Raw genomic sequence first — 144,179 nt, forward strand, 5'->3', positions numbered from 1 at the left:
TCATTGCCGGCAACGCCAGAGTGGAAGAGAGTCCAGCCCCTGTCAAGAGAACTGGTTCCAGAGCCCTTGCTGTGTGTCGAAGTGAGTCCGACTATATCTAGCCGGAACTTCTCCACCTCACGCACTAGCTCAGGCTCCTTCCCCCCCAGCGAGGTGACGTTCCACGTCCCAAGAGCTAGCTTATGTAGCAGAGGATCGGACCGCCAAGTGCCCTGCCCTCAGCTTCCGCCCAGCTCACACTGCACCCGACCTCTATGGCCCCTGCTATGGGTGGTGAGCCCATTGGAGGGGGGACCCACGTTGCCTCTTTGGGCTGTGCCCGGCCGGGCCCCATGGGGACAGGCCCGGCCACCAGGCGCTCGCCATCGTGTCCCACCTCCGGGCCTGGCTCCAGAGGGGGTCCCCGGTGGCCCGCGTCCGGGCGAGGGAAATCTAGGTTCCTTGTTCGTGTTCTTCATAGAGGTCTTCGAGCTGCTCTTTGTCTGATCCCTCACCTAGGACCAGTTTGCCTTGGGAGACCCTACCAGGGGGCATAGAAGCCCCCGGACAACATAGCTCCTAGGATCATTGGGACACGCAAACTCCTCTACCACGTTAAGGTGGCAGCTCAGAGAGGAGATGGGACACCCAGCATCTCCTTTATTTCAAGGATGATGGGACACCCAGCATCCAGGGGCAGAAGGGGAGTGAGCCAGCAGGCAAGAGAGCAAGCAGAGAGGCAGAGTAGAGCAGCGCCCAAGCCAGCACTGGCCGGGCCAACCACATGAGAATTTCAGCATGGTGGCACCAGATCCCCAAAGTCATCTCTGACGGGGCAGCCACGCCACTACGGCAAAGCAGGCAGCGATCCAGAACCCACTGTCCACCGATAACCGACCTATCCAGCCCCCATCCCACATGTCCGCAGCCAACCCCCGGGGGGAAGCCCACACCCAGATGACGGCAAGAGTTTTATTCTATTTAAACCAAGTATTTTTTTTATTTTTGTCTTAATTTGTGCGCTTAAAAATACACCAAAATGTTTAATCAATCATGATTGATTTGAAAGCTCCCCTCTCCCTTTTGACACAATTGACATTGAAATATGTCCATATTAATGTGCATGTGCAGGCTTGATTCAAAAAGACAATCCAAAACAACTTGCTGGCGCCGATTGGAGAGGTTTACTCAAATGGAGCGAAGAAGACAAAAAGGGAACACACTGTTTTTACTAAAACTAACCAATTTGTCAACCTTTTCTCACAGACATCAAAAGTATTAGAGATGTGAGATTCGCAAATGAGTTAAATATTTTGAACGGCTCTTTAAAGTTAACAATAACGAATTTGTCGTTGCAAGGCGCTCATTTTTAAACTATTTTATAAACAAATTGCCCAGACAGGTGAGCGCCACACGACTGGATTGGCAAATGAGTCCGGTTGATATTGATGATAGGTACCGCCTGGAATGTTTACAATTAAAACATAGACCAAGTTAAATGATTATCAATGTTTCGCCTTCTTCCCATCTCCAAAGACATGCACCTGGGGATAGGTTGATTGGCAACACTAAATTTCCCCAAGTGTGTGAATGTTTGTCTGTCTATCTGTGTTGGCCCTGCAATGAGGTGGCGACTTGTTCAGGGTGTACCCTGCCTTCCGCCCGAATGCAGCTGCGATAGGCTCCAGCCACCCCTGTGACGCCGATAGGGACAAGCGCTAGAAAATGGATGGGTTTCAGAATAATTTCCACCAAGGAGTATGCAATGCTGGGTTGTGTAAGTTTTAATCATTCTGATTAAAATATTATTGTAACTGCTACATTGATTGTTTCCTTGATAAAAACAAATTACCTGTACTTCTTAAAAAAAAAAGAAATCTTACAATGAGCCAGTCTTTTTTTAAAACGGCTCATTGAAAGGAGCACTTCCTGAAGATCTGTCTCTTTTCTAAGCCATAAATCCCATCTTTATAACGCATGTGCTCTATGACAGCACCAGTCAGCAGTAGTGTTGCAGTCGGTCAGGATACAAAGGTGATGTGGAGAGTTGACGCTTTTCACAAATATGTGAGTAATTACATGCTCCAAACGGTTAACTATTGTAACTGAGGGTCTGGTAAGTAGTGCCAGCTCTTGTCTCTCATTCAAACAGACAGTCAAAAGACCTTTTTCTACCAAACACTTTTGGCCGTCACAAAAATAACGCTATGCGTCACATCCAGTCCAACTGTGATAACAAAATACTTTCTCAGAAAAATGGCTAATACTTTATCAAATGTTGATGAATTTTCCTGTAAATTGCAGTAAAAGTGATTAGTAATACTCACCGCACAGATTCAATTTGCAGCTTGAATAGTATAGTTTCTAACAAATGGCAACAAATGTTGCTTTTGTTATGTGGAGAGCCCCAATGATGAGGTTTGCCTTCGGCCCCCAAATGACTCCCTTGAAAAGGTCTATGTTTTAAATAAAAGCTTATCCTCATTAGGGTTGAAGTAAAGGTGGCGTATATACCAGCAGCTGACTTTGGGCAAAAGGCGAGGTACACGTCTAGACTGATCACCAGCCAATTGCAAAGCACATATAGACAAAATCATTCACACAAATTCATGTCTATGGACTAAAATTTTGTCTCCAATAAACCTAAAATGCATATTTTTGGAATGTAGGAGGAAGCTGGAGTACCAAGAGAAAACCCACACACGCATGGGAATAACATGCCAGCTCCAGAGATGTCCAAATAGGAGAATCTATTCCAGATCTTTTGACTGTGCGGCCTACAACCTGCTAACCACTGGCCACCATGTAGCAGGTGAATTAATGAAACGGTGCTGTGAATATGATTATGGTCAGATTAAATTGTCAAATTATTGTATTTATTCATTAAAAATCCTATTAATTTTACTACTACAGTTGTTATCCTGTCTTATTACTAATAAAACAGATACATGTGGAACACAGGAAGTAAACAAACAGGAATGGCAGCACACTGAAAAGTTTGAAGTACTTTGAATAGTAGTGGCAGACATTTGAACAATCGACTCAATGCTGAATGATTGTTGAACTGTGGACAAGAGAATGATTAATTTTGGTCAGTCCAAGGGTAAGATAACACGACATCTACAAATTCCACATAGTGATGATGACATTGTCAAACAGTTCCTCTTCACACAAACAAGTGAAAAGGACAAGGGGTTTGTAGATCGATAAAAAGCTCAATCATATCGATACCAAGGGTATAGTGAGATTACTATTTTTTTTCTTTTCACTTTTGTTATGTCAAATAATGCTATACTTTTTACAATCCTGGGAATAAGTTAATTATTGGACACAGGGGGGTTTTGGGGGCAAACATCAGGACTTAATAGCTAAGTCACTATATACTATTGATTTCATTTATCCCAAACAATTGTATGTACTACAAGTGTGATAGTATGGTAATATTGTCACAATGATTGTAAAGACTGCAATATTAGGGCTCTTTACCAAACAACTTGGACACAATTATTGGACATACTGCTATATTGGGGCTCTGCACCAAACAATGTGGATACAACGATTGGACAGACTACAATATTGGGTATGTGTACCACACTACTTACGAGCTCATGGTTGGATCAGTTGACAGCAAGTGACAAAGGCATTGATTCACAGCATACTACTAACAAACAAAGAAGATATTAACAGGTGGCTGGCAACATTGGCGTGTGGCCAACTCTTCATGGAACTTAAGAAGTAAGACAGTTTATGTAGTGTGGTAGCTCTGTTTGTTAGTAAACTGTTACAAAAGGGCCAAATTGTACAAAACACGAGAGAAATGTTTCTCTTAAGAAATCATGTAAATCCAGACACCTACAAATATTACCACAAAACACATTACATACAGAATAGTTTTACATGCAGACAACAATGCGTAGTACATATAAATGATGAATGAAAACCCTTTTACCTTAATTGAAGACTCCTGTTGGTGAAGACGATGATCAGCAGGGAAGGAAGAGCAATGCGGACAGCATTTTTGGCAATAGTTAGTTCAATAATGTTTCTCTTGCAACTTTCCTGCAGCCGTAAATTAAGAATCTGATGCAAATAGTTTGACCACATCTTTTGCTAGGATAAACCATCCAGAAAATAGTTTCTGTATTGGAGCAGCAACACTATGTCAAAGGTTACAAAGGTTACAAAAGAGGGTTACATTTCTTACATACCTGCAGAAGAGCTTTCTTTAACTTGAATGCAGTTTGTGAATTGAAGAATAAAAAAGGACATGTAAATTATCAAAAATACTCTTTCCTGGATTAAAGCACACTTGAATGACAAAAAGTACTACCCGGCATGTCTGGAACCACTTTTAATCAATTCAAATGTTTTCAACAGAGAAACATTTTTAAACGTTGTTGCTCAGAGGCATAGGAATTAAACGTTTCCTTTTTTCCAAATGAAAAGAAAAAAACATGTAAAGATTTATGAAAAACATAAATCATTTCTAAGGAAATTAAATTCCTTCAAGTCATCAGTGCAAATTCAACATGAAAACATGAAATATAGTGCTGCTAAAAAACATATCCCCTTGAGTTTATGCATCTATTTTACTAGAGAAACGATGTGGGAAATGTAACTTTTAGCAAGGGCAAAATTTGCACAGTAAAATTAGTTCACTGCTACAACCTGAATATTCCACTGGTATTATTACTCTGTATTAAAATTTAAAATGCCCTTTTCATACAAAAATCCAAATGAACCCCATAACGGAGAGTACATTTTTACACAGTGCTATAATATTTCATGTAATTTTACATGTGCAGCAAAGACACACTTTAGCTTGAATACCTGGACATGACATTTTCTTAAAGGACACCACTGCTGAGACAGTGAGGTGCAATCAAGCAAAACATTACAGCATGTTTAAGTATTTGCAAATAATATACTCATTATGTGCTCTGAAGGAAAAATTATATTTGATGATAATGGGAAAAAACAACACCCTCAGTATTGCAGCCAAGGACTGATCTAAGCCTGAGAAAGCGATTGTCTTAGCTTTGGAGAAAAGTTAAATTTGGGCCAATTCCGTTTTAAATATAACCTGAATTTGGATTTCCTGATCAAAGAGTTTGATGGAAGTGTATCTGAATTGGGAAGAAATTTTAAAAAGTCAAAAACATGTTGAATGAAGACAATAAGAGTACTTTGACACAGTTTATATATAAAAAAAAAAAAAGCTGCTGATGAAATTATCCATCCATGTGCCTTCTGGGGATAGGGTCGAACCGAGCAAACACAGTTGCAATTTACATATTCATCAGATGGATTAAAGATCTGGTTTGGGACCCAAAACAGCAAACTGCTATGACTCAAACACATATCAACAAGAAAAAGACAAAAGCAGTAAAGAACTCAAAACAGTGACGAGAATAAAACCAAATTCAAAACTTATTTACATCAATACACTTAACTAAATTCTCCTCCAAAATGTGCCTGTGAATGAAGCAGCCGCCACTAAGTGAGAATGAAAGAGGGTAATGGAGGTGCAACCATCAATGACAGTAAATAACAACTGTGTGCACTAAACAACCCAAACATGGCATTTTGCGAAGACCCACAAAACATTTGGCAGTACCTTAACAGCAAAATAGTTTACAATTGTTTTTTTAAAGGCATCTCACCAGTAATTAGCAATCACAGAAGCTTTACTTGCTTTGAATTTAAACTGTCCAAGATGCTGTAGCAATGGGTCCGTTTGCTGCTTTAATTCTACATTCATGAGCTCACTTTGGACAAGGGCAACAAAAAAGAATGAAAAGTAGAGCTATGGCTTCACGGCCAAGGTTACAACACCAGCATCATGTCACCGTGGCTCAAATGTGCCCCCTATCATCAGGACGGGAGCATCAGAACATCCCATTGAACTTAACAGATCCCTCCTGAACTGTAAATATAGCATGACACGAGGAAAGAAAAAAGCCCTGTAATCCAAACATTTAATTTTTAAATGAAAAATGTAAGAGTATGCCAATTGTGCAGTGGGGTTAGCAAGTTCAGATCATTGTTATGTTATACCCTTCATGTTTTAAAAGATGGGTGCTTCAGCTTTAAATATATCATGTGCAGCAACATAACTATGAGATCAATTTAAAAGTGATCAGGCCAATGTGTTAATTTTAATGGCTTTGGGAAGAGTCAATAGCCCAAGTTCAGCCGCACCGAGCTCATGGAAGTGAGCAAACCTGCTTTTGAAATGGTAACGAGCAAGAGCACCCAGCCCAGATTCACGTGGCTTTGTGGTGGCACACTGCACAGTATTAATAAAGATTTAAAAGGTTATATAGCCAAAAGGTATCCGAATGCACAACGCCGCCATGCATCACACTTGGCAAAAAAGGGAAGTCAGAGGAAATAACCACCTTGAGAAGTCTCATTTTCACAAAAAACAAACAAAAAAAAAAAAAACAAGAACCTCGCTTTTGGTCTCCTTAATGAATGTCCGTTGTCAAGAGTCTGAACAGCTGATGTAAGAGTTCAACAGCTGGCTGCGTGGTTACTCACATTCAGTATCCTCGCAAGGCAGATGGGGTCACTTTTGAAACAAATAGATTGGCCTCTGAAAACCTGCAATACAAAGTTGATGATGGATTGCTTTATAACCTCTTCTCAATCAATCTTTATTTATATAGCCCTAAATCACAAGTGTCTTCTAATCTCATGTACATGCTCATTATTGACAAATGAGTTACATTACCTCTTGATGAACTCTTGGGTGTTCCGAGGAACTCAACACTGGTGAAGCCCACTTCATTGGTCAGATAGGATGAAAACTGATCTGGCTTGAGGCGGATGCTGTGGAAGTTTCTGGTGATGGTGTCCTAGCAAGTAAGAAAGAAAACATTTTTTCAAAACACCAGCCTTTTAAAAACAACTTTTGGTTCTTTACCGTCAGCTTCTTCCTCTTGACGTAGGACTGCCAAGGCTGTGGCTCCAGAATGAAGACGCCTCCAGGATGGAGATGTCTGTAAACTCTCTTAAAGAGTCTCTTCAGGCCGTTGTCCCCCCAGTTTAGGTGGACCCATTTGGTGACACTCAGACATAGAATCACGTCGTACTCGGGACGCTGAGTTATAAGGAGATTATCGTTCTGCAGCACATAATTGGCCTGTGGGAAAGAGGATGTGCAGTCAGAAACAACACGCAATAGAAACACTGTATTTTTGTTACCAGTTCATGTTGTAGTAAAACTTAATGGCCAAAATATCAGGCATCTATATGGAGAACCTATTGTCTATATGTATTACTTGTCCCGTCTAAAATGCTGATGCAAACATTCCGTCATCAATTTTTATGGGATGAGGATACAAACACGGAAGTACTGAAGATGCTGCAAGGAGAGAGGAGAGATGTAGGACTGCTGACGACAGCTTTGGGTGTGATAAATGAAAGGTGATGTTGCATTTTGTAAGGCAGCCGTGGTGCATTCCAAATCAATAAAAATGTGGCAAATGTGACATGATTTTGCTCATTTTTATATCATAGACATGCTCCTTTTTAGCCATTTCTAAAACATGCTAAAAACTAATGCAGTGATAACTTGGTTTTTGTTAGTACAGTAATTAGTTCTAAAAGGTGAGACAAAAACCAAATCATATGAAAACCTATGCAATTGTTGCAAACAATTATGTAGGTCCAATGAATTTCATAAAACATTATATAAAGAATATTCAGTTTTAAAGCAGAAAACAATGTGAATTCATATAAATGATGAACGAACATTTAACATTACTTTAAACTTTATTAAAGACTCTGGTTAACAAAGATGGCGGAGATGGAGGGGAAGGGAGAGACACGCGAAGGCCACCTTCGTACTTTTTAGTTCTTCGATTTAACAGTGTTTCTCACCTTCTTTAATAAAGTGCAGGCAGTTGCCACTTTGTTGCACTGTGGGTTATTTTTAAGTCGCACAAAAATTGAGTCCCAAACATGTGCAGCTGTTTGTTTGGTCACTCGACTCAGCAGAATAAAAAAGTAAACAGACTAGTTTGAGTTTACACATTTTGGTAATGTTGTCTGTCTATCTGTGTTGGCCCTGCGATGAGGTGGCGACTTGTCCAGGGTGTACACCGCCTTCCGCCCGATTGTAGCTGAGATAGGCTCCAGCGCCCCCCGCGACCCCAAAGGGAATAAGCGGTAGAAAATGGATGGATGGGTACCCCAACACTGCATCAGACAGCCAAATGGGAGGGCACTGAAGAACGATTTAGTACCTATCAGTCGATTTGTTACCCTTGACAAAACCTTACAAAAAAACAAAACAAACAACTATACTGCTACTGTAGTGTGGTGAACCGACCTGAACAGTACCATACTGCAGGATGGAAAGAGAAACTCAGATCATGTGACTCTTCATAATAGATTGTGTTTGGGGTCTATAAATCATGCAGCTCTTCATGAATGTTGATGACCAAGTTCTCACCGAAGCAACACACTCAAAAGAAGTCACCATCTCACCTTGATAAAAGACACATTAGAGGGGAACTCTCCAGGCCGTGTGGTGGAGGTTTCAGTAAGAGGAGGTGCAGCAATGGGTCCTCGGGAGATCTGCAGGGACAAAGGGAAAGAGCAGCTCCCAGATTTATCGCAACTTTCCTGCTCCACTTCCTCCACTTTGCCGTCTCGCCTCGGAGTCTTGGCCTCATCCCTGCCACAAGAGTCATTTGTGGCCTCTTTCAGTGCACTCCCATTTTCCTTTCTTTCCGTGTGCTTCTTGTCACTCTGGCTTGAAACACTGTCCTGTTGGCCTCCATCCTTCTCCTGTGTGGCCCGCCTGGCCTCTTGGGTCTGCAGCTCAGAGAGATAATGCCTGATATTCTTGCGGGCTGCGTGCACCAGCCCGTTGTCAATGTCCAAGCCCAATATGCGGGCGGGCCGCAACATTTTGGCAATGTAGAGCGTGAGGTGACCCGAGTTACAGCCTAAATCCAGCACATGTTTACCTTCGAACCACTCTGGACGGAAGACACAGACCCGCGGGTCTTCGCTTGCACTTGGGTTGCGATAACCGTAGTATTTGTTGTAGTTCCCATACTGGAATTTCTTTTTCTGTTGGTCCCTTGTCTGGTTGTGTGGCTGCTGTTGCTGACGACCTGCTGGACCAGATTTGCAACCACTCCTGGATGTGTGGAAGGAGTTTTTGTGTCCCCCTGATTTATGATCTTGCTCACCAGATGTGGACTTTGCTGCAGGGGTAGACTGACACATAGGTGGGTCCATTTTGCCAGAGTTGCGCCTTCGCTTGCGCCTGCTTGTGTGCTGATTTGCTCCTCCTGAAAAGGAGGAGGTGGAATCCTCAACAGGTATAGACGTCACCTCCTCCTTCAAAATGGAGGAGTCGTCAGTAGAGTGTTCACGTGAATCCCCCTCGCCACAGGAGACACTATTTGATGCTTTAGAGACGTCTGGATTAGAAAGTGAAGGTAGTGCACTAGGAAATGGCGCAGATTCTCCAGGTTTAACTTCATTTTTCCCCGATTCTGACGAGCTCAACTGTGCAGCTGAAATGCTGCCCCCGTGATGTCTGTTGCGATGCCTCCTCCTTCCGCCACTCTTTAAAGGTGCCACCAAAAAGCTGCTGTCTGATATGCTGCTGTTCAAATTCAAAGGATCTGTGATGTCCCTGGGAATGAGGATCTCCACGGGGTCTCGACTCTTTAGGGGCAGCGGGGAGGATTTTGGCGTCTCAGCATTGAGTGCCCGGTTAACCTCCTCATCCTGTAAGCTGTTAAGATTGAGCGGGTCGAAAATGTTCCCACCTAAGAGGAAGTTAGTTGGCAGGACAGAGTCACTTTCTGAGTTTGCTCGTCGTCGTCTTTTACCAGAAGTCGGATGCTTGAAACTAAAGTTTGACGTGTTGCGCCGCTTCGTCACTCTCATTTGTTGATGCTGTTTGGGGTGGTGGAAGTTGTTCCTGCGATTGATGCCAGCCTCATTCCCTTTGGATCTCAATCCAGTGCTGTTTGAGTGCGTAAGAGAGTCAACAGTGCTAGAGTGTTTTGGTGAGGCAGCGGTGCCAGGGACAGGACAAGCAGCCGCCAAGTCCCGGGTGGCCCCTGTGGCACCTTCCACCAGTACTGACACACCGCTGCAGCTTCCAGAGCATTCTGACAGCTGCAGGGATGAAGTCGAGGTAGCCTGTGGGCTACCAGTTTTTACAGTGTCTTCGTCAACAGACATTGTAGTGGATTTCCAGAGCCGCCGCTGGCATGGAAACTATCTTGAATCTGAAAGTCAAAAAAAGACATGAATTAGAAAAAAAGTTTGCGTCATCTCGGAAACAGAAAAAAACCTGAAGTGATTGTTTCAGGTTGATTAAGTGAACACAAACACCAAAAAGCATCAAATTCACTTCAACAATAAATCTACAGTAGAGGAATAAACCTTTACTTTTAAGTTATTAATATTTTTAACCAATAGTCATACACTGAATTTTCATTCATCTATATTATTAAGAAAACAGCATTTAAGACTAAGCAGGGGTTAATAATGTGAAAAGTTCCGAGCCCTATTGCTGGACAGTTATCCTGTTAGCACGCTAGCTCCTAGCATCCGGGCCAGAGCAGCCAAACGTCGAATAAACGTTGAGCTCAAAAGGCGTCAAACGACCACAAAAAGTGCCCACATTGAGTCGCTGTTACCTTGAACACCTTAAAAATTCCGAACGACGCTAACAGCGGTGATAACAACCATTACATTGTCACCTTTTTTTGAGCAGGGTCCGGAGTGTTGTCACCATCAAAATAATACACTCACCTCGCAGATCTCCCCGCCTCCGGCAGGACTGTCACTGGGCGAGCTAACGTTAGCTAGCAGCTAACTAGCATGTCCATGCAACCACATCGACGCTAACACGGCTAATAGTGATGATAATGATGATTATTTTAACAATAAACACAGCGGCGGCGCTGGAATAGTCTGCCCGAGAAATGGGCTCCAGTTCACCGCACTCGCTTCTATCGACGTCCTCGGTGAACTCTTGAAAGAGTCGGGCAGGTAGGTGAATAATTTATCACGGTGTTGGTAGAGTCGGCATGGCGGTGCATCCGGGCTCCAGTGTGTAGCTTTGGTGCTGGTGGCGGGGGGCGGAGAGGAGCTACTAGCTCGGCGAGGATTGATGTCGAGAGGCCGGCCTGATGGGTGACGACCAGCAGCCTCTTTGAACCACATCACGGTCACCGCCAGTCATGGGACCACAACCACCTCGACGTGGTTAATACGTATTAAATGGTGGTTTCTTTTTATTTTAACATTATACAAACATTTGATTAAAATGACACATCTATCTCTTTATTTATATATCACAATATAGTATGTATTGTCATTTGTAGGTCAACTGCACTGCATTCCCCCGAAAGTACTTAACTAAAACCTTAAATAAATTTAAAGTAAAAATGTTTATGCCTAATCTTTATTCTTTATACCAGGGATTACTTCTAGACCTCCACCCCAGATCACACCCCACTCCTACCCACTTCTCCAAAGTGGGCTGGCTCAGGGTGGAGGACAGTAAAACAACTTGCACTGAGCCTAGTCTATAAAATCCGCTACACCTCCCTGATACCGAAGTACATGTCAAACTACTTCCTAAACGTAAATGACCGCCATAACCACAACACCAGAGGGAGCTCCACTAACCACATTAAACCCAGATTCCGATCTAACGATCTTAACTCATTCTGTCATTATGTGGGCTTTGTACCGAGGATGTCGTTGTGGCTTGTGCAGCCCTTTGAGACACTTGTGATTTAGGGCTATATAAATAAACATTGATTGATTGATTGATTCTCTTTCTATGCCACATTAATATGGAATGCGCTCCCAACAGGTGTAAAAGAAAGGGCATCTCTATCCTCCTTCAAAACCGCACTAAAAGAACACCTCCAGGCAACTTGAACCCTACACTAACACCCTCCCTTCCACAAACTACTTCCCCGGTTTGTAAATAATCAAATGTAAATAATCAAATGTAGATACTTATTCTTATGCTTTCTGATCTCTCTCTCTCTCTATGTCCACTACTTGCTGTACATATCCTACCAAGTCAGTCCTACACTGTTCCAATGTCCATTTCTCTGATGATGCAATTGTTGATGACTGAAGTGTTGATATCAACCAAACCTAACCCCCCCCCCCTCCACATCCTACACCCCGGATTGTAAATAATGTAAATAATTCAATGTATATACTGTGATGATTATCTTGTGTGATGACTGTATTATGATGATAGTATATATCTGTATCATGATTCAACTTAAGTGGACCCTGACTTAAACAAGTTGAAAAACTTATTCGGGTGTTACCATTTAGTGGTCAATTGTACGGAATATGTACTGCAGTACATATTCCGTACAATTGCACAGTGCAGTGCAATCTACTAATAAATGTGTCAATCAATCAAAAAATGGGGTTCCTGACCTTTTTGACCTCGGGGCCCAATTTTTCCAAAGCACAGAGGCTAGTGCTCTCTAGTTTATTACTGCTAGTTCTTCGCTTACTCTTGATTTGAATTGTAGTAATTAATTATAGTTTACATATACATACATTTTATCAGGATAAAGTTCAATCTTGTCAAATTATATGAAACCACAAATATTATTGTTAAGGCTTACAAAAATAAACACTAATCAAATATACTGCAAAAAAAGGACTCATAAAAACTGATGGAAAAAAATACATACATTTACGCAGTGCTAAAAAATTGTATTCTAACTAATACAATAATAAATAACAATAATTAGACTACGGTACCTTTATTTTCATTCAAATTTGGACTTTACAGTACAGATAAGAACAACATTTCTTTGCATTAGCTTGCTGTAGTGCAGGATAAAAGAGCAATAAGGTGCAGATATAAATAAATTGATTACTGTACAGATAAATATATTGCACTTTTGCATATGCATCCACATTTATGGATGTATGTTATATTGTCTTTATATTCCAGCAAGTTATATCTCTTAACTAAACTGTCAATAAAATTAAAGTGCAAATGAGAATACATCTTCACCACTTTAGTCATCATTTTTGCGCTTAAGAAACTTGTCAATTACTTCAGATCCAGACTTCTTCTGTTTGTTTGATAGTGTCACTAATGCCACAAGTGTATTACAACTGAGTACCGCTGCGGCCCATACAAACCACAGATGAGAAACAGATATTTTTTGGCAGCCCTCAAGGGGGCGCCTGCAGCCCAATGTGGGCCTGTTTTGCTCATTGCTCCCCTCACCTCCCAGGGGGTGAACAAGGGGATGGGTCAAATGCAGAGGACAAATTCTCACCACACTTCGTGTGTGTGTGACAATCATTGGTACTTTAACTTTATACCGCATGTATCAAACTCAAGGCCTGGGGACCAGGTCAGGCCTGCCACATCATTTATTTTATGGCCTGGAAATAATATGCGTTAATAAAGTCCTTTATCTTTTCTTACTAAATGTATTTTATCTGTCCATTTTGAAAGAAAAACAGACATTACCATATTTTTCGGACTTTAGGGCCACTGCCGATAAACGGGTCTATTTAGGTGTGTTTTCATACAATGACCCCCTTTAATGCACAATAAGGTGCATTGAAGGGGTCAAATCACAAAAATGTTTCCGACATTTAAAACACTTCGTTTTTGTCTACATAGCATGTAATTGTGTTTTTCTGGAATAAATTTGCATTGATTGTATTTTACAGGCCGTGATGTGATGTCAAGTCGCTTTCTGACCGTCTCATTTTTAAAAGTGCGCTGTTTTGTGGGTGGCTCACTTCGACAGCGTCTTCTCTCTGTCATCTTTGTTGTACTGGTAGTTTTTAGCGCTTCCATAGCGAGTCTACTACAGATATATAAGTTAGATCTGTACGCTACTTTGTATTACAACAGCGGAGGATGAATGCCCCACAACAAGAGGATAGAGAAAAGAAGGAGCCTATTGACTACGGCGCGGACTACAATGGCGGAAAAGTTGGTTTTGCATAATAGATCAAAACAAAATGCCAGATAATGTCTCCTAATAGGTGCCATTTTGGGGTACTTATACACACAACATAATAATACCCGTATGTTGAAGCACAGCTGACTACGGTAGCAGTAATGCGCCGACAATCCATCAACATTTTTGAGCGCCGCGTGTAAAGTTCTATATTCTCAATGAAACATCAAAGTTTTGGTCTTGCGGTGCTTGCTAGCGTCATTTATTGAACAGGCTTCATTCAACCTATAGTCCACACGAATCACTTGTGTGTGACTACCATCTACTGGTCACACTTATCATTACACCATGTACCATATAAAACAATTGGTTAGAGGTCAGCACAACCAGAAATAATTAAAAACACAAGGCGCACCAGGTTATAAGGCGCACTGTTGATTTTTGAAAAAAGGCGCCTTATAGTCCGAAAAATGCAGTACTGCATGCAGTTGCATGTTTTCTAACTTTATCATTATCGTCATGTCTGTGTAATCAAGTTTTGTTTTAAGTCATGTTTTGTTTAGTTTCTGGCTTTTCACTCCCTTGTCTTGTTTGCATGATTACCCATTAGTTTTCACCTGTCACGTCACGCACCTGTTTTCGTTAATCATGTCTGTATTATTTAAGCTTTTCATTTTCTGTTGTTCGTCCTGACGACATCCTCGCATTTATGACCCCTGTCACACTCTGTCCACGTCTGCGCACTTCATGTCCATGCCAAGTAAGTTTGTTTATTATTGCCACAGTTAGTGTTTTTTATTGTTCATAGTTTTTTGCCCCCGTGCAAGTCTTTTGTTTTCATTAGTCAAGTTGTACATCCGCCTTGAGCGCGCCTTTTGTTCTTTTGTTAGTGTAAAATAAATAATGTCTTCACCTTCACGCCATGTCTGGTCCAAATGCTCATTTGCACCACGGGAGAACAAACCACGTCAAAGTCCTAGTCCTGACAGATGTCGTCAGCTAAAAAGTTCTCCCGCAAGACATTTGGACAATTTTGACGAGGGAACATGGGCGGTCCTGCGCGCGATGGAGGAGGAAACGCTGCGCTACTCCTCCGTGGAGCGCAGAGATCTCATGTGGGGTCCGACCGGCAAACTGGTGCCGATCAGCTCCGTTTGGCCCGGGGACGTTGGCGCGTCATCCCAGCCAAGGAAGCGCCGCCAAAGGCGAGGGACGCCAGGAAGGACATCCGCGAGCCAGCGGGACACGCCGCTCCCACAAGCCCCGCCCCCACAAGCCCCGCCCCCTCCGGGCGGAAGCAAGCAACAGTCTGCCCGGCTTCCCCAGGATGACATCACAGCCCAGGATTTTTTTTTTCAACTCTTTTTCTTTTGAACACCCGCCTCCAACAAAAGACACTAATGGCATGTCTTTGATAAAACATTATCAAAACATGTTTTTAGAAATCAGGTCTAGTCAGTCACAGCCATCCCAAGACTCATGCCCCGCCCCCCAAGACTCATGCCCCGCCCCCCAAGACTCAAGTCCCGCCCCCGTCACAATTTTTTTCTTTTTTTCCGCCCACACAACCCCAGGTGGGGGATAAAGAAAAATATTGTGGCCAAAATAAAGGAGAAATTTCTGCCCTCCCCCGCCCACCCCTACAGAGAGTTCCAGACCGCAGGGAGCGCGTCTGGTATCCGCCCCTTGAGGGGGGGGCTGGGGTCGGGAGCTGTGTAGGTGGGGTGGCTCTGCATCACCATGTTAAGCCACAGCCTCCCTCACGGCCGCCACCACCAGTCTACCGACCTGTCAAACCACAGCCTCCAGTACGACCGCCCTCACCAGTTTTCCGACCTGTCAAGCCACAGCCTCCAGCACGACCGCCCTCACCAGTCTTCCGACCTGCCAAGCCACAACCCCCAGCTAGACCACCTCCACCTGCACCAAGGCTAGCACCAGTAGCTGCACCACGGCTAGCACCAGAGCCACGGCTAGCACCTGTCGTTGCTTCACGGCTAGCACCAGCTCCTCCACGCCAAGACCAAGACCCTCCACGCCAAGACCAAGACCCTCCACGCCAAGTCCAAGTCCAAGACCCTCCACGCCAAGTCCAAGACCAAGACCCTCCACGCCAAGTCCAAGACCAAGACCCTCCACGCCAAGTGCCGCCAGTCGCAGCTCCACGACGCCAAGTGCCGCCAGTCGCAGCTCCACGACGCCAAGTGCCGCCAGTCGCAGCTCCACGACGCCAAGTGCCGCCAGTCGCAGCTCCACGACGCCAAGTGCCGCCAGTCGCAGCTCCACGACGCCAAGTGCCGCCAGTCGCAGCTCCACGACGCCAAGTGCCGCCAGTCGCAGCTCCACGACGCCAAGTGCCGCCAGTCGCAGCTCCACGACGCCAAGTGCCGCCAGTCGCAGCTTCACGACGCCAAGTGCCGCCAGTCGCAGCTTCACGACGCCAAGTGCCGCCAGTCGCAGCTTCACGACGCCAAGTGCCGCCATGCCAAGACCAAGACCCACACCAAGACCAAGACCAAGACCCACACCAAGGCCAAGACCCACGCCGAGCTTCGCCGCTGGACGCGTCACGCCGAGCTTCGCCGCTGGACGCGTCACGCCGAGCTTCGCCGCCTGACTTGCTACGCCGAGCTGCCACGCCTGCCAAGTTGACGACGCGCCTGCCTCCTCGTCGGCTACGGATATGGCCGCTACCTGGTCGCCCGCCACGCCAAGTGCGCCCACCTCCCAGTCGGCCACGAATGTGGCCAATCCCTGGGCGCCCGCCTCGCCTGCTGCAGCGGCGTTCCACTCGCCGCCGCCACTTCACTTTGCCTCGGTGGATTCGGGGCCACTTGGGCTGGCGACCCACCGCCATGTCCCCCTCCCGCCCTCCCATGACTTTTGTTAAGTTTTTTCTTGGACATCTGGTATCTGTCCTTAAGGGAGGGGCTCTGTCATGTCTGTGTAATCAAGTTTTGTTTTAAGTCATGTTTTGTTTAGTTTCTGGCTTTTCACTCCCTTGTCTTGTTTGCATGATTACCCATTAGTTTTCACCTGTCACGTCACGCACCTGTTTCACGTTTTGAGTCACGCACCTGTTTTCGTTAATCATGTCTGTGTTATTTAAGCTTTTCATTTTCTGTTGTTCGTCCTGACGACATCCTCGCATTTATGCCCCCTGTCACACTCTGTCCACGTCTGCGCACTTCATGTCCATGCCAAGTAAGTTTGTTTATTATTGCCACAGTTAGTGTTTTTTATTGTTCATAGTTTTTTGCCCCCGTGCAAGTCTTTTGTTTTCATTAGTAAAGTTGTACATCCGCCTTGAGCGCGCCTTTTGTTCTTTTGTTAGTGTAAAATAAATAATGTCTTCACCTTCACGCCATGTCTGGTCCAAATGCTCATTTGCACCACGGGAGAACAAACCACGTCAAAGTCCTAGTCCTGACAATTATCTAATAATGCATCAAATACTATTTCATCATACATTCCGAAAAATGTTGTTGTTCAAAGCAAGTAATTCATCAAATTGTACACTGTAAAAGTAACTATAGATTTTACTGTAAAAAAGGGAAAAATGGCAGCTTAGTCACCAGAATTTTACCATAAAAATAACAAAACTATGGTACAATTGTTTTTCAATTTACAGCAATATACTGTAAAAACATAAACTGTAGATATGTAAAAAGAAAATGGCAGCTTAGTTGCCAGAATTTTACCGTAAAAAATAGTGGTACCGATTTTCCATTTACATTAATATGCTGTTAATAGTTCTTTTTTTTTTTTTTTTTTTACAGTGTATGTAAAAAAATACAATAATCAAATGCAAAATAATTTTTGCATTTGAAATTTTTACCAACTATATTGCAGTGGGGAAAATATCCCCTTTTGATTTTGTAAGTTTACCCCCTTAAACAGAACAGCACATAACTTTGTTTATGATTTATTTATTGTAACTGTGAGGCACAGAATGTAAAAAAAAAACACAAGAAAACAATAGTATACCAAGCTTATACATGATTTGCATTTTTATTTAAACATATTCACTATAATCCTAAAAGAGGACACTAAAGTTGATAAATATGTGTAAAAAGCTATATTCGCAGTTAAGTTAATTAAAAATACAACCAGTAACTGCCTTATGAATGGAATTGATGAATACTTAGTAATGATACTTTATAATGATAGTATATAAATATAATAATACTTAAAAAATAATGTTTTTAATTACATGTATTTAAAAACTAATACGTATAACAACTTAATCACAGTAGCAAGAATATAATTTGTTACTGTCCAACTGTGTGTATTTAATCAGGTCAACCTATGTTTTGTAAATAGCTCAAATATCCTAAATTCATGTGTTGGAGCAGCAGCGATGAATAAACAAAATAATTATCTCTTCAAAATCAATCTGTTGGTTTATAAAAAAAACAATATATTAAAAGTTGATGGTGGAGTTCACAACGATTCACATGCAGATACAGTTCAATATAAATCACATTTTAAATACAAATTGAATAAATATGTTAAATTGGAAAGTTTTCAAGGCCAGAGATGCATCTGTTTTTCAAAAAGAGGTCTGCGCTCCTGTTGAAAGCCACTAGAGGGCGACTTTGTAACATGCTGTATCAGAAGAAATGGAACCTTTTTTGCTGCAATATTAAAATGCTACATGTTTATTTTGAAGTAGTATGCTGAAAGAAAACATTTATAAAATAGGTGTTGAGAAGCTGAAGTTGGCACAACAGTTAATATTCTATGCCTTTTAACTGACAGCTTGCTCCAAATTGGGTTCCAAAAATTGGCACCGTTGGCTAAATGAGCACCCCTCACTAATTTTGATAAAGCAGAGAAGGGTACCTGTTCCCCCACCCGTGTCGCTTTCTTTTCTCATGGTAATAGGGGTGCGGCCCTCGATTCCGGGCACCATCTGCCCTTCCTCAGGGTTCGGGCCCCAAGCCCTCCAGACAAGCCCTATTGTTTGTGTGTGTCCAAGCAGAAAGTGATGAGTACACACGCTCCTCGTTGCCCAAAAAAGACGCTTTACATCAAGAGCATGGGCCTGCTGTCCATTAGTCTACATGTGACAGAAGAGAGGAGGGGGGATGCTCGCGTGTCCAACCACAGGAAGTGTGCTCGCCTTTGTGAGTCCTGGTCAGGCCTTGTTTGTGTGATGTCATTCAGGGTAAGCGTTGACAGGTCAAATAGTTTATTTTAGCTGCGCTTTTCAAAATGTTGTCTCAGATGTATGAAGTAATCGGATGAGGGAAATAAGGGATCCTTACATGCCCTTTGCAACGCTATTGTTGTGAGGGACAATGTGACTGATCAAAATGTCATTCGCCCTCTTGGGGGGAAAAATTGCATAATGTGGTGATAACCTTTCAATCGTTTGAACTGATTACCACATTATTCTGCACAAGCCACAAAAACATTGTACTGGTTTCATATACTGTGAGAACAATTGTCTGTGATATCCATTTTCTACCGCTTATTCCCTTTTGGGGTCGCGGGGGGTGCTGGAGCCTATCTCAGTTACAATCGGGCGGAAGGCAGGGTACACCCTGGACAAGTCGCCACCTCATCGCAGGGCCAACACGGATAGACAGACAACATTCACACTCACATTCACACACTAGGGTCAATTTAGTGTTGCCAATCAACCTATCCCCAGGTGCATGTTTTTGGAGGTGGGAGGAAGCCAGAGTACCCGGAGGGAACCCACACAGTCACGGGGAGAACATGCAAACTCCACACAGAAAGATCCCGAGCCTGGGATTGAACCCAAAAGTACTCAGGACCTTCGTATTGTGAGGCAGACGCACTAACCCCTCTTCCACCGTGCTGCCCTTGTCTGTGATATATGGTTCTTAAATATGTGTACGTTCAAATGTGTTTGCAATTGGTTGCAAAGTGTCTTGAATAAATTAAATGTTATTCTTTAAAAAACACTACGTCGATATAAGAACATATGCCAAACAAAATAGCATTGTCTTACAGCGTCCAAATCTGAATAGATGTGTCCGTTAACTCTTCTACTTCTGAACCGCACAACAACAAACAGGTGAAAATCCCCTATAACATGGACCCCTACTGTGTTGTTATTATTTTTTGGACAACCCCGCCCCTTAAAGGCGCTGTTTTTTTATATAATAATTTTTATTGAGCATCGATTGTGCAATCATGCATATAGTATATACATGTACATAAAAAGGAAGACATACTTAAAAATCAAAATTTTTACCTATTTAGAAAAAAAACCTGCGCGTAGAATTGACTTGAAATTTCTCAAACACCGACAAAACACCTTTAGAGTGTTGCCAGGTCAACCACAGATTTTGGTACACACTTTTAGGGGTAACCTTGTGGATTGTGTGAGCTTGAAAGAGGTCCGTATGACTATATATTACATTTTGGAAGCCAACCTTTGGCGGGGCCAACGAAACGACTCGGTGGTCCAAATGTGGGCACCACTGCTCTATAGAAGGTGTGCATAAACACGGAAGTAACATCGTAGCGAGTCTGGTTCCATTCTTAAACAAGAAATTGTACAGAAAATTGGGGCCTCCTCTTCAAATAAACGACTGGTACTTCTACAGTTGATACATAAACACCTTTATCGACTTGGTTTTCATATGCCACTCTTTTTGTAGGATTTTTGACAATTCTCCAAAAGTTTGTCCCGGTTTTTGAAAAACGTCTTGGTTTTCGTTCGGCCATTATTTATTTGTATGTAACCAAGTAATGAATTTGTCCATGTATTTCGGGGGAATCGAATGCCCAAACAAACAATCAACCGTATCGCCGACGCTGTCTGTGTGGCAGCAACATAAGCCACCGTGGGGTTAAAGAAAGTTGATCATACCAGCACTTTGATAAAGAAGGTGAGAAACACTGTTGAATTCAGGAGACAAGTTGCAGTCAAGTACAAAGATATTCCCTTCCTTTTGTCATGTTAAATATTTATTTATCCATTTCAATCATCATTTAGATGTATTTCAGCTTGTTTTCTAAATGCAAAACTGTAATGTTTTTTTCTAAAATGTGTTCATATGTATAGCAACCAAAAGCAACAAAAAGTTGTTCAGGTTGATAATGAGCTATACTCAAAAGAAAACTTGTATGGCAAAAAGTTATATTTAACTATACAGATATGTAGAATTATACAGTGCAGCAAAGTCGCATGCGCATTTCTGTATTTATCAGTGAATCATAATGTGACCTTAGTAGACTGCGTCCACCTCATTTTCCAAGCTCCACGCTGCCGGCTGCATTGAGATTAGTTATTGAACTGGTCAAGCAAAGGGAAACAAGGCCGCTTCAGAGACACGGCGCACAATAAGCCAGCTGTCAGTGGGAGGGACTTGCTCAGACCGCGGTTGTCATGGCTGGGGTGTTTGTGTTGCGCGGTCCCCGCAGAGACATGATAGGTGAGCCTGTGCGAGGCAGAAGCGCGCTGATTAATATTGACACAAGGTTCGGTTGGGGGGAAAAGTGACGTGGACTGCAGGATGTGCTGGAAGAATTTTCATTAAAGTTGATGCACGACCAACAAAACTTAAATAAAGGTCCATCCTGATAACGATGCTTCCAACCTGGTAATAATGACCTTTATGAGAGTGGGTATGTATTTATACACATTAAAAGCCTCTTCCTAATCTACAGAGCCCCCCCCATTTTCCTCCCTGTTGCTGTTTTATATTCCAAAGGTCATCCTTGCACAGGCTGGATCAGAGTTGAGGTCCTTTGGGACGTCAAAGACTAAATTAATTCATAAGATTGTGCCTTTGTGTCCATTTTGTGATGTTTATTCCTCATAAAGGCAGGCCTTTTTTGTAACCATGAACATGATGTTCAAGTGCATGCATTTCCTTCTTTATTCAGGTTCTTGTTCATGCAAAATGAATGATATTTAATAGTGATTAACAGAAATCAATTCAAAACAACTCAGTGATTAATTTGATAAAAAAATGTCAACTCTTGACAGCACTAGTTAGAGATTAACATGGCTAGCAAAGATACGATGAAGTACACAACATGTAGACTAGGGATTTTCTGATCAAGGTTTTATGCTGCCCATTCCCATAGCGATCATCCATGAGTGAGATCGGCCGATAACAATACCGATTACGTGTTTTAACTGTACATTTTTCATTGTATTTATCGTGAGAGCTATTGACAGTTCAACAACATTAACATAATATTTAAACTAGTTCTTTATTTTCATTTATTACATTTTCATTTATTACATACAAGTGTTTAAGCAAAGGGGAACATTATCACCAGACCTATGTAAGCGTCAATATATACCTTGATGTTGCAGAACTCTAAATGGGTGAATTTTGGTGAATTAAACACCTTTCTATTATTCGCTCTCGGAGCGATGACGTCACACCGGGAAGCAATCCACCATTTTCTCAAACACATTACAAACACCGAGTCAAATCAGCTTTGTTATTTTCCGTTTTTTCGACTGTTTTCCGTACCTTGGAGACATCATACCTCGTCGGTGTGTTGTCGGAGGGTGTAACAACACGAACAGGGACGGATTCAAGTTGCACCAGTGGCCCAAAAATGCGAAAGTGGCAAGAAATTGGACGAAAGCTATGCTACGACAGAGATGGCAAGAATGTGTGGCTATCCTGCGACACTCAAAGCAGATGCATTTCCAACTGGACTGGACAGATCAGCTTTCAGGAAAAGAGAGCTGATGAGGGTATGTCTACAGAATATATTAACTGATGAAAACTGGGCTGTCTGCACTCTCAAAGTGCATGTTGTTGCCAAATGTATTTCATATGCTGTAAACCTAGTTCATAGTTGTTTGTTTCCTTTAATGCCAAACAAACACATACCAATCGTTGGTTAGAAGGCGATCGCCGAATTCGTCCTCGCTTTCTCCCGTGTCGCTGGCTGTCGTGTCGTTTTCGTCGGTTTCGCTTGCATACGGTTCAAACCGATATGGCTCAATAGCTTCAGTTTCTTCTTCAATTTCGTTTTCGCTACCTGCCTCCACACTACAACCATCCGTTTCAATACATGCGTAATCTGTTGAATCGCTTAAGCCGCTGAAATCTGAGTCTGAATCCGAGCTAATGTCGCTATATCTTGCTATTCTATCCGCCATGTTTGTTTGTATTGGCATCACTGTGTGACGTCACAGGAAAATGGACGGGTGTATATAACGATGGTTAAAATCAGGCACTTTGAAGCTTTTTTTAGGGATATTGCGTGATGGGTAAAATTTTGAAAAAACTTCGAAAAATAAAATAAGCCACTGGGAACTGATTTTTAATGGTTTTAACCCTTCTGAAATTGTGATAATGTTCCCCTTTAAGCAAAACAAAGTCAATAGTACACAATAACTAAACAACATCAAAAAACTATCTGCTACCTATTTAAATCCTTTGGGTTTTACCCTTACAGTCTTCCTGTGTCCAGGGAATTATTGCCAGTGTTTGTAAACATTAACAGAAACAACAAAAAAGATTTTGGGAAAATAAAGTATCGATCTGATCACTCTAGTATCATTAATACACTGATACTACCCTTAATAGTGACGCCACCAATTTATGGATCGAGCCGGTCCTCCTCTTACGTGTCGTGTCGTATACTGACTGCGACCATGCTGAGTCACACCAATAGTCGTTATATTATCCTCTCTGTCGACTCTTATACATGTACTTGTTAATTTCCTGTTAAAGCAGCACTAAGTAACGTTTCAGCCTTCATAAAATATTTTCATAACTTTTGGGATTATACATCGACTTACAACTAGCTGAATGACACCTCTGTCATGCCCTGAGGGTGTCTGTATCGCTTTCACTGGCCTTATGCAACGTTGAGGAGGGTGGCAGGAACCCTGTCACACAAAAAACTACAAATGTGCAGACTGCTTTGGCTGGGGGAGGCAAAAAAAAGAAAAAAGGGAGGCTACCCGGATAAAAAAAACAGTCAAATATCAACATTGGCCCGGCTTTCACTCGCTGGTGTGAGCGCAAAGACGAGGAGGGATTGTCGACTGATGCTGCCTTGGTCTTTGTTCCTGCTGGACTAGCAAGTAACTTTCGATTCTCAAATCAAAATGATTATACTAATGTTAGCTATCGGAAATGTTGTGTGATAGCAATAAATAGCCACCAACTTAATAGTCCGCAGTTCCACACTGACACGACCAGCCACGCAACACACTCAAAAGACTGTATAAAGAAAATACAATGGGATGACTGCAAACAGGCAAATATAGAGTAAAATATGTAGGTTCCTACTGTGGAATGATCAGTCATACTGAATCATTGTGGTATTATCGTGTCAGTCTGTATGTACGTGACAGTACCGGTAGTTTCTGAAGATTTACACTGCTATGTGCTGGTCCTCATGGGAAATGTGGTTTTCTTTCAGGCAAAACACTACCGTTTTGGTCCACTGATGCCGACAAAATCTACCAAAACTGAACGTTCTTAAGTGGGGCTTAAATATCCTCTTACTAGCTGCTGTAACATGCTTCCATCACTTTTTAAAGTTAACTAAGCACTTATTTATTGGTTTTGTTTCAAGCTAGAATACAGTAGCTTAGCTATTAGCATGCCTGTTCCTGTTTTTCTCTCTGTGTGTAACATATTTATCCTCATCCTTCAGTGATAATAATACTTGATGATGATATCTAAAATACTAAGAAATGCAGTTTATTTGCCGTAATGGAGGTGATTAGTATTAGTTTAGGGGAAAAGCTCCACACTGTGAATGGAGACACTTGAAGGGAAACTGCACATTTTTTTTTTAAATTTTGCCCATTATTTACAATCCTTGTGTAAGACAAAAACATGTCTGTCTTTCTTTTTTTATGCATTCTAATTTGTAATATTCGGCAAGTACGAAGTGGTTAACAGCTAATGGGAGTCATCTATTGTGCCCATAAAGCCCCCTAAAAATATCCAAAAACTGCCAACAATACTCCACTTACATATTGTGACCTTAATATTAACCAAGTATTAGTGACATTGTTATTATACGCGTTAAAGGGGAATTGCATTTTTTTTTTAATTGTGCCTATCGTTTACAATCCTTATGGAAGACATGACGAGGGATGTCATTTTATTAATGCATTCTAACTCCTAAACAAAAGTCCGCTTACAGCGGAGCCAACGGGAGGTCCTCTATTCCACTCATAAAACCCAATAAAAAAAACATCCAAAAACCGCCAACAATACTCCATTTACATTTTGTGACTTGGATATTAACAAAGTATTAATGATATTATTATTATAAGCGCTAACGCAGACTAACTATTTAGAGCGGCACCGTGATCACGAGCTTGTGTGCCTATGTTGACATGGTAGGCTGATGAGCTGCTTCCTCGTTTCCTTGCACATCAAACTTTATTCTAGATCATTAATCATGCCTCTCACCTGGATAGTAGAAAGACGAGGATGTATTCTGGCAAATTGGTACACTTTGACAGCCAATTTAGACCCGGAAATGGCAAGAACGACACAAAAAGACGCTTGGTTCCATCCACACCCCTTTTCTTCTCGAGGATTATAAGTCATTCTTCCTCTAAATGGGAATATATTAACATCCTAGCAGTCGGCATCTTAATGACAACAGACCTTGTACAGTAAGTGATGTTTTATTAGGTTGGTTGGCTTTTTAGAGGGCTTCTTAGGCAGAATAGGATTAGCTCAATTGTTAGCTGACTTTTTCTAGCGTTTATTTACCATTAAGGATGCATGTATTTTTGTGTTACATAAGGATTGGAAATGATAGACAAAATTTGCCCCCAAAAGTGCAGCCTTTTATTAGTTGCTAGGTGCTTGTCAACCAGGGAGAATCAGCGTTTTTGATCTGCAATTAAAGGCATTAATCGGCAATGGCCGATCACATACTTTTCACAATAATCGGTCAATACCAATCGGTGGTCAATCGATCGGCACATCCCTAATTTTGACAGAATTCAAAATGTCCGAAAAGGAGTAGGAAGATTCAGAGTTGATTTAATCCTACCCTTTCTCCGCATCTCAGCAATTCCTTTCTTAATTTTCCATGTCAGCTCACACTTAGCCGTCGCATCCGCTTTGGTTAAACACACCAAAATGTGCAGAACAGCGAAGCCTTAATTAAAAAAAAAACCTGGCAGTGCACCACTTTAAAAACCAAGCTGTAATCTTCCATCGCTGTGTGCAGATGACCACGCTTAACCTTCTGTTGCACAATTATTCCAATCAAGAAAAAAAACTGTTATCAATAGTTACCATGCATGATGAAATGGACAGAGGCCCACTAACCTCAATCAAATTCTGTTTGGAGTGTGGGGGGAGATTGGCAATCTGTGTCGTGCCAACAACAGACACTAAAAGTAGTGGCTCTGTTTGTGAATGCAGCTGTAGCATGGATGAGCGTGACCTATTATGTTCGACATGCCAAGTTTACCAGTGGACGGCTTAAAGAGGTTAATCTGTAGTAAAATGAAGAGCATTTAATACACTGTCTATAGCGGACATCAGTGGCCTTACGCTAATACTGTACATTGGTGTAGGTTCTTGTCAGGGATGTTTATGCAACATTTTTAGCATTTTCGTAAACAGCTTATCAGTTAGGGCACATCTGACCGTACAGCCTGGTGGTTCTGCATGGGCTTGAATCCCATCCTCTGCATCTCTGTGCAGAGTTTGCATGTGCTTACAGTAGTTTACATGTAATGTCTTCCCACAGACCAAAAACATGCACCTTGGGTTAACCGAAGACTCTAATTGTCCATAGGTGTGAATGTAAGGGTGAATGGTTGTTTATCTGTATGTCCATGACATTTTGGCCAATCAGTGTCATTCTCGCCAATCAAATTAGTCTCCTCGAGCGGCGCTCAAACACGCTTGTCAATTGCGTAATCCAAATGTATGTTTGTTTCTTGTGTACACAAAGCAGGAACAGCATCTGGAACGGTATATATCAACTCTTTATTGCTCAAATGGCATAATTGTCGTCCTTCCGTGCAGACATACTTCATGCCTACAGCGCTAAGCCTTCTGGGTAATGAGGTATATAAACATTTGCTCCCTAGATTTTTCTGGTAAGGCAATTAAGAACAGATTCTCATTTTTAATGGCTGACCTGGCAAAGAGGCAGCATGTACATGTTAGAGATGTTGAAGTTTGGTAATGATATGTCAATTGTCTCTCATTTACCAACAAAAATGACCGCTGAGATCGGTTGACAAATGCTCTGAACGTGTGGAAGTAAATGTGTTGGACCATACATGAATGCTTGAGGTATACAAACATTTTCAAGCACAACACATACACAGAGAATGTCTGCAACTTTTGGATGACAGAGCACCACAAGTTCCAGTTGTTTCTTAATGTAATATAATTGAATATTGCTTTTAGTTATAAACAGTACAGTACAGACAATGAGCTCTGAGTATGTGGTATTACTGCCATCTATTGTCTAGTCTTCAGGCTGTGTGCTATAAAACGAGTAAAACATCAATAATTTTCTTGTTGAAATCCTGTGCTTTTTTGGATTAAGGTTACGAGGAACAGTTCAAACATTGATAACAAATTCAGAAAATCACAATTTCATTCAACGTTATTGTAAAAAAAATACGCCTAAAAGCTTCCATGCCGCAACTTTCTGAAAAAGCGGCCACGAATAAATGATACAAAAAAAGCCAAAGGGACTAATATGTGATTTAATGGTGACCAATCCAGCCGGGATAGGCTTCTGCACATTCGTGACCATGAACATGATAAGCAGTAAAAAGTGAATGCAGGGTTTCCCCTGGATTGCCAAGATTCCGTGTGGCGATGAGGGCGTAGTCAAATCATTGTATGATTTGCTTTGATGTCTATCTGTGTTGGCCCTGCGATGAACAGTGTTGGGTTAGTTACTGAAAACCAGTAACTAGTTACAGTTACTAGTTACTTTATTTCAAAAGTAACTCAGTTACTAACTCAGTTACTTAAACCAAAAAGTAATGCGTTACTGTGAAAAGTAACTATTTAGTTACTTATATATATATTTTTTTTTAAATTTTAAGGCCCCATTTAATGCCCTTTTAGCCTTCATTTTAGTACTGTTATTGCACTGGAGAATAATACAATCTGTTGATCAACTTGACATGCATTTGCATCACTGAACTCTGCTAAGCAATGTGCTCTACATACAACACACAAAGACAAAGATATGTTTTAAAGGGCCAATTTGTTTCAGACCAGAACAAATTGACAAAACTATTTTAAATAGCTGCAACTTAACATACATAAGTAACAAACAGCATAATAACAACATACTGTAGCTGTAAAACAAGAAAGGCACACACTACATACATAAAGCCTAACCAGGCGTTTTCTCAAGGAATTCTGAAATAAAATCATGTCTGAAGCCCAGAACACTCTACACATTTCCCCACTTAGTTTAGAGAAAAGGAAATATTAGCCTGGCCCACTAGTATCCCTCTTTAGGTTTGTGAACTTTATAGTCAAAACATTTAGAGTGATGTGATAATCAAACACTCTAAAAGTTTAAAATGAAAGAGTATATAAGAGAATTGACAGAGTGTGTGTACCTTCAGTGTGCAGTGCCTCATTAAAATCCAGCCGTTGGAGGTGGAGGTGAAGTGTGTGTCTCTTTACTAGCTTCGTCGAAGCATGTTGTTTTTGTCGCTGTTTCAGCATATTTGAAACTTACATTCAACTAAAATGTTCTTTTCTTTGTGGTCGATAAAAGAAACGTACTGAAAATATCTCCATTTTAAGAAACTCGGCTTCGGAGTTCGCCATGACGTCTTGATAGTAGACACAGACACGCCCTCTCCCACACACACACACACACGTACACACAGACAGCGCGCGGCGCGCCTCTTTTTTGTCGCCTCTTCAGCAGCGCTGCAACACTCAGATCTTCTCAGTTTCTAGCCGATACTACATAAAAAATAACGCAAAATAACGCAGTAACGCATCATGTAGTAACGGTAACGGAGTTACTGAATATAAAAAATAACGCGTTAGATTACTAGTTACCGCCGATAGTAACGGCGTTACAGTAACGCGTTACTTTGTAACGCGTTAGTCCCAACACTGGCGATGAAGTGGCGACTTGTCCAGGGTGTACCCCGCCTACCGCCAGATTGTAGCTGAGATAAGCTCCAGGGAATAAGCGGTAGAAAATGTATGGATGGATGGATGGATATGATTTTCTTTAAAAAAGCTCAAAAATGTATACATACATTTAGAAAGAAGTATCTGTTGTTATTCCATCCATCCATTTTCTACCGCATGTCCCTTTCAGGGTAGCGGGGAGTGTTGGAGCCTATCTCAGCTGCATTCGGGCAGAAGGCAGCGTACACCCTGGACTAGTCGCTCTGTTATTATAAATTACCATATTTTGCGGACTATAAGGCGCACTTAAAATCCTTTCGTTTTCTCATAAATCAACAGTGCTCCTTGTAGTCAAGAAAACATACGGTAACAGTGTCAGACTTATAACATCTTCTGGAAGCTACAATACATTATATTGCTTAAATTTGTTTTCACGTAAAGAACCCTTATTTTCAAAGTGTGGTGGCTATGATTTTGCTGTGGCGGTGCGCCACCATCAGTTACATTAAGGGGAAATCGTGTGAATGTGTACTTAAAGTACCAGTAAAGTGTAAGAACAAATTGCCTCTATATTGAAGATAGTGTCATTTATCTGAGTTATGACACCATAAGACTTCCAAAGTTAAATAGATATGATCAAAATAGTGTCAATCTCACGGATATTCCCGAGTCATTTTGAGGGATAATGAGGAAGCCAGTCATGTGATGGCATGACGTCACACTAGGAACCACAGAGCCCTTCCCTACCAACAACAATGCTCATCAAGCAGACTTTTTGAGAGCCAACAAAAATTATGATCTAGGACTAGAGATGTCCGATAATATCGGCCTGCCGATATTATTGGCCGATAAATGCGTTAAAATGTAATATCGGAAATGATCGGTATAGTTTTTTTTTTTATCGGTATCGTTGTTTTTTTTTTATTTAATTTTTTATTTTTTATTAAATCAACATAAAAAACACAAGATACACTTATAATTAGAGCACCAACCCAAAAAACCTCCCACCCCCATTTACACTCATTCACACTCATTCACACAAAAGGGTTGTTTCTTTCTGTTATTAATATTCTGGTTCCTACATTATATATCAATATATATCAATACAGTCTGCAAGGGATACAGTCCGTAAGCACACATGATTGTGCGTGCTGCTGGTCCACTAATAGTACTAACCTTTAACAGTTAATTGTACTCATTTTTATTAATTACTAGTTTCAATGTAACTGTTTTTATATTGTTTTACTTTCTTTTTATTCAAGAAAATGTTTTAAATGTATTTATCTTATTTTATTGTATTGATTTTTTTTTAAAGTACCTTATCTTCACCATACCTGGTTGTCGAAATTAGGCATAATAATGTGTTAATTCCACGACTGTATATATCGGTTGATATCGGTATCGGTTGATATCGGTATCGGTTGATATCGGTATCGGTAATTAAAGAGTTGGACAATATCGGAATATCGGATATCGGCAAAAAGCCATTATCGGACATCCCTATCCAGGACCTTATATTTTTGAGCCCGAACACAAAGAGGATGAGCAATAAGTTTTAGAAGCCTAGATGCTAAACATAGAAACTAACCATAACAAACCAAAATAAAACAAACACTTACTGTAATATTTCCACCCTCGCTGGGATGGCGACTGACTGGACGCTCACATAATTCTGTTTGGATGAAGATTCAATCACAATCCTCACGAAGGGTTAAAAAAAAGTTCCTGCAGGAACGTTTTTGGGGGGCCTAAGCAGAAGCAGCCACCGGCTTAGTGTGTCAACAACAGCAATGTAAGCAGGGATGGGCAAGCTACTTGGAAAATGTAGCAAGCTAAACGACAAGTTACTCTCGATTAAATGTAGCTAAGCTACAGGCAAAGCTATCCCCGGAGAATTGTAGCAAGCTACAATACAAGCTACACGGCAAAAGTAGCTTGCTACATCAAAGCTACATTTAACGGCATTTATATCTGTGGGCCCACATATGTATCATATCAATGTTAATGTAACTGAGAGTGTACAAATGGACCCAATAAGGAGCCATTACCATTAGTACCTCTAAGTCTTACATAAGGATTGTGAATAATAAACACCACATTTCAATGTTTGCGTATTTCTAGTATGACCGATCTGATAACATTGTCAGGGTACAGAAGCGTTACTACCGTGATGTCAATCTCCGAAAATAGCCGAAGGTATTCTGAGCGAAATATTCAAAATGGCTGACTGAATTTGTGACATTTTGTGATGTTCAAGCAGTGTTTTCACATACTTAGCGGATTGTAAATACAATTGGATATGGTTTAATGCAGTGTTTTTCAACCACTGTGCCGCGGGACACAAGTGTGCCGTGAGGTATTGTCTGGTGTGCCGTGGGAAATTATGCAACTTCACTTAATTGGTCCAAAAAATATTTTTTGCAAATCAATAATTAGAATCTGCAAATAATGTGCCGTTGCTTACTGTCTGTGCTGTGTAAAACTCGGCAGGGTAACCACGTAATACTCCATGTCAGTAGGTGGCAGCAGGTAGTTAATTGCTTTGTAAAAGTCGAAATGTGTCGGGTGAGACAAGGATGGTTTGTTGTGATCCCAATATGCAGACCACAGCGGGAGGCAGCGTGCAGGTAAAAAGGTATGTAATGCTTAAACCAAAAATTAACAAAAGGGAAAGGGAAAGACAATGGCTATGCAAAACAAAAGTAAAACTGAACTGGCTACAAAGTAAACAGAAACAGAATGCTGGACGACAGCAAAAACTTACAGCGTCCACAAAGTACATCCGTTCTTGACATGACAATCAACAATGTCCACACAAAGAAGGATAGCAACAACGTAAATAGCTGGAATAGCGACTATTGACACGGAATAAAAGGAACACATGAAACTGCTACAGGAAAACACCAACAAAACAGGAAGGGCCACCAAAATAACAGCGCAAGACAAGAACTATAGTACTACACACAGGAAAACACTAACAAACTCGAAATAGGGCGACCTGGCGGAGTTTCATTTTTTAACGTTTTCTGCTGGTGGTGTGCCTCCGGATTTTTTCATGAGAAAAATGTGCCTTTCCTCAAAAAAGGTTGAAAAACACTGGTTTAATGGATACAATGAAACACAAACACACATAAAGTCAACTTGTTTTTCCACTCTACTGGTACTTTAAGACACTACTTTATTATGTTTGGCCTGTATTGTCAGATGTGTAAGTGCGTGTTGTCACAGCTTAAGCCTACCATTCGAGAGAGCTCAAGAGAGGCTTGATATTCCCAAGATTGATGTCTGTGTGGGATTATACTAGATGTGCCATATATTTAAGACCCCTTAAGACAAAATCCTTGTATGAGATTTTGATGAGTTTAATAATATAGATGTTCTTTTAATGGTTGTTGTCTTTTTAAAAGATCAGATTCTCCATTTGATTAGCAGCTGTCACTGATCAGCCATGTTGCTCGCCGATGAGGAGTGTCGACATTACAGGCGTTGTCAGGACAACCATTCTGGGATCCACAGTGCCTTGATGAGACCTCCCTCCACCTTGAGCTCCATGCTATTAGTGAGCTTGAGCAGATGCTGTGCTAGTCATCCAATCACAGGTGAGCTAGAGCAAAAAGATGACATCATAGGCAAATTAAAGCAAATGCAGTGAGGCTTTTGGTTGCCGTGTCTGCCTGCCTCTAAATTCCTGACCGCCTTTCCATGCAGGATAGCTGAAGCTATACACCAGATGTGCATAATGATATTAATAATACATATGCTTACTATTAAATGAACATTTCCCTAAATGGAAAGTAGTTACAATTTAGCAGTCTATCCTTTAGTTGCACATATTGGTGACGCTCATTAAGAATTTGCAAGACATTACAAAATGTTTTCTTAAAATTGGCAAATACTGTATATGAAATATAGCCATCTGACATGTATGCTGATATCATGTTGACATAAAGCACATTACAGTCATTCAACAAAATAAATGTTTTAAGAACAAACAAACAACATAAAAAATAAGTTTGATTTTAACCCCCTGTGCCCCTCGTTTTTACAGAAAAATAAATGAGTGAACTTCCCTATTGGGTTCCTGAGGCCTGCAGAGGATCAGAATGATGCAACTCCCTGTGTACCACGTAACCTGTGGAACATTCCACATTTTTCAGAGATGTATATGTTAGGGTAACAGTACTGGGTGAAAACCCAGAGGCACAAGACAATATTGTAAATTTGATCTGTTTTTTGTTTTAAACAATATAAGTTGGGATGAAGTGTAACACAACTATTTAGAAAAAAATATAGCATTTCTAAAGGATTTGAATTATTCTATTTCATGATCTGCTCAGTGGCTTTGTGGTTAGAGTGTCCGCCCTGAGATCGGTAGGTTGTGAGTTCAAACCCCGGCTGAGTCATACCAAAGACTATAAAAATGAGACCCATTGCCTCCTTGCTTGGCACTCAGCATCAAGGGTTGGAATTGGGGGTTAAATCACCCAAAAATATTCCTGGGTGTGGCACCGCTGCTGATCACTGCCCCCCCCCCCCTCCCAGGGGCTGAACAAGGGTATGGGTCAAATGCAGAGGACAAATTTCACCACACCTAGTGTGTGTGTGACAATCATTGGTACTTTACGTCGGATGAAAAGAGCACAGCTCCCTCCCCCCATTCTCAGCACATTCTACAGAGGCACTATAGAGAGCCTACTGACCAACACCATCTCTGTCTGGACTGGAGCCTGCAATGCCTCAGACTGGAAGTCTTTCCAGAAAAGTGGTGAGGACGGCGGAAAAGATCATCAGGACTCCTCTTCCTCCTATCCAGGAGATCGCAAAAAGCCGCTGCCTGACCAGGGCTCAGAAAATCTGCAAAGACTCCTCCCACCCCCACCAAGGACGGTTTTCACTGCTGGACTCTAGAAAGAGGTTCCGCAGCCTCCGAAGCAGAACCTACAGGTTCTGTAACAGCTTCTTCCCTCAGGCCGTAAGACTCTTGAACGCATCATAATTAAATTAAATTATCCCCTCAACTCCCCCTAAAATGGATTAACTCGCTGGAATAAAAAAGACAATATAACATACATCCATAAACGTAGACGCATGTGAAAAAGTGCAATATATTTATCTGTACAGTAATCTATTTATTTATTTATATATATTTATTTATTTTATATATATATTTATATATATGTATTATGTATATGTATTATCATAATTAAATTAAATTATCCCCTCAACTCCCCCTAAAATGGATTAACTCGCTGGAATAAAAAAGACAATATAACATACATCCATAAACGTAGACGCATGTGAAAAAGTGCAATATATTTATCTGTACAGTAATCTATTTATTTATTTATATATATTTATATATATTTATTTATTTTATATATATATTTATACATTATTTATATATATGTATTATTTATATATGCACCTTATTGCTTTTTTTATCCTGCACTACCATGAGCTTATGTAACAAAATTTCGTTCTTATCTGTGCTGTACAGTTCAAATTTGAATGACAATAAAAAGGATGTCTAAGTCTAAGTCTAAGTCTTTAACTTTAAAGTCTACTCTGAGGAAGCAGGGACAGGACAAATGCTAGTCTTCTAGTGTTCATTATTTTAATAATAAATGTGCAGGAAACTTTGCTACAGTATTTTCATATAGTACTGTATATTTATAAATTTCCTGTATGTTTACATATATAATATATACATAACAATGTGTAATGAATTACTAAAGTTCCTATATGGGTTATACTTGTATAGTCCTTTCCTACCTTCAAGGTACTCACTCAAAGCGCTTTGACATTATTTCCACATTCACCCATTCACACACACATTCACACACTGATGGCGGGAACTGCCATGCAAGGCCCTAACCCCGACCCATCAGGAGCAAGGGTGAAGTGTCAAGGACACAACGGACGTGACGTGGTTTGTAGAAGGTGGGGATCGAACCAGGAACCCTCAGGTTGCTGGCACAGCCACTCTCCCACGCCATCCCCATATATATATATATATATATATATATATATATATATATATATATATATATATATATATATATATATATATATATATCATATCTGAGTGTTTACATAAACACAAAGCCACGATCTTGCAAGTTTACAAAATAAAAGGCGCTTTAATGTTACCCTCCCACTAAGCAGGTTTAGTTAGTCTGTCAAACAGAAAACCAACCGTCTCTTACCCTCTCCTGGCTCCTCCCCCAGACGTGCTGCTCTCATTAATATTCACCCCCTTGGCCAATGAGCGTGGCAAGGCGGATGACGTCACGGGCTAGGGAACAGTGCGCAGCCAGTGAAGCATCCAGCCTGCCGAACAAGCCTGCTTTTAGGGTCAGGAACTGGTCTGACAAGAGAATGGCAATCCTGCCGCCTTCAAACTGTCACTAGGACCCGGAGCGGAAGAGGATGAATCCACCAGAGGTGCTGGCTCACAGGCGAAACCCGGACCGAGAGAATGTGAAGACATATTTCAGGTAATCCCGCCGTCTGTATTTGCAATATGGGGATGTTATAGAAAGGGGGAGGCAGATGAGGGAGGGGGAAGGCTGTGTATTTTTGTATTTACTGGCGCTTTGTAGCCTTTTTTTTACTCTACATAGGGCCCGACTAAAGGGGCAGCGGTTAGATCTAAAGAGAATAGATGTCTGCATGAATTAAAAAAGGGCTTGGCATGTTTTGTACCATCCTTTGCACCATCTCCTCATCATGCACCCCCTCACAAATGAAGTGATGGGGAGGTGTTTCTAATCAATAGTGACGTTTGTGTAGGCCTTGCAGCAGCTGCAGTTGCAACACCGGTGCCAAAAAAAAGAAAGAAAGAAAGTGTTGCTATTTTGGATCCAAGGGGGCTGATAGATGCTGGATGCTTCATATCCTCACTGATGCTCTTTTGTTGTCTCTGCGGTGCATCCCTTGAGGCCCCCATAGGATGATGGAGGATCTTATTTTTTTTTTTTTTGTGACAAACATATCCTGGCTGTGACATGAAGTGGTTTTATGGCGGCTCTAGTGACAAGCAGATATACAACATCTGGTCACCTGACTTCTTTGGGGATGGGAGTGGGGGCGGGGGCCGGTGCTGGGAGGGCCTCAGATTCTCCCACAGCACATCCGAGGAGGAGGATTTGGAGAGGTGGCTTCCTCTTCACCTTCGCTGACTTCCATCGCGGTGATCTAAACGGTTGGGGCCGCCATCGCTGATATTTCCGAAGGCCTTCCGGGAGACCTGTTGTCTGGCTGACGGGCAGAGAGGAGATTTTAGGGAGTCAACTCGGTGATGGAGGGGAGGGCGAGATGATAGCAGGAAGAATTGGGGGATGGGTTACAGAAGGTGCTACTCCCTGCCAACACTGGCCTGCTTATATTGATATCGGTGCTTCGTTTTCTTCTTCTCCATCTTGTCTACCATGATGCATAAAAGAGACATGACTGTAGCTGGATAAACATTGTCGACTCCTCAAGCCTCATATAGTTATCCTTTGGCTTTGTGTGCCCCTAAACAATATTTTGTTTGTGACTTTAGGTCCTTAATATTACTTATTTGTTCCTATTATTAGACTCCTTTTATTATTATTATTATTATTAGTGCATCTACTGGGGGATAAAGCCTCCCCTGTCAATAAAAGCTAGTGACTCCTCTGTTTCAAACTTTAATCGCACCACAATTATGTGGTATGAGATGCACACGCCATTCATCCATTTTCTACTGCTTGTCCCTTTTGAGGTGGCGGAGGGCTGGAGCCTATCCCAGCTGTACTTGGGCGGAAGGCGGAGTACACCCTGGACAATTGCCACCTCATCGTAGGGCCAACATTAATTGACAGACAAGCATTCACACTCTATGGCCAATTTTAGTAGTGTAACTTAAACATTACCAGTGCTTCCACGTTTTTGATTGATTGATTGAGACTTTTATTAGTAGGTTGCACAGTGAAGTACATATTCTGTACAATTGACCACTAAATGGTAACACCGAATAGGTTTTTCAACTTGTTTAAGGCGGGGTCCACTTAAATTGATTCATGATACAGATATATACTATCATATATACTATCATCATAATACAGTCATCACACAAGATAATCATCAGGGTATATACATTGAATTATTTACATTATTTAGAATTCGAGGGGGGGGGGGGGGGGGGGGGGGGGTTAGGTTTGGTTCTTATCATCAGTCATCAACGTATAGATTTATCATATTTTTGCCTTTTTTTTCATCATCTCATCCTGGTTCCCAATTGTTAGCACTGTGTGTGAATGCAATACCAGAAGGATTGAACCATTTTGCATAACTAACTTGACTGCAACATTTATTTTATCTTAACTTTTATGACGTTGCGTTATATAACTGACAAACTTAAATGAAAGAGGGAAAAAAAAGCCCTAAATAACCGCATAGAGTGTTTATGCCACGGACCGGCCCTGCATTCATCACACCTTCATCTTCGCATATCCAGCACATTGGAACATTTGTATGTCTATATTTGTATGTCTATACATACAACTCATGAAAATTGTATTGCGAAAGGCAACATGGCCGATTCCCTCAAAGCTTATTCGGTTTTACTGGAAATGTTGGTAAAACTGCACCGTCAACTATACTGTTTTGTATAGTCAACAAATGTGTGGACGAGCTGAATTTAAGTTATCTTTCATTAAGTGAGAGAAACATGTTTTTAGAGAATAACCTTGCACAAAATGTAGCACATTATAAAGGTTTTGATGATCTGTTTGTTAGTTGGCATGGTGCGCTCCAACAATGGGTATCCATGGTTTATTTTCACTTTTCCCTCACGGCTCAGTGAGTAATGCATGAATCCTAATCTTAAAAAAATACAGGCCTTTGCATGAGGTATTTATCAAGATGAACATTGCCAGATGCTGTTTCAAAACAGTAACTGATCTTGTGGGTCAAAATGCTTCGGAAGACCAATTCAATGCTACCTCAGTTTTTATACACTGTAGTTAGCTTTGCATTCCATAAGGTCAGACGAGGACCGAATTGTGCAAATACAAATAAAAACAATCCATTTAATCCTTTCCGGACATCTGAAAATACACATTTTAAAGAGACTAATTAAATGGGTTATACTTGTATAGCGCTTTTCTACCTTCAAGGTACTCAAAGCGCTTTGACAGTATTTCCACATTCACCCATTCACACACACATTCACACACTGATGGCGGGAGCTGCCATGCAAGGCCCTAACCACGACCCATCAGGAGCAAGGGTGACGTGTCTTGCTCAAGGACACAAAGGGCGTGCCAAAGTTAGTAGAAGGTGGGTATTGAACCAGGAACCCTCAGATTGCTGGCACGGTCACTCTACCACCGCTCCACGCCGTCCCCAAAAAGTGTAGTTTTTAATGCAAAAAACAACGCAAAATAAATATGAATGATGACTGAAATAGATCATTTAACATTTAACATCACTTTTAACTTTATTGAAGATTTGTCAGCGATGAGCAGAATGAGAAAAGGGGAGAGCTGCATAAACGCAACCTTTAAACTTTATTTCTTAAATTCAATAGTGTTTCTCACCTTATTTTTCAAAGTGCTGGTACTTGCAACTTTCTTTGGGCAAATGGCTGATTTTGCGATCACACTCTGTGGAAAATAGTACAGAAACTTGTGGTGTAACTATGTTAGTTAGCAAAGAAGTACCGAGTGGGGGGAGGGGGTTGATGTAATAAAGACACGTTACGAACACACACTGTAATACTAGCACAAGAAAACTCACCAATGCATGGGATTCTTTGTTTGTGTAACTCACCTGGTACTGCCACTGTTTTCGTTCCGAACCTGGGTCCACTGAATGACAGTGCAACTCGATGTCAAACGCAAACTCTTAAGATGTTAGGGAGTGAGGTTTACCAACGTACGCTGGCCTCCGTTACATTTGTACATTTAAGTATGCGGAAAGATCTGCGGGTAATCAGACGGGTCGTATGACAACCAAGTCCTTATACTGAAACTCCGGCAAGAAGCTTTGGGTGAAAATTAGAGATGTCTGATAATGGCTTTTTTGCCGATAGCCAATATTCCGGTATTGTCCAACTCTTAATTACCGATTCCGATATCAACCGATACCGATATATACAGTCGTGGAATTAACACATTATTATGCCTAATTTTGTTGTGATGCCCCGCTGGATGCATTAAACAATGTAACTTTACCATGGTTTGATTAACGTGGACTCCGACTTAAACAAGTTGAATAACGTCATCGGGTGTTACCATTTAGTGGTCAATTGTACGGAATATGTACTGTACTGTGCAATCTACTAATACAAGTTTCAATCAGTCAATCAAAAACAAGGTTTTCCAAAATAAGAGAACAGCTTCAACTCTAGTTATGGAAAAAAGTGCCAACATGGCACTGCCATATTTATTATTGAAGTCACAAAGTGCATTATTTTTTTTAACATGCCTCAAAACAGCAGCTTGGAATTTGGGACATGCTCTCTCTGAGATAATCCTAATACTCACTACAACTATGGGAAATACTATACTTTGACTTTCACAAATAGCATTAGTTCTAATTTTTTTTAAACATGCCTCAAAACAACAGCTACAAAAACAATGAAGGCACACAGCTTCAGTGCAGAGTATACTAGAGCATACTTGCCAACCTTGAGACCTCCGAATTCGGGAGATGGGGGGGGGGGGGGGGTTGGTGGAAGAGTTAGGGCTGCAAGGGGTACTGGGTATTTGTTCTGTTGTGTTTATGTTGTGTTACGGTGTGGATGTTCTCCCGGAATGTGTTTGTCATTCTTGTTTGGTGTGGGTTCACAGTGTGGCGCATATTTGTAACAGTGTTAAAGTTGTTTATACGACCACTCTCAGTGTGACCTGTATGGCTGGTTGATCAAGTATGCCTTGCATTCACTTATGTGTGTGTAAAAGCCGCATATATTATGTGACTGGGCCGGCAGGTTGGTTGTATGGAGGAACAGCGGACGTGACATGTTAACACTACACACCGTAGGAGGATATGCTAACTCTAGAGCTCATGAATGTGAACAAAGTCTCAATCAATCAATCAGATCGATACAAATATCGATAGTAACAATACCAAGTATAGTATATGGTTCGATACTACAGTGGTTAGAGCAATATTTTTTATTATCACAACGTCTTTTGTTGTTTTTGTTATTGTTTTCAAACTCAGGAAATAAGTCCTTGGACACAGGAGGACTTTAAATCAGAACCAATAGTAGAAATGATTTACATATTTAATTGATATTGTTGATATGTTTATCTGCGATGAGATGGCGACTTGTCCAGAGTGTACCGCGCCTTCCGCCCGTGTGCAGCTGGGGTAGGCTCGAGCACCCCCAGCGACCCCGTAAGGGACAAGCAGTAGAAAATTGATGGATGGATGGTCATATGTATGTATGTATGTATGTATATATGAATATATAGTGTATATATGTGTATATATAATGTGTATATATGTGTGTGTGTATATACAGTATATATAGTGTGTATACGTACATATGTGCATACGTATGTATGTATTTATATTAGGGTTGTACGTTATATTGGTACTAGTAAAGTACCGCGGTACTAATATATAAAAAACAGTGCTATACTGCCTTTGAAAAATAATGTTGTTTTTTTTGTTTTTTTTAACGGGCATGGCGGCGCGCCGTGGTCACGTCTTGACATTGCTGGTTTTACGAGCAGAAGAGCATGTTCGGTAATGCACAATCACAAGGTACTTACAAGCAAACACGGTATGTCGACAGAAAAGGGAGAATGGACAAATTTTTACCTAAAAACTAACGATAAAGGTGAAGCTATAACACTATAACACGCTGCTCTACAAGAGGTGCTTTAAAACAGGGGTCCCCAACCTTTTTTTTCACCACGGACCAGTTTAATGTAGGCATTATTTCCACGTGTGGCAAATAAATACAGCAAAAATAAATGCATGAGAAATAGAACTCATTACAACGCTGAATTAGTGGGAGCCCTGGGCGTGTTTCTTTGCAATGTATACTACCATCAACCTGCTGGGGACTGCAGATGGAAATCAGCCTTTCGCTACTATCTATTTTATATGTTCATTAATGTGCATTGTATCATGTAACAAAGTTATAACAAATATAACGAATGCCGACTTTCTATGAGGAGTTTTATTGTTTATCTATAAACAAGACAGGGGAAAGTTAAGGCGGTCGTTTATAAATGATTTAATGTTTCTGTGCGGCCCCGTAGCAAATGCGTCACGGACCGGAAGTTGGGCACCCCTGCTTTAAAACATGGCTCTCTGGCTAGCGGCTAACGTCCGACCGCAGTCAGCAGTGCTTTAACTACTTCTAAATCACTAATCCTCGCCTCCATGGCAACAACTAAACTACGTTTCTTACAAGTATCATCACTGCAGTCTAGCTAAACATGCTTCACTACACACCGTAGGAGGATAAAATAGCTCACCGGCGTCACCGCTAACAAAAGCTAGCGCTCCTCAATGTAAACAAATGCCATAGGTTGATCTACACCTTACATCCACTGTAATGATACCAAGTACAAGAGCGTATCTAGTCGATACTACAATGATTACATTGATATTTTTTATAATTGCAAAATATTTTTTTCTTAAAAAAAACTCCATATATATTATGTTTATAAACTCAGGAAATACGTCTCTGTACACACGAGGACTTTGAATATGACCAATGTATGATCCTGCAACTACTTGGTATCGGATCGATACCTACATTTGTGGTATCATCCAAAACTAATGTAAAGTATCCAAATAGAAGAATATGTGTTTATTACATTTTAACAGAAGTGTAGATAGAACATGTTAAAAGAGAAAGTAAGCAGATATTAACAGTAAATGAACAAGTGGATTAATAATCCATTTTTTACAACTTGTCCTTCATAATTTTGACAAAATAATAGAATGGGAAATGACACAATATGTTTCTGCATACGTCAGCAGACCTATTAGGAGCCTTTGTTTGTTTACTTACTACTAAAAGACCAGTTGTCTAGTATGTTCAGTATTTTATTTAAGGCCAAAATTGTTCTTCAATTGCAAGAAGAACTTTATGTTTAATGTAGCGTAAGATTTTTTGTTAAAATAAAGCCAATAATGCCATTTTTTGTGGTCCCCTTTATTTAGAAAAGTATCGAAATACAATTTGGTACCGGTACCAAAATATTGGTATCGGGACAACCCTAATATATGTATATGTATATGCATATGTATATATATATGTATATGTATATATATATATGTGTATATATGTACAGTATACAGGTAAAAGCCAGTAAATTAGAATATTTTGAAAAACTTGATTTATTTCAGTAATTGCATTCAAAAGGTGTAACTTGTACATTATATTTATTCATTGCACACAGACTGATGCATTCAAATGTTTATTTCATTTAATTTTGATGATTTGAAGTGGCAACAAATGAAAATCCAAAATTCCGTGTGTCACAAAATTAGAATATTACTTAAGGCTAATACAAAAAAGGGATTTTTAGAAATGTTGGCCAACTGAAAAGTATGAAAATGAAAAATATGAGCATGTACAATACTCAATACTTGGTTGGAGCTCATTTTGCCTCAATTACTGCGTTAATGTGGCGTGGCATGGAGTCGATGAGTTTCTGGCACTGCTCAGGTGTTATGAGAGCCCAGGTTGCTCTGATAGTGGCCTTCAACTCTTCTGCGTTTTTGGGTCTGGCATTCTGCATCTTCCTTTTCACAATACCCCACAGATTTTCTATGGGGCTAAGGTCAGGGGAGTTGGCGGGCCAATTTAGAACAGAAATACCATGGTCCGTAAACCAGGCACGGGTAGATTTTGCGCTGTGTGCAGGCGCCAAGTCCTGTTGGAACTTGAAATCTCCATCTCCATAGAGCAGGTCAGCAGCAGGAAGCATGAAGTGCTCTAAAACTTGCTGGTAGACGGCTGCGTTGACCCTGGATCTCAGGAAACAGAGTGGACCGACACCAGCAGATGACATGGCACCCCAAACCATCACTGATGGTGGAAACTTTACACTAGACTTCAGGCAACGTGGATCCTGTGCCTCTCCTGTCTTCCTCCAGACTCTGGGACCTCGATTTCCAAAGGAAATGCAAAATTTGCATGGTTGGGTGATGGTTTGGGGTGCCATGTCATCTGCTGGTGTCGGTCCACTCTGTTTCCTGAGATCCAGGGTCAACGCAGCCGTCTACCAGCAAGTTTTAGAGCACTTCATGCTTCCTGCTGCTGACCTGCTCTATGGAGATGGAGATTTCAAGTTCCAACAGGACTTGGCGCCTGCACACAGCGCAAAATCTACCCGTGCCTGGTTTACGGACCATGGTATTTCTGTTCTAAATTGGCCCGCCAACTCCCCTGACCTTAGCCCCATAGAAAATCTGTGGGGTATTGTGAAAAGGAAGATGCAGAATGCCAGACCCAAAAACGCAGAAGAGTTGAAGGCCACTATCAGAGCAACCTGGGCTCTCATAACACCTGAGCAGTGCCAGAAACTCATCGACTCCATGCCACGCCGCATTAACGCAGTAATTGAGGCAAAAGGAGCTCCAACCAAGTATTGAGTATTGTACATGCTCATATTTTTCATTTTCATACTTTTCAGTTGGCCAACATTTCTAAAAATCCCTTTTTTGTATTAGCCTTAAGTAATAATCTAATTTTGTGACACACGGAATTTTGGATTTTCATTTGTTGCCACTTCAAATCATCAAAATTAAATGAAATAAACATTTGAATGCATCAGTCTGTGTGCAATGAATAAATAGAATGTACAAGTTACACCTTTTGAATGCAATTACTGAAATAAATCAAGTTTTTCAAAATATTCTAATTTACTGGCTTTTACCTGTATGTATATGTATATGTATATGTATACATGTATGTATGTATGTATGTATGTATATATACATATGTGTGTATATATACAAATATATATGTATGTATATATACAAATATATATGTATGTATATATATAAATATATATGTATGTATGTATATATGTATGTATGTAAGTATCAGTGTTGGGTTAGTTACTGAAAAGCAGTAACTAGTTACAGTTACTAATTACTTCATTTCAAAAGTAACTCAGTTACTAACTCAGTTACTTACACCAAAAAGTAATGCGTTACTGTGAAAAGTAACTATTTAGTTACTTTTTTTCCCTTTTTTTTTTTAAAGCTCCAATTAATGCCCTTTTAGCCTTCATTTCAGTACCGTACTGTTATTGTAGTGGAGAATAATACAATCTGTTGATCAACTTGACATGCATTTGCATCACTCAACTCTGCTAAGCCATGTGGTCTACATACAACACACAAAGACAAAGATATGTTACAAAGGCCAATTTGTTTCTGGCCAGAAAAAAATGACAAAAGTATTTTAAATAGCTGCAACATAACATACATAAGTAACAAACAGCATAATAACAGCATAGATGTAAACCAAGAAAGGCACACACTACATACACAAAGTCTAACCAGGCATTTTCTTCCTCAAGTAATTCTTATACAAAATCATGTCTGAAACCCAGAACACTACACATTTCCCCAGTTTTAGTTTAGAGATAAGGAAAGATTGGCCTGGCCCACTAGGATCCCTCTTTATGTTTGTGAACTTTATAGTCTATACATTTAGAGTGATGTGATAATCAAACACTCTAGAAGCCTAGAATGAAAGAGTATATAAGAGAATTGACAGCAACGTTCCCTCTCAGGAGCGCGCATGTGCAATTGCGCACTGCTCAAGCGTCCTCTGCGCACGGCAAATCTATGCCATGCACAAAATCAAATAAAAAAATACCGGTAAGCGCATAACAATTTTCGACACGACACGGACACGACAGAGAAAACCGTTTTCGTCATCATTGTTCAAATATTGTAACGTCTGTCGAGACGCTTTGAGGACATTAATTCCATCCATCACTTTACTGAGCAAAACTCTTTACTGTCGGCCATAAACACATCACCAAAACATTAGTAAAAAAAATGATATCTAGCAAAACTGGTCATTTTCTGCAGTACAAACCAGACCAAAAGCAACTTTGTTATATCAACAGCAGCCGCTCGCTCTCTCACGTGCGCCAACACTTGCATATATGGCACTTAGCCAGTGGTGCGTTTACAGCCACACAAAAAGTCGGACAACTCCAACACCACACATAAAGTGTCATTCCAGGTCGTTACACTATGATTTACCAATCAAATGTGTGCTTATTCTAGTGTCATTTATTAGGAATCTTAATTTATAAATATTAATCATTAAATGCTGTTAGTATATTAAATAAATACTAATAAAAATATATTTTTTTACAAACAGGAAGTTGCAGGAATGTACACATGATCCCCTGCTTACATCTCATTGTGCAACATGTGAATGTTTTAATGGGAACTAAATGCAATGTCTGAAAGGGGTACAGATTATTTCCAAAGCAGGACCTCCACCCAGACAAACAATACAAGTACACAGTTCATGAAAAACAATATTTTTTGTTATTGTCATTATAAGTGGGCCTAAACACTTATATTAGAAATGGAAATGACTGCTGTCATTTGATTATAATAATAAGAGAATGTTGTCTGTCTATCTGTGTTGGCCCTGTGATGAGGTGGGGACTTGTCCAGGGTGTACCCTGCCTTCCGCCCGAATGCAGCTGAGATAGGCTCCAGCGACCCCGAAAGGGACAAGCGGTAGGAAATGGATGGATGGATGGAGATGTAAGTTGTTATTTAGTGAGGTTTGGGACAGGTGTGCTGCTGGTGTAGCCACAGTGTGCACGTCTAAAGTTGCTCACATGGACTCCACTCAATGCTCAGGGAGTTTTTGCGTTTGCTCACACATGAACAATTAGAGGGAACATTGATTGACAGAGTGTGTACCTTCAGCGGTGAATGGTGGTGGTGGTGGAGGTGAAGTGGCATCAGAGTCTCTGTCTCTCTTTACTAGCTTCGTCGAAGCATGTTGCTATGTAGCTTGTTTCAGCAGATTTGAATTGCTGTTTTGGGCAGTAGATGGCATCTTTGATCCAAAGCACAATTTACATTTAACTAAAATGTTATTTTCTTTGTGCTCGACAAAAGAAAAGTAGTGAAAATATCTCCATGTTAGCAAACTCGACTTCTGGCTCCGCCATGATCAGACACGCCCCCCCTCGCTCCCCACACTCACACTCAGACACACCCACACAGAGCGCATGTCTCTCTCTCTTCTCCGGCTTGTGACACAAGAAGAATCAGAACGCAGCGCTCCGATAAAACACACTTTATACTACATAAAAAGTAACGTAAAATAACGCAGTAACGCATCATGTAGTAACGGTAACTGAGTTACTGAATATAAAAAAATAACGCGTTTGATTACTAGTTACCGCCGAAACTAACGGCGTTACAGTAACGCGTTACTTTGTAACGCGTTAGTCCCAACACTGGTAAGTATATATACATATATACTGTATGTATGTATGTATTCATATATATGTATGTATGTATGTATGTATGTATACATATATACATATATGTGTATGTATGTACATGTACATATATATGTATGTACATATATGTATGTATATATGTGTGTATGTATGTATTTATATATGCATGTATATGTATATATATGTATACATGTGTGTATATATGTATGTACATATATATTACTGTATGTATATGTGTGTATATATGCATGTATACGTCTGTATGTATGCATTTATATGTATATATGTGTATATCTATTTTTATGCATATATGTTTGTATGTATGTATATATGTGTTTGTACATACAGTATATAAATGTATGTATATATGTGTATATATATGCATATACACGTATGTGTCTCTACTGTATATACGTATATATATTTATATATATATATATGTATGTGTGTGTACTGTATGTATGTATATATTTATATTCAAAAATGTGTGTATATATGTATGTGTGTGTGTATATAAGTGTATATGTGTTTATATATATATATGTATATAATGTATATATACATATATACATACATATATACATATATATACATACATATATACATATATATATATATATATATATATATATATATATATATATATATATATATATATATATATATATATATATATATATATATATATGTATGTATATATGTGTGTGTATATATACTGTATGTATATACCGTATATATACATATATATCATTATCGGTGCATATTTTGCCGAATGTTCGCCCTTTAGTGTGGAGAGGTTCAGGAGTACAAGACTTTATTCGAGGTGTCCTATTTTTTTTTGACTGTAGAATTGTTTGGCTTTAGCAGAGGTATTTTCTCTAAACTATATTACTTGACTATTTCACAGTTTGTATTCATAGAAAATAGCTCATACTTAAGCATTACTGTCAACTTGGCTGTTTTTTCAGTTCTGAGACTCCTTATGTTTTCCATTATGGCAGATGTAACCCAACACACGCAGCCTCTCTTACTTCGCTTCGACTAACAAAAGCAGCAGAACATCGTCTTGGCCTGCAGCCCACTTAAAGCGGACTCTCTGAAATATGATAGCGGGACAAGGAGGCCTCCATCTGTTGGAGTCTAAGCGAGCCTCGCGGCTGGATATTGTTCAGTAAAGTTACCGTTAAGGTCGACTGTTAACGCGGGCTGTGTTTGTTTTAGGGTCTAACTGACTCCAGCAGTGTTTTGTGGTAGGTGTGTCAGGACTGCAGTGTGTGTGTGTGTGTGTGTGTGTGTGTGTGTGAGTGTGTGGGCCGTGGATTAGCATGTCGGATTGGAAGCCATCTGGCCATTTTGCCTCACATTGGGGAGGGGGAAGTAAGTGTGAGAGATGGATGGAGGGAGACACACACTCACACACTGACACATTGACACAGCTTCAGTCGTAATCTCCCTACTTGACTTACAATACAGTTACTTGTCTGCGAGTGTTGTTAATGTGTTCGTTTGTTTGTTTGAGCCCTAGTGATTATCCCCAATGCACATCAAACCAAGATGCAAATCTTTTTTTTTGAGGACGGTTTAAGAATCCAGAAAGCAAAAAAGATGCTACACCCTTTACTGTAAGATGACTCAGAGGACGGAGATGGATGGTGTCTCGCAGAATATCAGGATGAAATGTTGCGTAGTATGAAGAGGTTTAAGAGATTAGCAAGTTTCACTGGGTCAGGCGTTTGTGAACTTTAATATGTCTCAAGTGGAAGACGCCCAAAGAATGTAAGATGTTAAGGGAGCTCAGAGGAAGAAAAAAATAGTTATTTGGGCTTCCTCTGTGTTATAACCTCATATTTTGGCCCTCTTTTTGACAGCGGTGGATTTGACTTACAGTAGGTGAGAGCATCACATGGAGCATCCTCCTCCAGCTGCAGTATTTAACTGCTCTTAATTCCAGAAAAGCTGTTTTGGCCACCGCTTGATTCAAGCTCTGCAAAATGCAGGTGAAAGGGAACATCGCACACTGTGGCTTCGCCTCCATAGAGAGTCTGTTTATATTCGCAGCTGTAGGGAGGTGCAACTATTGTGCACGCCGCTTTCTGTTCATTCACTTGTTGGCTTGCATAAAAAATATCGTGCTCGGTCGGTTTGTCTGGCAAGGCAAAGCAGGGAGATTTACGATTAAAAATGCTTCAAAGCCATTGAAACCGTTTCAAGGGATTGTGCCGGGAAGTGTATTGGCACATAGGGATTGGAAATGAAGCAAACACTACTCAACATATAGACTGAGATCCTTTACAAAGTTAATGCTTCTCTGTGGTCAACATTTTTTATTGTGGTGGTAGAACATAACATGTACTGCGTAGATCAGGGATATTGTTTTGGGGGCCACATTTCCTGAAAGCTAAGGACTTCTCCCGTCACTATTAGTCTTATTTTGTACACTCTGGAGAACCAGCGTCCTCTACTGTATACATTTAATTTTGGTCAATTTTTTTGTCATTTACAGGAGAGCTCTGCTGTTTTTAAAGACCTTCTATAGCAGGGGTCGGGAACCTTTTTGGCTTAGAGAGCCATGAAAACCAAATATTTTAAAATGTATTTCCGTGAGAGCCATATAATATATTTTTTTAACACTGAATACAACTAAATGCGTGCATTTTTAAGTAAGACCAACATTTTTAGAGTATAATAAGTCTCTCATTCTTTTTAATAACATTGCTATTTTGAAGCTAACCAATAATAAATAAAATACTTCTTACCACTAATGCGACTTCTTGAACAGGTGCGGTAGAAAACGGATGGATGGATTAAAATGCATGAGAATGTTTTATATTTTGAACGTTATTTTCAACACTGTGATTACCAGCGGAATTATTCAGTACTTATCCTGTTAAGTAATGTCAGCTAAGATTTATCTGAGAGCCAGATGCAGTCATCAAAAGAGCCACATCTGGCTCTAGAGCCATAGGTTCCTACCCCTGTTCTATAGAAAAGCTTGTCACAGATCATCTCTTTGACAGCACTCAAGTGTTTTTAAGAATCTTCTGCAAAAATGTGAGTCTCTCACAACGTTTTTGAACTGAACTCATGGGCCACCCGTTGAATAGCCTAAATGATGAAAAAGAGAGGACCGAAAGTGGAGCCTTGAGGAACACCACTAATATAACTGAAGACTTTGAACAAATGACTAATGACTACATCTGAAGTGAACAAGCTTCAGCAACACCTTAGTTACATAAATTACATTACGAAAAAAAATGTAACTGCCAAAAAGAAAAGGTTTGTCAAACGCCTCAGTTGTAAATCACAAGTTTGGACCCCAGTTTTGTTTTGTCTGCTAGCAAGGTCAAAGCAAGGATCTGCAAAAATGTTTGTTTCCTAGGTTTTGAACTGCCAGTGCCAATTGAATAGTAATAGTGAATAGTGTGCAGGTGTACCTAATGATCTGCCCAGTGAGCGTACTTTAGTTTAATCATTTATTGTGAGTTAATACACACGCACGCACACCTAAACACTCCCTTTAGGGATGTTTTTAACATTTGGTAGATCTAGGTTATACACGTATCGCCTCTTACTAAATTTAAGCTTGTTATGTTCATGCTGCTAGATTCCCTGCACACTTTACACACAAACACACGCACACAAACGCTTTGTTATTCGATCACTGTGTTCACTAGCTTTGTTTTCGTGTCTCTGATGCACATAACAACACTGCCACACCTTGCACAGTTATCAGATAGTGTCATTTGACGCACACCTATGTTCATAAACCAGCGAGTTGGCATGTCTGTGCAAGAAAACGTTGCGGATTTGTTGTAGTTTCCTGGGTTAGTGTTGCATCATCACCATTAATACGGTTGTAAAAGGTGTACAGTGTAATAACTGCATTGTATGTGTGTTTAGTTTGAGCCCTTTTAACATGACTCACGTTGGTACTAGACGTCACTTGTTGACAGCTTGGATGGCTAATGGAAACTGTGCCACCTGCTGGGCTGGAGGATTATTATGTTCCAGAGGCAGAGCCGCATTACAGTTGCAGTTTGAAGCGGGCTCCAAATTATGTTTCCTTTCAGCCGGAAAAAATCAAAGAATACCACTAACGGCTGGCACATGCCGCAAATAGTGGCAAATAACAGATTCTATAAACAAAGGTCTACATTTGTCACAATTAGAAGCCAAAATTGGTTAAATTTGCCATCCAGTCCAAATAGATTGATTGGTGTTCAGGGCTGTCAACTGTATTGCTGCCACGTGTGTGCACGTGACCTCTCCAAGGAGAGATCTTTGTAAATTCAAGGATTTAAAAGTTAATTTTGTGATAGAACCGGTAAGACCAAATGCGAGACCTGGGCCAATAATCAATAAGTTGTTACGTTTGGGGGGGCGCATTGCTGCGCTGGTAGCGTTCCTTCCAAGGCAGAAGACAAGCAGGAGAAGTGTGCAGGTAAGATTAAGGTCTTTTTAATAAATTAAACGCAGGACAAAAATACAACACTGCGGACGCTAGCAAGCGTGGAGCTAAACAAAACTAAAATGTCACCAAGGGTGAAAAACGGGGAATGCTAGAGTGTACAAAGAGAAAAACCGGGAGAACGTAACTGTTGCCTATAGCACACATTGACCCAGCAACTAATGCTGGGTGACAGGAAACTATAAAGGGGAGTGATTAACCAAAACACCTGGTGGGAACACTAATTGCAAAACTAAGACAGGTGAGGAGAATCAGTGCCCATGGAAACCAACAGAAAACAGGGAAAGAGGGTGCACCCAGGAAACAGACTAAAACAGAAAAACTAACAAACCCAAATCATGCCATGACCCGGGTGACGGATCATGACATAAGTCAATTTAAGGAACATTAAATGAAAATGAACTCAATAGTTTGAGTTTGAGTTTGAGTTTTGCCGGCATCGATGAATTGCCATGTTTAGTTTTGTTTGTCTCTTGCTTCCAAAAAGGGTGCAAGAGGTTTCACTCTGTGCATTGCTCTTACTTAGCATCTGAGCAATAAGGAGCGCAAACTCTGAGTAAGTAAGGGCAGTGTTTCCCACAGGACAGGCATCTATTTGTGGTGGTGTGGGCGGGGGGTGGCGGCGGCAGCGGCGATGACCAAGAAGAACGCGGAGTTGGAATATAATTACAACATTTTATGTACATATTTATATACAGATTTGAACAATTAGTGATTCACTGAAATATATTTATTAATTGTGGTTCTTACAAAAAATATATCTTATAAAATATAAAAGCTAAAATGTCTCTTAAAGCTCTGCCCCTTTAATTAGTGAATACTAAATAATTTATCTTTAGCCTACTACTACAACCATATTATTTACCAGCAACATGAAGTGAAACAGAGGCAGAGGTGTCCTGCCACAGTCAGTCAACCTCCTCCTCCTCCTCCTCCTGCTGCTGCTGAACAGGTCGCACCTGTGGTTCGGACTGTAGGCCTACCTCCTCTCCAAGTCGAGCCCTTTTCGGCCGTTGAAAATATTTTTCTATACTCATCTGTGTGAAGGAGTGAACATCCAACATTATAATTTATTACTAACGAGCAGAAGCGCTCTATGTACAGTGCCGTCTAACCTTAAGCGGCAGCAGCTCAACACATGCAGGGTTCAACGTTAAGGTTTTTTTCTACTTGCCTGACTTCTCAAATCTACTTGCCCCAATATTTTTACTTGTCCTGCCTAGGTTTTTTAATGGCTGTGTAGTGCTCATGGCTTACATCTTACTAAAATTCTTCCCGTTGACTATTTACAACACTACACTGTAATTATTATTATTATTATTATTATCTATGATTACATTTAAATGGCATTGCATACATGTAAAATTAAATGCTATTTCACATTATTTGACCAGTAGCAGTTACACCCATCTGAACAGGTCAGCCACCTGTTTAAAGCCCGATCACAGTTGAAATCTTGAAATGAAGGGCCTTTAATGGCCAAAACATTAACCTGGACAACATTTTAACAGCTGGTTGGCTCAGATTTTATTCTTTTCATTGCATTCACATGCTGCAGTGGACAGTGGACAATTTAGCTTCAGTCCATGTGTGTTTATTGACAACAGGGCTATAACCTGGACACGTTAGCTCATCGGTGAAACGCTCGGTGAAATCGCGGATTAACGTTAAATATATGACGAGCCGCGAGCGATGCAGCTATAACCTATCTACCTATAACACCTGTAAAAATGAAGCAATGCTACCACGCTAGCAAGCGTTAGCTAGCCGGCTATGAGCCACCAAGCTGCTAACTATCGCCAAAAGGCACCATTTAAGTTTTTTTCCCCATGGCATCCTGGATCAAGGCTTTTAGCAGCTTTTGGACGTTTGAGGTAGAAACGTAGGAAGCGCCATCATTATGAAAAGTAGCCGGCGAGTATTTTGATCCCGTCCGTCCATCCGTCCCTCTTCTTCTTCTTCTTCTTCTTCTTCTTCTTCTTCTGGCCCACCAGGTGAATTAAGTGCTATTGGCGGAGTTACAATGCATAGTAGGCTACCGCCACCTACTGCACTGGAGGTGTAACTACAAGCAACATTCACAGACAGTCCCATTGCTTTTATGAGCGGTCGAGCGAGTCAAAAGCCGAAAAATCCATTTATGGCGGACGTAATTCTTTCGTGGCGGGCCGCCACAAATAAATGAATGTGTGGGAAACACTGAAGGGGCCTTTAGATCTTCATGCAAAAAGTAGACACAAGCAAAAAATCTAACTATGCAATGTTTAAAAAAAAAAAAAAAAAAAAAAAGATTGGTATTGGTTGAGTGAAATCAAAGATTATCTGTTGGTGAAGTTCCCAGACGTGTTGAACTATTTTATCTTGTGCTCCAGGCGTCGTTCTGCACAACAAAACAGATGAAAACTTGAAAAAGCACGGAAGCCTACAACTTCTTTGTGTTTGGCTGGGTCAAATAACTTGGTATCAAAACTGTCTGGGATGAATCATGCATCGATTTTGCTTTGGTAAAGTGGCATTTAATGACTTAACTTCGCGCCTCCAGCCATGTTTGTTGCCTTGTTGTTGTTGCACGCGCTGTTTACGAATATGCATGGTTTTTCCCCATCTTTATCAAAATACTGTATAACTGTAGATCTCAACATTGTGTATAACAGGACTATTCAACTGCATAATGACTACGGCTCGTTCGGGAAGCACCCTCACCTATCCGCTACAAACTGCACCTTTTAAAGTGATCAAAACAGGCTCCATGATGCAATTATCTTCCCAGGTTCTTCATTAATACTTTTTTAATAAACGTTTTTTAATGTAATTTTTATTAAATATTCTCATTGTAGTATTTTCGATAAAACCTTTTCTGGGAAGGAATTGCTTCTTTTTTAAATTATTGAAACAGACTCATTAATGAGTTTAAGATGTTTTAAAGGATCTTATGGATAAAGTATGTTTTTTAATTGCGTTATCTACTGAAGAGATGAATTTTTAGTCAGCTTTGACATTTCTTTTATTTCAGGCGTTTAATTTTTATATAATATCCTGCTGACATGGCGTCATTAAAAAAAACAAATAGAAAAAAGATGTATCGATGCATTCATCTGTCACAATAAGATTGTTAAATTGTTGGGTTTAAGTGCGTTACTTGCTGATGGATGTGCACCTACGTGCTATGGCGACACACGGAGCTAAATATTAAATGACAAGACAGTCTGGTCTCTCACGGCAATGCAGCAGGGGGCTCGGGGAAAGAGGAGGTTTTGGTGGTGAATAAACTAGTCTGCAGGGTGGACTAACCAGTTTTCACACTTTGTTTATTAAAGGGGAACATTATCCTACTAGCAAGTCAACTGAATCCTTAAAGTCTCTTAAAGGGACCAGTCAGATTAATAAACAAGGCCTTTCAGGACAATGTAACTTCATACATTTGTCTGTTATTTAAATAGTGGTCAAACTAGAAAATAATATGTTAGCAGCAACATAAAGTCACATGTATGTATATGTTTATATATGTGTAAATTGTAATCGTTGGCATCCAAATGAGGTATGTAGGCATTCCAGGAACAGCCACAATCAGGTAAAACAAGATCAGACAGTGACATCTGGCTGATGGCTAATAATAGCATACTGCTAACTGCGCCACGTGCAAAGAGGCGTCCGAAAGATAAACTCAACTTGCTGGACATTTTTCTTTGCTAATGTTCGAAAGAAAAAAACAGAAGCATTGTCAGGGGTCACGCTGAGTGGAAAGCGTAAGCAGAAGCGCATGTCGCCATTGCACCCATTTAGCTTCGCCTTTGATATTGTGTAATCATGCTCTAGTTGGCATATGATGGTAGAGTATAGGCCTTTATGTCAACACAGTTCAAAGATGTCAGCTTTCTCCAAGGCATGTGCAGCATTAGCAGTTATTCACTGTTTTGTTTTAAAAAAAAAAAAAAAGGGTTGTCCCTTTAATGAATATTAGGATTGATTTGATTTGAGCGTGTCATGCAGAAAATAGTCAAGAGAATCAAATTATTTATTTATTTATTTACATTTAAAAAAAACGTTTGAACAGTGTTATTTACTTTTTAGGTGACATCTTATGTTTTTTAACAGTCATGCAAGTGTAGCATCTGTGGTATTAAAGTATGAAAACAATGAAAAAAACTCCCAACCTTATTCATGATAGTATGTTGCAAAACAAAGGTAGCTCGTCTCGCAAATGTCTGTGTCGAAATCTTGGTCGAATTCTAAACTTTGATTTTGTTGACTTGTGGACTTTTTAGGGTATAGCAGGGGTAGGGAACCTATGGCTCTAGAGCCAGATGTGGCTCTCTTGATGACTGCATCTGACTCTCAGATTAATCTTAGCTGACATTGCTTAACACGATAAGTAATTAATAATTCCACTGGTAATCAGTGTTAAAAATAACGTTCCAAATATAAAACATTCTCATGCATTTTAATTCATCCATCCATTTTCTACCGCATCCGTTCAAGAAGTCGCATTAATGGTAAGAAGAATTTTATTCATCATTAGTTAGCTTCAGAATAAACATTTTATTAAAAAGAATAACAGACGTGTTATACTCTAATGTTGGTCTTACTTAAAAATGCACGCATTTAGTTGTATTCAGTGTTAAAAAATATTATATGGCTCTCACGGAAATACATTTTAAAATATTTGGCTTCCATGGCTCTCTCAGCCAAAAAAGGTTCCCGACCCCTAGGTTATAGTGTAAACCAGCCCTATGCAACTGGCAGCGCAGGAGCCAAATCCGGCCCGGGGATGACACCATACTGGCCCCTGAGCTCAGATCAAAACTTGTGAGGGACATTTTTGCAGCAAATTCCTAAAAAACAAAAAAGTCTGTATATGTGGGTGGCCATCACGTGACCTGGAGGCACATCCGGGCACTTTCGGGGTTTCAGGCGATGGTCTTAGCCTTAGGCTAATGTTTATTTACCTGAATCAGTGCAGATTTAGGCTCATTTTGAAAAGTTTTGAGCCAAATATAAAATTGATCATGAAAAAAATATTTTAAATGGAAAGGAGGGGATTTTAACACTCTTAAGAAATTTTTTTTTTTTTTTAAGTTTTAAACCATTTATTATCACCGAGAGGTTACTACTGGTACTACCACGTAACACCTGACGCTTAAGGTATTTAGAGAAGGATTGGAGGCACATCATGTCGTTGCATCTGAGGGGTCCACAAATTGAGCTTTAATCCATGAAAGACAAAGCTGAAAGACAAAGTTGAATTTATTAGTTCATCGGTAAGTAACGAGTGTTGTGCTGCTGTGATTGTGACGCGAATGAGAAAAAGGATAAGTTTGTTTGCAGTTGATTTCCTGCTACGAATATTAGTCTCATCTACAATTCATGTCTGCAGTTGTTTTTCTGGTGTGAAGTATAATTTGTTTCATTATTTAGCTGTACCTGTATATGTCCCTGTTGTTCAGCGTGAATGTTTGCTAGCGATACAAAGATCCTAGTATACAGTTGAGCCTAAGAGAGATTTATTTGTCTAGTTTATTAATACTATTAAGGAGATTTTGTTGATGCTAACAAATCCGTGTCGAATAAAGCACTTGGCTTTCCTGCACAACAACAACATTTTTAGTTCCTTTTATGAAAATCGAGAAATAAAATGCAGTGGATTGGACCAACAATCACACTATTTCAAGGACTTAACATGACGTTAGTTTATTTGCACAACCAATTTGTCATAGTTATATTTAGGCATAGCAACCACAAAAGAACAAAAAACGAATGTGATGTATTGTCCTTTCTTTACGTTTAGTTCTGCTATCAAACACTACTAATAGAATAAAACTCGATTGCATCACAGAAAGTTTGTCAAACAAATCAAATGTTCAAACAAACATTTTACAAAGTGAGTACTGCAGACACCAGATTCACAATTTTTAAGAGCCATTTCCTTCGATGCACTTTCGTTTTTTCCTGACTTTATTACCTTTATGAACCATTTCTTCCGGGACTCTATGAAATCTCTCTCCTATCTCTATTTGAACGACCGGAACACCCGAGATCAAAACAGCAATACGACATTCAAACTCTACACTCACTCTCACTTGTTTTATTGCTACGCTCAAGATGCTTGACTGTCATGTGAATTAAGCCGCCAAGAAGAAAGACGGATGTGACGTCATATGTAACCCTCCTATAGAGTAACTATATAACAGCCAATGGGTTCCAAACTTATGATTTACATAACTGAGGTGTTCCTCTAGGCACCCCTTTAAGTCTTCTTCTTTTTGGCAGTAACATGTGTTTTTTAACTAAGGTGTTGCTGTAGCTTGTTTATTTCAGATGTAGTCATTTGTCATTTACAAACGTAATCAACTTCTTTAGTTATACTAGTAGTGTTCGTTTTAGGTTCCATTTTAGATCCTCACTTTTTTCATCAAATGGACAATTCAACTAGTGGCCTATGAGTTCAGTTCAAAACATTTGTGAGAGACTCACATTTTTGCAGCAGATTCTTAGTTACCGTATATTATTTATTTGACTAGCTTTTTTGCAGATGGTCCTTAAAACAGCAGGACATTCCTCTAACTGACAAAATAATTACCGGTAGACCAAAATCAACTGTCTACTATAGAGGATGCTGGTTGTCCGGAATACACAAAATAAGGCAGACAGTGAAGGGAGAAGTGTGACCCCGCGTCCTTAACTTTTAGGAAACATGGCCCCCAAAACAATTTATTTGAATATCTCTGCTGTAAACTGTTAACCCTTAGATTCTGTTGGGGACTTTTTCGTCCTTTCAGGTAGCTCAAGCTCTTTTTATGTTGTTCTGGCCAGTTCCAGGTCCTAAATGGCTGTCAAAGTGTACCAACTTGTCGGATTATATCCTCAGCCATTGACTTTCCAGGTGAGATGCATGATTTATGACCTGGAATAAATTTACAGGGAGCAAGGAAGCAAGAAAACAGCAGACCACTCGATGATGTAAACATAGAGACACAGAGAAGTGATCACAACGATGCTATAAATAGTTTGTTTGCGTTAGTGCTTATAATAACAATATCACTATTACTTGGTTAATATTCAAGTCACAAAATGTAAATGGAGTATTGTTGGTGATTTTTGAATGGTATTTATCGGAGGACCTCCCATTGGCTCCGCTGTAAGCAGACTTTTATTTAAGTGTATTTAATATTTAGAGTGCATTAAAAAAAAGGCATTCGTCGTAATGTCTTTCATAATGATTGTGAACGATAGACAAAAGTTTAAAAAAAAGTGCACTTCCCCTTTAAGCCCAGTGTCCGTTAAAGGTACTGCAAGATTCATGTCCATCACGTGCAAGTACAGCATGATTCAAATAGTGCTACATCTAAGGAGAGCGCGTCCAAATCATGGCCATAAAGCATCAGGCTTACAGCAGACGCCCGGCCCATCAACCCCTCCACTCCTCCACGGCGAGGCCATTACTGGGCCGCCACCGACTCAAAAAGAGGCTCTTCCTGTGTGAGCCGTTCAAATTCGGCATTAATGTTTGAAAGGCGCGGTCCTTACTGCCGGATTAATATTTCATGGGATGGAAATGTGAAAACATCCCCAGTCGTATCTGTCTGAGTGTCAGGGTTGTTTTTAAATACCCAAACCAATCTTAATCTCTCATTTAGAAGGATTATAAACAAGTTATGGGCCAAAATGCAGGCTTGGCTTGAATGATCAAGTGAGGAGCTTGCCTCTGGGAGTTTGAGGAATGGATGACCGCACTGTAAACGGGTCAATGTTTTTATGTCAGTGATGTCTTAATACTGAGCAGGGCTGCTGCAGCCATCAGGTGATTAGCAAGAAAAAACGCTATGGAGCAGCGTCAGACATTTGTAGCGAATACATAGGTTATGTGTGTCTTAAATCGAATACTTCAATGTGTATACTGTGTACATTGTGTACTTACTTTCTAGGGGCACATTTTTTAACTGGTATTGTGTCCCAAAGACATTACTGTCTTACCGTTAATGACGCTTGCACTATTTTTTCTGCTTTATTTTCTGTTTCTCTTCTTTTTGATTGTGAATTCAAGTTAGTCCCTCCCCTTTGGCGGTGGGCGATGCTACAACTTTCGGTATCAATCCAATACCAAATAAATACAGGGCCAATATACTTTCTTACTTAGATTTTTCAGAATTATTGAATGATTTTGTGGTTTTTGCCTTTTAATTTGTTGATCATGATTATAATCAGAATGGAACACAGGACAAAGATTTCAAGTAAACATTTTTTTTAATCTATACACTTCTTTGTGAACGAGTCATACCAAAGACTATAAAAATGAGACCACTATCTCCATGCTTGGCACTCAGCATCAAGGGTTGGAATTTGGGGTTAAATCACCAAAAATGATTCCGGAGCGTGGCCACCGCTGCTGCTCACTACTCCCCTCACCTCCCAGGGGGTGAACAAGGGGATGGGTCAAATGCAGAAAGTAATTTCACCACACCTACTGTGTGTGTGACTATGAGTGGTACTTTAACTTTAAAAATGTTGCATTATATAATGCAACAATACAACACAATGTAACAATATCAACAAATTTATAAACTATTCACCTTTTATTACATACAATATTTTGAGAGAAATTATGATGATATAAATCTTCTTGTATCCAGTGTCTTATTGTTTGAGTATCTAAACAATATGTAATTGAACAGCACAACAGAAAAAAACGACCATGAAAAATTATGAAAATAAACATAGAAGAGGAGTAAAAATATTGATCTCACCATGTTGGTATCGATCTAGTATCGATACTACCCTGGAATCGTTTATAGCCATATTTTGATAGATCCGCCCACCCATCTAGATAATGACAGTGCACTGATTTTTGCCGTAATTGTCAGAGTTAACACACTGGAAGTGTGCAATCTTAGACAAAGCCATACTGTACAGGCGGTCATTGTTTTACGACGGTACGTGGTTATGAACGTACTCCCATAAATTGCTAAACTGTGGAAGGACATCCCGTTTCTTCTTTTTAGTTAACTTTTTAATTATACCTTCCATTATGTGTCTCAGGGGTGAGACAGACTCCTCTGGTGGCAGCGCCTAAAAGAAAAGAAAAAGTGAAATTAGACATTGTAAAATGGGTAAATCAGCAAAAAACATAAGTTGCATGCCTGGCTGGTCCAAGCAGCTCAAATGCCGCAACCTTCATCAAGGAAGAACACAATATTGTTGATTGAACATGTGAAATAATCTTCTGCTATGAAATTAACCATAATATCAAAGCAGCCTAGTAGTGTCATTTTTCAGACGTTCTCTTCCCAATAAGTCTGACTCTTACCTCATCCTCTTCCTGTGTGCAAGTCAAACAGATAGTCTGTCTGAAGTTTGTAAATTCTTGAATGTAATCTTTTTATGACTATTTTGTATGTCCTTTATGCGTGATTAAGATGTTAATTTAGTATCTGACTTATTCTTACAGGACACCATGGTTATAGAAATGTAAATCCACCACCAGAGTTATGTGAATTTTGTTGATGTTCGATTGCTGTGTGTTTTTCTTCTCCTTGCCTGTGAGTTGCGCTGTTTTTGATTTCCCATATACTGGAGGCTTTTAAGGTGTGTTTCGCCTGTATAGTGTCTGTACATTTAGGCAGTGTGTTTTAGATTCAGCCCTATTTGATGCTAACCTGACTCTCGCCAGATCCTTGTAGTTCGCTGAGCTCCACATAAGGATCTGGGCTCGAAGGCAATGCAAACTCCTTCAAGATAGCAAAAAATAATGAACCAATCAGGATTGCCGGGCGGGATTTCATAGATGTGACGTAGCGCCGAAGCGACTGTTTGATTTAAACAACAATGGCGGCACACAGCGAGGACTTGACATATTTTCTTTGCACAAACGACATCGATCGTCTACTGACATTGCTGCGTTGTTTCAGTAAAAGTTATCTAACTTTTCGCTCTGTCGTTATCCAATATGTCGGCTGTTCTGTTTTGGAATTCCCAGCATCGCTCTCATCAGCGTCACGGGTTGATTTCGATGTGAGTGGTTGAAGTAGCACATCATTCAAGATAACAGACAAGTGGTTTATCCAATCACATACAATGATGTTTTACAAGGCCCCGCCTTCTGAAATACATCTCCTATTGAAAAGTCCCAGATCATTGTGTGGAGCTCAGCGAACTACAAGGATCTGGCGAGAGTCAGGTTACATTTGATGCAGTGTTGACAGGATATCAGTGCTTTCTCCCAAACTTCCAATCAGATCTCACTCTGCTAGGTGGTCAAAAGAAATGTGTTGTATGTGTGTCTTTGAAGCATTGTAAAATTAGTTGAACCTTTTGTTCAACCAAACTCTCTTTGAACAAACGAGTTTTAGTTGTGTGTTTTTAATAAGTGTGAGTATTCATTCATCTGTTTTTTTTTGGATGTCACAAAGGAGGACATGCATGAGCCAGAATGAGGTACATAGGAGTCGTTTGCATGTCATCACAGTTGAAAGTCATGTGGTGTTGCTACTATTGATCAATTTTTGTTCTAATTGGTGACCCGCTAGGGAACCCTATTGATCGGGTATCGGTTACAGTTGACGTATTGTTGAAGCCACGGTGCATGACCGATGATTTCACAATGATGTGTTCATAAGTAGGTTAAAAGATGTCAGTGAAAGGTGAGTCACTTTGCAGTGTATAATACTTTCCTGTTGCTGTTGTAGAATGTAAACATTGTGACACAGAGGAGCAGGAAATATTATTCAAAAAAATACTGTCATGAACATTTAGCACAGTTAACGTCCTGCAAAAGAAAAGTAAAACAAATTCTGGGTATCTGCCATTGTTGTGCTTTATTTGCGCCTGGCACACCCCTTAATCATTTAGTTCAGTGGTTTCTTAAACGTTTTCCACCAAGTACCACCTCAGAAAACACTTTGCTCTACCAAGTAGACAAGGCAAGGCATTTTTATACAAAAGGCAATCCAAAGTGCGTTAGAGAAAATTGTAAAAAATAAAAAAATAAAAAAAATTCAAATTAAAATCAGAAAATACAATAATAAAAACAATCAAAATGGCTCCAGCACCCCCAGCGACCCCGAAAGGGACAAGCGGTAAAAAATGTGTGGAAAATGTATTACAATTAATCAAATAGTGTAGATAAAATATTTTCAGTTGACATATGCACAATTAAATAAAAGTGTTTTCAGCATGGATTTGAACATCGCCAACAATGAGGCCCTTCTCACATCTTCAGGAAGACTATTCCAGATTTTAGGAGCATACAACTGAAATGCAGTTCCACCATGTTTAGTCCTGACTGTAGGCACCATCAGGAGAACACTTCCCGAGGTTCTCAGAGCTGTAAATGGTTCATATGGTTTAACATGTCAAAGATGTACTTTGGCTCAAGACCATGAAACGACTTGTACACAAGGAGAGCTATTTTAAAGTCTATTCTCTGAGCAACAGGAGGCCAGTTTAGTGACATAAGCACTGGATTGATATGGTTAATTTTCTGGTTGTAGTCAGGACTCGAGCAGCAGCATTTGGTTGTACTGCAGCTGCTTTACAGTTCGTTTAGAGAGCTCAGTGAGATGGCCATTATAATAGTCTAACCTGCTGGAGACAAAGGCATTGATTAGTCTTTCTAAGTCTGATTTAGACATAATTCCTCTGATTTTGGTAATGTTTTTCAGGCGGTAAAAATATGCTTATGTTATTGACTTAATGTGGCTGCTAAAGTTCAAGTCTGAGTCTATTATTACCCCTAGATTTCTAACTTGATTACTAGGTTTCAGTGAAATGTGACAAATAATAGTTTCTCTTTTCTTCTGTACCACCATAATGACCAACATTAAAATACAGTAGCGTAGTTGGCCTAAGTATTCATTAAAACAAGGCTGAGGTTTTATTTAGCCGGTGTATTTAATATTTTTGGCCACTGTAACATTACACACGGTTTAAACAGTAACACTGTGTTTGGATATGGGAAACTAAAACACTCTACTTTAATCAAGCGATTTTTTGTTGTACCACTTGATGGAGACCGCGTAAAACAGTTCGAGAATTAGTTGATTAATCGTTAGGACATTGTGCCCCCTAATTCTAAGGGATCTTTTTAAAGGCCTACTGAAATGCGATTTTCTTATTTAAACGGGGATAGCAGGTCTATTCTATGTGTCATACTTGATCATTTCGCGATATTGCCATATTTTTGCTGAAAGGATTTAGTAGAGAACATCGACGATAAAGTTCGTAACTTTTGGTCGCTGATAAAAAAGACTTGCCTGTACCGGAAGTAGCAGACGATATGCGCGTGACGTCACCGGTTGTGGAGCTCCTCACATCTGCACATTGTTTACAATCATGGCCACCAGCAGTGAGAGCGATTCGGACCGAGAAAGTGACAATTTTACCATTAATTTGAGCGAGGATGAAAGATTCGTGGATGAGGAAAGTGAGAGTGAAGGACTAGAGGGCAGTGGGAGCGATTCAGATAGGGAAGATGTTGTGAGAGGCGGGTGGGACCTGATATACAGCTGGGAATGACTAAAACAGTAAATAAACACAAGACATATATATACTCTATTAGCCACAACACAACCAGGCTTATATTTAATATGCCACAAATTAATCCCGCATAACAAACACCTCCCTCCTCCCGTCCATATAACCCACCAATACAACTCAAACACCTGCACAACACACTCAATCCCACAGCCCAAAGTACCGTTCACCTCCCCAAAGTTCATACAGCACATATATTTCCCTAAAGTCCCCAAAGTTACGTACGTGACATGCACATAGCGGCACGCACGTACGGGCAAGCGATCAAATGTTTGGAAACCGCAGCTGCATGCGTACTCATGGTACCGCGTCTGCGTATCCAACTCAAAGTCCTCCTGGTAAGAGTCTCTGTTGTCCCAGTTCTCCACAGGCCAATGGTAAAGCTTGACTGTCATCTTTCGGGAATGTAAACAATGAAACACCGGCTGTGTTTGTGTTGCTGTCGCCGGTCCGCAATACACCGCTTCCCACCTACAGCTTTCTTCTTTGCTGTCTCCGTTGTTCATTGAACAAATTGCAAAAGATTCACCAACACAGATGTCCAGAATACTGTGGAATTTTGCGATGAAAACAGACGACTTAATAGCTGGCCACCATGCTGTCCCAAAATGTCCTCTACAATCCGTGATGTCACGCGCAGGCGTCATCATACCGAAACGTTTTCAGCAGGATATTTCGGCGCGAAAATTAAAATTGCACTTTAGTAAGTATTGTATTGGCATGTGTTGCAATGTTAAGATTTCATCATTGATATATAAACTATCAGATTGCGTGGTCGGTAGTAGTGGGTTTCAGTAGGCCTTTAAAAACATTCTGTACCAGTACACAACGCAAGGTAGGCTAACACGAGGTGTGACGTGACGGAACTTTAAAACCCTGACCTCAACTCCATCTAACACCTTTGGGATGGACTAGAACTGAGATTGTGACTCAACTTTAATATCAGTTATTGACAGTTAGTTAGGCTGAAGAAAATCAGAACTGTTTTCAGCGTGTGCGTGTGGACGACGTAAAAGGAGAGTTATTGCTTGTCCCTTGTGTGATGACATCACTATTGTGCGCCATCATTTCAACTCTTGAAAAGTACGATGGAAACACTGGCTTGCTGGCTTTAATCATACTAAATAACCTATTTTATTTTTAAGTGTAAATATACTGCTAATTTTGCTCTACATTGACAGAAAGGTGTCGAGATTTATTTTTCTTGCTGTGACCCACCATGTACGCTACAGTGCCGCCTCCAGAAACGACCTCGTGGACGCTTCTGATTGGCTAGAATTGCCTTACAGTCCCGTGTATATGTGTTTGCGTGGGGACAAAAATTGTTTTTAACAATACACATTCATGGATGGAGATTTTTAAACACTTTAGACATCAAAATGTGATTTTTCTTCTGAATGGATTCACTCCCAACAGTTTGTAAAAAAAGTATCACTCTTAATGTGTAATGCTAGCTGTCGTGATACCTACGTACAGTAGGCCCTGCTGACACGAGGACGCTCGTAGGTTGTTGTTTAAAAAAAAAAAAGATTATTGTCGGATCAATTAATAGTACCAATCAGACGGGAACAGATCACTGGGTGAAAAATATGTAATCCATATAGCACAAGAGATGGGTACCAAATTTGCCTCTTTTATGGGCACCAACCAAATTTCTTTGGTTCTACAGGGTATCCAGTTACGTAAAATCCAACAGTACCATATTTCGGCCAGCTCAAAAACTTCGCGAGAAAACGATCACTCAAGCAGCACTCAGAACGGACTCAGTCAAACTGCCTCTAAATAATGTTACAATTCGCCATGCCAGCAAAGCAAGCATAGAAAATGCTCAAAAGACTCCACTTTTCCAAAATGTACTAGCGTGATGCTAATTTACATTGACTTTTCCATATACTGTACATGCTACTAAATAGTATTAGTGATTTCATGACCCTGCGATGAGATGGCGACTTGTCCAGGGTGTACCCCGCCTTCCGCCCTTGTGTAGCTGGGATAGGCTGCAGCCCCCCTAGCTATCCGGTAGAAAATGGATGGATGAATGGCAACACCTCCAAATTTGGTAATGAAAACTACACTAAGATGCACGTTACAATCAAATAGCTGGTGTGTTATAAGTACAATACTCACAATATAAACACTTAGTAGGGCGCAATGAAATACAAGATTCAGTTGAATGTCAAAGACTACTTCCTAGCTAGGCAACACACTGTAGTCTATACACTACTGCCATCTAATGTCTTGGAATTGCAACTGCATGCAAAGTCTACTATGTAATACTTCCAAATGAGACTCTATAATCCAGTGAGAAAACAATATACAACTAGACAGCAAATTTACCATAATCAGCTAATTTTTAAATGTTACATAAACAAATTTGAATGTATTATTAAACAATTAACACATTATATTATATTGACACACAAAATTACCAAAAATTGGTACCATTGAGTATTGATTCCCAGGTACCAGGAATTGGTACTGTATCGATTCAAATGTGAAAGGTTCCTTTCTCTATATAGAACACCTGTACATGTGGGTCTGTAAACGGTGTCAGACAGAGCCACCGGACACACCAAAACTAGAAGAAGACTGATAACGAAGTAAAATAACTTCTGCGAGTCACATTTGATGACAAGACAACAAAATATCAGAAGTGGTTTGGCTGAAAGTTTTTTATCACATGACGGTGACGAAGTATTGGTTTGCTTGTCCACATGACAACAGCACCCTCTGAAACCTGTTCTCAAAAAATATTGTTGCAGAGAACCCAAAACGCTGTTGCCATGTGGGCGAAAGGCGGAAATGATACAATACTTTACTGTTACGACCTAAAGATGCTCCTGTGTAGACAGAGCCCTCGTATGCATGTATATTTATTTGTATCTGCTCAAGCTCTCCTCAGCTATCTTCTTTCGGGTTTACAGCAGATCTGGAGTTTATGAGTAGCATTGAAGCGCTAGATTTTCGGTTTGTGACAGTTTCTTGTTTTAAACCTTATTTAACAACAGAACAACATTCAGCAGTGGAAAACGTTCACCTTGTCTCTGGCTCGCTGAGACACCAGCAGGATCGGCATCAGGTTTTGATTGCCGGGCCGAGTCAAAGTATTCTTGGTCGCACAGGCATTGGTCCAAGGTACGATGCCATTTACTGGAGCGAGTTGTAACGACAAGCCATTCATATGTTATTGTAATATCAGATAGCGTGAGCAGATAGCGCCAAATTCCAAAGAAGAAGTAAGTAAACATACATTTATGGGAAACACTGTTCTTTGAAATATCTTTGAGGTCTGCATTGGCAAACTTTCTTCCTTTCCAAAGCTGCTCTGATTAGATCAGTGGGCTTCATGCCAGGTCTTCTCCTTGCCGAGCTTTGAGCTGAGATTTGACACCTTTTTGTGGTGAGAAAAGGGTTTTTTCACTGTTTCCTTCTTGGTGCAAGTGACATCGTAAAACTCATCCTGTCAATCAACTCTGTCTGTCAAAGCTTGTCTCAGAGCTGCTTTCAAAGTCACAGTCTGTTTTCTTGGCCATTGATGTTAGAGAAGCTCAGTCTGTATAGGCTGTCCTGTCAGAATTTTTGTATTTAGAGATAAGAATATGCCACCTCACTCTCTCCCTTAGTCCAAGTCCATACATTAGGAGTGCGCATTGACATTTGGCCTAAGTGCAATTAAAATGCCCAAATATAGTGGAACCTTTGTTAAGTCAAGCACCCCTAAGGTTGTACAACTTAAAAGTGGGCAAGACCTCAGCTTACATCACAAGACCTTAGATAAACCAGCATCAAAGGATTAACGCCGCTTTTTCTTTAGGTTTTTGTGGCACCTATTTTAAAAAGATGGACCGTTGTCATGCATGACGCCACACAAGTTGCATCGTAACTTTATACCAATTAATAAGGTCGTAATTCCTAATTTTTGTATTTCACTAGTAACGGGAGTTGACTTATTTTTACACATTCAATACAATGATGTGGCATAATCTGAGGCACTAATCACCTTCGGATTTCCCCTTCGTCAATAAAGTTAAGACCAAATTTTAACAATTCAGGGTTTCCCACAGGACTGCAATCTATCTATGGTAGTGGAATGCTCAGAAGACAAAAAGTGAGGAAATACCATGAAAATCAATACAAATATGTTTACAAATACTCATAAACTTTTATTCTTTTTGTGATTGGTGTAGCGTTCACTGCAGGACACTCTGCTTGTTGAGAAGAGCAATACTTGCTTTCATGTAAGAGTTGGGATGTATACCGAGTACTGATTCCTAATTGGGTCGGTACAGGAGGGCCGTTAAGATTCTGGACAAGTGAAACGGCTATCTGTATTTTTTTTATCCAGCTGACCGTCATAATTATGACAGACTGCGTTTCGAAATCAGATTTTTTCCAGCTGACTTTTTACACTACAAGTAAAATGTGATCTTTATCAGACTCCAATGTAAACGCGCACAGGCACCAATGTGGCCCCGATGTGGCCCAATGTGGCCTCGACCTCACTTAAAGTGAAAACAAAGGAAGTTGACCGAGTCCGTAAATGAACAAGGAAGTCTCTACTACTACAAAATAAAATAAAAGTTGCCACACCTTAAAAATGAGTGTTTTTTTTTTTGTAAAAATAAATTAAAGTAATATAATATATGTATGGATGTTCATTGTGTAATATATTTTTAAGAGGGTACTAATCTTCTTATGGCTATTAGGTAGAGGCAAAACAGACATCAGCGTAAAGCTACATTTGCTTTATTTTTCAACTCACTTTTGTAAACAACTCACGCAATGTACTGACATGTAAGCAAATACGCTACAGCCTCAAATTCTGGTCCTTCAACAATCGCTATTTCTTTGGAATCAATATATATATTCATATATTACATATAGCCTATTATTTGCGCACTATTGAGTAGTGATGCAGCGAAAATTCAGCCATCCAAAGAAGACTTTGCTCACCAAAACCGGATGTTGTGATGAAGTATCCACTTACCCTGCGCACGACGAAAAAGTCACATACGGTAGCATTGCGTTTAGACTAAAGTCACATTTGAAAAGATCAGATTCCAATCGGATTCGGACAACCTCCTGATGTGGTCTGAATCTCATGCGAAAAGATCAGATTTGAAGCACTTAGGAGTGTTTAGACTGGCAAAAAAAATCTGATCTGTGTCACGCTCGCATTGACTTCAGGTGCCGCTGCTACACTTAAAAAATTACATGGGTAGGATCTGATAATCAGCTTGGAATAATCACAAATAAGAAGCAGAAGTTTGTAACACAAAAGTTAGTTACACAACAATATTTCCTCCCCAACAGTTCCTCAAGTCATGCACGCTAGTAAGAGTTAGTCACTTTGAAGTGAATGTGTTTAATCAACTGTCCTCCCAGCGATCCAGTAATCTACAGACACATATTTATTGACTTAAAAAGGGAAACATTTAAGTTCTATAAAGTTGCTCTTAAGCAAGATAGCATTGGTTAACAGGTCTATAGTCGCCATCTGATGTTACTCCATTTGCGTGGCATCAAAACACCTTTAATGCACAACCACCTATAATGCTAATTGATTGTATTGATTTATGTTTGATATATCATGAAAAAGGTCTGTACTCTGCACATGAATACCAAACATAAACATTATTACCAGCTGAGTGTAATTGTAATGAATAGAAACACAGCGTTGGATCCGTGTGGTTTTAACAAGATGGTGATATAAAAACTGCATTGCACCTTGCACTTCAAACATAGTTGGACTTGTTTAAGACTTAAAGCAGGTGTTGATACTGCTGTAAGATGTTCATTGATGTTGCTACAACCTCTTATGGTAATATAATGGTTATAAAAATGTTTTTTTTCACATGTAATTTAAACCATTAAACCACATATAATACTGATAGGAGTATGGATGAATACTGGTATGAATAAGAAATATCGATACAATCTTAACAATATACATGCCCAGGGGCGTCACTAGCTTTTAAGGACAGGGTGGGCTTAGCCCCCAGGAGATGCACAGGACGCGAGCGAACGTAGCGCACAAGCACAAAACTTCACAAACGGCTAACAAAGACTTAGAAATTATTCATTGTTATTAGTATTATTTAAAAAATGCACGGGACAAAATGAAATGCTCCCCGGGACGATGGCTTTTAACCATTTTTTTTCTTTTTCTTTTAATGTATTTATTAATTTGACATTTTATATTAAATGTCTTGGTTTTTCCTCCCTCTGAAAATCCTATGAAATGTTTAACAAGCCATTCTATAACAATACAACAGCTATTAATGTAACAATACAATAAAACAAATATATTTAATGTTTTTTTCATTGTTTTAACATTAGACTAATGTATATTACTTTATATAGATTCTACAAGAGTGATGTGGGCATTTTCTATATGAACAAGTCCAAGGCCCGCAGGCAAGGTCGCAGAGAAAATGCGGACTGGATTTTGAGGGATGTGGGCATTTTCTATATGAACAAGTGGAATGGATTGGATACCGACACACTAAAGGGGCTCTCTCCCTTAAAGTACCAATGATTGTCACACACACACACACTAGGTGTGGTGAAATGTGTCCTCTGCATTTGACCCATCCCCTTGTTCACCCCCTGGGAGGTGAGGGGAGCAGTGGGCAGCAGCGGTGCCGCGCCCAGGAATAATTTTTGGTGATTTACGCTATGAAGTGAGGGGAAACTGAGTGAATAATGACAGGTTATATGATTGATTTATTTAAACTCATATTCGGGCCACTTTATAATGAATATGTTGGCATGTATTTGTTAACAAAAAATTATATATATATATATATATATATATATATATATATATATATATATATATATATATATATATATATATATATATATAACACCAAATTATTTAGGGGGGCTTAAGAACATTTTAGGGCGGCTTGAGCCCCCCTAAAATAGGCCTAACAACGCCAATGTACATGCCTATGTAAGAGTATCCAAATATTTCCAATAAGACCAGAAAAAGTTGCTGGATATACCGTACACATTAACTTTCTTTTTTTTCTTTTTTTTGGGGGGAAAAATGTCATAATATTTGCTAAATATAATGACAAAGACGCTAAATTGACGTATGGGAAAGACTGCAGTTAAGAATGTTTCCTTGACCGTTACTATTTTTTTTGATAGTCATAGTTTGGAGATGATTTCTATTTACTTACTTCTTATGGAAATAGTTGTTTTGGAAACTGTGTAATATACTGTAAATTGGAGATAGACCTAAAACTTTTGACTGTGTAATTTGTTTTCTGTTTTTAAAAAATGAGGCAACAGAAAGAATAGGGCAGTTATTGTTTGTGTTAGTAATCTGTTTTAATTGGTTTTACCCTTTGAAATTGTTTTTAATCACATTTATTTTATATTGTTTTTAATTGTGTTTAATATTGTTGTGCAGCACTTTGGAAACATTTTGTTGTTTAAATGTGCTATATAAATAAAGTGGATTGGATTGGATTGAATCTTAAATGATCATTTTGTCACAGGCTTATTCACCAGTTCCTTTGGAAAGACAGCCACTTTGTTTAGTGCTGCAGATAGTTGTAGGTCACTATGAAGGCGACTTGTACGCTGTGTCAAGAACTCGAGGTTGGTTTTTGTTTGCTAATGTAGGTCGGCCATGCTGGCCAGCTTTTCTGGGCCAGTCGTGTTGCACATCACATGATGGGCTTGGCCTCAGGGCGAGGCAGCGGAGGAGTCTAACATGCTAGTGGGATGGCCGTGTGCACGGATGTTTGGGAATCCTTAATGGCGGAACTTTGGTACAGGTTGTCAGATGTGGGACATTTTAATGCAATAACAACAAATCAGCTTTGCAGGAGCATCATGGCAAATGCTGCGGCAACAACATTCCTGCTGTTAGAAGGCTAAAATAGGCCAAACTACTGCTACAAGGATCTGAATACAGTATGATGGGGCTGACATGACAGTCACATTACCCCAATTGTGCTGCCTCAGAAATCGGTCGAGTAGAGAAGGAACTCCCAAGTGTAGCACGCTGCCGTGAACAGACATTAACACCATTTGGTGTGTGTCACAACATAAGAAACAGGGAAGTTCTGTTGATCTTTTGAGATGACTCCTCTCCACGATACACTATATGTTATGCCAAAAACCTTTCTCTGTCTCTCTTCCAGGACATTGTGAGTGCTACTAAAGATGTCTGATAGTGTCGATATTGAAGAGAAACCACCAGCCCCTCCCTTGAGAATGAACAGTAGTTCCCGAGACTCTTCATCAGTGAATCCTGCCTCTAAACCGCTTCCAATGGCTCCCGAAGAGAAAATCAAGAAGGTGCGCCTGCGCTCCATCTTCCCTGGAGGAGATAAGAGTGAGTTCCTTGCGGCGCATGTCACCGCTCTTTGCTTCACTTCTACCACAAAATACGTGTAAAATAATTATTAATTGGCTTATGTTCATGATGTTGTTTAGCAAACAAGAAGAAGGAGAAGGAGCGTCCCGAGATATCCCTCCCCTCCGACTTTGAACACACCATCCATGTTGGCTTTGACGCAGTAACAGGAGAATTCACAGTGAGTGTCTTATTTCACTTGAACAAAACAGCAGCTGATGCACATTTCGAAACATCACACTTCCATGAGGAAGTTCCATGAGGTCATCTGAAAAAAGGTTTCAGTTGAGTTCCAGTGCTGTTTTGAAAGCTGCAATCAAATATCTTCTACAGCAGGGGTTCTCAACCTTTTTGACCTCGGGCCCCAACTTTTCCACTACTGAGAGGCCCGGTCCACTGAAATATTACACTGAATTAGTAATCTTACTATTTTTTATTTTTTTACTTTTTTTTTATCTTACTCTTATTTAATAATTATATTTAACCTACTTCCAGTTTAATAGGATAAACCTTGTCAATTGAAATGAACCCTGTGTTAATCACAAATATTGTTATCAAGGCTTAAGTCAGGCTCATTACAAAAATAAATATTAATCAAATGTACTACAAAAGAAGGGACTCACAAAACTGATGAAAAAAGTATTTACATACAATTATGCAGTGCTGAAATACATACATTCTAATTAAAATAATAATAAATAATAATAAAAATATGTTTCTTAAATAAAAATGAAAATACAGCTTCACCACTTCAGTCATATTTTTTGCGCTCTCTCTTAACCAAGTACCACCTCAGAAAACACTTGGCTGTCCAAGTTCCACCATAATGACCAACATTAAAATATGTTATTGTAGTAGGCCTAAATATTCATCAAAAACAAAGCAGAAGTTTTATTTTAACAAGTATATTCAATATTTTTGGCCACTGTAACATTACACACACTTTGAACAGTAACAATGTGTTTGAATATAGGGGAAACAAACACTAAAGTGATTATTTGCTGTACCACTGGATGGAATCCACGTACCACTAGTGGTACACATACCACAGTTTGAGAATCACTGATGTGTGACTTTAGCTCCATACTTCCTGTTGCTTGTAATACTCAAACATGGCAACACTACCTCGAGCAGCTGGAAACTCCAGTGATAACTCACAGCAATGTAGATAAAAATAAGTTTGGTTACATAGAGAAAGGAATGTAAATCTCTTTGTGATGGACGATTCAATTCACATCGCGATACATGGGTTATGATGCGGTTAAAAAAAATATTAATTTATAAAACAGAAAAATTCGATAATATTCAATGTAGTGTATGAATGATTCGATATGATTCGATTCAGTGTATGAATGATTTATTAAGATTCGATACGGTGTATAAATGATTTAATTTTATGGTTAGCATATGTTGATAGACACATTCTTTTTTAAGATACAAAGACCCTAGTGTGTGAATGTGAATGTGAATGTTGTCTATCTGTGTTGGCTCTGTGATAAGGTGGGGACTTGTCCTGGGTGTACCTCGCCTTCCGCCCGAATGCAGCTGGGATAGGCTCCAGCTCCTCCCGCGACCCCAAGAAGGAGAAGCAGTAGAAAATGGATGGATGGATGGATGGATGGATGGATAGAAGAAGAAAAGTATTCATTCTGTGCATACACTCCTCCTCATGTTGGAGGATAAATAGTTAGAACCTTGGCACCAAGCGCTCAGACTAGATCTGTCCAAGATAAGTCTAGGAGCATGAACTGATGTTCTAAGACAACTGATCAGTTGAATACCATGAGAATAACTATAAACTGATGAATGAGAACAGCCTAAGGCGCATTCATTTTCAAATATAAAACAAAAACTAGAGATGTCCGATATTATCGGCCGATAAATGCGTTAAAATGTAATATCGGAAATTATCGGTATCTTTTTTTTAATTATCGGTATGTTTATTTTTTATTTTTTATTAAATCAACATAAAAAACACAAGATACACTTACAATTAGAGCACCAACCCAAAAAAACCTCTCACCCCCATTTACACTCATTTACACTCATTCACACAAAATGGTTGTTTCTTTCTGTTATTAATATTCTGGTTCCTACATTATATATCAACATATCAATACAGTCTGCAAGGGATACAGTCCGTAAGCACACATGATTGGTCCACTAATAGTACTAACCTTTAACAGTTCATTTTACTAATTTTCATTATTACTAGTTTCTATGTAACTGTTTTTACATTGTTTTACTTTCTTTTTTATTCAAAAAAATGTTTTTAATTTATTTATCTTATTTTATTTTATGAATTCTTTTTAAAAGTACCTTATCTTCACCATACCTGGTTGTCCAAATTAGGCGTAAAAATGTGTTAATTCCACGACTGTATATATCGGTTGATATCGGTATCGGTTGATATCGGTATCGGTTGATATCGGTATCGGTAATTAAAGAGTATATCGGAATATCGGATATCGGCAAAAAGCCATTATCGGACATCCCTAACAAAAACACATGACGGCCCATTCATTTTCAAAAAAAACAAAGACACTTTCTATAAATGTTACATGTTTCCAGTATTTTAAATTCTTTAAACAACATATGCGAGAGGGACAAGCGGTAGAAAATGAATGGATGGACGGATGTCCCCAAAAATGTTTTGTGAAGTAAAAAGGCAAACGCATGTAAAATATATTTATTATCCACGAGTCATCTGGGAATCTGTCTAAGCTTCCATTCCTTGGGATGTTGCAATATTGACGGACTGCATAGCATGGAGACGGTCCGCAGTGTTGACGTTACGTATCTTGCAGGTAATTATTTGGCGGGAAGCCGTGACGCTCGTGTTGTTGGAAAGATAAACGGTCTACTAAATGCTAATCTCGCGCGACACCACGTCAATGTATCCACGTTTAGTCTCGTCTCCAGTTACTTAAGTAACGTAACAAGCGCGTGACTCCTTTCACGGTGAACCCTGGCTCTCGTGTTGGGTTAAAGACAAAAACCGTCAACTGATTTCTACTTCGGCACGATAACCAGTTTGTGTGTATCCACTCGTTTAACCTAATGATTCATAGCTAAATCTTATCGATTGAGGGGGTTGTAACCGATGTAGCCGAACTGGCCACTTCTCGAATCGCATCTCCGGTTGCATTGGTTTATCATTAACACTTAAAGGAATCTGCCAGGGCTTTCTAGCCAAATTTCCTATTCAATATAACATTTTCCTTTTCCATTTCTGCTCTCTGTTCGTTCCTGTGACTCAACATCAGACAGAATGCAGCAGCTACAGTATGGGCTGAGGGTCACACAAGACAGATGTTAATGGCGCGATTAAGAGAATAAGTCCGTTAAAGAAAGCTTTTGTTAACTCGTTATTTTTACGTTAAATTTGACCGCCCTAATTAAAACCTATCGACGTGACGTCAGTGCAGGATAGTGGCGCTCTGTGTGGCTTTAGGAACACTCGCTTTGATAGTCTACTTTTTTACAATCAACCTTAAAACTGCTGCGAGGTGAACACAAGTGCTGTCTGTCACCGGTCCAAATTAAAGCTTTGTAAACCCCCCAAAATAAGGACACCACCAACTAGGGCAGCACGATTAATCGACATCAAGGTTTTAATTAGTGCAATTACGTAACCGCAAGATACAGAGTTTTTTTTGGGGGGGGGGTTCCGCCGCCTTCACTGGCATTTGAGTGACAGACATGTTCAGAATTGTTCCTTTCTTGCTTCAAACAGGGAGAAAGACGTCTCACTCTGTGCATCGCTATCAGCACATAAGTGCGTTTATTCATTCATTCATTCATTTATTCATTCATTCATTTTTATTTATCTCCTTCATTGATGTGCATCTTTGATTAACAGACAATTATACCACAATTATTCTATTTATCAAACATCAGAATTAACTGACCACGGTGAGCCCTCTTTTCAGTCATTCACAATCTTTGTCTTGGTTGTAGAAGACGCCTATGGCGTCACATTAGTGCCAAAAATCCGAGCGCATAAAAACTGTTATCGCGCGCTGATTCTCCACTTCGTGCGCACGCGCGACACCCTTTTGCGCGCGCGTGGTGCCTTTTTGAGTGTGCGGTGCCTTTCTGCGCGCGCGCCGTCTCAGTCTGTGCGCTGTCATGTTTCGTTTTGGCACTTTGGGGGCGGGTATGCTTAGACGGCCCCTTCTTTTTGATTGGTCAGGCGAAAAATGCTCAGAGCCAATCAGAAGTATAGCAGGGCGGGTCATCGTCAATATGTATCAAGATTTACGGAGGAAGAAGTGGATAAAAAAATGCTGTGCGCTGATGAAGGTCATTTCATGCCACATAAACACAATACAGGGTAATACAAAATGTGACCCAAATAAATAATAAGACAACAAACACCATAATCACATCTTTCAGCCAGAACTGGTCCACCAGCAATAACATCCAACCATAACATTATTTTATATTGTCACTTCTTCTTGAACATTTGTTTTCTAATTTATGGAATTTCTTTTGATTCAGCCATAAAATTAATGAAATAATCTTTGAATTTTGTTTTTAAAATGTTAAAAATAGTCTTTTAATAATGCAACTATGTTGCACAATTAAGTCATTTTTTTTTAAAGCGAAAGAGGTAATTTCAACAGGTACAGCATCCTATGTCATATCTACATGTAATAAGATTTGTAACAAGGCAAACCGTTTGTTAATTGGTCGAAAATCGAGCAAGTTATGGTCATTTAATTAGTACATGTACCATTGACATCAATGTAATGATTGAGGCTAGCTGTCCGAGGTAAGATGGCTACAACGTTGCTACGCTGGACAATGATTGGTCATATGAAAAATGCTCAGAGCCAATCAGAAAGGAGGGGCTGTCTAAGCATACCCGCCCCCAAAGTGCCAAAAAGAAACAGACAGCGCGAGGAGAGATGCCAGGAGTACACAGAGAGCGCACAGACCGAGACGGCGCGCGCGCAGAAAGGCACCGCGCGAAGTGGAGAATCAGCGCGCGATAACAGTTTTTATGCGCTTGGATTTTTGGCACTAATGTGATGCCATAGACGCCAGCTTACACACACAAGAAGCGCAGACAGACAGACTCCCTACTCGCGACTCGCCACAAAGTAACAGAAATTTGGAGCAAACAATATGTTTCCAAAGCCAAATGTCCCGTTGTGGTAATATTTCAGCTTCAAATCAGGTGGGCAATATTAGCCCATCAACACAGACGAATAATAATAATAATGGATTAGATTTTATATCGCGCTTTTCTATTATTAGATACTCAAAGCGCTCACAGAGAATGCCGTCATCACGTGATAGCAATAAACAAAATGACAACGTCTGACCTACTTTTTTTAACTGGTTAAAAAAATGCACTTTAAGATGTTCAATATTTGTTTAAGTTACATTTTTGCTCATGGAAATGACACAATTTTGATATGTCTATTTATTTACGATAAAGTTATTTACGTTCCAATTACAGTACAATGGTAAACAATTCTACAGTAATGAGAAATAAAAGTGTATATCCTTTAAATGGTTATTTGCATTTTTTTTTATATATATTATGATTACATTACATTACAAACACTTTATAGTTTTTAATGATGATTTCTTTAGTTTATGAGCATGACGTAGACAAAAGCTCTCAGTCTGTCTTAAAAATGTAAATGATTGCATTTTGTTCTAATGTGTGGCACATTGAGACAAGAATATGTTGATTGACCTTCTAAAAGTAACATGTTGTCCTTCATTTGTTATTTTCGCAGTTTATGCATTTTTATGTATAAAAGATAAAAATCGTAAATTGTATCGAGATTGCAATTTTGGAGAGAAACATGGCAATTACCGGTAGATCTTTTTCTCAAAATCGTGCAGCCCTACCACCAATGGCAATAGTGGTTTAAGGCAGGTGTGTCAAATGTATGGCCTGCAGGGGCATATCAGGCCCACGAACACGTTTAATCTGGCCCACAAGATCAGTTTGCTAAATATAAAAATAAGCTGCATTTTTTTAATGAAAGAAACTGCTGTTGTAAATGTGTCCACTGGATGTCGCAATAGCAATTCAAGTGTAACCTACGTCACACATGACAGGGTTTAAAGATGACGTGTCAGCTGACTTTAAGAGCCCTCTGGATTGGCTGCTGCTACTCCAATCAGCGCAGGTGAAAGCAATCAGCTGCTTCTGTTGTGGCTGCCGGCTGGCAGCATATGGCAGCAGTATCGACGCACAATACCTTTTTTCATTGTAAATTATCCACTCAACGGATAAAATAACGAAAAGGTAAGATGACCATCATCTTTTTGGTTAGAGTTCCATGCAGCGCTTGCAATTGGTTGAATGCATGATGTGCACCCTGAACTCCATTATAAAAATGTGTTCCTACATTTCTTGTGTTTGTTCTGATTTATGTTATGCTTTAATCTACTATGTTCACATTGGTTACGTTTGTAGTCATGTTACCTTGATTTCGACTATGGTGTCATTTTGATAATTGTTTTGTTAAATTATAATTGTATTCATTGAATAATGGTAAATGAATGTGTTGTGGCAGTTGCAGATTTCACCAATGCGGCGGTGAGGAAACCACTCGATTGCTTTTCCAAACGTTTTTAATGGTGAACTGCAAACGTGACAATCTTAAACAGGAATTGCCTAAAGTTGAATGGCTTTGTAAAAACACTGAGATAAAGTCTACATTAATTTTGTTCTTCATGGTGTTTTTGAAACTGCACCAATTCATTCCTCAGAATTTTCAACTAACTTGAAGTATTTTGCTAAGAGGATTATCTATAATATGTACATTTTCAGAATGTGTTTGTTCTATTTTTGGCCAAGTAAGACAAAGAAAACAATCTGAAGTTGTCTTTATTTTTAAGTTTTAATGCCTTGATTTTACCAGTCCAACTCGCGTGGGAATAGATTTTCCTCCATGCCGCCCCTGAGCTAAAATTTGTTTGACATCCTTGGTTTAAGGGAACAGGTTAACAAAAAATATATATATTTGCCAAAATTAGACGTTACATTTTGTAAAAAAAAAAATTGCCATGGGGCCTGAATGAAATAATTGTTGCTCATGGTTGTTAACCACAACTGCCTCGCGCTGGCGTGCAAGCCCGCCATGGAACTGCATTTTAACATTACTCTGTAAGTGGAAACAGTTTGGACATTTTTGATCCGAAAGACCAAAATGCCGAACCCATGATTGATTAAGCAGGTTAAATATGTTTAAATATCAATTTTTCCATTTTCTACCGCTTGTCCCTTTCGGGGTCACGGGGGTGCTGGAGCCTATCTCAGAATATATCACATTTAAATTAGATAGATTTACTATAATCTTACTGTACTTAAACACCGCTAAGGCAAATTATTTTCCTCTTTTAGAGGATTAATAAAGTTAATCTATCTTTCTAGCTATCTACATAAAACGATTAAACATTAGTAGTAAAAATCCCAATAAAACTACCAATAATAAGACTATATCATTTTTAAACACAAAAATAATAACAAATAATTCAGTATTTATTTGACATGCTCTGACCCAGTCATTATAATTTCATGGGGCTGCTTTGCACAATTATACAATGTTTTGGTGGATTAAAAAAGTCTGAAAGTCTAACTTCTTCCATTGCCCAAAGCTATTTAAGCTTTTTTTTCCCCACACATGAATAGATTTGCTTGTAAAGAAAGTAGTCATGCTTATGTGTCAAGATACACTGTAATGATACTTAAAAACTGCAAACTACCGGCACAAAAATAATATTAATGGATAAACACTTTTCTGACAGAAGCCATTACAACTTTATTATTTTTAATTGTAAAGACAACATTTTGATATACATTATAATTCTTGTATAGTATGGTAGCGAATGCAGTATCCATAGAGAGTTGCTGCTGTGTAGATACAGGCAGTATAGACAGTATTTGGACACATTTTATGGCATTTTTAAGTAAAAATTAGAGCTTAAAAGTCCAAACATTTTAAATTTGACCCTTCTGTGGCCTTGCAGGGCATCCCAGAGCAATGGGCGCGCCTCCTACAGACCTCCAACATCACCAAACTGGAGCAGAAGAAGAACCCACAAGCCGTATTGGACGTCCTCAAGTTCTACGACTCCAAAGAGACCGTCAACAACCAGAAGTACATGAGCTTCACCTCAGGAGGTACAGTATATACACTAATACCCCACAATTTATTCTATCTATTCTATCTATTAAGAACCTTTAAAATCTCATTCTAATGAGAGCATATTTCTTTTTCAGACAAGTCCGCACATGGTTACATAGCAGCAAACACTCTGGTGAGTCTTATTTTCTTAGTTCCGCGCTATTTTTGCTTTCTCTTTATTTTGATTGTACAGTTGTAAGACAGTACATTTGTAAGTCGTAAATAAGTAAGTGAAAGACAGTAGGGGCCTGATTTACTAAAGGTTTGCTTTTACTAAAACACGTGCAAACTTGATAGCACACACAAAGCTGATTTACTAAACGTGTGTAAAGTGGATTGCGTTTCTTAAGTTAGCAGAATAATGGGTGCTATCCATTTTGTGTCTCCGTCCTCATTAATATGCAAAATATATGCTTATCATCCAAACTCCCACAATACTGGGAAGAGAAAATGCAAATTCAGCACACGCAATGTGATTTATCAACACTTTATCACTGTTTTAGGAGCTCCATTTTGTGTTTTATTTAGCATGTTTGAAAAGGACGCGCACACTGACACAGTTTTGCACACGGCTGTGAGAAAGACACATGATGGACAGAGAATCCTCCGTCTTACGTGTACGTTTCAACATATTTTGACGGTCAGAAATAAAAAACATTAGACACATCGTTTATTCAGCAACATCATTTTATAATTTCGTGGCTGCTGGGTGACTTAAGGGGCTCATTGTAATTGTTGCGTTTTAGTGTCATTTAATATTTTTTAAATGATGTTTGTTTTTTCACATAGAATACATAATATATATACATATGTACTATATGAAAAACTTTTTTTGAAGTGTGAGCACATAAATGCAGCCTCTCTCCCATGCACCTAAGCGGTAAAACAGAAAAAAAGTGATGTCAATGTAGATGCACTGAGTGAATGCTGCTAAAATACCCATAAAAAGTGGTTCACGTCTCCTGCGTGTTTAAAAACATAGCAAAACGCCACAGGTTGGAGCATGATAACATGAATGTGCAGTAAATGAGAGTGTCTCCGTGGTGATGCCCTATATGGTGCAAGCAAAATCCTCATTTAAATAAGGCGATCTGCACCAATTTTCAATTTCACACAATCTTAGTAGATCACACGGAACACGCCCACTAATAGTACACGTTATTTTATAGATTGCACACGCTGTTTAGTGCGAGGTATTTAGATCTTAGTAAACCAGGCCCTAAGTCTTGATTGGAAGGATGTATTTCTACAACACTGTATAAGTCGGAGAGGTAAGTTTTAAAATTGTTTGCGTTGCTTCCCCTTAATGGACAAAATGTGTACATTCCTCCCAAGAAACCTTTACTGTGCTTTCCCCCCAAGCCATTCCAGTTGCATGTGTGCTCAAACAAGAGCCCGCTGTTAATTTTTTTCAATCTTACTTGAACTAGATTTGTAATACAAACAATTGACGAGCTTCAGTGGAGGCTTGACTGCACTGAGGAGGACTCCCGCTACGCTGACCTCATTCCTGGCTTTGACCAGAGTAATCTATGCTTTTAATGCCTTGCCCTGCACACACGCTCAGCCGGGTGAAGAAATGCAATCCCGAGTCTGGCAGGGGGGCGAGGGGGATTCTCCGCCCCGGGCCAACCGCGCTGGGATCATGCAGGGTTGTTTTTTTTTTTTGCTTGGACAGTGCCAGCGAAGGGCCAGCAGTGAGGCGAAAAGGTTGCGTGTGAGAGAGTATTGGAGGGCGTCTCAGACTGTCCACTGATTCTGAGCCCTGCAGACGGGACTTTGCTATTAACTTGTGCCATCGCCCATCTATGACCTCAGCGTGCCCAGCAGGCAAAACTGTCAGTCAGTCTTGTTTTACTTTGAAAACTTTTCTCTTCTGCTGCGATTTTGTGTTGTCAAGCTCAATACGAATATTTGCACAACTTCAAGTGGAATATATACACAGCAGGAACTTTAGGGATGTCCAATAACATGCAATACAATAACGTTATTTAGTAGAACTGCATCATGTCGTATAAAATACTATGTTCTTAACCTTTTGTGCATGTTTGGTAACGTAATGTCATGCGGTGAGGTGAGGCAGAGCTAATAAAGATAACATCAAATAAGTATTAATATTTTTCCAGTGAATTGTGTCAGAAATGTATTTAAATTGTTTGAGTAAATAGTTCCTTAAAGGGGATCTGCACTTTTTGGGAATTTTGTCTATAATTCACAATCCTTATGAGAGCCAAGAACACATTTGTCTTTTTTTAAAATGCATTCTAACTCTTAAATATAGATAAAAGTCCTCTTACAATGGAGCCAATGGGCGCTGTGATGTCTATTGCGTCTATTTCGACCATAAAACCCAATAAAAACATCTAAAAACCGCCAACAATACTCCATTTACATTTTGTGACCGGAATATTAAGCAAGTAATAACTATATTGTTATTATAAGCGCTAAAGTTAAGGACCTACATTTAGCGGCGCATTGATCCGAGAGAGGCAACTTCCTTATGCTGCTGTATTGACTAATGAGCTGCTTTCTCGCCTTGGAGCTTGTTAAAGTCTATTCTAGATTATAAATCATGCCTCTCACCTTAAAAGTAAAATGATGTGGACATAAACTGAGAAGTTGGCCAACTTTGACAGCCAATTTAGACCCTGTAATGGCGAAAAAGACCTGAAAAGACGCGTGGTTCCACTCCCCTTTTTTCTTCGCAAACATTATGAGTCGTTCTTCATCTAAACAGGAATATATGAACAGTTTTAACCGTCGGCATCCCAGTGAGAGCAGACATTGTACAGTAAGTGATGTTTTATCATGTTTGTTGGCTCTCGTGAAGTCTGCATGAGTAGTAATCACTGATGTTGTTGAAGGAAAAAGCAAACGTGCTGCGTTTTTTAAATTAATGCGCCACCGTGTGAGCGAAATACGTAAATATGACATGTTATGAATGAATGTGCCTGTTACTACATTACGTAGATACTGTACTTACAGTGTCTATAAAAAACCTTGATGATCCTTTTTTTAACCGTTTTATAGGCAGAGCGACTCCCATAGGCACCATTGCCCGCATTTATTTACTAGTTGGTGCATTAAAAAAAACAAAACATGTGTTCTTGTCTTACATAAGGATTGTGAATGATTGGCAACATTTCAAAAAAAAGTGCAGTTCCCCTTGAAGTAAACTTACTAAAATATTATTTTTCTTGTGAAAATGCAAGAAATTGCATGATCACCCTCAGACAGTCATTATGAGTGCAGTTTGTGAATGTATTCATTCGTGCATCCAAGCACAGGTTAAGTGTTAAATCTAAGACCTTCACTTCTATCGCGCGAGCTCTTTATTCAGCCACACGGACCTGATGACCATCCCTTCGTAGTGAAACCCTCCGCCCCAACATTCCTTCCCCTGAAGTCCGCTCACTCTTCAACAATGTGTGGGTTTGTTTTTGAGTAAAATCCTCCCATTTTTAACCTTCACATTCAGAATCGACTGCTGTCATCTGGGCCACCTGTCAGCCTTAGAACCTGCAGCGCATTATTTGACAAGGTAACTCCTCCATACTACTATTCAGCATCTCCAGCGTCAGTTATTGGATCTCAATCACGCCCACTGCAAATACTTTCAAGGGGATATTTTCTTTTTGATTTACTTTACTTTATTCGAGTTATGCATTGAATGATGTCTAATGATGTCATCTCATGGGGGTGATGGTGGTGGCAGAGGGTTGTGATGACTTTCAAACTGCATGTCCGAGCTCATGAAATCTCCCTTGTAACATCATCACCATTGGCAACATAACCGCATGGTAAAGACAAAAAAAACATTTCGCTACCTGCAGGTAGCTAGCCTCTGCACTCTTGACCCAATCCTTCTCCAAATAGGTCACAGACCCGTTAGGAAAGGACCGGGTCTTTCTTTCTTGTTTAATCACCAGAACTAAGCTGCACTGCTTCATTTCTGCATGACAAGACTGGAAGTGGATGTTTCCATTCCATAAGAGGAAGACGATCCAAGGCAAACTGACTTTTGGATGTGGGAAACAAATCCTCAGTGTTAGGCAGACTGAATATGTTGGAAGTTTTCAAATGGTATGGTGCATATCCAGGATGTGTGCCGCTTATCTACGCATTGCACTTCACTGCGATGTTGCAGCATGTTTGCTTCACTACTCAAACATAGAGCAGTGTGTTCCCTCTTTGAAAAGGCATTCTCATCCTTGGTTCTTGGCACACAGAACCCAACCCCTCTTCTCTGATAAAAGCTGTGTATCTTTTCCTATTAACTCTTATTAGCACAACTGTTCCTGACAATTGGTCATTTTCTGACCACATGTTTAAAAACAGGATGTCAGCAACCATCTGACATTCTCATGGGCAACACTTTTAAACGTGTACATACAGTATTTTAAAGCAGTGGTTCTCAACAACCTAATTTTCCGGGCTATAGAACGCACCGGTATTTAAGCCACACTCACCAAATTTGAGAAGAAATAAGTATTTTTTAGCTGCATAAGTTGCAGATATATACAGGTACGAAAGATTTTGTAAATGTTTATTTACATACCTTAATTGTTTCCAAAAAGTGCCTGCAACACGGCAGTAAAATGGCTGATCAAACAAAACAGAAGTTATCACCATGTACCCACTCGCTGCGGAAACTAGCTCTCCAATCAGCTCAACAGACTCAATAACTCCACGGTGACGTTTTGGTGAATTTAGGAAACTCAAATAATATATAAAGAATGCCATTGTAAGTTATTAATACTAACATGTAGCATTTTTGCCAATGCTAACAACACCAGCTGGATTACATTACGATAGCATGTACAATTATGCATGAAAACCCTCCTACAGACATCACACATGGGACAGTTTTGTAAGTGTGAATTGTTTTAGTTATATTGTAAAAACCTTACAGCCGTTGCTTGGAGTGATGAATGAAGAATCCTTTTAAGCAGAGATGCTATTGACGAATACTTCCGGTTCGAGGAACGAAATGGGAAGTACAATTTTAACCTGCAGCACCTACAGTTAGCAAACTCGTCCTAAAAGATGCCGCATAGCACAAACAATAACACTTTTGCAGTGTCTTTGTCTGTGTTCTATGAAAACTGTTTGTTGAACACAAAACAAAATGGCAATTAATGAAGAAAATCCATAAATTAGCTGCATCGTTCTAAAAGCAGCAGGGTTCAAAGCGTAAGAAAAAAGTAGCGTCTTATACTCCGGAAAATACAATAGTTCAGCTGCAAGACCCACCATCACCCCTTAATGACAAGCAGCTACCCAAATTCGACATCACTACATACATAGTAAAACATTTTTAAATCATTTTGATGAATGTTATGTTTATGTTGATTTTAATCATGAAAACAAGATTACACAACAATACAGCACATATTTACAATGTCACACAAAGTTCATCATGTCCAAAACTCCATTTCACAATTATTACGAATACTTTTGTTCGTTACCTGTATTCAATCTGTAACATAAATATACACATAAATAATAATGATAAATCAATTCACTTGAATAACAAGTTATCCAGTTATTGTTTACAAATAATAAAAAAATATGTATCTCATAAAATTTGAAAACTAGCAAAAGGTTAAAATATGTACACTACTGGTTTACGCTGTAATTACAAAATTAACTTCACTAACTTCTTTGTTGTATTTGAACTTCTGAAATCAAACATCTTTTGCACGATATTAATATTGAGATGCGCGACTAAAAAAGGCTCGTAAAGAAACGATGAATTAGATATACGATACAAACTACAGTTGTTCATAGTTTATCGCCCAGACCTACAGTAAATGAGTTCTCATCATTCCCTGTAAAGAACTGTTTAAAAGACTTGACTCGTTTGCGAATGTCACATCTCTACCAGGCAACGATCTGTGACTGTGACCCACTTTTGGCTCGCCACCCACCAGTTGAGAATCACTGCTTTTAGAGTAGTCAGTGTACAGCTTGTGTAAAAGTATAGATTTACCATCCACTGCACACTGACTACTCTAAGTTAGATCCAAGTTTCATTGCTATAATACTGAGAGGTGCATTTACTTTTATGAGATGTGTCACATGTCCTGGTTGAGGTTCCACTGGCTTGCTACTAATAGTGGTATTGCAAAAACACGTGTGTCCATCCTGCAGGGTGCCAAAACATCAACTTCAGAACCCCCCATCGCGCCGCCTGTGTCAGAAGAGGAGGACGAGGAGGAAGAAGAAGAAGAGGAGGAGGAGGAAGATGACGACGACGACGACGATGAACTTCCACCGGTCATTGCGCCTCGACCTGAGCACACCAAATCTGTGAGTTGTAGTGTTTTTCAGCGCAATGTAACATCGTCGTGACTTCCACTCTTACGTATGCTCTTGCAGATCTACACACGCTCAGTTATGGACCCACCCAAGCCTCCCACCCCTGTCCAAGAGGTGGTGACGCCACCCGAGTCGCAGGTCCAGCCCGACAACACATCCAGCACAATGTATCGTAACACGGACCGCCAGAGGAAGAAGTCCAAAATGACAGATGAGGAAATCCTGGAGAGACTCAGTATGTGTCTTTATAGGCATACTTTTTATTCCACAACACCTGTTTTTTTACCCACACTCGCTTGCCACAACATTGGGAAAACACAAGAAAAGTCCAACAGGATCTAATACAATAGTACCTCAACTTACAAGCTTAATTGGTTCTGTGACAGAGCTCTCAACTCAAAACACTTGAATCTGAAATTAACATCTCCCGTTGAAAGGAATTGAAATCAATATAATTGGTGCTTGGCCCCACCTAAAGAGCACAATTTTAACGTGTAACATGCCTTTTAGAAAGATAAACTAACTTTTAGATAATAAATATTGTATAAAAACAATACAATAGAATGTACTACACGCAACAACAGTAGTTTAAAGAAGTAATGTAATAATAATGTACAGCATTTACCTTGGAGAGTGGACTTCTCAATATCTCCTTTGAGCTGCTTCTCCATCCAGCACACCATCAGCAGCTTTTCCATATTTTTATGGGTAAATGTCCGCCAGTTAGATAGCTATAAGTTTTACTATCCTGTTTGGCATCAGACTCATTCTGCTTCAGTACGGTGCAGACTATCAGTGCTCAAATCACACACTCATGTTTTTGATTATTTTGTTCTTTAATTCAATGAAATCAGCCACTTCTTCTTTTTAGCATTGTCCTTTAAACTCACTTTCTTTCATGCCATGTTTGGCAAACAAAGTTATGTTGCTCTCTATAAGCTAATGCTAGCGAGTAAGACCAGATGTTTTGGTCGGATCTTACGGGGTTCACTGTGACATTTGCTACCCCAACTAACGGCGGGGAAGCTTGTAACTCAAAATGTTTTGCTTGCAACTTAAGACATAACATTTAGCTGAGAGACAGCTCTTTTCTCAAAATACTTTAAGTTGAGGTACCACTATATAAGAAATAATCGGCCTCTGCAAACACACACGATACTGCCTATATTCGGAGACTTTAACAATATATTTAAAGTTCAAGATTTATTTTTGAGGATTCCAAACATGTACAGCAGCACATGAAATAACTATATTCTATATCTGACAGTAAGCAGCATAAATACTGTGTACTTTATTTCCTAAAATAACTGTCAGCGGCATGTATTTATTCAGCTGCAGAGAGAAAACATTTATTGGAAGGTGATATCTATTTAAGAGGAGGTCACTACTTAAAATGGCTTATAACTTAGACTTAGACTTAGACTTAGACAAACTTTAATTATCCACAAGGGAAATTGTTCCATACAGTAGGTCAATTACAAAGGATGGAAAGGACAATGCAGGTATAAAATAGACTAAAAATGTACCGTAATAGCAATATGAAATATAACATATATGTAATATTTACATAGTATATGTACAGTATATGATATATACTGATGTATTATATTATATTATATGTTTATATCATATATACAATATATAACAATTACCATGTACAATATTACAGTATATGTAACAGCTGCAGCATAAAATTGAGTATATCCAGCAGAAAATATACATTATAACCAAAGAGAGGTAGCTAACAGAAGGTGTCAGGTAATAGACAGATATCATCTATTGCTGTATGGCGAGTGATTATACAGCTGGATGGAGTGCGGAGTATAACAAATACATATATCAAAAACATTGCTTTATTATTGTGGTTGCAGTGGTGTAAAATTGCAATGCATCATGCTGAGAAGTAAATTTTCTTGGGTGATGCGGAACTGTTATGAACACCAGTCCGTGTGATGCAGTGCCTTTTTAAAGCTGCAAACTACAACCTCATTTTGATGAATGAGTACAGTACTTCCTGTGCAGGGAGGTGTTCCTAATATTGTGAACAGCAAGTGTATGCATATTCACTCATGCTCAATAAGCGATGTATATGAAAGAGTGTTATTTTTATTAATAAACATAAAGTAGCTGCCCTTAAAGGCAAAAGTCTCTGCTCTACAGTAATGTATTTAAAACTCTTGTGCACACACACACACACACACACACACACACACACACACACACATATATATATACAAAACACGCACAATCATTATGCATGTGTTTTGTCTCTGACTCAGGGAGTATCGTGAGTGTCGGGGATCCTAAGAAGAAGTACACGCGCTTTGAGAAAATAGGACAAGGGTAAGTCTGTCGATGAGCGTAAAAGATTGCTATGTGAAACACCAGTTGTTTAGTTTCATGGCTGCTGAGTTTTCAGAAACCTATTGGTAAAAGGACCATTATCTATATTATTTGTAACTTAGCTGGCTAACACAGTCATAAAGAGTCATGCTGCAAATGAAAACTTAAGCACTATACTAAGATTAGTCATGAATATGATGCAACTTCCTATTGCAAAGAGTCAAAGCTGGTATTTATCAGTGTTGTCCACACTTTTTCCACAGAAGGATGTTATCACTGAAGATTCAAACGATATGGTGGAGATTTTTGTAATTGAGTAAAACAGTCTGGAAAAATGCATTTAATAAATATAAATACAAAACATTAGGTCAGCTGTGTGTTTTTGCTGGCAATGTATATTATTATTAGCGACATTTGAATTGGCGCTGCTCTTTTTTGTGTCTAATTTCATTGTATGTCTGCAATGTAACCATCATAACTTAGACACAATATCCCTCTTCAAATCAGACTCAAAACACACCTATTCCTGACTGCTTATTCATTGTAAATCTTATCGATCTTTGTTGTTGTTTTTATCCAATTGATTTTATTGTTTTAATTTTGTACGGTGTCCTTGAGTGCCCAGAAAGGCGCCTTATAAGTGTAAAGAAAAAAATAAATAAAAATTAAAAAAAAGTGCCGCTGCTCTATATTCTAGTGGTACCCTGCTTTTTTTAGGAGCTACAGTACGGTCAAAATCAGGAAAGATCCTCTACGCCCGTGTTTCTTAACCATAGGGCAGCGCGCGCCCCCGAGAAGGCCGCCAAAAGAATATCTGTTTCTCAGCTGTGGTCCGTATACACTTTTCCACCACTTGTGGCAGTAGTGACACTATCACACAAACAAGAAACCTGACCAAAGCTTTGATAATATTTAGAGACTTCCTTTATTGTCATTCAAATTTCAACTTTACAGTACAGATAAGAACGAAATTTTGTTGCATTAGCTCATTGTAGTGCAGGATAAAAGTTGCATTTACAAAAGAAGGTGCAGATATAAATAGATTACTGTACAGATAAATAAATTGCACTTTTGCATATGCATGCACGTTTACAGATGTATGTTATGTTGTCTTAATAGTCCATTTGTTATTAACACATGCTTTCATATCATTTGACAAGGTTTACCCTGTTAAACTGTAAGTAGTTTGGAAATAATTATTGCACACGATTAAGATCAAGAGTAAGATTACTAATTCTGTGTTAATATGAAATGGAAAAGTTCAGTTCAGTTCAGTTTCAGTTTATTTCGAACATGCATACAATACAATGTGATGCATCACACAATTGCAGTTGTTTCATTACAGCATGTCCGAAAAGGAGTAGGAAGAAGCAGAGCTTATTTAATCCTACCACTTTTTCATACCATAGCAATTTTATCCAATTTCCTTGTTCTCTGTAACAGAACAGTGAACAAATAAATGATAAATAAATATTTTACTATAGTAAACATACACATATTAAATACATAAATAATCTTTGTCTCAATAAAAAAAGGAAAAGAAAGGGTTCAAGACATTCATCATAATTATTGTTCTGTGTACTTTGTGAACACTCCAGTCTCTTAAACTGAATCATATTGGTGCTTTGTTTGATTTCTTTGGTTAATCCGTTCCATAATTTAATTCCACATACAGCTATACTAAAGGTTTTAAGTGTTGTGCGAGCATACAAATGTTTTAAATTAGTTTTTCCTCTTAAGGTTATATTTCTCCTCTTTTGTTGAGAAGAATAGTTGTACATTCTTGGGTAGCAGGTTATAGTTTGCTTTATACATAATTGTAGCTGTTTGCAAACGCACCAAGTCAATGAATTTCAATATTTGTGATTCAATAAATAAAGGGTTTGTATGTTTTCTATAAAGTTGGGCCCTGAAGTGAATAAGATTAAGAACAGGACACACGACAGGAGCACTGTGCTGTATATTTCAATCATAGTCATTCAGGGTCCTATATTCCCATGTGCTTAAGTGGAAAAAAGGTGTGCAACTACACGGATTCTGGCTGGGCCGCATTCTCCTACTCCACTCAAGTCTGTCACTACTCGTGTTCATTCAAGATGCACACTTTGGGTGGAGCAAGCTTAAAATGTGAGCCTGCTCTGTCAAATCCGGCCTTCCACGTATTCTCCCATCGACTTAAATCAGTTTTGCTTCTACGCGCTTCCGAGGCCATATGGAAGTTAGTATGCAGTGTACACCACACATAACAAAATGATAACAGAGACTTTCATAAAGTGATCGAATCTATTATGAATAGAAATAATGTATGCACAGATCTGGCAGGCAGGTTCAATGTTATTTACTGTTCAATAGTTCTTGCGTCACCATTTCACTGTGGTCATTTATCATTTCATATCCATAAATTGCATTTATAGATATGAAACATAATAAGCACAGGAATGGACACCTCCCTACTCGCCTTTGTTTTGAATTGTGTTTCCAGTGTGATTATTTTTGAGGAAATACGATGCTGTGAATGAATGTTGTGGATATTGTTTTCGTGCGGGCAAATGCAAATTAAATTTACTGGGAAGCAAATTCATATTAATCCAATTGGGTCAAAGCATTTCCTGTGACGATGATGATAAATCCCTCATCATTTCCAAGCGTAAAAAAAGCGTGATGAAATGAACCTAATTTCAAAACAAAAGTGATGAATTTTACATGTGTTTGTCTCAAGGGCTTCTGGCACTGTGTATACCGCCATCGACATAGCAACAGGCCAAGAGGTAAACAAAAGAAGATCATGGCATTTAATGCTGTAGATGTGTTGCTGGGAAGTGTACTGTACATACAGTTTGTTCTTGTCTCCTCAGGTGGCCATCAAGCAGATGAACCTGCAGCAGCAACCCAAGAAGGAGCTGATCATCAATGAGATCTTAGTGATGAGGGAAAACAAAAACTCTAATATAGTCAACTACCTGGACAGGTGTGTTAACAGATGATTGTGCATTATTTCATGGATCAGGACTCTTTCACTTCTCTTTTTGCTGCCCAAGTTGCAATACTGCCCCCTACTGTTAGTATTGCTACACTTCAGTGTCAGAATGACCTCTCCTTGACACTGAAGGAACATTTTTTCTTTCATAGTTACCTGGTAGGAGATGAGCTGTGGGTGGTGATGGAGTATTTGGCCGGCGGCTCGTTGACAGACGTGGTGACTGAGACCTGCATGGACGAGGGCCAGATAGCAGCGGTTTGCAGAGAGGTAAGAAACCCAAATGTAAAGACGGTGACGGCAACCACACCCACTCCCACCGATCACAGCTAACTTATATTTTGAAGGGGAAAATAGGATTGTTCTGCCTGTCTCTACATGTGACTGGCTTAAATAGATGAACAAAAAATACATTAGTAGGGATATAAATTTTACAAAGACTCACGATTTTGATAGAGTCGATTCTCAATTTAAACTGATTGTTGTAAAAAATTATTTGGTATAAAAATTATAATAAAACCTTTTCAAAACAGGTTTCAAAAGTTCCTTTTGGACATATGACATGTATACACAGTGAATGAGCATGGGGATAGCATAAAGACTAAATAAAAATAAAAACAGAAACTAAATAAATATTCCATTATTTCGTGATTTCTGTTATTTCATGATTTATTTATATTAAAGTACCAGTAGAGGGTAAAAACAAGTTGCCTTTATATTGAAGCTATTATCATATATGTCTGATCTATGACACCAAAAGACTTCTAAAGTTTGTGAATAATTAGATATGGTCAAAATAGTATCAATCTCACGGAGATTCTCGAGCCATTTTGAGAGACAATGAGGAAGCCTGTCACGTGATCGCGTGACATTGCTGTAGGAACCAAAGATCCCTTCCCTATCAACAACAATGCTAATCAAGCAGACTTTGTGAGAGCCAACAACTATTACCTTGGGATAAATTAAGATCCATGACCTTATACTTTTGAGCCCGAACACAAAGAGGATGAGCAATAAGTTTTAGAAGCCGAGTGATAGATGCAGTTTCATTGTGACACTAGCATCCTCAGCGTTGCTCGATGCTCAACATACAAACTAACAATAACAAACCAGAATAAAACAAACACTTACTGTATTATTTACACTCTCGCGGTGATGCGGACCAACGGGACTCTCACATAATTCCGTTTAGATGAAGATTCAATCGCAATCCTCACGAAAGGTAAAACAAGTTATTGCAAGAAGTGTCTTGTGGGGTCTATTTCGCCATCTCGGGCAATGTCAAAGTCGACCAGCCTGTCAGACCATGGCCACATTTGTCTACTAGCAGGTGAGAGATGCATGAATTATAATCTAGAATTTACTTTTAGCAAGTTTGTGACTAAGCAAAAGCAGCCATCTGCTCAGTGTGCCAACAATAGCAGTGTAAGCTAGCATTAGCTCACTGCTATCAATGCGCCGCTAAAATAGTCCGCCTGCATTGGTGCTTATAATAACAATATCACTCAAATATTTGGTTAATTTTCAGGTCACGATATGTAAATGGAATATCGTTGGCAGTTTCTGGATGTTCTTAGAGAGAGTATAATTTGCGTAACAGAGGACCCTCAATCTGTTGACTCAATTGTTGGCTATTTATTTACGATTTTGACTGCATAAAAAATCCAAGCATATGTGTTCTTGTCTTACATAAAGAGTGTGAATGATAAACACCACCTATATTTCCAATTTTTGCGCATTTCCAGTATGATCTGATAACATTGTCAGAGTGCAGAAGTGTTACTACCGCGATGTCAATCTCCGAAAATAACCGAAGGTATAGAGCGCAATATTCAAATAGGCTGACTGAATTTGTGACGTTTTCTGATGTTTGGACAGTGTTTTCACATACTTTGCGAATTGGAAATACAAATGGATATGGTTTAATGGATACATCCATCCATCCATCCATCTTCTTACGCTTATCTTATGTAAAAGTGCATCTAAAAATATAATCATTTAATGAGATTTTTATTTTATGATTTAATTAATTATTTTATAATTTAAAAACGGATTTAAGTCAATCTATTTAATGTAAAAGGTAATTATTTAATAATTCAATTATTTTTTTCATGGTTTTAATTCAAGATTTAAAAATGTTTTTAAACATGAATAAATACAATTAAAAAAATCTAAATAATTGCAATTAAAAATGTTTTTAGAAATGTAAAAAAAAAAAAGTGTTTCTTAAGGAAAAAAATGTATACATCATTTTTGGTTCTTGAAAATTATAAATAGATTTATTGTCAGAATAAAAATTAATTGTAATTGAGATGTGAATAAAACAATCTTTTTTCCCATAGTTCCTACTGAATCTTCATTATGTGTTACTAGTGCAGTTGGGATAGGCTCCAGCTCCCCGCGACCCCCAAAAAGGACAAGCGGTAGAAAATGGATAGATGGATTACAAAGTTTTCACTGTTATTGGGAACACTTAACCTCCGTAAATGGATGAGTTTGGTGTAGAAGAACTTGACCTCTACACCATCAGACACACGTTGGGACAAACAAAACTGCAAAAACTCAAATTCAATCGAGTTTTAATATTAGAAATCAATTCAAATAAATACTTGTAGACAAATACATACTCAAATCTGAGATATACTTTCCTGAAATAAACAAAATCATTTTTAAATGTCCTGCTTCTTTTCAGTGTCTTCAGGCGCTGGACTTCCTCCACTCCAACCAGGTGATCCACCGAGACATAAAAAGTGACAACATCCTTTTGGGCATGGATGGTTCGGTCAAGCTGAGTGAGTTTTTTGTCATCGGCATCAAGATTCATTCGATCACGAGATCTCTTATCCGTTGCTCCCTCTGTCGCCCTCTACAGCTGATTTTGGCTTCTGCGCCCAAATCACTCCGGAGCAGAACAAGCGCAGCACAATGGTGGGGACGCCTTACTGGATGGCACCGGAGGTGGTGACCCGGAAGGCTTACGGCCCAAAAGTGGATATCTGGTCTTTGGGAATTATGGCTATAGAAATGGTGGAGGGCGAACCGCCGTATCTAAATGAGAATCCACTCAGGGTAAGAAACGTCATGATAGGATATCAAATAGTATAACATTTTATTTCTGCCTTTTCACGGCGTGTGTCTTTACAGGCCTTGTATCTGATCGCTACCAACGGGACACCGGAGCTCCAGAACCCAGAGAGACTGTCCTCTGTCTTCAGAGACTTCCTCAATCGTTGCCTGGAGATGGACGTGGACCGCAGAGGTTCTGCCAAGGAGCTGCTTCAGGTAATAGACATGAAAAACTACTTCAGTTTTACAGTTGTGTTTAATTCCCTCTAAATCTGATAATACACATATTAAACTAATCAAAATGTGTATCGTCCCTCTCAGAAGACTTTATTCATTTTAAACTCATTTGATGAACATGACTGAAAGTAACACAAGGGAGTTTTTAGCACAGAATTAATAAATATATGAAATATGGCCACATGGCATTTATGCTAATAACATGTTGACAGTAAGTATATTACAGTTATTCAGCTAAAAGATATTAAATAATACAAAAATAATTTAGGTAACATGACTGTGACACCCCCCGCGACCCCAAAAAGGGACAAGCGGTAGAAAATTGATGGATGGATGGACTGTTACCTAAAGATTTTGACCCTCAAGTGATAGTTGAAATATCAAATATGCAGAAAAATGATTGGACTTACTTTTTTACTGTCACCTGCAGAGGATCTGAGTGGCACAACTTCTTGTGGACCAAGTGATTCATGGAATAATCCATATTTATATTGGGGGTAACGTGTCATAAGGTAACAGGACTGAGTGAAACCCCAGGGACACAAATAAGTAACTAAATTGTTGTTTTAAAAAGTTATAATAATGAAAACAAATTTGGCACATAAATGGACGGTCAAATGGGACAGAAATAAATACATATTTAAATGTGTCATAAATTAATTATTAAAATGTGTCATTATTTTTTATAATGTAAAAGTACATTTAATTTCTTAATTGTTTAATTATTTAAATATTCAATAATTATTCAATCATTTAAATTAAATATTTCAATGTTCAATTAATTATTTAATTCAATATTTCATGTTTCATTATTTCTCGATTTATTTCATAATTTAAATATCTATTAAAGTATTTCATTAACCTGCATGTCAGCATGAGGGTCAAATGAGACAAAATTAAATAATTAGGTGAGTGTCATAAATGAATTATAATCTGAATTAAATACATAAATGTGTCAATAATTTATTTAATGCAAAGACTTCCATGATTTAATATTTAAATATTAATTGTAATTTATTTCGATATTTGATTATTTCATGATTTATTTCATGAACCTGTAGCTTATTTTATCTGTCAAACTTTGCCGTCCGCCAGTGGGCGGGTCCTAACACCTGATTAGTTACCCGACACTTCCACTTCGACCAGAGAAGCGTAGAAGTACTGCTCCATATTTTGGTAAAAAGTGCAGAAATAACTCCGACAACGTGAATACATTTCTCTAACTGCTAGATGTTCTGAGTCAGCACGTCTTCCTTCCACACACAAAGGTCTAAAATATCTACCACCACCTCCTGAAAAAGTATGAGTAAATCCCCATTTGACGCCATGTTTTGAAAGACTTCCAAAGTTCCAGGCATCAGACCAAAGCAATTGTTGGACTAGATTTGTGTAAGCCCCGCCCACTGACTTGGAGGGATTTGACAGATGAAATAAGTTCATAAAGCGTTAACACAAAGGTTCATGAAATAATTAAATAAATCATTAAACCATTAAATATTGAAATAATGGATTAAAGGATTAGATCATTAAACATTTTAATATTAAATAATTGAATGTAATTTCGCATTACATAAATTAATGACACATTTTATAACACATTAACATATTTCATTCCAATTATAATAAATTAATGACACATTTAAGTTGATATTTAAATATGTCCCATCTGACCCTCCATATTCCTGATCAGTGATTCCCAAACTGCTGTATGCTAAACAATCACTTAATTCAATTTTCAAACACAGTGTTACTGTTCAAACTGTGTGCAATGTTACAGTGGCCATAACATGTTTTCATTATATTTGTTAAATAAAACATCTGCTTTGTTTTTTATGAATTTTTAGGCCTACTATGCTACTGTACTTTAATGTTGCTCATTATGGTGGTACTGTACTTGAAGAGCCAAGTGTTTTCTGAGGTGGTACTTGGTGAAAAAAAGTTTAAAAACCACTGATTTAAATGGTTATATTTCATGACAAAGTCTAATTTTAGGGAGAGGCGACAGGCAACAAATGTATTTTTCTGAAAATTCAGCTTTTAGATTTGACTTATTAAATCAATTTTCAGGACACTTTGCCTGATAAAAAAATGTGTTACAGTTCATTTGTTTTATACATTTTATTTCCTAAATATTCACTAATTCGGTGGATTCCCACAAAATAGTTACAACGCAAAATTTGTTTAGGAAAAAATTATGTTGGGTTTAAAATGTTTACTTCACAATTACTAGCTTTCCATGTGGATTGTTTGCAGGCGATACCAAGTTGACAACTCGTTATATACTACAACTTAATTTTTACATTTTGATTATGTTTTGGAGTTCATGAGAAAGTGAAAAAGTAAAGCACTGCAAAGAAGTAAAATGCCATGTCAGTCAGTCATTTATAGTGTTGAGTTTGTTGTAAACAACATTCCAAGAGTTTCACTGAGTAGCACAGCCAACATTTTACAGCGCATGTAGCTGCAGATGAATGTTGACCCCTCATGATAACTCAAATACAGACACTCATTCAGGGTTTTATTTGGGGCGTTTGTTTCAATAATGGCAGCGTGACCGCCGTATGTTAATACTTAACACTTCATCTTCGTTTTATTGCATCCGTCTCACATTTTTATTCTTTCCTTCCGCGCGCAGCATTCCTTCCTCAAGCTGGCCAAGCCGCTGTCCAGCCTGACGCCTCTGATTGTAGCTGCCAAGGAAGCCATAAAGAACAGCAGTCGCTAGGGGGCGCCCTCTATGCTCACCCAAGGCTGCAGCCCTGCTTGTGCGTGCAGGCCGGGTCATGTGACGGCACAAAGCGGGAGGGGGTCCCAGTGGAGCTCTCTCTTCCCCCTTGCATTTACGTAGGACGGATGTCGGCCTTGCAGCCTCTCGGCCCCGTGCTGCTACTAAAAAGGACACGTTTTTCTTTGCGCTCATGTACATGTAGAGCAATCCATCACTAGTGTGTGTGTGTGTGTGTGTGTGTAGGTTCTGTATGGGGGGGGGAAACAGTCGCTTCAAAACCAAAAAAAGAGGACAAAAACGCCCTCGAAGAAGAGCTTTTGGTCGAGTTTTCTCGTGTGCGGTGCTAGAACAGGCCACGCCCACACCTGCAGTCACTGTGCTCAGTATGAGTGAGTGTGTGTGTGTGTGTGTGTGTGTGTGTGTGTGTGTGTGTGTGTGTGTGTGTAGGTGCAGTTACAGGGGAGAAAGCAAGGTTCATTTAACAACTCTTAAAACCTTAAAGGGGCTGTTTGCAATTTCCTCACAGTAACATTTTTCAAAGCAAAAAATATAAGAACACCACTGGGTAGCTTGTTACCATTAGTGGCCTAACAGAACTCATTTGTTTGACAATTGTCTATATTTTTCACAATTACACAGTTTATGAAATAAAAACATTTGGTTTGATCGGTGTTTACGACGGTCACTCGTACGCGCAGGAAGCGCGTGCACACCTACAAGACCAGTCCGAGAGAGGCAACGAACAATTTGCAGTTTTAATATGATGGAATATACAGCTAATGCTAGCTATCCAAATTGATATTGTTAGCTAGCTACACCTAAAGCTAACGTGCGTGCATCTGTTGCGTACGTTCGTAATGACGTCATTACGTAGGAGAAGTGGTAAGAGGGCGGGATATGCTGTGTCAAATACATTGGAAAGTTGGCGCCCTCTATGCATCTGTGTAAGTGTTGCAAACAGCCCATTTAAGATAGACGATACACACTCTTAGGATCCAAAAGAGATCCGATCATAAAAGTGTCATTCGTCAGTTAGCAATAAAATTTCCTTTTTTTTCTTCCCCCCCACCTTTAACGCTTGAAATCTTTCAACAACTTCTACAACTATCTATCGATATAGTTTTTTATTCGTCATAAATAACGGAAAAATGCAAATAATGCAACATTTTAGGTGTGTAACGATTCGTTTTAACGATTCAATTTGATATTTTGGTTGCCGATACGATTCAGGGATGATTTTTTTTTTTTTTTAGAGCGATATGATACGAAACGATTCAGTGAGTTGAAATCGGTTCAGTAACTTTTTAGCAAAACAAATCAGATATCATAGTCAGGATACAGGACACTGCAGGTGAAGTTTCTTATATTCCTGATATTTATTGTAAGATAATTATGTATGAATGAATTATGGATACAAACGAGCAAAACTTGCAGAGCACAGATATACTTGAAATTTAAGAATATCAATCGATGTATCGATCAATCGTTACACCACTACAATATTTCTTAAAATAGGTTGGAAGGAAATATTTGAGGTCGGGTAATTCAAGTGTCGAATAGGTCAATCATTTATGAAAATTGATTTTGATACAGTAGACAGAAAAACTGTGCCTCCTGAGCTAGAATTGGAGAGAAGCAGGCAGGACTTGGTTGAGTTCACACAAGTCTTTTATACATCTGTCATGTTATATATAACTGCCCAAGATCATTTTTATTGCATTTTAGCGGTTTAATGATAGTTTACCTCATTTACGCTCATTAAAGCTCTGAGAATTATGCCCAGATGAAGTCATCAAAGCTGAAAGAATTATGCTCACGGTTTCCTGGCGCTATCTGGAGGTTATTTATACCAAAACAGAATGTTCTTGTTTTTCAAAATTGGCGAACATTTGCTTCATTAGGTTTTCATAGAAAAAACATAATAATATACCAGGATTACAGTTTGCTAAAAAACTGTTATAATGGGAGTCAATGGTGCCGAAAGAGTTCTTAAGAGAAAGTGTGCTTACTTTGTTTATATAGCTAACAATGTTGCAATCAAAAACAAAATGCAATTTCTTATTGGAAAAAAAAAAGCTTCTAGTGAAACGTAATCATCTCACACAAAAAAATTTAACATGTAATGCCTGTTTTGGGGCCTAATGGTGCACAAGGGATAACTAAACTGGGTTTGAGTCTCTGATTTTAATTCATTTGATCTCATTTTCAACAATACAGATACGAATATTTAATCTTAAAACAATAAATCCGCCTCTACATTGTCAGCTGTATACATTATTTTAAAATAGTGTATGCATTTGAGCAGCATGCTTTTTAAATAAGAGTATTCCTTGCTAAAGGGGAACTGCACTTTTTTTTAAAAATTTTGCCTGTTCACAATCATTCTGAAAGACATGACGACGGATGTATTTTTTTTTTAATGCATTCTAAATATTAAACAAATAATAGTCAGCTTACAGGGAACTCACTATTCTGCCCAAAAATTTCGATGATGCATTCAAAAAGCGCCAACAATACTCTATTTACATTTCCTGACTTGAATATTAACCAAGTATAAGTGATATTGTTATTATAAGCACTAACGCAGACAAACTATTTAGAGCATCGCCGTGATCATTACCGTGTGTCCCTATGTTTACATCATCTGCTGTTTCCTTGCTTCCCTGCGCTTTGTAAGTTCCGACAAGTTGGGACACTTTCACAGCCGTTTCCGACCTGGAACTGGCGAGGACGACACGAAAAGCACGTGTCTCACCACCCCCTTTGGTGGAGTCTGGAAATGTGTGTGTGTTCTCTTACTGACTTGTGGGGGTCGCTTTTCCCCATGTAACTACACTAGTGTGTGTGTGCGTTCTTGTCTTCCAACGCACTTCCAAAACATCCTTTCATCCAATGACACTGTGCATATATGCGTGTGTTGTGTGTGTGTGTGTGTGTGCGTGGGCTACCTCAGGCCAGGCCTCCACCCTGACAGGAGGTGCAGGGTAGCTGCTCACCCCCATGTTTGTACAGCAGAGGTCCACCAGATGAAGGAATGATGCAACACAAGTCATGCATGTTAAACAACCAATAGTGTATCTCATCATTCACATAGGTTAAGATTGTTAGAATATGTATGTATGTAAATATAACGGGGGGTGACAAGCCCCGCCCCCGCCTCTCTCCACCAATCCCCACTTTTTTTCTTTTTTTTTTGGCAAATTTATGTAAGAATCTTCAGGCTGCGTTATGATAAATGTTGTTGCATCCTGCAAATGGCAGAAAAGAACACACACTTCTGTCTTGGGACACCCGAGTATTTGGGTGCCTGTGAGGACCTTTCGCTGAGAGTACTCATGTCCAGTACACGTGCGGACTGTGAGCACAAAACCAAGGTGAAGATGGGGAAGACTCTGACCACCACCATTTTGTGTGGTCACTCCTTTACATTCCTATCTTCTCAATCTGTCAATCTGTACACGTGCTGTGACAATTCCTCTAATGTGTATCAAGAGAATGGAACAAAGACAAAAAAATGTTACTTTTTAAATTATTCTTCTTCTTACTCTTATTATTGTCTAGCTTTGTAAAAAAAAAAAAAAAAACTGCTGATCCATCCGGCGTACCTCAGCAGGCTGCCCATCCCACCACCTGCCCCCCACCCCCACCTGTTCACCCCCCACCCGCCTCCTCGCCTTTGGAAAAGGACAAAATGAGCGATGGGAGACATGAGGTTTTGCATAAAGTATTTTTGTGGTTGAAGCAATAGACTTTTTGAACTTTGAATTGTGCATGGCTGTGTCTTGAGTGTAAACAAAACAAAAAAAGAAGAAAACATCACAGTTTGGGAACTGGACTGAAATAAAAGGAGGAAACAAGCGTCGCTGTAAAGTGTTGAGGCTCTGTGCTATAACTTTTGCTGCAGGCTGACTACGTGAGGACAAGCGTCCTCTGCGGTGGACATTTGTCTTTTTGCATAACAAGATTATTTTTTTCAAACACTTAATTTTTGGCGGTTATTAATAAATCATCATAGAATGCTAGTTGTCAACACACCCATGGACACAATCTAAAGTGATGATAATCCATTACAAGATCTGTATCAAAATGATTATGGTAGTGATGAGGGGTGTTTTGATACAACTTTTTTGCTTCCAATACGATACTGATATTAGAGCTGGTACCGATATTAATGCTATACGACGGCAGCATGAATCATACATACTTTACATAATACTTTACTTGAAGTGAAGAATGTTGAAAATGCTTGATTATGTGCAATTACTCAGAAAATAACACTAAACTGCTTATTACTAGCTGGCTTATGTTTTATTTAAATTGAAGTGGAGTGGTAAATGTATTTGTTGACACATAGTGGCCACAAAAATTACTCAAATTAAACTCATCACAGTAAATGGATTTATGCGGGCCCATTTGTTGCTGGACGCTTATATATATATACATAACTATCATTATTTGATACTTGTTTGTATTTACAAGTGTCATGTTTTAGACTGGAATATTGTTCAATTAAGGATATTTACGGCGTATGTCTAGCTTGTGTGCTATTGTGTGCCCAGCTGTTGTGTAGCTGCTAGCTCCTAGTAGCCTATAGCCTACCATGTTCACTTTATGTAAAAGCTGTCCCAACTTTGCACAACTGAACGTAATGCAGGACTGCTTGTTTCGGCACTTATATGGGAGCCAATATAATCCAACAATTGTTTTTTTTCTGATATCCAACAGATATCTGACATCTTTTTCGAATCGAGCCATCATTACTAATAATGCTTAGTTTCAAAGTATTCACTCCATGTTATTGTAGTGAGGTATTAGCCCTAGAGGCAATACTATCGGATACAGGTGCACCAAACGTTGTGTCTGGTGAGTCAAGATTCATTTGACCACATCACAATGTAGCCTTACTCACATTATATTAGTGTGATACAATATTTAGTATTCACTGTAAAAAGTCATATACAAGTTATATTTAAAAAAATGGTAATTGTGCAATATTATTACCTGCATTACAAATAGTCATCATGAGGCTATAGGCTCGTCATAGTTTCACAGTTCAGTCGATGTGCGAGCCCTCACATGGCGGTCAGCTGAGAAGAAGTGACGACCCTTAGAGTGACGCTCCCCGGCATCTCATCGGCCATGTTGTGGCCTTGTTTCCTCAGCTGCAGCCTCTGGGGATCGGCGGTGTCCTTCGTAGAAGCGGAAAGCATCACTTGGCCCATGAACTGGTCCTGTACTGCGTTACTGTTCCAGATCTGAGGTCAAGCAGGCGTTTGAAAAAAACAGCAGTTTAGACAAAGTACGTTGTTGCCATAGTGGTGAACATAGTCAATAGTTTTGTGTACTGCTACCAAATTCTGGGCCCCCATTCAAACCTAAACCAAACGTGCACTAAAAAAGCTATTCATTTGGTTAAAGCTGGCTTTTTAAAGGGCATGAAAAAAAAAAAAGGTTTTTGACTTGAAAAGATGGGATTAACATACACTATATTGCCAAAAGTATTTGGCCACGCATCCAAATGATCAGAATCAGGTGTCCTAATCACTTGGCCCGCCCACAGGTGTATAAAATCAAGCACTTAGGCATGGAGACTGTTTCTACAAACATTTGTGAAAGAATGGGCCGCTCTCAGGAACTCAGTGATTTCCAGCGTGGAACTGTCATAGAATGCCACCTGTGCAACAAATCCAGTCATGAAATTTCCTTGCTCATAAATATTCCAAAGTCAACTTTCATCTTTTTTATAAGAAAATAGAAGAGTTTGGGAACAACAGCAACTCAGCCACGAAGTGGTAGGCCATATAAACTGACAGAGAGGGGTCAGCGGATAGCGCATAGTGCAAAGAGGTCGCCGACTTTCTGCACAGTCAGTTGCTACAGAGCTCCAAACTTCATGTGACCTTCCAATTAGCCCACGTACAGTACGCAGGGAGCTTAATGGAATGGGTTTCCATGGCCGAGCAGCTGTATCTAAGCCATACATCACCAAGTCCAATGCAAAGCGTCGGATGCACGTCGCCACTGGACTCTAGAGCAGTGGCGATGCGTTCTCTGGAGGGATGAATCACGCTTTTCCATCCGGTAATCTGATGGACGAATCTGGGTTTGGAGGTTGCCAGGAGAACGGTACATTTCGACTGCATTGTGCCGAGTGTGAAATTTGGTGGAGGAGGAATTATGGTGTGGGGTTGTTTTTCAGGAGTTGGGCTTGGCCCCGTAGTTCCAGTGAAAGGAACTTTGAATGCTCCAGGATACCAAAACATTTTGAACAATTCCATGCACCCAACCTTGTGGGAACAGTTTGGAGCGGGCCTTTTCCAACATGACTGCACCAGAGCACAAAGCAAGGTCCATAAAGACATGGATGACAGAGTCTGGTGTGGATTAACTTAACTAGCCTGCACAGAGAACTGACCTGAACCCGATGGAACACCTTTGGGATGAATTAGAACGGAGACTGAGAGCCAGGCCTTCTCGACCAACATCAGTGTGTGACCTCACCAATGCACTTTTGGAAGAATGGTCGAAAATTCCTATAAACACAGTCCTCAACCTTGTGGACAGCCTTCCCAGAAGAGTTGAAAGTGTAATAGCTGCAAAAGGTGGACCGACATCATATTGAACCCTATGGGTTAGGAATGGGATGGCACCACAAGTTCATATGTGAGTCAATGCAGGTGGTCAAATAGTTTTGGCAATATAGTGTATATCGACTAGAACAGGACTGTCAAACTGTGGTACGCGTACCACTAGTACGCAGGCCCCATCTAGTGGTACACCAAAGAACCATTTACTCTTCTTTTTTTTTATGGTAATGACGTGACTCAAGTCGTTATCAAAGGTTTATCAACCTTCAATGGAAGTCGTTACAATCCGACTACTGTGGGCCTGAGTCGACGCCAAAATAAACAATGAAGACTCAAACAGAATCATCTTGCTTCACCTTTTCTATCACTCAACACGTGTGGGAACCGAATGTTTGCCACATTCTGCGCTTACGTCTGTTTTTCCCAGCCAATCAACACGCAGAACACATGTGAACAACGACGAACACAGGCAGAGAAAGCTGCACGTGACAATGATGCCTTCAAGGCTATGGGAAACCACATCATCTGTTAAACATTGAATCAACTACATGTGGAACATAACATAAGACCCAATCCGTAATATAAATAAAATAGAAAAATATTAAAAAGGTGTTTTAGTTTCCTATATGTTACAGTGGTCACAAATATTAAATATACTTGTTAAATAAAACCTCTACCTAGTTTTTAATGAGTATTCAGGCCTACTACGCTACTGTATTTTAATGTTAGTCATTACGGTGGTACTTGGAGAGCCAAGTTTTTTTCTGAGGTGGTACTTGGTGAAAAAAGTTTAAGAATCCACCGGACATAAACATTTTTAGAAAACCCTGTGTAAGTGTCAAGTAGAGATTAGCTGTTTCATGTATAATCGTGAAGTGAATTATATTTATATAGCGCTTTTCTCTAGTGACTCAAAGCGCTTTACATAGTGAAACCCAATATCTAAGTTACATTTAAACCAGTGTGGGTGGCACTGGGAGCAGGTGGGTAAAGTGTCTTGCCCAAGGACACAACAGCAGTGACTAGGATGGCGGAAGCGGGGATCGAACCTGCAACCCTCAAGTTGCTGGCACGGCCGCTCTACCAACCGAGCTATACTACCCCATAACCATCAGTGGATAATACGAATCATAATAATGCAAAATTACTATATTGATTATGTTATTATTAGTACCCCCCCAACTTTAAAACCTAGTGACACTTCTGTTTCTAACTTCAACCGAGGGTCCTTGAATGCACCACAGTTACAAGCAATGAGATGCAAAAGTGAAACTTGTTCATCACTTTCTCCTACGATGCCACAGATAGATTTATTGTATGTTTACCTTTTTTCTATCACCTCATCCTGGTTCCAAAATGTCTGTGCAGTGTGGGAAAACTTAAAGGTGATCTTTGATGGCGTTATGACGTCTGTGTTGAGGGAAGTGTTCAAAGCTAGGTTTGGGCTATTCAGGTGGGATGAACCAATTTGCGTTCTTGGTGGGGGTGTAGGTAGTCTTATTCTATAGTCTGATTCTACTTACCAAAAAAACGTTGTCCATTTGTCGAAGGAGAGACAATAAGAATGCAGGCTCCCGTGAATGTGATAAAAAAGATAGGGTGTGCGTTGTATTACCTGGCCGACGAGGGAAGACTACAGAAAACAGCGAATGCTTTTGGACTGGCAAAGCAGACTGTATCAGTTATTGTCCGCCATGTATGTCGCGGACTCAACGTCTAGGTCCAGAGTATATAAAGTCACAAAAAACGAATGGACAATGAAGGTGAAGGCAAAAGAGAGAGGAGATCCCTAGATTGGTTGTTGTAAAATGTTCTTTATCAAATTGTTTACTTTCAAATGTCCATTAAAGATTTGATTAATTTATGATGGCTCAGGTGTGATTCACTACAATAGGGCCCCACAGCACACTGGATTCCAGTTAATTGAAATACCACAACACTGGATATTGTTCAGATAAGTTACATTTAATTTAAGAACTTGCACACAAAGCAACACTGGAGGTGACTATGACGTGCGCATTTTCCATGCATGCGTACTAGGTCGCGTTGCGCCGGCGGACGGAGGGGGGGAGGGGGTCTTAAACAACGGCATTGTGTGTGTGTGGACAAGGATAAAGTTAGGTGGGATATAGCCTCTATAACAGTGGTTCTTAAACTTGTTGGAGGTACCGAACCCCACCAGTTTCGTATGCGCATTCACCGAACCCTTCTTTTGTGAAAAATAAAATGTTGTTTTTTTTCAAATTCAAGACAAAGTTATATGTTTTTGGTAACACTTTAGTATAGGGAACATATTCTAAGTACCAAAGACTTAATTTAGAGTTATTTGGTTAGGGTTAGGGTTAGGGTTATAATAAGGCCATGCAGAATAATGCATTAATAAGTACTTTTTTAATAATGACTAGTTAAGAGCCAATATGTTACTAATTTGCATGTTAATAAGCAACTAATTAATAGTGAATATGTTCCCCATACTAAAGTGTTACCATGTTTTATTACTGGTGCACAAAATGAATCGTGCATGAACATTACCTTGTTCAAACAACAAAACCAACACATAAACGCACAACAAATTACACACCTGCAAATAAGTGTGACTTCTGCTGTTGCCGTATCCGTAATACGCCGATAGGGAGAAGTTTTTATTTACACGATGAGTCGGGTGTGTCTTGACCTCCGCCGAACCCCTGAGCCCGACTCACCGAACCCCTAGGGTTCGATCGAACCCAGGTTAAGAACCACTGCTCTATAACTTTAGGTGGCCTAGTGTAGAAAGGGCCATCGACATTCTTAGTTTGGTTTAAGCAACCTTATCATTGTTCAATAATTAAACATGTATGACATCCATCAATCCATCCATTTTCTACCGTTTGTCCCGTTCGGGGTCGCGGGGGTGCTGGAGCCTATCCAAGCTGCATTCGGGCGGAAGGCGGTGTACACCCTGGACAAGTCGCCACCTCATCGCAGGGCCAACACAGATAGACAGACAACATTCACACTCACAGTCACACACTAGGGCCAATTTAGTTTTTTTTTTTTAAACTTACATAATTATATGACAGAAAAAGAGCTTTATAAAAACTTTGCACAACATCCCTGCTTAGCCGTCAACTTCGACACCCCTGATTACTACTTATTAATTGCATGTGTATTTAAAATCTTACCTGTACAATTAAAGGCTTCCTGGGCTTCTTCCTGTAGAAAATACCACTGGTTGCAAACTCTGGTGTCAAAGTGTCCTTCTGGATGGCGGACTTTACAGAGCGGCCTTCGCAGCTGATGATCACGTAAGGGTCTGCGCCTGCATGGGGAATAAAGAGCAAACAAACAACCAATATAAACACAGCTGGTGGGATTCATTGTTGAGTTTTGAGTTAAAAGCGGCAAGGAACTAACCGCCTGTACTGTCCTGGTTCTGCAGACCCTCAGCAGAGTGCACATACACGTGGGTCACGGCCTGTGGGTATCCCAGGAAGGAACTCCAACATCTCACCCTGGGCTTATCTTCAGTCAGCTCCCTGGAAGCACCGAAGATTATTACCTTCGAAGATGAATACCGTTACAAATTACAAAGTACCGGCAGTCCGAGTCCACGTCGGTGAAGAGTCGGATCATGTAGTCCCCCAGAGTGTACGGTTTGAAGGTAGTGGGCAGGATGACATAGCGGCCCTGCTGCAGCGTGCATCGCATGAAGACCGTGCGGGCGTTTATGTATGTGGAAGTCTGCACGAGGTTCTGGGTCAGGATGTCGTGTAGTCTGTACTTCCTGTTTAGTTCCACCTGTCCAAAAGGGATGATAATTAGGTGATTGATTCAATGCAATACTAAAGTTCTACTGAGTGAGAGTTGACAGATGAGTGTTTTAGCGCCCCCTGGTGTCTGAAAAAAGTAAAGCCATTCACTTTCTCTTTCCATTTTTTTTCTGATGGTTCCAAATAGATATGAGTGACAATCCTTACTCAGCTGGCATTAAATAAATATTTACAATTTATACACAGCACGGTGGAACAGGGGTTAGTGCATGTGCCTCACAATACGATAGTCCTGAGTAGTCCTGGGTTCGATCCTGCTCTTTCTGTGTGGAGTTTGCATGTTCTCCCCGTGACTGCGTGGGTTCCCTCCGGGTACTCCGGCTTCCTCCCACCCCCAAAAACATGCACCTGGGGATAGGTTGATTGGCAACACTAAATGGTCCCTAGTGTGTGAATGTGAGTGTGAATGTTGTCTGTCTATCTGTGTTGGCCCTGCGATGAGGTGGCGACTTGTCCAGGGTGTACCCTGCCTTCCGCCCGAATGCAGCTGAGATAAGCTCCAGCACCCCCTGCAACCCCAAAAGGGACAAGCGGTAGAAAATGGATGGATGGATATTTTATACAATGCATTTTAGTATTAACATTTATTACTAAACCAGAAAATGTTTGTCATTGTAAAGAGTACAAAGAAGCAATTTAAAAGATTGCACAATGGTTACATTAATAATACTTAAAAACAGTAATATTCACATGACAAGAAGCAGTTATTGTTGATGTATTATTGCAACTACCCTGTGATAGTACTATATATAAGTATACAAATGATATTTATATGTGGTATATATTAAATATTTTCCATTGCCTTTGGATGTGGATTACATTTAACCTTTATTTAGGCATGGCAATTATGGAGTAATTAATTATAATTTTACAGGAAGTAAGTAGTGTTTAAGCTGCCAAGTGTAGTTAGTTTAGCTACAGTAAATGTGCAAGCATTGCCTTCGTCCACAAGTAGTTCATGACCGGTTGTATTGCTCATGTGCATATTCTCATTAAAACATAGCTTACTATTTTCCCACCATCTGCATTGTATCATATGAAGGACATTAACACGAAGAGATAACAAAAGTTACAATTCCAGCTGGCCTTGTGCAGACAGCTGCTTCTGAACATGACATGTTGATTGTGGCAATAGCGACACTGTCCAGAAAAGTGTCAGCATGAGTATAAACTTTGGGTTTGACCATAGCTCGATGTTGTATCAACTGAACTTACAGAACACATAAAAAGCATAATGTGAGTTGAAGATATAGTGCTGCATTCTTAGATTGTGCATGCATAGTACAGTCGTTGGCTGTCTTTTCAATATACTGATATAAAATAGTCATGCAACTAGGTTCGTTGTGTGTTTCTTCAGCTTGAAACAATCAGCATTTGAGTAATTGCGTTCTTTGGTATGATTTAGTGTCTCGTTAAAAAGGTCACACTTGATCAGATAACCGTAATCGGTGTCACTAAAACTATTCTGTGTTGGCACGACAAAAGGCCAAATTTTGAACAAAAGTCCCTGCTTCTTTGCCAAAACAATACATGTTTTGGGCCCGAGTCCAAACAGCCCAGACTTTCCCATTTCCCTCTTTGTGATCCTAGCCGCAGATGCGTGAAGCATGTTGATGACAATCACTTGCTCAACTTTGAACTTGTTTATATAGCCAATATAATAATGATTAATTGGTATAATAACTGAATACTATAGAAATTGGGGGTAGGATGATTGGTCCAAAATATAATAGTATCGACACCAAAGGTACAGTAGAGTCAGTATTGGATCAGTGCTGGTGTAATGAAACTAATATTTTCCGACTCCTTTCTATTTATTTTTGACAAATACTTGGGTGGTTTTGTTCATATTGGTACATTGTTGGTACCTTTGATTTTGTATGCCCCAACTTTTGTATGATTTGGTTTTCGATGAAAATTTTGCATTTTTATCATTCCATGGAATCGAGAGCCCAAACAAAGAATTGGACATGTTAATGACTAAGTCTCTGTACTTTTTTTTAATATTAAGAACAACCGCAAAATAAGCCATCAAGGGGCCCAATAAATTTGCAAGTGCCAGTACTTTGATTACAAACTATTGAACTTAAGACAGAACTTATAGCAAAGTATGAAGTTGGTTTCCACATGGCTCCTCCCTTTCCAGTCTTCAATAAAAGTAAAAGTGACATCAAACGTTCATTTATCCATTTCCTTCATCATTTATAAGTATTTTGCATTGTTTTCTGCATGTTTAACTCAAATTATTCTTTATAAAATGTGTTCAGTATTAATAATTTGGGTGCCTGGAACAAACCAACTGGATTTACATTTTTTATGGGAAGAATTGCTTCGGCTTTTGTCCATTCAGTTTTCGCTAAACCTTTTGCAACAAAAACCAAGGTACCACTGTATGTTGTTTACAGCAGGTGTTACAATTTCCCATACCCGAGATTCGATACCGGCACTCATGATAAAATGAACTGGAAACCTCATGTAAAAAATGTACAACAAAAAGTAGTAAAAAACATGTCAATAATGTATAAAGCAAACATTTTCTGGACCAAAAATCACTTCATATTCTTTACTGCTCGCTAGTGTTACCATATCTGAGTTATTGTGTAGAAATATGGGGAAATAACTACAAATGTGCGCTTCCTTCACTAACGGTCTTACAAAAAAGATCAATTAGAATAATACATATAATGTTGGATATAGAGAACATACAAACCCTTTATTTATTAAATCAAAAATATTGAAATGTAATGATTTGGTGCATTTGCAAACAGCTACAATTATGTACAAAGCCAACTATAACCTGCTACCCAAAATGTACAACAATTCTTCTCAACAAAAGAGGAGAAATATAACCTTAGAGGAAAATCTCCTTTAAAACATTTGTATGCTCGTACAACACTTAAAACCTTTAGCATATCCGTATGTGGAATTAAATTATGGAATGGATTAACCAAAGAAATCAAACAAAGCACCAATATGATTCAGTTTAAGAGACTGTTCAAACTACAAGTGTTCACAAAGTACACAGAACAATAATTATGATGATGCTCTTGAACCCTTTTTGTTTTTCTTTAGGGATAAAGATTTTTTATGTATTTAATATTTGTTTACTTACTATGGTATATTATTTATTTATTATTTATTCATTCACAGTTCTGTTTCACAGAACAATTACCGTAAATGGGGTTAAAATTGCAAAGGTATGAAAAGTGTTGGGATTAAAACAGCTCAGCTTTTTCCCACTCCTTTTCGGACGTGCTGTAATGAAACAACTGGAAATATGTAATGCATCACATTGTATCGTATGCATGTTCCAAATAAACTGAAACTGAACTGAACTGAACTGAACTTACTTGGACACATGAGGGCCATTTTAAGATAGTATAGTATAGTTTTGTTAGTGAGTTTGCACTATTGACTTAATTTTGCTCTATTAGGTGTGATAAAGGGAAAACCTCTAATTATGTTTTGTTGATATTCTTACATAGTTGTATATTGTTTGACTTCTGTTGAAAAATGGTCCACTAATAAGTTTATTGAAAAAAAATGGTCCTGTATGCTATTTATTTTTTTAGATTTTTTTTTATTTCAAGTTTTATTCACAATACCATAGCACAATTACAATAGTAGTGAATATCATTTAAAGATGTTGGTAAGTGAAAGGGTCCCCCAAATAAGCTATCTTATTCTGATTCGAATTACAATCAACAAGTTAAAGGTGAAATTTACAACAACAATCAGAATAATCCATCCATCCATTTTCTACTGCTTATTCCCTTCGGGGTCGCGGGGGGCGCTGGAGCCTATCTCAGCTACATTCGGGCGGAAGGCGGGGTACACCCTGGACAAGTCGCCACCTCATCGCAGAATCAGAATAATTTCAAGTTAAAATGTTCTGTATGGGCAATATGGTCCTTTATTTACTTGATATCGGATCAATATAAAAATGTGCAATAATGCCCATCCCAAATCTAAGTTATTGGCCTGCATGCTTTGTTTTTTGTTTATGCTTACCCACAATGTTGTCTTTTTAAAGTGCACCTTCTGTGCAACATGTGCACACTGGTACAGTTCAAATGCTTATCTCATGACATTTAAACCCAGTTAATCTAGCATGTTCATGTCCAAATAATAAATTGGACTTTGGACCTACTTGAACCATCTTTCTGATATAATGCATCATATTTAATATGTTGAGAATAACGTGCCCAACGCTTCACCTCTGCTATATCAGCTATTTTAGATCAGGAATGGTCTTTTTTCTTTATTTACATGAGATTAATAAAAAAAAATTGTTTCTCAAACATTCTTGCGTTCAAATGTAATTCCCAGGCAAATGATTGACTCAACATTTTCTCTGTACCTTAAAGATGCAGAAGCCGATTGTGATATTCTCCCCTTGTCCAATCTTCCTGTGGATTTTCATATCACGCTGTTGTAAGGAGATGAGGACCTCGTCGGCCTCCTTTGTGACGTCGAACATGAACTAGACAGAAGTTGAAAATGAGGTCACCAACAAATGCAGTACTAATAACATGACAAACATCTCTCAGTATGAAGCAGTGCAGTTCTATGTCAAAGTAAGCAACCAATAAACCAGAATTTCCCATACAATCATTTATTTGTGGCCGGCCGCCACATCGGAATCAGAATTAGAACCATCTTTATTGGCCAGGTATGTAGCACACAAGAAATTTGACTCGATACTGTGCTCTTTGTCAATGCAAAAAACAAGGAAAACGCAGCAATGACGAGAGAGCGCAGTCCCGTGACGCTGTTGGAGGCTAAAACTTAGCGGCTATCAAAAGGGTGAGATTGAACTGGTTTAGTGTTGCAAAAATGTGTTTGAGTACAGTAATTTGTCTTCTTTTGGGTGGATTTAGCAAGCTGTGGTATGTGTAAGTTTCACTTTTGCATCTCATAGCACAAAAAAGTGGTAAGTTCAAGGACCACCATATAAACTCTTAAAACTTGACAAAAAACATAATGAATGAAACAAAGACAAACATTTAAAAATGGTGGGCTTTCTAACAGAGACCTGGACATGAAAGCATGTATCGCTCTTTTCAACGAGCAGCAGGTGTTACAATTTCCCATACCGAGGAATCGATACCGGTAATCAACAGTGCCAATTTTGTTTGTGTTTGTTTAAAATGTGTTAATAAATGTTAATTGTAAAAAAAAAAATCTGTATTGTTTTAATTCAACACTGAGCTGTGCTGTACAGTTATGTTTTCTTATATTTATGTTTTCATTTGCATGCATGCAATTTACTGTATCATATATAGTAGACTTTGCATCCAATTGCAATTCCAATACATTAGATGGCAGTAATTGATAAAATACCATGTGTTGACTTAGCCAGGAAGTAGTCTTTGCCATTAAATTGGATGTGCCAGTATTTTCTTTTGTTGAGCCTTACAAAGTGTTAATACTGTAAGTATTGTACTTATGACACACCAGCTGTTTGATTGTAACGTGCATCTTAGTTGGGCTCAGGAACACTTCAGAAAACCACTGTCAGTAACTACAGTTTGTTGCTACATCTGTAAGTGCAAGTTAAAACTCTAGTATGCAAAGCCAAAGCCATTTATCAACAACACCCAGAAACGCCGCCGGCTTCACTGGGTCCGAGCTCATCTAAGATGGACTGATGCAAAGTGGAAAAGTGTTCTGTGGTCTGACAAGTCCACATTTCAAATTGTTTTTTGGAAACTTTGGAAAAAGAACCATCTGGACTGTTACAGGCGCAAAGTTCAAAAGCCAGCATCTGTGATGGTATGGGGGTGCATTAGTGCCCAAGGCATGGGTAACTTACACATCTGTGAAGGCACCATTAATGCTGAAAGGTACATACAGGTTTTGGAGCAACATATGTTGCCATCCAAGCGACGTCTTTTTCATGGACGCCCCTGCTTATTTCAGCAAGACATTGCCAAACCACATTCTGCACATGTTACAACAGCGTGTTTTGTAGTAAAAGAGTGCGGGTACTAGACTGGCCTGCCTGTAGTCCAGACCTGTCTCCCATTGAAAATGTGTGGCGCATTATGAAGCCTAAAATACGACAATTGAGACCCCGGACTGTTGAACAACTTAAGCTGTACATCAAGCAAGAATGGGAAAGAATTATACCTGAAAAGCTTAAAAAATTGGTCTTCGCAGTTCCCAAGCGTTGGGTTTTTAAACAAGAGTTGTTAAAAGGAAAGGCCATGTAACACAGTGGTAAAAATGCCCCTGTGCCAAGTTTTTTGCAATGTATTACTGCCATTAAATTCTAAGTTAATGATTATTTGCAAAAAAAAAAAAAAAATTCTCAGTTCCAACATTAAATATCTTGTCTTTGCAGTCTATTCAATTGAATATAAGTTGAAAAGGATTTGCAAATCATTGTATTCTGTTTTTATTTAGGATTTACACAACGTGCCAACTTCACTGGTTTTGTGTTTTGTAAAATCACTCATGCTAATACGTAGCATGTCTATGGCACATCCAATGTAAATTAGCATCAAGCTAGCGCATTTTGTCTGTACTTTTGAGTGCCTTCTTCCTTCTTGCTTTGTGGCATGAAAAGTTATAACCATGCCAAAGAGGCAGTCCGGCTGAGTCCGCGCTGAGCACTTGACTGCTTGTTTCCCGACCAAGTGTTTGAGCCAGCGCTGAGCCTACGACGGACGTGACGCCCGTGCAACAAAGGTATCGAAATATAGCCCTGTTAGATTTTACGTGAATCGGTACCCAATAGTACTAACAGACTTGTGTACCAAGTTCAGTATGCATTCCTACTCAAAAGCAGCTTCTTTTTGTTTGTGACATCTTTAAAAAAAACATTGACAAAATGAAGGGACATTTGATTTGTAGTTTCATTTGTAGTTTTCATGTTATTTTTACACACTTTTTTAAATGCTTGTCTCATGCAGCGTCCATTACAATAATTAATGTGAATCACTCAAATTAGATTGTACAGGAGTATTGTCTGTTGTATAATACCTGTGGGTTCTGCAGGAAGGTCTGCTTATGGTTTGCACAGCCACCACAGCGGTTCAAGAGAGGCTCCGCTTGCTTGGTCCAGCTCCCAAAGTGCACCACTTCATGCCAGGTCTTATGGAGGCTCAACACAGACGTGTTGATGAGACGGCAAACGTCGGCATCTGTGAAGTGCTTGCACCAGTCTGTGAAAAACATCCTGTGGATGTCGAGTGAGAAAATGATCTCAGAAGTTTCTAAAGGAGGATTGGTTTGGATGCGCGATCTCTCACCAGAACTCGCCATCATCTTCCACTGTGATACCGAGGTTGCCCCTTTCCGTGTCGCCGACTTTTGACCATTCCTCAGAACTGACAAAAGTATAAGTGACATTATTACACAGTCATAATAAAATGGGTGCACCCTAAAATTATCACAGTGAAAACTTCCTTCATTTTGAAATTAGATCATCTTTTCCTTCAAAAGAACTTCAACTAAGTAAGCATCATCCACAAATATATTGTAGGTTGTCCTGAAACAAGTTATTTTACTTCCAATACGATACCGATAATAAAGCTTTGAATATTGGCCGATACCGATATTAATCTATTGCGATATCGGCCCAAATCGTACATAATTGTATTATTTTGTAGTGAATGTTATAAAAGGTTGGATCAAGTGAAATTACTTAGAACAATGGTAGGTACGAAAAACATTAACCTTATGATAAATTTTCAAGTGAAATGAAGTATATCTATATAGCGCTTTTCTCTAGAGGCTCAAAGCGCTTTACATAGTGAAACCCATTATCTACATCTTTAAGCTACTGTACATTTAAACCAGTGTGGGTGGCACTGGGAGCAGGTGGGTAAAGTATCTTGCCCAAGGACACAGCGGCAGTGACTAGGATGGCGGAAGTGGGGATCAATCCTGGAACCCTCAAGTTGCTGGCACCGTCGCTATACTAACCGAGCCCGCCGCCCCAATTGAAGTGGTAGTTTTTTGGCGACACATAGTGGTCACAATAATTCATTAAATTAGGCTAATGGTGCAGTGAGTTGAATGATGCGGACACGTTTGTTACTGCATACTTTCGAATACGCCTTTGCCTTCGAGACTTTGTATCTGTAAGTCATATGAAACCATAATCATTTAATACTTGATTATATTGACAAATGTGGCGTTTTTGACCGCAATAACTTTCAGTAAAGGACACTTTTTATGTATGTCCAGCTGGTGTGCTATTGTGTGCTTAGGTGTTGTGTAGCTGCTAGTTCCTAGTAGCCCATGTTTACCTTTTGTAAACGACTTCAATAAAATACAAGAAAAGACCAATCATGTGTGCTTATTTAGTGGAGGACATTCGAATATTAACTGGCTGTACAGCTTTGCACAAGTAAACAAGCTATAAGACTGCTTGTATTGGAGATTTTAAATGCAAGATATCATCCAGTACTTAATGTTTTCTTTATTTTTTTGCTGATATCGAACTGATATCAATATCTGATCGGGACACTCCTATTATATTCTGCTTTTTCTTTGTATTTTTTTGTGTGATGATACCACTTCAGGGTACCAGTAATGACAAGGAAGAATAGTGTGATGATAACCATAGAACATGAAATATAACATCAAAGGGTCTAATTACTCCATAATATCAATTACATAGACAACACTAAGTAAATAGTATACAGCTGTAATGGTTAATGAGTAGCATGAAAATAGCGCTAGAAGTTGCAAGCAAAAATGTGTATTGTTTCTACTTAAGTGCCAGTATTAAGTACAGTCATGTTCTCTCTTTATAAGGCAGTGGTTCTCAATATTATTTAACCAATATTAATAAGCTGTAAGATGAACTTCCTTTTCTCACCTGTCACTCCAAGCTCCATTCCACTCCGTCTTTCCCCAGGGATTCCTCATGCGGATCATCGGGATGGTGTCATTCTTGAAGTAGGCTATCAGCCCGTGACCCAGACGCACCTTCTTTACTGCCGTCACAGAGTACGCGTGACCTTTCACCAGCCCATTAGCCATTTTGAGCTCAATTTCATGAGGTTCCGCCTGAGGAAAAGAAAAACATCTAACATCCTGTGAAGATGAATTCTCTTCAATTCCCACACCGCGCCACCACAAGGACACAGCACTGACCTTAATGGAGGAGCTTATGATGCCGCCTCGGTCGTACACCTTCAGTAGGTCTACAAAGAGATGGTCTAGCTTCTTCTGGTCTTTGTAGTAAGCCTCGCCTTCCAGGTTGATGGCCTCAGACACAGCTCCACTGAAGTCCACCACGGCGTCTCCAGTGTTGCCCCCCTCAAGCGACTCATAGCAGCCAGAGAGCCTGAATTAGGGCACAGGGGACGTGTTCATACATACCGTTGTAATTATCGATAATCATTACAAAAAAAACAGCACGGAAATATTACCACAGTATACATAATAATTCGTAATTAATTCACGGTTTTCATAAATATTTAAAAAAAATATTTAATTAAATTACAATATTGTTATTATTTATTTAGAATGATTGTAATTGTCATGGTAATCATGACATTAAAAATATTACAAATATTATTATTATTGTTATGATTACTAATATTACTACAACTGCAATAATATTGAAATAATACAAAATTAAAAAAATCTAAATCATTATCAAAAGCTATCAGAATTTTTGTTATCATAATATTATTATAAATAATTGGTATTCAAAATGTATTCGACAGCTCCTTTTTATTAAGTATTTCATATTTTTAGCTTAAGTTTAATATATATTTTTCATATTTCATATGGAGTGGTGATTCGGCCTATTGCTCTGTATTAGATACTAATGTCAGGATTATTATTACAGTAATAGCAGTATTGTTAAAAAAAATTACTGCTCCTCACATTTAATATTAATAATAGGAATACATAATAAATATGTATTTTATTAGATGTCTGTGATTTGCATGAATAATAATCATTTTTAATTTGTAGATAATACTAATGACAAAAATAATGCCATATTAATATTTTAAAATTATAACAACCATTTTAAAGTAATAAGATTAGCATACGCCATATCATTATTTGTAATTAACACAGAATGGTGAGTCGGCATGTTGTAATAGAAAAGAAAGACAGCAATGATCTTCTTTGACACAAATACTTAAAATAAATTATAATAGTTTTTAATAGAATTTGTATGTGATGAATTTTAAATAAGTGTACTCACTTGGCGTAGGCCTTCTCCAACAGAGCACTCCAGTATTCATTGTTGTCTTTGGAGTGACAGTAGATGAGTTCTCCATTTATTGTAGGAAGGCGGTCATCCACGACAACATCCACCCACTTGCCAAACACCCAAAACTGAAAGTGAAAGATTCCGGCATATTCCTCCGGGTGTTTGGAGTCCCACTCCTGCTCCTTCCAGTCCGGAATGACCTGGAAACAGGTTTTAAAGACTTTTATTTAAAGTTTAGTACTTTACTAGGGGAAAGAAGACTTATTTGACCTAGTTATGCGAGTTTGGCTGGAATGAGTGAAACTGAGGTGAAATCCTGCTGTCAGCTAGGTTGCATATATGTTAGCATGCGGTTGCTCAGACATACTAACAGCCCTTCATTTCAACAACAACAACAACAATCAAATAAGCTCACCCTTTTCCACAGGTTAGGTTTCAGGGCCAAGCAAGAGCAGGCAGCCACAAACCAGCAGTTCCCCACTGAGCCTTGGTTCAAGTCATGGGAGCTGACGCCCTCCACAAACAGGTGCGGGTCATTGCTGATCTCCTGCAGCACATTAGTAACATTTATTAGTGACACGCAAACATCTTTTACACCCTAAAAACTATGTCTTCTTTAATCACATGACAAACCAATTATATTCAATAAACATACCTTCAGGGAAAATAACCATGTTTGCTAAAAGTCAAAATGGCCTAGTGCTTAGAGTGTCCGCCCTGAGATCGGTAGGTTGTGAGTTCAAACCCCGGCCGAGTCATACCAAAGACTATAAAAATGGGACCCATTACCTCCCTGCTTGGCACTCAGCATCAAGGTTTGGAATTAGGGGTTAAATCACCAAAAATGATTCCCGGGCGTGGCACCGCTGCTGCCCACTGCTCCCCTCACCTCCCAGGGGGTGAACAAGGGCAAATGCAAAGGACAAATTTCACCACACCCAGTGTGTGTGTGACAATCATTGGTACTTTAACTTAATTTCCAGCCAATCAGATCAAAGAAAGCTAACTTTATTACTTTGAAGAAGCTATGGTTAACTCGTTGAACAAAAACAGTGAGTAGTATATACAAGTATCAGTAAAGTGGAAAAACAAGTTGACTTTATATGCTTATTTGTGTTTCACTGTACCGTATTTTTTGGACTATAAGTCGCAGTTTTTTTCATAGTTTGGCCGGGGGTGCGACTTATACTCAGGAGCGACTTATGTGTGAAATTATTAACACATTACCGTAAAATATCAAATAATATTATTTAGCTCATTCACGTAAGAGACTAGACGTATAAGATTTCATCGGATTTAGCGATTAGAAGTGACAGATTGTTTGGTAAACGTATAGCATGTTCTATATGTTATAGTTATTTGAATGACTCTTACCATAATATGTTACGTTAACATACCAGGCACGTTCTCAGTTGGTTATTTATGCCTCATATAACGTACACTTATTCAGCCTGTTGTTCATTATTCTTTATTTATTTTAAATTGCCTTTCAAATGTCTATTATTGGTGTTGAGTTTTATCAAATAAATTTCCCCCAAAAATGCGTCTTATATATGTTTTTTTCCTTCTTTATTATGCATTTTCGGCCGGTGCGACTTATACTCCGAAAAATACGGTATCCATTAAACCATATCCATTTCTATTTACTATCCACAAAGTATGTGAAAATACCGTCTAAACATCACAAATTCAGTCGACCATTTTAAAATATTCTGCTCTGAATATCTTCGGCAATTTCTGTAGATTTTACGTCACTGTAGTAACGCCTCTGCACTCTGAGCATATTATCAGATCAGTCAAACTGAAAATACGCAAAAATTTAAAAGAGATGTGGTGTTTACCTTCCACAATCCTTTAGTCAATAACTAATATGCTTGGCTTTTTTTATGCATTGGAAATCCTAAATAAATAGCTAACAATTGAGTCAACAGCATTGATAGCAGTGAGCTACTGCTAGCTTACGCTGCTATTGTTGACACACTAAGCCGGCGGCTGCTTCTGCTTCATCTCTAAATTGCCAAAAATAAATTCTAGATTATAATTAATGCATCTCTCACTTGCTAGTAGACACATGTGGCCATGGTCCGACAGGCTAGTCAACTTTGACATCCCCCGAGATTGTGAAAAAGACACTTTTTTCACCATTCGAGAGGATTGTGATTGAGTCTTCATCCAAACGGAATTATGTGAGCGTCCTATTGTTCGGCATTCCAGCGAGAGTGGAGATTGTCCAGTAAGTATTTGTTTTATTATGATTTATTATGGTTAGTTTGTATGTTGAGCACCTAGCAATGCTGCTGATGCTATAGTGGTTCAATAAAGCTGTATTTGTTTAGCACTCAGCTTCTAAAACTTATTGCTCATCTTACTTGTGTTTGGGCTCAAAAATGTTTATTATCAAAAAATTCCTACATTTCCAGGAATGGTAAATTTTTTAGAAACATTTTTACTACTCCAAATTAATGGGTAATTTTTCAAACTTTTACATTTCTCAACCAATTCAAACCGTTCAAAAGTGTTTTTTTACTAGTTTTAATCAATTGCTAGTATGCCAAAATTAGCATGGTATAGAGCTCAGAATCATATATTTGGGTATTTGACGCATGGTATCATTCAGCATGCTAGCGTTAGCATGCTAGCTTTTTTCTAGCAATTTTTGTAGGTGTACACTTTAGAGTCACATATTTTGGTATTTAGCATGCTAACAATTAGCATGCTAACTTTTTTGCGAATTTAGCAGGTATACACCTAAGAGTCATATTTTTTGCTACCTGACACTATCTGGCCAGAGTGATAACTTTTAGCATTTCAGTTTGGCCTCTGCTTTTTAGCATTAACACGCAAGTTCTACCAATTGCTTTTACTAGTTTGTTGTTTAAGATTTCTAATTGCTCTTTAAAGGGGAATTGCTCTTTTTTTTGGAATTTTGCCTATCGTTCACAATCATTATAAGAGACGAGAACACACATGGGGTTTTTTGACGATTTTAAAGAGGATAAAAAACGCTTGAAAGATGCGGCTAATGGGAGTCACCGTTGCAACCTTCAAAGCCCTCTAAAACAACTTCAAAACCCTCCATCAACATTTCATACACACTGCAAGTCTACATATGATGTAGTAACAGACTTGTTCATAACAATTTGTTCAATATTTGCCATATTTTGATCATTTTAATAATTTCCGGGACTGATTTCTTCCGCGCATTGATTTCTGTTTACATAGCAGCAAACGTCTGACTTCTGGCAACATGTGTGTTCCTACTTCCGGAATCAAACACACGTCTAACTTGGTAACAGACATTGAAGACGACTATTTTTGGATAAATGAGGATTTACAACTTTATACTTTTGAAGCTAAATATACTGCTGCTTATAGAAGCGAGCACGAAGGAAGAGTGAGACTTTGGAGTAGACGGACGCCAGGAGAAGGGAATGAAAGCGAATTTGACGCGAAGAATATGGAACTTTGGAGACAAGCTATTTCGCCTTGAATGGATTGCTCACCCAAAATCAAGAGGAAACTAACTGTCCATCGAATGAATCACTTTAATATCAATCATGATACAAGCAGTACGTCATGTGTGTTAGTACAACTACAGTACATATGCTGTCTGGCTCGCTGTGTCCAAACAAAACATGAAATGTGTGCTAAAACTTTACAGATACTGTAATATAATTGTTCATGTTTTTCAGTCAGTACAGATTGGTGTTCTATCGCAGTGTTGTGCATTACAAACTCAAATGCGTTCCGTGTTGTTGTAGAAGCTAGCTTATCTCTTGCCGTAGTTACCTTGTACGGCTAATGCCGTAGCATGCCGATGTGTTACTACGATAGAAAAAGTGTTCCTCAGTGTTTGCTCTTACAATAACAATGGCGCTTCAGTTGGTTACTATACAGGTTACAGACCGTAAATGAAGTATTGTTGACGGTTTTTAAATGCATTTTTAAAGTGATTTAGAGGTAGAATTGATTGCTCCCATTAACTGCATTGCTGGCCACCTCGAACAAGCCGATTTGTATATGTTAGAAAGCGAAAAAAATAAAGTACTTTTGTCTTCTTGTCTCTCATTGTGAACGATAGGCAACATTCCCCAAAACTGCAGTTTCCCTTTAAGTTTGTTATTTTTCAAATAAACCTCATTTGTAGCTTTAAACTAATACTTTTGAAAGTATTTTTAAAATGTACATGTTTTTTAATAGCAAAAAAGAATGTCCTATAATTTATTTTAAAAAAAAAAAAGGTTTATTTCCAAATAAATAATCAATAAACCAACTTAGTATATTACAATTTATCATAGCAGAACAATGTTTTTACTGTTTTATTTGATCTTTATTTTATTGACTACTTGTTGTAAAGTTTTATTTATATTATTTAATTTATGTTCAATGAATGTTCTCAATTTTTTTTGGATAACTTGTATGAAGTATTCAGGAAAGTGAAGTATCTATAAATAGAATATTTTATTGTTTATTACTATTAATAGTACTACTAGTATCTGTATCTTTGTCATCATCATTACAAATCATATCATGCCTTTGTGTGGATGTGAGTAATTACGTGTCCCAAAGTATCCACTGGTCATTTGTTTTAATTTGCAAACATTAAAGTGATGATTTCACTGATGAGTATCTTTTCTGATGCACTGAAGCCTAGTTATTACAGTAATCTCATCAGATGCGATAAGGAGCTTTGTAGCGGCTGCCTGCGTCACATGAATGTGGGAGTTACATTCAGTCAAAAATGTATTCATCTGGCTTTAATTCACAGTGTTGAGTGTTGCACAAGAACAATGATTAGTACACGACATGGCTTGTACATTTGATAAGATTCACACTAAATCACTTCTACAGTAAGTCTGGACTACTTCTTATTGACTTCCAGAAGTTTCCCAACACAAACTGACACAAATACCCATTCAATCACTCACCCCAGGACGTTTCCATTGCGCAATACCACGCGGTGGTTTCCGAAAATACAGCGACGAATCTATAGCTGGAAACTCTGGATCCTCAAAGAGTTTTTTACTCTTGATGCATTCCTTCTTGAGCTCAGCGTAGTGCTGGTTCTTGTAGGGGGTCGCAGAGGAGAACATGTTGCACTCGTGGAAGACTCACGCCTGCAAAGAGGAATCATCCACACTTGCATTTGTTTGGGGGTGAATCTCCATGGTACAGTGGTTTCTTGCTCTTATTTTAGGAAAATCCTTGTAATAAATAAATCCCTCTGAGGAGGTCTAACTCTGGAAAGTGAGAGTTATTTTGGGCATTTCTTAAACACAAACCCCTGACAACAATGTGTAGTACTTTTCCGCTACAAAGATGTGCACAAAAGAAAGCAGCGGTATGGTCCCAAAGTCTACTAGATCATGCACCACATGACTAAAAGAGCTCTCCCCTCAGGGGAATGAACATATTTTAACTTTTCACCGCTTTGACCCCTTCATTCTGAATTTATAATCCAATACTCAACATGAAATGACAAAATATACTTGGATTTAAGCAACGTGCTCTCTGTTTGTTTCTTATTGTTTTAACCAATAGTAAAAACAACAATATCAATAACAATAATAGTCATTAAAAACATTAAACAACAACAAACATAATTAATTACAATAACAAAAACAATACATATCATTATTATTATTATTATCACTTATCTATCACCATCAACTACAACAATCCCGCTGTCTTACACTTACGTTGTATGTCATAAGCTTGATAACCACACTTAAGCCATTAGAGGAAAAAAGATAAATATTTTAAGTTCATTTAATAGTTAAAACAAATCCATATATTATATCCCATATTTCAAAATATGACTCGTTATCAATGCTTAGCAGCCCTTTGAGACACTTGTGATTTAGGGCTATATAAATAAACATTGATTGATTGATTGATTGATTGATTGATTGATTTTTCGACTGACATCATAGTTATTATGAGTTGAACTATCTATCCATATTTTCAGTGTTATTGTTTTTGTTATAATGCACATTGATAGGCCCTCTGTTTAGATATATTTGACATAGAGACCCTCATCCTGTTTGCAGGGTTGGAATTGGGGGTTAAATCACCAAAAATGCTTCCCGGGCGCGGCCACCGCTGCTGCCCACTGCTCCCCTCACCTCCCAGGGGGTGAACAAGGGCATGGGTCAAATGCGGAGGAAAATTTGTGCCACACCTAGTGTGTGTGTGACAATCATTGGTACTTTAACTTTAACTTTAATAAACATCCCCATTCTTTTTCACGAGACTTCTCATACCCAAGCAGGGGGCCACAACGAGGCGTAGGCGTCACAATAAAAAAACAGCAGAAGAAGACGACTCGAATAAAGAAGATCAACAAATTCGGACCGCTATCAATACACTCCTCCGAATATAAATACATAAAACATATTTTTTAGCATTTTTTAAAAATGACATGTTCCAAGGTCAATTATGCAAATTAAACAATATAGGGTCTCAAAGAAAACGATTAAAAATGAAAAAAATATTTAATCGTAGTGTATCTGTCTGTCTTTTCAAATTGTATGTATAGTAAACACATGATTGATTAGCACATTTTCAAGAGAAGCAGCTAGCGCACTAATCACTAGCTAGCTTAGATGCTTACATGAATGCAAGACACATTAACGTTTTGAAAATAAAACTTGGTTTATAAGTTTCAGCGTGTGTATAAGTATGTTTGTGCACATTCAACAATATTGTGACGATAATGATAACTAGGGGTGTTCCGATTTTATATTGAGGTGGAATATCGGTCCGATAATAGCAAAAAATTAAGTAGATATCAGCTAGAAAAAAGATCTCAGTTTGCAAGCAGTCCTACAGCATGTTTACTTATGCAAAACTAGACAGCCGGTTAAAATCTAAATGTCCTCCAATAAGCACACAAGATTGGACGTTTAAAGTATTTTACTCAATACATTTACGAAAAGGAAACATGGTAGGTTTTAGGCTACTATGAGCTAGCAGCTACACAACAGCTGAGCACACAACAGCACACAAGCTAGACATAGTAAGTGTCCTTAATTGATACAAAATTGCAGTCTAAAACAGCGCATTTGTCAACATAAGCAAGTATGAAATATGCAAAAAATTTCCAGTAACAAGCGTGTTTGCATCATTCGCTGCGTTATGACCTTAATTCAGTGAATCGGTGTCGCCAAAAACAAAGTATTGTTCCACTTCAGAAACTGTCATAAGGTTAGTGTTTTTCATAAATACTATTGTTACCTGAGTAACTTCACTTGATCAAGCCTTTTCTAACAATCCACACTGCAAAAATGACAAGTATGTGCTATGGTTCGTGTTGATCGGACTGATATCAGTATCGGTCGATATTCAAGGCTCCAATATCGGCATCGGAAGTAAAAAAAAAGTTGATATGAAATGTTCAAATTGTTACATCCCGACGACATCAACAACCCCCTGCTGAGAAAAAAATCTGGCCCTTGGGAAAATGTAGCACACTTGCCACAAGGTTAGGTACACATGCTCAATAGACACCCAGTACAAGAGTGTCCAACAAATGTTGTTTACTGAGACAAAAATGCAGTTTTAGAGCTATTCTAAAACTGCATTTTGTTCATTTTCTTAGTGAACAAAATGGAACCAAACTGTTGTCTATGGTCTTTGGGGTACGTGCCTTTAGAAGAAGACACTTCCTTGATCGATTTATTTCATTGAAAGAAGTTCAAAAATGTCCGTACCTTATCTCGTAGAAACCTACACCTTCTTGCTCCACAATGAGGAAGCTTCTGAGTGTTTTTACCTGCCTGTATGCGTGTCTCCTCCCACACAAAGTCACTGCATTGCTGAAGCCACACCTTGCCTGTTGTCCAACACACTCCTTTTCCTACTCTTCGACATACATACTGTATATCCTTCCTCTCATATTGTTCCATACTACACCATTTATGGGAAATCACTCACATGACGCAGGTGAGCAATGGTTTGATAATGAAAAGAGTCATGGTGGAAGGGCTACTTAAGTGGCGCTGGACACAATGTGTTTGTTCATGTGCCAAGTGTGCATGTGTGTTATCGCTTTTAGAGTTCCAGGGTCGTGCCAACATGCAGGCTATTTTTGGCATTTATTTAAAAAAAAAAAAAATGTTGTTTACGATTGAATTTGAGTTCTGGTAAGAGAAACACATTTCCCAAATGCATGGTTGGCCGCTTTATTAGGTTGATGTATGGAAATAGTAAACAAGTTATTTAAGGTACAATTTAAGTTAAAGTACCAATGATTGTCACAAACACACTAGGTGTGGTGAAATTTGTCCTCTGCATTCGACCCATCCCCTTGTTCACCCCCTGGGAGGTGAGGGGAGCAGTGGGCAGCAGCGGTGGCCGCGCCCAGGAATCATTTTTGGTGATTTAACCCCCAATTCCAACCCTTGATGCTGAGTGCCAAGCAGGGAGGTAATGGGTCCCATTTTTATAGTCTTTGGTATGACTCGGCCGGGGTTTGAACTCACAACCTACCGATCTCAGGGCGGACACTCTAAACACTAGGCCACTTAAAAGGTTCAATTTGATGAAAAAAGTCAGCTTCCCAAGAACGAATATTATATATATGTACCGTACATAAAAGGGGTGTCCAAACGTTTTCCACTTTGGGCGACAAAATGAAAAAAATTAAAGAACGAAGGAAGGAATTCAAGGCATATCAGAATATGCTAAGCTATTTGAAATGAAACAGTTGTCTTAGCTTTTGTGTTATAGGTGATAATGCAATTAGTTGTTAGTGTTTTATCTAATAGACCTCATTAATAATGAACTAATTTCATTTTCACATGTCGGTGGCCAATAAAAACCTACAAAGGCGCCCAAGCCGCACTTTGGACACCCCTGGTATATAAAGATATTAATAATCCATCCATCCATTTCCTACCGCTTGTGCCTTACGGGGTCGCGGGGGCTGCTGGAGCCTATCTCAGCTGCATTTGGGCGGAAGGCGGGTATCAAGATCGATATTAAAGTGACTCACTCGATGGACAGTTCGTCTGGTCCAGCTGGCCTGGGACGTTTTTTCTGGTTTATTTTGGGTAAGCACGCCATTTATGTCGAAATAGCTTGTGTCCAAATTCCACATTTGCAGCTTCGAGTGGCTTTCACCTCACTCTGTCGGCCTCCGTCTGTTCCACCATCTCACTCTTCCTTCGTATTGGCTTCTATAAGCAGCAGTTCATACTCCATTCATTCAGGTCCAAAAGATACGTTTATGAATCATTATTTTTCCAAAAATAGTCGTCTTTGTTGTCTGTTACCAAGTCTGCCATGATTAGAACACACACTCGTGTTTGATTCCGGGAGTAAGAACACACATGTTGCCAGAAGTCAGACGTGTGCTGCTATGGAAACAGAAATTAATGCGCGGAATAAATCAGTGCCGGAATTGATTAAAATGATCAAAATACGGTTAATGTTAAAAATATTACATATTGTTATGAAGGAGTCTGTTTCTACATTATATATAGACTTGCAGTGCGTATATGAAACGTCGATGGAGGGTTTTGGAGTTGTTTTAGAGGGCTATGAAGCTTACAACGGTGACTCCCATTAGCCGCATCTTTCAAGCGTTTTTTTGATCCTTTTTAAAATTAAAATAAAAACCCACACGTGTGTTCGTGTCTCTCATAATGATTGTGAACGATAGGCAAAATTACAAAAAATGTGCCCAGTTCCCCTTTAAGTTTGTGTTGAAAGTGTACAAATGTTGACTAAAATATGGACTTTTGTTGTTTACATTGTTTCTCATGGAGAATATATATATATATATATATATATATATATATATATATATATATATATATATATATATATATATATATATAATATACATATGATATATACATATATATACAAAGTATATATAATCTATATATTTATACATAGTACAAAACTCAAATCCAGTGAAGTTGGCATGTTGTGTAAATCATAAATAAAAACAGAATACAATGATTTGTAAATCATTTTCAACTTATATTCAATTGAATAGACTGCAAAGACAAGATATTTAATGTTTAATGTAACTGAGAAACTGTTTTTTTTTTTTTTTTAAATAATCATTCATTTAGAATTTAATGGCAGCAACACATTGCAAAAACGTTGGCACATGGCCTTTCCTTTTAACAACACTCAGTAATAAACGTTTGAGAACTGAGGAGACCAATTTTTGAAGCTTTTCAGGTGGAATTCTTTCCCATTCTTGCTTGATGTACAGCTTAAGTTGTTCAGCAGTCCGGGGTCTACGTTGTCGTAGTTTACGCTTCATAATGCGCCACACATTTTCAATGGGAGACAGGTCTGGACTACAGGCAGGCCAGTCTAGTACCTGCACTCTTTTACTACAAAGCCACGCTGTTGTAACATGTGCAGAATGTGGCTTGGCATTGTCTTGCTGAAATAAGCAGGGGCGTCCATGAAAAAGACGTTGCTTGGATGGCAACATATGTTGCTCCAAAACCTGTATGTACCTTTCAGCATTAATGGCGCCTTCACAGATGTGTAAGTTACCCATTCCTTGGACACTAATACACCCCCATACCATCACAGATGCTGGCTTTTGAACTTTGCGCCTAGAACAATACGGATGGCTCTTTTCCTCTTTGTTGTGGAGGACACGACGTCCACAGTTTCCAAAAACAATTTGAAATGTGGACCACAGAACACTTTTCCACTTTGCATCAGTCCATCTTAGATGAGGTTGGGCCCAGCGAAGTCGGCGGCGTTTCTGGGTGTTGTTGATAAATGGCATTTGCTTTGCATAGTAGAGTTTTAGCTTGCACTTTCAGATGTAGCGACGAACTGTAGTTACTGACAGTGGTTTTCTGAAGTGTTCCTGAGCTCATGTGGTGATATCCTTTACACACTGATGTCGCTTTTTGATGCAGTACCGCCTAAGGGATCGAAGGTAACGGGCATTGCTGCTTATCTGGGGGTGATTTCCCCCAGATTCTCTGAAACTTTTGATGATATTACGGACCGTAGATGGTGAAATCCCTAAATTCCTTGCAATAGCTGCTTGAGAAATGTTGTTCTTAAACTGTTTGACGATTTGCTCACGCATTTGTTCACAAAGTGGTGACCCTCGCCCCATCCTTGTTTGTGAATGACTGAGCATTTCATGGTAGCTACTTTTATACCCAACCATGGCACCCACCTGTTCCCAATTAGCCTGTTGACCTGTGGGTGTCACGACGTGGACTGTGGGATGGTTTGTTTTCCCGGAATGCAAAGGAATTGGATCGGACATGGGATGAAGGTAAGTACATCATTTAATTTTATTCTAACAAAATAACAAACAAAAGGCGCGCACAAGGCGGAGAACAAACGTGGCTTTGTAAAAATACTGACACATGGACAGAAACTATGGAAAACTCGCTAACTGTGACATGGAAAAACAAAACTTACTTGGCATGGCATGAAGCATAAACTATGGTAGCAAGCGTAGCATGGGTAACAGAGTTAGTAGACGTAACAGAGGTAGCAGAAGTCAATGTCGCCAGGCCGACCAACAGAAAATGACAGGCTTAAATACTCTCTCTTGATTACAAACAGGTGCGTGATTCCAACATCTGAGACAGGTGAAACTAATAAGTTGCCATGATGACCAAACCAGGAACCGTAAACAGGAACTAAAAAGTCTTAAACCAACAGGACATAACTAAAACAAAACATGATCACAAAGACATGACAGTGGGATGTTCAAAAATAAGTGTTTGATGAGCATTCCTCAACTTTCTCAGTCTTTTTTGCCACTTGTGCCATCAAATTCCAAATGAGCTAGTATTTGCAAAAAAAAAAAAGAAAATTCCAGTTCGAACATTAAATATCTTGTCTTTGCAGTCTATTCAATTGAATATAGGTTGAACAAGATTTGCAAATCATTGTATTCTGTTTTTATTTACGATTTACACAACGTGCCAACTTCCCTGGTTTTGGGTTTGGTATTTGAATGAGAACCAGTAGGTTACTTATTTTGCACTATTTACTTTATTTTGATGAAATATTTATTTATATGTAATGAAAGCCAGTGTCTTAAATTGTTGGATTCAATTGTTGACAAATAAGTGTGTTAGTTCAAAATAGGTTTGTGCTTGTCTAAACCCTAATTCTAATCCTTCTCTCTGTTTTAAACATGATCAATAAAATCAAAGGCACAATCATTAAATCATTTTGTAAAATGTCAGAGTAAAAAGTTTGGCAATACTGGCCTGTGTTATTGGATCGATATTAAAACGTCTAGTATCGCCCACCTGTAACGACTAAGTAAGTCGAGGTAACACTCACCTGTGGCGATGTCTTGTTGTCCTTCTTGTACGGAGACCAATGCCCATCAAGACTTACAACACATCCCACTTTTGCGTCTCTCCGTTCCATGAAGTGAAACCATCTGAAAAGCAGCTTTTAAACAATGCAAACTCCCTAAAGCCAATGTGGTAATTAGGCCACGATGTTGAAAACTGGTCTGACTGGTCAGCAGCTCTCTGCAGCAGCCATGCTCAAAGGCAGCTGGGAAGAAAGAGGAGGGAAGAGTGAAACTGAACACCAACTAGCGACTTTTTCACTGGAGGTGAAACAAGCCAAAACCTGTTGGTGTTTGAATTGTATTGCTGCCATAAAGCATCGGTGCATGGTATCTTCTAGAGCTTTTATATAGACTGTGGACTGTTGTGCTGTGACTAGAAAGAGAAGGTCAATAAAGGCATTTACAAGCCATTCACATGAAGTCAACGGTAGTAAAGCAGACGCACTGACAGGAAGTCTGTTGTCTGGTCCAGAGTTTGGAAGGAGCACAAGAAGCTCTTTCACTCACACACACACACAAAAAAAAACACACAGGAGCTTCTTTTTGGGGATAATCTTCAACCGTGAAAGCGAAAGAAGAAGAATGTTTCCACACAGCCAAAAGAAATACGACAAATCCGCACAGGAGATAAACAAACTGGCTCGAGAAGAAACAAGTAAATCTTTCGGATCACGACTGAGCTGAGGAAGAAATGAAAAGGAACATTTTTTCAAATGCAAAGTTCATGAGAAAAAGATGCAGAAGAACCTGAAGACGCTTATGAATATGCAGACTCCATCCTTGTGTTTATTTACAGTAATAATGGTTTGTAGAATACACAATGTAATTTGATTCACATCAGACACTAAACAAGATTATTCTTATTTATTTCTCTTCTGACATACTAATACTAGATTACAATTTATATAGTAAAAATAAGAATTATATTATTAAACCTATGGAGATGATATCAGTAGAAAAAAAACTGCATTTTGATTAGATAATGAGTCATATATTGGAATATGGGATCCGATATTTAAATGGGTTTTTACTGTTAAACGAACCTAAAATATAACTTATTGTATCCTCGTGGTAAATATAGAACACAATGCTTATGAGGTGCGATGCAAGTGTAAGCCACTGTGACAATATTCTTCTTTTTTGTTTTTAATGGCTGTGATGACAAGGGATTTTTAATCACTGTTATGTTGGAATTATTAGTAATATTGATACTGTTGTTATTAATTTTTCTGTGACTACTTTGGATTGTTTTGTGTCATGTTTGTGTGTCCTCTTAATTACTCTGTTGATTGCTATTCGGAAGGTTGCTGGGCCGTGTTTGGTTTGGAATTGGAATTATTGTATTATTTTGTTGGACTGATTAAAAATGTTGTATACAAAAAAATTATTATTTTATAATACATAATGATGGTATTGATGATAATGCAAACTAAACCTATTTGTATCAGACATTGTGGATTGATTATTAATTAGGTTATAATAAAACAAGCAGTACATCCGGAAAGTATTCACAGCGCTTCACTTTTTCCACATTTCGTTATGTTACAGCCTTGATTTAAAATGGAATAAATTCATTTTTGTCTTACAAATTTTACTGACAAAACCCCATAATGACAACAGGATTTTTTATTTTATTTTGCAAAGGTATTACAAATAAACTAAAAAAAATCACATGTACATAAGTATTCACAGCCTTTTCTCAATACTTTGTTGATGATCCCTTGGCATTAATTACAGCCTCAAGTCTTTTTGAATACGATGTGGCGTGGCGAAGTTGGTAGAGTGGCCGTGCCAGCAATCAGAGGGTTGCTGGTTACTGGGGTTTAATCCCCACCTTCTACCATCCTAGTCACGTCCATTGTGTCCTTGGGCAAGACACTTCACTCTTTACTCCTGATGGCTGCTGGTTGGCGCCTTGCATGGCAGCTCCCGCCATCAGTGTGTGTGAATGGGTGAATGTGGAAATAGTGTCAAAGCACTTTGAGTACCTTGAAGGTAGAAAAGCGCTATACAAGTATAACCCATTTATCATTTATCTTTGGGCAGTTTCGCCCATTCCTCTTTGCAGCATCTCTCAAGCTTCGTCAGGTTGGATGGGAAGTGTTGGTTTTCATCCAGGATGTCTCTGTACATTGCTGCATTCATCTTCTGGGGCAGTGTGGCTCACTTGTTAGAGCAACTTGAGAGTTTCAGGTTCAATTCCCGCCACGGTCATTGTGTCCTTGGGCAACGCACCAATATGATTCTGTTTAAGAGACTGTTCAAACTACAAGTGTTCACAAAGTACGAAGAAGAACAATTGTGATGCATATCTTGAACCATTGTTGATTATTATTTGTTTACTTACTTATGGTATATCTGTTTAATTTATTATTTATTTATTCCCTGTCCTGTTACAGAGAACAAGGAAATGGGATAAAATTGCTGAGACCTGAGAAGGGGTGGGATTAAATAAGCTCTGCTTCTTCCGACTCCTTTTCGGACGTGCTGTAATGAAACAACTGGAAAAATGTGATGTATTACATTGTATCGTTTGCATGTTCGAAATAAACTGAAACTGAACTGAACATGACGCCTGGCATTCACACCAAAGAGTTCAATCTTTGTCTCACCGGATCAGAGAATTGTGTTACTCATGGCCTGAGAGTCTTTCAGGTGCATTTTGGAAAACCTTTTACAAAGAAATGGCTTCCATCTGGCCACATGACTATACCAAACAGGCCTGATTGGTGGATTGCTGCAGAGATGGTTGTCCTTCTGGAAGGTTCTCCTCTCTCCACAGAAGAATGCTGTAGCTCTGACAGAGTGACCATCTGGTTCTTGGTCACCTCCATGACTAGACTAAGATGAATGCAGCAATGTACAGAGACATCCTGGATGAAAACCAACACTTCCCATCCAACCTGACGGAGCTTGAGAGGTGCTGCAAAGAGGAAAGATAGGTGTGCCAAGCTTGTGGCATTGTATTCAAAAAGACTTCAGGCTGTATTTGCTGCCAAAGGTGCATCAACAAAGTATTGAGCAAAGGCTTTGAATACTTATGTACATGTGATTGTTAAGTTATTTTTGATAAATTTGCAATAAAACATAAATAAATATTTTTTTAACTTGTCATTATGGGGTATTGTCTGTTGAATTTTGAGGTAAAAAAAAAACATTATTTAGAGGTCTGCAAAAACACAAAAAAACATTTTGTCAAATATGCTGAGATAGGCTCCAGCACCCCCCGCAACCCCAAAAAGGGACAAGTGGTAGAAAATGGATGGATGCTGACTATTTCATTCAACAGTTTATAATATAGTAACAATAAAATATAGTTATAATGCACTTTATATTTTCTTGAATTTTAAAGTGCTAGAGTGGAGAAAAGACAAGCAACAGATAATTAAAATGTGAATAAAAACTAATAAAAATATTCAAAGTTATTTTTTGGCAAAATGTTTTTATAAAAGGATAAGAAAAATTATTTTGTTTTCTTTGTTTTTTATATATTATGTGCAATACAAAAATGTAAATTAATTATATATCATAATATCCAACAAAATGAATATAAATATATATTTTATTATATACATGTTTTATGAATTGTGGAAATAACGGTGTTATAGCTCATAATTAAAAAAAATAATACAATGAAAATTCGGAATGTGCAAAGGTATTCCTGTTTCTTTTAATTATTATTACTACTCATATTTGTCCTTTGGATACAGTTACAAATGATCATTGTTTAGTGATGTTATAATGAAACATTGTCTTGAGCACTAAAAGCTGTGTATACATTTATAATGCTAAGTAGCACGATTTACATGTGTTAAATGAACACATTAAAGAAGGAGCATTATTTTTGATACATCCTGTATTGGTGAACCCAATGAAGTGGTCAAGTAGTGGTCAAGTAGTAAGTGCAAAATGTCCCACACTGATAAAAATCATAATTCCACTTGTGGTATTTCTACCAAGAAGTCATCCAAGAGCAAACATGGTCGCCAATTACTCTCCTGTGTTTGAAAGTGATGGCAAACAGGCCAATCCTTCTTGTGACTCACAGGGTTGCAGACCTTCCAGTCAATATTTGGGAAACATGAAAACGATTTGTCTCAGGACCTAGCCGGTGGTGACCTCTGACCTTATGGGCGTATATGGGTCCTTGAGCCAAAGGAAATGGGTTTCACCTTTAAAGTACACAGCAACGCTAACGGAGAAAACATGTGACTAAACTGTAGGATTATAAAACTTTCATCCCCCAGTTTGAAGTTATACCACATTGTTTGAAACAGAGGACAGTGACTGATAAGAATATTCTATAACTTAATTGATTTTGGGCACGGTGACAAAGTCCGTTTTTATACTAACAATGGAGGATCTAATGAAACAAATTAAATATATAAATAAATCTTTAAATAATTACGTAAGTGTCATTCATGAATTATAATTGGATTATTAGATGTGTCACTCATTTATTGTAAAAGTACATTTAGATACACTATATTGCCAAAAGTATTTGGCCACCTGCCTTGACTCACATATGAACTTGAAGTGCCATCCCATTCAATATGATGTGGGTCCACCTTTTGCAGCTATTACAGCTTCAACTCTTCTGGGAAGGCTGCGGAGTGTGTCTGTAGGAATTTCCCATCATTCTTCCAAAAGCGCATTGGTGAGGTCACACACTGATGTTGGTCGAGAAGCCCTGGCTCTCAGTCTCCGTTCTAATTCATCCCAAAGGTGTTCCATCGGGTTCAGGTCAGGACTCTGTGCAGACCAGTCAAGTTCATCCACACCAGACTCTGTCATCCATGTCTTTATGGACCTTGCTTTGTGCACTGGTGCACAGTCATGGTGGAAGAGGAAGGGGCCCGCTCCAATCTGTTCCCACAAGGTTGGGAGCATGGAATTGTCCAAAATGTTTTGGTATGCTGGAGTATTCAAAGTTCCTTTCACTGCAACTAAGGGGCCAAACCCAACTTCTGAAAAACAACCCCACACCATAATTCTACCTCCACTAAATTTCACACTCAGCACAATGCAGTCCGAAATGTACCGTTCTCTTGGCAACCTCCAAACACAGACTCGTCCATCAGATTGCCAGATGGAAAAGCGTGATTCATCACTCCAGAGAATGTGTCTCCACTGCTCTAGAGTCCAGTGGCGATGTGCTTTACACCACTGCATCCAACGCTTTGCATTGGACTGGATGTATGGCTTAGACACAATTGGCCCGGCCATGGAAACCCATTCCATGAAGCTCTCTGTGTACTGTATGTGGGCTAATTGGAAGGTCACATGAAGTTTGGAGCTCTGTAGCAACTGATTGTGCAGAAAGTCAGCGACCTCTTTGCACTATGCGCTTCAGCATCTGCTGACCCCTCTCTGTCAGTTTACGTGTTGTTCCCAAACTCTTCCATATTTTATAATAAAGCCAACAGTTGACTTTGGAATATTTGGGAGCGAGGAAATTTCCCGACTGGATTTGTTGCACTGGTGGCATCCTATGACAGTTCCACGCTGGAAATCACTGAGCTCCTAAGAGCGGCCCATTCTTTCACAAATGTTTGTAGAAACAGTCTCCATGTCTAAGTGCTTGATTTTATACACCTGTGGCCGGGCCAAGTGATTAGGACACCTGATTCTGATCATTTGGATGGGTGGCCAAATACTTTTGGCAATATAGTGTACTTTATCATTCAGTTCATTTTATTTCAATATTTTAATAAAAAATAAGTTACTTAGAATGTATAATTGTAAAATAATTAAATCATGATATTTAAATGAAATCAGTATAAACTTATTAAAACAAGATTAAATTAATGTACTTATTCCATTAATATATATATATATAATTTTTTTTTTTTATTTAATTTTTTTGTCCTGTGCAGCTTCTCAGGCAAATCATATAGTTGATGTAGATGCCCATATCGGCTGTTCAGATTTACTTTACAAAATAGTGTAGGATACTTCTCTTGTTGCCTTATTTGTATTTGACTTTATTAAATGTATTTATATTATCATTTGGTGCAGAGCAGGAGGGGATAGAAAGAGAGAAAAAAATAAGACAGAGGGGGAAATTGTGGGGACAAGAGGGGGATTAGACAGAGAGACAAAAACAACAACAGCAAACACAACAACAACAACAGTAGAGCAACATCAGCAAATACGACATGTACAAATATGATGGTAAAAGTAATAGCAAAAAAAGCAGTTAGCGAAAATAAAAATAATACAGAAATGACAATGAGCATTATTACACTACAAATGGAGCAATACAAATACCAATAGAAATAGCGCTATTGATAATGAACAATACCAATACTTTACCTTTATTATCAACAATAGAGTTGTTCAAATGCAACAATACATATACGTAATGATAACTTGAGATATGAAAGAATGCAGAAAAATGGAGGGGGAGAAAGAGAAGCAACCTACATTAACCTTGTAGATTGTTATAGTAACAATAGGTTAAGCTTTGTCAGTGTGCTATGTGTTATACCTAGTTTACCCTAGGGTAACAACGTTAATATAACGTTAACATATATTTAAGTTCAATTATATAACATAATTGAAATTACAAAAATCAACTAAAATACATTTCTTCACATTTATTTTAAATAGTTAAATTATTAAGTCATGAAATAATTAAATCATGAAATTAAAATACCTCAATTAAATAAAATAATTACATGTACTTTAATAAATAAATGCACAGCATGTCTAATTATAATTGACTCATTTAGGTAATTATTTAAAGATGTATTTATATTTTGTCACATAAGTAGTGGTAGCAGTGTATTTCAAACATTAAAAACAAAAATACAAAAACTTTAGCTATAAAAACAAATACTTCACAATGAAAACACATTAGGTTTTCATACCAAAAAGGATGCAAGCATTTATCTTCTTTTCTTAAACTGAGACCTGACCCCACAAAAAAGTCCAACAAATTCATTTGCAACGCATGTTTTTTTTAAAGCAGCAGATAGCAGCAGATTACCATGATTGACGGTGTACAATATTCCAGGATAAATAAAATATGAAAAAAGTGCACAATACCCTTGCGATTGTCAAAAATGCACACAATGTGCAAATGAAGACATTCCATTTACATCGTGTGACTGTGGCTGCAAATATGTGCTTTACAAAAAAGACATTACTGAGATGGAATTTCTGGTGCTTGAGTTTGCTTTACCAGTGTCCTATTTCTACAACATACTGTATGCGTTAAAGAACTCAGACACTGCCATGAATGGGCACTTAATTTGTGCTTTAGCCATACAACATTGCTTATATTTATTTAATCCCTTTATGGAAAACATGGAAATATATGACATGACTTTGTAAATCATAAACCATGAAGGTTTTTTCTCAAGGCAGCCTTTGATCTAGAATACCTGTAGTTTCTCTGCGAGTCAGATTTCTGGTTGCCATGGTGATAAAATATAATTTTGACCTCTACATGCACAAAACTGAACTATTTCATCTATTTATAAATCTGTCTCAGTAGAATTAAATTGTGCACGAATGACGCACACATGTAATAACGATTTTACACATGTGGAATTATTTGGATCTTATAGAGCCAAAAATACTAATTTCCTATTACCATTTGGCTCATAGACCAGTTTTGCATTTAAAAAAACGTTAACTAAACTGATTTGGTTTTTTTCCCCCAAAGTGTCTATAGTGCATGTTCCTTTAAGAAGGCTGACCTGCCGTGGATCACCACCTGGAGGTAATATTCAAAATGAGTCCCTCCGTTTGCTGGAAGTCACTAAAAAAAGCTGTGACTAGGTGCATATTCAAAGTGTCTAGGTGCATATTGCTTTAAACTTGTTTTGCAGGTCAAATTTAGGGTGTTTAATCCAGCAGATGGCGCCATTATGAAACATCAACACAGTAACAGGGCAGCGTCACTATACACATGCACCACATTGCCAGTGAAATAGTGTGAATGTTCTGTACTGCAAGAGTTAATGTGCTACGGTCTTAAAAAGGAAGGTATAACAAATGGAAACAGGTGAACTAAAACGGTTTTATTTGCAAAAAAGATACCAGTTAATACATTAAATGGAGCACTGAAACAAGCCACTGTGACATTGCAAAAGACTAATAAAACAATGTTGTAAAAATTCTTCAATGGAAAAAAGGGATAAGTGGAATATAAAAAGGGGGCTGCAAGGAAGGTATTTATGTACACTGATGAAGTGCCTCTACAAAACAAAGCGTGTTTTAAGGTTATATTTGAGAAAACAAGGTTACAAAGTGGTGAGGAAAAAAAAAAAGAGCATACCTTAGGATTTTTTTAAGCAAAAGCAGTAGTCAAAAAAAAGGCACCATGTCAGCCATTCAATATGGTGGTGGCCATCTGCACAAGACATGTTTGTTGTGTATATGCTGAAGAAACAAAGCGGTAGGAAAAGCGAATGCGAGGGAATAAACAACTTTGGTGGGCGAATACTTGTGCGACGGCGCCCTCTTTTGGACATAGGTTGCAATGATATATGGGGAGAAACTGGGAAGAGCACTGTATTTTTGTGCAGCCAAACGCCACATGGATTTGAAACACCATCAAAAAAGATTTGCAAAAATAAAAATGGATTTGTAATAACAAATATATATTTGAAAAACAAAAAAAGTGTGTTGCAATTTTTTGTTCGGGTTATAACTCAATTTCAATTTGGAGGGTTGTTTAAAAAAAAAAAAATTGAAATTATAAAAAATATTTTCAAACAAAGTTGTGGTTGTAAATTATTTTTTTCGGTCACATTGCCTGAAGTTGAGTCGTAACTAAAAAAATAAAAAATAAATAAAAGATTTGCAACCAGAAAAAAATACTTGCAATAAAAAAAAAAAGTGCTATACTTTGAGGCTATTTTTGATTCATTTCAAATTCATTTTATAGTTGCAAATCTTTTTTTGGGTAGGACTCAACTTTAATTTTGGGGGTCTTTAAAAAAAAATTAAAAAGCAAACTGCAGCTAAATCCTTTTGGTTAGGACCATCAAATTTGCGGGTGCCTAAACTTTATTTTTTTAATGACGATTGAACCCAAAAAATAAATGTAACACCAAAAGTATTTTTGGAACAAAATATCTGAAACAGAAAAACGACCAAAAATAATTTGCACTGAAACTTGTTTGAAAATATTTTTCTATTTCAAATACATTTTTTGTAATTGTAAATCTTCTCTGGTGGCATAAACACATTTGTATCAATACAATGACAGCAGACGGGCTGTTACATGATGGCGATGAAGCTTGTCGACAGTAAGGACGCAACACTTTTTACGACAAATTGCGAGGACGTTTCTTCACCATCCTTCCATCTAGATGCATAGATGCTCGATTGAAAAGAGAAAAGCTGCTACACAAGCAGCACAAATTGTGGTCACGCTTTGTAATCGTGGTATTCTACTGTATGCTGACATTCAAAGTGCCCGCAGCAGTTTGTGCTTCAGTGTCATCCAATCCGAAAAGTCTCAGGCTTGATGGCCTGCAAAACCTGAAAAAACTCTTCACTAGAATATTTTGGGGGGAAAACCCAACATTCACTTTAATATGTTTTTAAAAAGAGCTGCACACGAAACATTGGAAAGAGTAGAAAAAAAATCAAAAATACACTTAAATATAAATTAAACTTTATAAAATATTAAAAGCCAGGCGAGTCATAAACAGAACATGCATCAAGTAATCCTCCCTCCTATGGAATATTTTCAAATAAATCCCCTTTTTATAAATCCTGCAACACTTTGGCTTTGCTTTATCATGTATTCATCTATGATTTGTTAATTTGAAAATAACTGCTGTGTACTGATTGGCCCAATAAAGAGTTGAACTTTGGTCATTCTTATGCACCGTTAGGTCCTTCAAATCAGCTTTTCTGATGCACCTAAAGCCTTAAAATGATGTCTCATGCACAACACTAACCATATATAGCCTGCTACTTACTGTTTGGAGCCAATAAAGAGAATCTTTATCACCATATTCGATCTAGGAGTTGCCTTTTCCACACTTTGTCCCCCCTCAGACAACAGTGTTATGGAAGCACAGCAATGGCGAGCGAAAAACCAGGAGGATATGAGAACTGTACACAGTATTTACAGCAAAGTTAGGAAGGATGCACCCAGGGCAAGACACACAAAGTCGTAAAAAAGAGCTTACAGATTTGTCACCTAAAATCACCCATTTGCTGCTTGGAATCGTGTAGTGTAAAAAGAGTGCGTCCAATAATTAAAGTGATTTTTTTGTGTTTTTTTAAACAGTGCGAAATCTTTGTGATGAATGTTTTGGTGATTAAAAAAAAAGGAGGGAAATACAATGTTTTGTGTTTTCAAGCAGCAAAGGGCATCAGTGCATTGCCTCAACCGCAAGATGGTGCTCTTAGAGGATGTGGAAAGCCAGACAGGAGGAGAGTCTACATAGACTCCCCGACAGAATCGTCATCATCCAGTGATAAGGGCAGGTACAGATCCTGGAAACATTTAGATAGCATCTCAGCATCAGTAGGCAATAAGAGGATGTGTGTGCGTGTACCTTTTGTTTGTCGTTGAGCCCAGGACTGGTTGGAGTGGAGGTGGGGGAGTGTTTGGAGACGGGGGTGGAAATCTGGCTGCTGGAGCCCGTCCCATTGGCTGAGAGGGCGAGAGGAGGAAGGCGGTAAAAAGTCACGTAAGGGCGGGGCATATGGATATCACAATATATCATATTCAGTTGCAGATGACTTGATGTTTTGACTTGTAATACGATGTACTGAAAATGTATTGTTCGTCAATACTGCGTAACGTAAAGCAACATGGTTGGTCCTTCTCTAGCCCAGTGGTGTCAAAGTCAAGGCCTGTGGACCAGATCCGGCCCGCGAATGAATGATCTATGGCCCCCGGGATTATATTTGATTCGTATTAGAACCGGCCCGCTGGCCACAGCTGCCTGCTGCTGTTTTGAACGGACCAACACTCCATCAGTGTTGGCGCTAGGAAATTTCAAAATGGGGTCCCAGGGACCCCATCAAGTCAAAAAAATTGGGTCCCACAGTAAATTTTTGGGGTTCCACTTTTTTGTAAGCGTTTTGAAAACAAATTATAAATGTATGCATTATCCTGTTATATCTCACATTCTATATTGTTTAGGAACAATGTCATAAACGTTAATTCATTAAAAAAAAAAAAATACAAAAGAAAACATTTGTATGCATATGTAAATGTATTCAGTTATAAACATTCATTCACTTTCTTCTTTCCTTCATGAATCTAAACTTTACCGCTGCCGGTATTTTTTAAATATTTTTATTGTAATATTTTCAGAATGTGTTTGTTCTATTCATGGCATTATTTTAGTTTTAATGCCATGATTTTAATAGTCCGGCCCACGTGTGCACAGATTTTCCTCCATGCGGCCCCTGAGCTAAAATGAGTTTGACACCCCTGCTCTAGCCTCATTTTGGTCGTCAATAGTAAAGTTTGATTTTAGGGAGTTGCTGTACAAATTGAACACCTCGAAGCTCCAAATGTCAATTGAAAATAAGCGGTGCACATCTAAATAGACTTGAACGTGGGCAGACCCAAAACAAGTTTAGGTTAAACTGCACTTGTTTGGTCCTCCCAATGCTAGGATTCAGTTTGTGTGTTAACATCGAAAGAGCAACAGAAGGGCTTTATAAGGGCTTCTTTCTTTTGTCAACATGCACTAAAAAGAGCCAGGTGGCCACTAAGTCTATTAAAAACACAACTTGAACAAAGCTTCATTGTTGATACAGCATGCAAGCTTCATGGAACCACTTAATGACAGCATTGTCTCCTAGAAGTGTCATTCAAAAGAAGCAGACGCTAAAAACCGCAACGCTGTTATGCCAGTGGCAAGTGCAGCTAAAATTCCCCTCAAAAAAGTGTGGCTTTCGATTTCTTAAAGAATTTATACTCCATGGAAAATCTAATCCAGCATGAGGATATTTGAGACACAGAGGTTACAGTTTACATGCACAATCCAACTAATGTAATTCTAAACAGCTGGCCCGACATCTGCACGGCATTCCCGTTCAACGCTAATCAATAAACCAATCAAAGCAGCTAAAAGGACGGGAACCCCCAACCCCCAACTCAACACCCTTCTATTGTGTGGAATTGTCATCCACCCTGCAGGGGATTGAACACGTACACCTGCTCTGTGGCTTGCAGTCACACATCCACTGTGATTTCACAGCAAAGAAGATGAAATTAGCATCATGTTGGGAAAAATGCCAGAAATTGTTACAGCTGGTGTTTTTCCTTCAACGATTCAAGCAGTTGCCTGCAGGAGATGATCAAGTGTTTGTTAAATATCAGTCAAACGGCATGAGGCTGTTTTTGCCTGAATTATGGGATGTCATTTTGTTATCTTTGTCCATTTAAACTAGTTCCTTATTCACATACAACTGTTTCAGCAAAACAAAGTCAATAGTACACAATTACTAAACAAAAGCACACCTTTGTTTTGCCCTCAAGTCCTCCTGAATTTGTAAACATTAAAAAACAACATTGGAGAAAATAAAAAAAATATCAAATCACTCTGGTACAGTGGTTCTCAAGCTTTTCTCACCAAGTACCGCCACAGAAAAAACTTGGCTCTTCAGGTACCACCATAACGACCAACATTAAAATACAGTCGCATAATATGCCTAAGTATTCATTACAAACAAGGCTGACGTTTTACTGAACAAGAATATTTAACATTTTTGGCCATTGTAACATTAAACACACTGAACAGTAACACCGCTTGAATATAGAAAATTAAAACACTGCTTTAATCAAGTGATTCTTTGGCGTACCACTAGTGGAGCTCATGTACCACTAGTAATACACATACCACAGTTTGAGGATATTTGCTCTAGTATCAATCATAGTGATACTATCCTTGTTATCAACACTACCAAAGTATGACTAGATCAGCTCTCTTACAAGTGTACTGACTGACAATGCTGACACACCAACAGTTATGGTATTCTTTCTCTATACTCTATTTTTGTAAATTTCCTAGTAATATCTTCTACTTACCGCTGAACGTGGTTCCATCTCGACTGCTTAAAGTTCACTAAGCACTTACTTTTTGGTGTTGTTTGAAGCTAGCGTTGCGGTTAGCTTAGCTATTAGCATGTTTGCTGCTGGCTTGCTGTTGGTGTGTAACATGTTTAGCATTGAACTCCAGTGATAACGAGACATGGATACTAACAAATGCAGTTTGTCGCAACGGAGGGGATTAATTTAGTGGACTGGCACCACACTGCATAGCAATACAAAGCTTGTTAGCGGGAGACTAAAAATAAATGGTGTCAGCCAAAGGGCACCGGCGTTTATGATCAGCATTAAAAAGCATTAATTGGCAATCACATACTTTCTCATGAAAAATCGGATGATACTGATCAATGACCGATCGCTCGGCACATCCCTAATATGAAAATATTAGAAATTAATTTTGTTAAGAAAAAAAAGCTTACTTGATTCAGCGGGAGACTTGCAGCGTTGAAAGGATAAAGGACTCTTGATTGAACCACGCAGTACTTTGTTGGGAGTCTTCATCACTCTGCACTCTGCAATGACAAAACACCAGCACGTGTTAACTAAATAT

General features: G+C 38.9%; 4 protein-coding genes across 11 annotated transcripts in view; 1 reads left to right on the forward strand and 3 right to left on the reverse strand.

The window, feature by feature from the left end:
* Positions 1 to 4,306: 4,306 nt before the first annotated feature.
* mepcea (methylphosphate capping enzyme a) lies at positions 4,307 to 11,194 on the reverse strand. Of its 4 annotated transcripts, XM_061962353.1 has the most exons (6): positions 10,774 to 11,194; positions 9,356 to 10,244; positions 8,476 to 9,304; positions 6,908 to 7,126; positions 6,716 to 6,839; positions 4,307 to 6,585 (listed from the first exon to the last, which is right to left on the reverse strand). In XM_061962353.1, the coding sequence occupies exons 2-6, from the start codon at positions 10,195 to 10,197 to the stop codon at positions 6,551 to 6,553; spliced, it is 2,049 nt and encodes a 682-aa protein (XP_061818337.1). In that variant the 5' UTR covers positions 10,198 to 10,244; positions 10,774 to 11,194; the 3' UTR covers positions 4,307 to 6,550. The 4 variants fall into 4 exon arrangements, with proteins under 4 accessions (XP_061818337.1, XP_061818334.1, XP_061818335.1 ...); XM_061962350.1 differs by having other exon boundaries at positions 8,476 to 10,244; positions 10,774 to 11,191; XM_061962351.1 differs by lacking the exon at positions 10,774 to 11,194 and adding an exon at positions 10,722 to 10,767 and having other exon boundaries at positions 8,476 to 10,244.
* Positions 11,195 to 35,320: 24,126 nt separating this feature from the next.
* Positions 35,321 to 98,745, forward strand: LOC133607584 (serine/threonine-protein kinase PAK 3). Of its 3 annotated transcripts, none has more exons than XM_061962346.1 (16): positions 35,321 to 35,514; positions 71,635 to 71,828; positions 71,930 to 72,030; positions 79,851 to 80,004; positions 80,104 to 80,141; positions 83,487 to 83,549; positions 86,162 to 86,320; positions 86,390 to 86,564; positions 88,609 to 88,672; positions 91,392 to 91,440; positions 91,528 to 91,640; positions 91,802 to 91,919; positions 94,342 to 94,441; positions 94,522 to 94,718; positions 94,794 to 94,931; positions 97,588 to 98,745. In XM_061962346.1, the coding sequence occupies exons 2-16, from the start codon at positions 71,657 to 71,659 to the stop codon at positions 97,675 to 97,677; spliced, it is 1,731 nt and encodes a 576-aa protein (XP_061818330.1). In that variant the 5' UTR covers positions 35,321 to 35,514; positions 71,635 to 71,656; the 3' UTR covers positions 97,678 to 98,745. The 3 variants fall into 3 exon arrangements, with proteins under 3 accessions (XP_061818330.1, XP_061818333.1, XP_061818331.1); XM_061962347.2 differs by lacking the exon at positions 35,321 to 35,514 and adding an exon at positions 61,148 to 61,375; XM_061962349.1 differs by lacking the exon at positions 83,487 to 83,549.
* A 3,974-nt stretch (positions 98,746 to 102,719) lies between these two features.
* On the reverse strand, positions 102,720 to 130,861 carry LOC133607582 (calpain-5-like). Of its 3 annotated transcripts, none has more exons than XM_061962343.1 (13): positions 130,569 to 130,861; positions 123,197 to 123,385; positions 118,684 to 118,815; positions 118,260 to 118,468; positions 117,191 to 117,383; positions 116,913 to 117,103; positions 115,336 to 115,413; positions 115,067 to 115,262; positions 112,440 to 112,562; positions 107,845 to 108,047; positions 107,664 to 107,785; positions 107,432 to 107,568; positions 102,720 to 102,935 (listed from the first exon to the last, which is right to left on the reverse strand). In XM_061962343.1, the coding sequence occupies exons 2-13, from the start codon at positions 123,359 to 123,361 to the stop codon at positions 102,753 to 102,755; spliced, it is 1,932 nt and encodes a 643-aa protein (XP_061818327.1). In that variant the 5' UTR covers positions 123,362 to 123,385; positions 130,569 to 130,861; the 3' UTR covers positions 102,720 to 102,752. The 3 variants fall into 3 exon arrangements, with proteins under 3 accessions (XP_061818327.1, XP_061818329.1, XP_061818328.1); XM_061962345.1 differs by lacking the exon at positions 130,569 to 130,861 and adding an exon at positions 126,043 to 126,190; XM_061962344.1 differs by lacking the exon at positions 130,569 to 130,861 and adding an exon at positions 125,981 to 126,041.
* A 7,736-nt stretch (positions 130,862 to 138,597) lies between these two features.
* The window catches only part of LOC133607581 (neuronal migration protein doublecortin-like), a 29,085-nt gene continuing 23,503 nt past the window's right edge, over positions 138,598 to 144,179 (reverse strand). Inside the window, exons 5-7 of the mRNA XM_061962342.1 lie at positions 144,049 to 144,141; positions 141,117 to 141,214; positions 138,598 to 141,054 (exon numbers count right to left, since the gene is read on the reverse strand). Of these exons, the coding sequence (XP_061818326.1) occupies positions 140,998 to 141,054; positions 141,117 to 141,214; positions 144,049 to 144,141 (248 nt within the window). The 3' untranslated portion in view covers positions 138,598 to 140,997. The remainder of the gene's footprint in view (positions 141,055 to 141,116; positions 141,215 to 144,048; positions 144,142 to 144,179) is intronic.

The sequence above is a fragment of the Nerophis lumbriciformis genome, linkage group LG09, assembly GCF_033978685.3.
Source record: "Nerophis lumbriciformis linkage group LG09, RoL_Nlum_v2.1, whole genome shotgun sequence".
Lineage (NCBI taxonomy): Eukaryota > Metazoa > Chordata > Actinopteri > Syngnathiformes > Syngnathidae > Nerophis > Nerophis lumbriciformis.

Bases quoted from the DNA above. Each gene is read 5' to 3' on its own strand.
- mepcea (XM_061962350.1), bottom strand. From the start codon at position 10,197: ATGTCTGTTGACGAAGACACTGTAAAAACTGGTAGCCCACAGGCTACC. The intron at 7,127-8,475 runs GTGAGATGGTGA...TCTTTCCCACAG, and splicing joins CTAATGTGTCTTTTATCAAG to GCCAATTATGTGCTGCAGAA. The intron at 6,586-6,715 runs GTAATGTAACTC...TTTGTATTGCAG, and splicing joins ACCCAAGAGTTCATCAAGAG to GTTTTCAGAGGCCAATCTAT.
- LOC133607584 (XM_061962346.1), top strand. From the start codon at position 71,657: ATGTCTGATAGTGTCGATATTGAAGAGAAACCACCAGCCCCTCCCTTG. The intron at 83,550-86,161 runs GTAACTCCTCCA...TCCATCCTGCAG, and splicing joins GCAGCGCATTATTTGACAAG to GGTGCCAAAACATCAACTTC. The intron at 91,920-94,341 runs GTAAGAAACCCA...GCTTCTTTTCAG, and splicing joins TAGCAGCGGTTTGCAGAGAG to TGTCTTCAGGCGCTGGACTT.
- LOC133607582 (XM_061962343.1), bottom strand. From the start codon at position 123,361: ATGTTCTCCTCTGCGACCCCCTACAAGAACCAGCACTACGCTGAGCTC. The intron at 117,104-117,190 runs GTCAGTGCTGTG...TCTTTTCCTCAG, and splicing joins TCATAAGCTCCTCCATTAAG to GCGGAACCTCATGAAATTGA. The intron at 112,563-115,066 runs GTATTATACAAC...ACTTCTGTCTAG, and splicing joins CCTTCCTGCAGAACCCACAG to TTCATGTTCGACGTCACAAA.